The 121,896-nt window shown below is 38.8% G+C and overlaps 6 protein-coding genes and 3 non-coding genes across 11 annotated transcripts; 6 read left to right on the forward strand and 3 right to left on the reverse strand.

The window, feature by feature from the left end:
• The first annotated feature begins 3,365 nt into the window (after positions 1–3,365).
• On the forward strand, positions 3,366–8,178 carry gpr101 (G protein-coupled receptor 101). Its single transcript, XM_036567738.1, has 3 exons — positions 3,366–3,439; positions 4,258–5,038; positions 7,594–8,178. The coding sequence occupies exons 2-3, from the start codon at positions 4,349–4,351 to the stop codon at positions 8,176–8,178; spliced, it is 1,275 nt and encodes a 424-aa protein (XP_036423631.1). The 5' UTR covers positions 3,366–3,439; positions 4,258–4,348.
• A 6,395-nt stretch (positions 8,179–14,573) lies between these two features.
• LOC118807192 (transmembrane 9 superfamily member 2) lies at positions 14,574–35,271 on the reverse strand. 2 transcript variants are annotated; one of them, XM_036569105.1, is made up of 18 exons: positions 34,957–35,271; positions 34,421–34,488; positions 34,246–34,339; positions 33,248–33,375; positions 32,591–32,720; positions 32,254–32,381; positions 31,989–32,100; positions 31,809–31,888; positions 31,551–31,656; positions 30,543–30,584; positions 29,123–29,255; positions 28,883–29,002; positions 28,479–28,536; positions 28,226–28,385; positions 27,597–27,748; positions 26,395–26,506; positions 23,674–23,845; positions 14,574–15,898 (listed from the first exon to the last, which is right to left on the reverse strand). In XM_036569105.1, the coding sequence occupies exons 1-18, from the start codon at positions 35,089–35,091 to the stop codon at positions 15,831–15,833; spliced, it is 1,998 nt and encodes a 665-aa protein (XP_036424998.1). In that variant the 5' UTR covers positions 35,092–35,271; the 3' UTR covers positions 14,574–15,830. The 2 variants fall into 2 exon arrangements, with proteins under 2 accessions (XP_036424998.1, XP_036424999.1); XM_036569106.1 differs by lacking the exon at positions 30,543–30,584.
• Positions 35,272–38,682: 3,411 nt separating this feature from the next.
• rbmx (RNA binding motif protein X-linked) lies at positions 38,683–43,673 on the forward strand. The gene is made up of 9 exons (XM_036569107.1): positions 38,683–38,782; positions 40,101–40,224; positions 41,156–41,262; positions 41,449–41,614; positions 41,770–41,886; positions 41,978–42,095; positions 42,178–42,312; positions 42,414–42,505; positions 43,049–43,673. Exons 2-9 carry the CDS (start codon positions 40,116–40,118, stop codon positions 43,363–43,365), a joined length of 1,161 nt encoding a protein of 386 aa, XP_036425000.1. The 5' UTR covers positions 38,683–38,782; positions 40,101–40,115; the 3' UTR covers positions 43,366–43,673.
• On the forward strand, positions 41,004–41,079 carry LOC118807402. Its single transcript, XR_005007214.1, has one exon. It is a non-coding gene; the product is annotated as a small nucleolar RNA SNORD61 (small nucleolar RNA).
• On the forward strand, positions 41,293–41,367 carry LOC118807400. The gene has a single exon (XR_005007213.1). It is a non-coding gene; the product is annotated as a small nucleolar RNA SNORD61 (small nucleolar RNA).
• On the forward strand, positions 41,655–41,720 carry LOC118807404. The gene has a single exon (XR_005007216.1). It is a non-coding gene; the product is annotated as a small nucleolar RNA SNORD61 (small nucleolar RNA).
• Positions 43,674–44,295: 622 nt separating the features above from the next.
• Positions 44,296–92,187, forward strand: arhgef6 (Rac/Cdc42 guanine nucleotide exchange factor (GEF) 6). 2 transcript variants are annotated; one of them, XM_036569103.1, is made up of 23 exons: positions 44,296–44,768; positions 44,855–45,526; positions 46,688–46,771; positions 52,882–52,966; positions 66,536–66,651; positions 67,518–67,722; positions 68,836–68,906; positions 69,014–69,108; positions 69,218–69,313; positions 70,944–71,066; positions 76,054–76,192; positions 76,294–76,353; positions 79,643–79,789; positions 81,612–81,698; positions 82,479–82,560; positions 83,006–83,115; positions 84,724–84,909; positions 85,506–85,526; positions 88,102–88,195; positions 88,416–88,502; positions 88,627–88,726; positions 89,259–89,313; positions 89,400–92,187. In XM_036569103.1, exons 2-23 carry the CDS (start codon positions 45,362–45,364, stop codon positions 89,520–89,522), a joined length of 2,331 nt encoding a protein of 776 aa, XP_036424996.1. In that variant the 5' UTR covers positions 44,296–44,768; positions 44,855–45,361; the 3' UTR covers positions 89,523–92,187. The 2 variants fall into 2 exon arrangements, with proteins under 2 accessions (XP_036424996.1, XP_036424997.1); XM_036569104.1 differs by lacking the exon at positions 85,506–85,526.
• A 2,157-nt stretch (positions 92,188–94,344) lies between these two features.
• Positions 94,345–97,851, reverse strand: cd40lg (CD40 ligand). The gene is made up of 4 exons (XM_036567893.1): positions 97,615–97,851; positions 96,121–96,238; positions 95,948–96,028; positions 94,345–95,499 (listed from the first exon to the last, which is right to left on the reverse strand). Exons 1-4 carry the CDS (start codon positions 97,789–97,791, stop codon positions 95,102–95,104), a joined length of 774 nt encoding a protein of 257 aa, XP_036423786.1. The 5' UTR covers positions 97,792–97,851; the 3' UTR covers positions 94,345–95,101.
• A 9,468-nt stretch (positions 97,852–107,319) lies between these two features.
• On the reverse strand, positions 107,320–121,591 carry tmtops3a (teleost multiple tissue opsin 3a). The gene is made up of 4 exons (XM_036567894.1): positions 121,222–121,591; positions 114,610–114,938; positions 110,506–110,739; positions 107,320–108,087 (listed from the first exon to the last, which is right to left on the reverse strand). The coding sequence occupies exons 1-4, from the start codon at positions 121,589–121,591 to the stop codon at positions 107,881–107,883; spliced, it is 1,140 nt and encodes a 379-aa protein (XP_036423787.1). The 3' UTR covers positions 107,320–107,880.
• Positions 121,592–121,896: the final 305 nt, after the last annotated feature.

The raw sequence follows: 121,896 nt of genomic DNA on the forward strand, positions 1-121,896 counted from the left end.
GGTCTTTTCTGTGTGGAGTTTGCCTGTTCTCCCCATGTCTGCGTGGGTTTCCTCCGGGTACTCCGGTTTCCTCCCACAGTCCAAAAACATGCAGTCAGGCTGATTGGACATGCTGAATTGCCCCTAGGTGTGAGTGAGTGTGTGAAGGTGTATGTCTGTCTGTCTGCCCTGCGATGGACTGGCGACCTGTCCAGGGCATATCCTGCCTTCTGCCCAATGACAGCTGGGATAGGCTCCAGCACCCCACCGCGACCCAGAAGGATAGGCGGTTTAGATGATGTATGTATGTTCTGTGTTGTTACTGATTGGCAGGTTTCTTCATGTAATTCTTCTGTTAATATGTTTCATGAGAAATTCACTTATTCAAAAGAAGTTACAAAATTTTCAGCATTATTTTGGCTCTCATGGCCTGCTTCAGTCCACTGCTGCTCCCATAATCCCACTGCTATCATATGACCTAAGCAAACAATTTGCCATTTTCCAATAACAAAATCATGCAAATTTGTTCATAAAGTGGTAGAAGTTGTTATGTGATCGTCAGTTAATGACATGTATGTAACTGTCCACAAAACACTTGCACGAATCCAGTAATGCTAAGCTTGTGACTTGTGAACATGTCCACTACTGTTTAGTTCCATCTTCCCTCAAAAGAGTTTAGTAACACTGAGATTAATAACTGATTGTCACATTGATTTATCAGTCTATTCAGACTTTAGCAGAGGTCATAACACTGAGATTAATAACTGATCATCACATTGATTTATCAGTCTACTCAGGCTTTAGCAGAGCTCATAACACTGAGATTAATAACTTATCACATTCATGGCCGTAACTAGCAATGAGGACACCGAGGTCCGGACCTCGGTAGTTTCAGAAAGATTTTTTTTTTCACTTTTGTCCATTCATTCATTCATTGATTAAACGTAGAAACAGCGCCGTTATGATAATACAGTAGTCTATTCAGGGGCGTAACCAATGTCACAGGCCCACCCAAAAGGGGTGTTGACAGGTTCTCAGCTGACCTCAGAACAGCTGTGGCTCGGCCCTAAACTGAACTGCTCACTCTGTTTATCTCTGTATGCGACGCTACGCTGCCCAGAGTCCCAGAGTAACTTTAACTTCTTGAGATGTTCAGGTGTGCAGCACACAGACTATAGGCTAGCATATAACGTTGCTATGGTATGTGTATGTAGCTAGCTAAGGGTTTATGAGCGCAGTCAACACATTAAGACTGTAAATTGCAAACCTTGTATTTCATTTTTTGTTTGGACTGCTCGTAGTGTTGCTGGCTAAATCAGTATGCTTTAGATTAGCTCCAGTAGCTGCTCAGTTTAGGCTACAGGCTCCATAGTAGGCTATAGTAGTGATTAGATGAGAAATTAAAGTTGTATTTTGTTACCTACACATAACATACTGCAACCAACATGAGAAAGTTCACTGTAGCCAGCATATTGATGGTATAGTATCATGAAGCTAACATTATTAAGAAATCAGAAGGTACATTAGGCTGTATTTTGTCTCATTAACTGTATGAGTAGCTGCCTTTCCTGTTAGCTGGGGTTTGACACAGACAGCCTTTTATAACATGTTTAATGTGTGCTTTTCCAGTAATCAGTGAGAACAGAAATGCAAAAGAGAGAATCACTGATAGATAAAAAAAAACCCTAAAGGAGAAACTCACTGTTGGTGTAATACTCATATTTGGCAGTTAGTTTATTCACCATGATATATGTAGGTCACATTTCTGCAAAATGGACCTCACTAAAATTTTCATCCTAGTTACAGCCCTGATCCCAGTGATTCATCAGTCAGTAGTACAGATCAGTAACGCTGAGATTAATCCTCTCAGGTCGACAATGTCATTTATGACATCAAAGAACATTGTACATAAAAGAATATCTTTCAGAACGCTGCACACTAGAGACTTTTTTCCTATAAGGGTAGAGATGTACTGTTTAAATGAAGGCTCTGGTGCAAGTGTATCCCTTTCAGAAGCTTTGTAATCCAGCCTTTTTGGAGACTTTGTAAAATAAACCCATAATGCCAAATCCAACGCTGAATGTCTTCTGTGATTATTTCCAATTACTTGTGATGAAAACAGTTGTTGTTGGCATGGCTGTTAGCCATCTACTGATGCCCAGGGTTGAGTCTGTTGACCAATCAGTGGTTGGGTTCCTGACTTGTTGACCAGTCAAAGGCTGTGTTTCTGACTTCTTGTTGGAGCTATGCTACCCTTCCTAGCATGCAAGTCTCTAGCATGCAGCGTTTCCATGATATACTTTTCTGGACAACCTCTTTTGATGTTGTATACAACATCATTGACCTGACAGTGCATTGACAGCTCATCCAGGAGGTCACAAAGGAACCCAGACGAATATTTAAAAAACTGATGTTATTATTACATTTAAATGTGCAAAATGAGAAGAAATCAAGTGAGGGGCAAATACTATATATATGTATATATATGTGTGTGTGTGTGTGTGTGTGTATTTGCCCCTCACTTGATTTCTCCTCATTTTGCACATTTCACATGTTTAAATGTAATAATAACATTAAATAAACACGTATGAGTGTGTTTGTGTGAATACATACATATATGTATTCACACACACAAACACACTCATGGCCTTGACACACTCATGGGGTGCTTTGTGGCTTGGGGGCCCTAAGCAACTGCTTGTACCATTGACAGCAAAAACGGCCCTGGATGATATAGTTTGTAAATAAATACATGATTGTGACATCACAACCATGATAAACTTGAAATGGGCTGTTTTTGCGTCTTAGTTTTCATTTATGGATTGGGGGGTGTCTGGTAGGTTGTAACTGTTTACATGCTATGTGAAACTCTTATTTCAAAAACACAAGCACTGTTTTCTACGATACGATCCCTTTAAAAAAACTGACCCTGAAATGACGTTTATCTTTTTTTATAACCCTCTATTTTGGGTATATGGGCTTTTTTTTAAAAACCCCAATCTAAATTTAGAACGAGGCAAAAAACAGCCATACGTAACAGAGCATCACATTATCATGTCAGTGCCAACATGGGGTGAGGCTATTCACAGTGAGCAGCAGCACCGAGCCTGGAGATGAAGAGCAGACACACAGAGAGGCAGCGGCGCTGACAAACACCACTGTACGACCACCACATTGTTCACAGCCCTGTTTTTTTCCCCAGTGGATCTGTGTTGGCAGATGAGGAACGACCGTGGACCGAAGAGCGAGGAGCGCAAATAGCGGGTCTGGGAATGAACGGCGATGAGAGGCGAGCGCTGCCTGCCATTGATTAACGGCGCGGTGACTACAATGGGAGATCAGAGCAAAGCAGCGTCAGTGAGGATCAGCAGAGAGCTCACAGCACGGGGGACACGAGAGGAGACCCTCAGCCCTGCGACCACAGCGCGGACACGGCCTCGCCTCTGATGACCATCAAGAGGTAAAGCGTGTAGCGTTTGATTGGTTTGAATGACCAGCTTGGCAGAGAGCGACAGCTCGGCTGGGGCTCGTGTATCTGCGTTGGGGGAACAATGGAATGCTGACAGCTGTGCGTTCCAGCTGTTTGTGCAGAAGAAACAGGGCGGATAGACTGATCGGACACGGCTTTAGCTCGGGCAGTCGTGGGTGGCGGAGGATGCGATTATTGAATGTGAAGGGAAACATGGAACAGGTAGCTGAGGCGATGCTGGTTGGGATCTTAGGTTTTATAGCTGCTGTCTGCATCCATGACTCTGAGGCAGAGATGTAAGTCATGTTCCACAGCAGCGCTGAGGGAAAACAGGAGAGTGAATGGAGCTGAGGGGTGATATTAGAGACGAGGGCCCTGCGAGATGCTGAATGTTGAAAAGCATAATGATAATGATGATGCTTCAATTTAGCATCATCATTATCATCATCATCATCATCATCATCATCATCATCTTCTTGTTCTTGTTCTTGTTCTTCTTCTTCTTCTATTATTATGATGCTTATACTGGTTATTATTATTACTATTATTATTATTATTATTATTATTACTATTACTATTAAGCAGTAGAGGAGCAAAATGGCATTTTAAGTTAGTGTTGTACTAAGAGATGGTGGAAAAAATCAAACATTACAAATCAAATGCCCTCACAGGTCAACTTTGGAACATGGGCTGCACTTTGTGCAGGTTTGTTCTATAGCATTGCTTCAAAGAATTCTCTTTTGCCATGTTTTAAGAACACAGTTGGCTTATTTTGGATTTCCATTCATTGTCATCCCTTTTTTTTAAAGGTGAAAGCAGCATCAGAGGGAAGGTGTGGATAAACCTTGAGGTGCCGTTGTTGGAGTAGCTCCATGCGCTATCCCCCAGCTCATCAGAATCATGAACTATAACTCCAGCACGGTGCCCTGGGACCCTGGTGCTCTCCAGCAGCCCTCTCTGGTCAACAGCGCTGTAAAGATGGCCCTCATTTCGGCTATCGTGTGCACGTCTCTTTTCGGTAATGTGGTGGTGCTGCTGGTGTTCCAGCGCAAGCCACAGCTGCTGCATGTGGCCAATCGCTTTGTGCTCAACCTGCTGTTGGCTGACCTGCTGCAGACCGTGCTGGTCATGCCCTTCGTCATTGCCGCCGCCGCACCTGGTGTCTGGCCCCTGGACACTCGTCTGTGCCAAGCCCTGGTTGTCCTTATGCACCTTTTCGCATTTGCAGGGGTTAACACCATCATTGTGGTGTCGGTGGACCGATACCTGGCCATCATCCACCCACTGTCCTATCCCACGCGCATGACGCCCCACCTGGGCACAAACCTCATCGCCCTCACCTGGCTGCTGGGCCTGCTGCAGAGCACTCCGCCCCTCTATGGTTGGGGAACCATCGACTTCGACCGACAACACAATGCCTGCACGGTGGTGTGGTCCTCCAGCTACTCTTACTCAGCCCTGGTGGCCACACTCTCCTTCTGGCTGCCTGTGGCCATCATGCTGTGCTGCTACTGGATGGTGTTCAGAGCAGCCAGACGACAGAACGCTCTGGTGCATCCCATCCAGAGCAACCAGCCTCCAGACTCCCAAGTGGAGGTGAGTAGTAACTTGTTTCATTTACTTAGTTACAAATACTCAAGTAAAATTTTTAAATGTAATGCCTTCAATTCTCGGTTCTTTATTCATTCACTTTGAGACACTAATTGTCTTTTTGTGTTTAATTTCATTCTGTTCTGTTTTATGACAGCACTTGGACATTTTTACATATTAATTTTTTGAGCTTTAGCATTTTTTTAGACCAAAATGGTCCCAACAAGAACATCATATGCTGATGGTGGGTGTTCCACTGAAGTTCCACTGCAGCTCTAAAGAGCAATGTGTCCAAAACTTTGTCCTGCAGTAACCGTGCCCTGCATATTTTGATGTTTTCCCTGCTCTAATTTGGTGTTTTCACATCATCATTAACAAGCCCTTCCTGAGTTGAAGTGGATAAACTCTAAAATGTGCAGTGGCACTCCAGGACCAGAGGCCAGATTCACGAAAATGTCTCAAGAAAGAAAATCTTCTTAAATGTGTGTTTTTTCTTAATTCATTCTTAAGGAAAAAGTCATGAAAACATTTTATTCTTCATATAACTTCTTACGAATTATCTTATTTTCTTTTCTTATCTATTTTCTTAAGAATAATTCTAAGAACAAGTGGTATTCCGGAAAATAGTATGTTCTTAAATGTTTTCTTAACCTTACAATAGCCTCACACTTGTCTAAAGCTACAAGAGTTGAAAAGGTAAGCATCTAAATTTATCAATTTATCAATTTATTTAGCTCCTGTTTGCTAAAATTTTTTTTAAATACTTGGTTTGATATTTTTCCCTCATTTTGCTCCTCTGAGTGGATGAACCTAATAAAGAAAAAAACAGTTAATACAAATTCAAAATGTTTCTTCTGTTATTTATGGTATGTGATAAAATGCAACATAGCCTGCATAAGAAAACAATGAAGATTTTCCTAAAAAAAATCTTAAGGAAATAATTAAGATTATTTTAGGGGGAATATTTGAGAGGTGTTTTGAGAATTGCATTTAAGAACAATCTTATGAACTTCTCAGTGTTGTTATAAGTACCTTTGCAAGTGTTTTCTTAAGAAAGTTTTTATGAACCCAGGCCAAGCACAGTAACCACTACTACAAGGAATTCAGCTCTCTGGTAGTTTTTTGACCTTTGCACTCTTCCAAAATGGTTCTTATCTTGGATGTAGAGTTCTACAATTATTATTAATACACTATTCCATAACAACAAGGAAAACAGTGCAAACTGAGTTATTCTCAAGTTAAAGGAGTGAGGAATGAAGGCCTGGATCTGGTGGTTGGTCTTTTAGTTCCTGGAAAAACCTTTCAATGGATGTTTTTTTAGGAAACTATTTTTGTAAATGAGATATGATTCAAAGAACCTTATCAAAGTTTAAAGAACCTCTACAAAATGTAAAGGTTCTAGGAAGTTGTGTCATTGTGTGAAAGTTCTTTAACCCCTTAAAATCCCAGGCTACTAAGCCTTATTATTTAGTAACTACAAGGAAAAAAGTGCAAAGTGGTGGAGCTATTCTTAGGTTATAGAAGTGTGTAATAAAACGTTGGGCCCTGGCCGTTAAAGGGTTTAAACCTTTAAAAGGTTCTTTGCACTGGCAAATCCTTTTAAACATGGTTCTCTTGGTAAGAGGCAAAGAGTGTATTAAAGCTGTTGTTAGTTAGTCAGTTATTTAGTTAGTTAGTTTGTCTGTTTGTTTGTTTGTACGTTTTTGCAAGGCATACTTAATAATATAATTATAATTATAATAACATATAATATAATTATAATAACAGCACCAGGAAAAAAGCACATATGTTTTACAGAAAATGATACAGAAGGCTCAACAACTCAATGTAATATCAAATTCAAGTATTTGTCCTTTGCCTTTATTATAGCGTCTATTCTTTTCAGGACACTTGCTTTCATTCTTTTTCAAAGAAATCTGCAGGGATATTTTCTACACCTCCAGAGTTCTTAGATATTGGTTACATTTTCTGCTTTTCACAATCCACGTAATTCCAAACACATTCAGTGATGTTGCGGTCCTGGGGTGACCAGGCTGTTGTTCCAAGGGCACCAGCAGCTTCTTGAACTGATTTGCAGATGTTCTTCTTTTTGTCTATGTTCTTATCTCTCAGTAGCAGCTTCTTGACAGCTACATATTCTCTCAGACTCATAGCACTGAGTTGGCTTCTTACAGTGGAAGAATGGACACTAACGCCTGTGGATTCTTTAAATCTGAATGAAGAGTGGAGCTTGATTTTCTCTTGTCTCTCAAAGATGACAATGACAGTTTTGGTGGTCCATCAGGTCTTGCACTGTTGTTAGGAGTCCCATTTTTAATGTACCATGTACCTTTTAATCATTGTTTGAGCTCCTGTTTTTCCTCCTCATTGTACAAATGGATGACCTTATATCCAATCTCCACAAAAATCAGTAAATTATACTTAATGGTAATTTTGTCTGGAAAAAAACTAAATGAAAGGTGATCTCTGATTTCACACAGTACTGTAATTTCACTGATGTAACAGTATTTTTAGCATGTATATATATTTAAACTCTATCCACCGCTGCTCTTCAGGTGTCCTGTTCCAGTCCCCAAAGACAGCAGCAGCCCCAACCTGAAGGTCCTTTCTCAGCCACGTATCCCATCAAGAATCGGCACAGGCGCTTCCACTACCACTGCAAGGCGGCGCGGGTGGTGTTCGTGGTCATGGCATCCTACATTCTGGGCATGGGTCCCTACAGCATCCTGAGCACAGTGTCCATGCGCTCGGGGGTCTCTATACCACCCTGGCTGGCCTCGCTGTCACTCGTCCTCTTCTTCCTGCAGTGCTGCCTGCATCCGTACATCTACGGCTACATGCACCGCAGCGTCCGTAAGGAGTTCCTGGCATTGCTCTGCGGGCCACTGTGTGTCCAGAGGGGGCCAGGCCGAGGCTCAGCAGCCGAAAGCTGCTTCACAGTGACAGACGGGCGCTCAGCGCATGGCCCACACCTGCACCCATCTGGCCCTGGCCATTCGGCCCGAGTATGCCCCCTCCGCACCTGGGAGGAAGCCGCTTCGTCCTCGCCCACGGAAAGGAGGTCCAGGGAGAGCCACAAAGAGACCACCTCCATCAGCCTGAGCTCTGAGAGGGAGCTGACCGTTCACAGCAGCAAGTGAAGGGAGCATGTTGGGTGCCACACATTTGCATTTACAAGGCGAGTGGGTGCTTAGTGGCTGCCAAACCTTGAAAGAGGAATTCAACAGGACAAATATATAGAAACATCTTATCACTGCTGTCATAAAAAGAAAAAAAAAACAACTCGTCTATGAAACAGTAACCTTAGAAAAGAAGGAACAAAAAAATCTTAACTAAACATATGTGACAAAAAAAAGGTTTCAAAATTTGGACCATTTTTGTTGGTCCGTTCATAAGGTTCGCACAATGTAAAGGGCAGCTGGCAAACAAAAAAGAAAAAATGAACAGTGAGAAACATTTTCTGCTGCAGCAACGTTAAATCAGAAGTGTTAATATTGTCTTCTTCACAGATTCAGCCGATGAGCGCACATTGTACAGTGTGCCAAAGTGTACAGGACCAGTCAATATTACAGAACGACTTAGGTTACAAAACCTGTTGCTCTAATAAGTGCATTTGACATTCTGTGGAGGTGACTTTAATTATGAAGTGGTAGATTTATGGAATGTAGTATATTGTTTACTGTTTTCTATTATGTGAATAGTAGGGAATTACACATTGGTCATTTGGTGAAACTATGTAGAATATTTGTATACTCAACCAAAATGTATGTTAGTCATTGTAAAGACAGGAAGAAACCCTGAGTTCTTTTTTCAGTTCAATGATATACAGTCGTGTGCAAAAGTTTTGGCCCCTGTGGTTGAATTACATGTTTTTGTTGATTTGTTGAAGTGATAATAACGTAAACACGTCCTCTACAGAGAACACACTTCTGCACATTTTAATACACAATTACAATTGGAAGTTTCTTTGCTGACTTTACCATATTAGACAAAAAAACATTTAGTGTGGCCAAATTTTACACGGATCAGCCATAACATCAAATCTACCTCCTTGTTTGCTCCTCATTTGTCCTTTGCTGTATAGGTGCACTTTGTAGTTCTACAATTACAGACTGCAGTCCATCTGTTTCTCTGTGTACTTTGTTAGCCCCCTTTTACTTTTTTTATAAACTTCATTGAGTTTTCATCACAATATAAGAAGCAAAAAAGAACAGAATATAGAAAATCACAATATTACATTATCATTTTTCAATACATTCTATAAATGAACTTATCCCAAATAAATTATCCCGTAGTCCTTAAACAGAATGTTCATTATCTTCAGTCTTTTCTGTTCTGTTTTTATTTTTTAAAAACATTCTCGCATGAAACAAAAAGTTGATTGATAGTCATCCTGCATCTCAATTTCCAGAGTTTTGACTTCACTATACAGATTACTAACCAGAAGAAATCATGCTTGTCCTGATTTCATTAAAAATCCCATAAAATACAGATTTCCCTGTTCTTCAGTGGTCAGGACCACCACAGAGCAAGTAGTATCTGGGTGGAGGATCATTCTCAGCACTGCAGTGACACTGAATGTGGTGGTGCAGTGTTAGTGTGTTATGTGCTGGTACAAGCGGATTAGACACAGCAGTGCTGCTGGAGTATTTAAACAGCTCAGTGTCACTGCAAAAATATCTAGCCAACAGCGTCCTGTGGGCAGCATGATGTGGCAAATGATGAAGGACTAGAAGAGGACTAATACAAACTGCAGCAACAGATGAGCTATTGTCTCTGAATTTACATCTATATGTTCTTTAAGCACTGATTCTATCCACAATATGCTCAAACATACATAACAAACAAACATACTATTTATCGCAGTAATGAATATTATCACAGTAACAATAAAATACTGTCATTGCCCAGCCCTCCCAGCAAATGTATAGAAACTGTACACTAAAATTTCCACAAAAGGTTTGTCCCATATAGAGGATGTGTTAACTTATCTTCACTGCGCACTTTGGGGGTGTTCAAACTTTTTCATAGGACTGTAGCTTGTTTTTTTCTTTTTCTAAACATACATATCAGTATATTTTGTGCAGAAGGCAAACATATCCAGCACTGGTGTTCCCAAAGGCACTGGAGAATTAGGGTCAAAGTATTAAAGTAGTACTTGCTTTTACTGTCATGCAACAGGAAATTAGATCAAATCCCCTGCCAGTAATAAGCAGTATATTTAATTGGGAGAACAAACAAAGTTGTGCAAACATGCACAGACATAATAAAATGAGTAACAAGTTTTATAACAGTGGCAGAAGTGGCAGCTGTATTTCTCTGGCAGTGAAATTAGGTAGCCTCTATGCCAAGCCTTGTCATCTTTTCAAGATGCTCACAAATGTAAAACTACAATATGCTGTAAAATTGACCTACTAACCACCTGGTAAACCAACATCACTTTATGCAGGGGAGGCCAGTGTTCCAGTGTGCCAAGGATCTCAGGGTGCAGTACAGCATGTGTGTATTCTCTTACCTCTCATTCGCTGAGATACTTTACTGGTTCTAAAGCAGCCAGGCTCATTTTTATGAGTGCCTCCTTAAAATAGTTTTACAGTATCTTTCTGTAGTGATTATCTGTAGTCCCCCAGTACTGCCAGGCCATTTGAAAGGAGCATAATTAAATCAGTAGGCCCACTCATAGAACATTCAACAGGGTGAAGACCCCCTTGGCACTTTATTTGTTCTGGAGTGGACCGCAGCAGCAGGAGCAACCATCTTCTATGTTCAGTTATGCCCAACAATGTACTACTGGAGCCGCACGATGTGGAAAAAATATTGAATTCCGATTATATTGTTGCATATTGATATGCCTTGCGATAGACTAAAAGCATACTGGTGAAGACCAGCATACTGGTCTTTGTTGGTCAAGGTAGTTGACAAGCTGGACATCCAGCTGGACTAGACAAAAACACACCCTATGATGGGTATGCTGGTAGATCAACTTTAGCTAGTTGATCAGGGTAGGGTATGTTTTTGTTTGGGTTCAGCTGATCTGCTAGCTTGGTCATGCTGGTTGGCTAGCTTGGTCGTGCTGGTCATGCTGGTCGAACTGACTTGGTCATGTTGGTCATTCAGCTTCGTCATGCTGGTCACGCTGGTCAACCAGCTTGGTCCAGCTGGTCCTGTTGGTCAACCAACTTGGTGATGCTGGTCATTCTGGTTGACCAGCTAAACCATCAAACTCAGTCAAAAACTACCTATGCTGGTCAACAAGCTAAGTTGATCTATAATAAAATCATACCCTATGCTGGTCTTCCAGCTGACCAAGCTTAAGCTTGACCAAGCAGTTTTTTCGGCAGGGATGCCTGCGACCAAATCACAGCTGTGATGTTATTGACAATAACACAAAACCTCAATTGCTCTACTGCTTTTCTACAATAGTTTCACAAGTGTAAGAAAAGGTAGCAGACAGTAGGGAACAGAACGATAAAGGCTAGAATGCATATTAACCAATCAGATTGTGTGGTCAGACCTAACTAACTGATAACATTATGCTTTGATCGTTCTGCTCACCACTGGCTGCTAAATAACAATAATGGTAGCTTTACTCTAAGCTGAGAGGCTACTTGATTTTTTTGACAGAAGAAGCTGTCAATATTAAAAGCGTACTTCTGAAACAATGTGCAGAGCTTATTTCCTTTAATGTTCTCTTTAATTTGTAACAGTAGAATGCCTGAGGTTCTGTGTTATTGCGAATAACATCACAGCTGTGATTTGGTGGGGAGCATAATCCTATTTTATTAATAGACCTCTTGGTCATGTTTCATTTTGTAGTAGGCAGCATGGCCAAATAAGGCCCTTTTCTCTATTTTTCTCTATGGGAAAAATGACCTTTTATGAAAATTGCTGCTATCACATGCTATGTTAAACAAAAATGTTCCGAAGCTGACATGCTTTGTCCCAAATATCACTGGATCCTTTGAATGTCAAGGTTGCTAAGTTGTCAAAATATGAATATTGCTATATATGTGCTATAAGCAAACTAATCTTGCATGAAAGTACAACTATTTATTATTTAACACTATTAAATAAGAACTGCAACAGCTGCTCAAACTGTAGGCTACCACTTAAAGAGGACTTGGGCCAATGCCAAAATTACTGCATAATTAAATTGTTAAGATGTAAACACAGTCATTTAATGAAATGCTCCATTCTGAAGACTGGTGATAGGAAGTAGATGTCTGAAGAATTTATTGTCTCTAAAAGCTTACTCACAGAAAGTTATTACTATGAAATTGTTATAAATACGCTGCCTGATGAGACATTGTTTACGATAGTCTTTAAATATTTATCAACATTACGCATAAAAACTCAGATGACATGTTGATTCACCGGTTGTTTTGGACAGTAAATAAAATGGCAATATTTGCATTGCAGACATCTTGACTACTGGTTCCTATCACCCCCACTGTAATGAAATCTGAATTGGGAAGTTTCTCAACAGTGAAGCAAGACACATCAAACTGCTCGCAATGACTTTGTTTGCATCTCAGTAATTGAAATATACAGAAATTTTGGAAAATCAGTCAAATTCCTTTTTAACCATCACACCTGACAAAGTCTGTATATTTGATATGTTGGTGAGGTGTTGTGATGGCAATTCAGTGCAAGTAGCAAAATTTGTATTTCGAATCTTTAATGACCTTGTAATTCAGGGGACGTAATGTACAAAGGACAAAATGTACCGGCTTTGGAACAATTTAGTTTAACATAGGGTGCTATAGTGTCGAGTTTTTCCCATAGACAAAACCAGCTTTGGTCTGGAACTCATTATATGGGCATATTGGCCACTACAAACTGTCCTCAAATGCATGTTTGTATATTACAGAGGCCAGTATTGAGATAATGATTAACAAACAATGTGTCATGCGATCTTACTTGCTGGGTGACAAAAAGTCCAGAGCAATATTCATTGTGCTCAGCGATGAAGCCAGAAGAACACACTGAGTAATAACACTGCTAGCTAGTTAATGCAAACACTGGAGGAATGATATCTCACTTTCAAACAGTTTGTATGTATATTAGGTGTGTAAATGTCCAATGAGTGTCTGTCTGTATTTCAGAACAACTGTGTCACTTTAGGACAGGAAGCCTGTTCTTCACCATGCAGCATATAGTCATGAGTACGTCTGCTTTATCCTGCATGCTTTATTCACCAGACTGTTAAGCCTGCAGATTCTGAATGTGCTGTTTCCACCGCATAGTGGTAAAACATAGGGAGGTTGCCTTTTGGACCTGAATGCAGTTTATATCAGACTAAACAATGTAATGCAACAGTGAGTAGTTAATGAGAATTTTAATGGGATTTCATAGCTGCTTCAGGCTAATTCTGGAGATAACTTGCTCTTTGCATTTCAGCTAAAATATGCAGAGCATGGGGGTCGCCAGGACTGGGAATGGCAACCACTGATTCAGACCTTCTTAAAGGAATATTCTAGTGTTTTCCAAACTAACGTCTATCTGCCACATGTGTACCACATAGTTGATTACCATCCACAATTTCAACACGTTTTCGATTAGAGGAAAAGAAAACCTGCCAGCTCCAAACATACCTACAGTCATATGCAGAAGTTTTTGGGCACCCCTGATCAAATTACATTGAAAATAAGCCAATTCATTCTCTACAGAGAACACACTCCAGCATATTTTAATGCACAATTACTGTTTATTTACTGAATTTAACACCATAATAAATAAATAATAAAATCTTCCTTAATATGTTAAACTCTACAATAAATACAAAACACAAGAAAGAGTCAGGATGTTGCTGTGAATTGCCCTGTAAAGCCTGAAATAATAATTTAAAAGAGCTGATGCTTCGGATTTTCACAGTTCTTTTGGGACACATCAGATGTCTTTACGTATCAACGTTATCTCGAACTCCCCAAACTTACATAGTGTAGCTTTAATTTATTTTCACTTTATATAATAGAAGTGAATTGGCAGGTGCTTATGTCAATGCGCAAAGGCCTCTATTATTAGTATGTTTAGAGTCAACAGATTTTCTTTTCTTTTCTAAGTACTGGAGAATGTGTTGCAATTATTGTCCATGGTTATGGTCATAAAATGCAGATGTGGCAGGCAGTTTAGTTTGAAAAACACTGGAATATTGCTTTAAATGCCTTTGGAAGTCTAACAAACCTATATTTGGGATCTTTTGTTATTACTAATGTATGTTTTAGTGCAAAAACAAGATTACATGAATCATTTGTTGAGCTCCAAGTTACATTTTATGTAAACTTGGAAGTATTTTGAGTACTTAGTTTGAACTGTTTAACATTCAACAAAGTGTCCCACATCACAAGGTATAGCTGGTCATCTAGATGTGAATGGCAAAACAACAGACATCTGCTGTCCAGCATTCTGCAGTTCATCAACTGCAATTCTGTAGACAATCAGACATTCAACAAGTAAACAACAAAGACTCTTGTAAATTTGTAGTTGGACTTAGAACTATTAGACTGTTTTTTTAAACAATATTGAGAGGTAGATATTGTGATGATATGTACTGTGCTTTATTTTCATTTCATGGTACAAGGTTCTTTATGTACACTTCATATGGTTTGACGAAGAGCAAAATAAGCTGTGCCTGAATTTATGCATTAACCTTCTCAAAACTGGATGTTACTGGTTTAAATGATCAAGTTCATTTTGTGATTACCTAAAAAAAATAAAAATAATTCCATCAATCATCAAGTTATTACCAGCATAAAGCTCAGTGCCTCTTACCCCAATCATTTCACTGCTCCACATAAACTCAATGTGAGACATCCACAAAAATAAAACAGGCTTAGTGACCTGCTTTATTTTTGATGTCAATTCATCACTGATATCCACTTATCAGTGACATCATAGACAAACCCTTTGTACCTGTAGTGCTGAAACTATTGTAAAAAATTAAACAACTGGAAAATAAAACAGAGAAAAATCACATTTTCATTTAACTTAATGATAAGTAATGAATAGATAAACAAACGGTAGAACTTAAAAAAAAAAAAAGGAATGAACACATTTGGATCTCTATATAAAATCACACACACACACACACACACATATTGAGTGAAATTATAAAGACTTGCAGCCTTGTTACCTTCATGCATTTGGGCTTAAAGTGCAGGGGGCAGAACCCACCCCCTCAAAGACGTACAGATGTTCTTTTGATTTTGATCTGCTTATTTCCAATCTGTCTGCTCCTATTCTTCTGTCTCTTTTTCTGCTCATGGAGCCCATGTCTGTCGCTGGCAAGTTAACGTGCAAATGTTTGAGCATGCTCAGTCATCCCTTCTTGACTGGCCAGCATGCCAATTACACTCATGACGACTAAAACAGACATGTTCGCAAGAAGTAGTATCGCAGAAGTATTTACCAAGCCTGCAGCCGTATCAGGACCTTTGTAGTTTCAGGATCAGCACCACTGGCTCCACCAACTTTCACAACCACCAATTTATGATGATTCCTCAACACCAAAACACAGAAAAAACCCTACATCTTAACCCCAACCCCAGTCTTTGGAGGTCTGGACAAAGACCTAACTCATGTTATTGTGCAAACTAAACCAGCTTAAGTACAGACAGTAGAAGCATAGAATTATGACAGAAATACACCAGTTTCCAAGCAAAAGAAGGACGTTTTCATCCCGGAGGTGTCTCCCAAACACAGCTTGCCAAAGCATCTGTCCATCAAATGAATAACGAAGAGAACACAGTCTTTTTCTGCACTGCGGACAGATGGAACTGCCAAGCTTGCTGTCTTAGTCCACTTTCACCACACTGTAGATTTTATGTACAAACCAGAAACAAGCGAAGAAGCCAATGGTGCCTGTGAAGAGAGAAACAGATGCAGATGTGTGAGAATAAAACAAGCACTAGAACATTTATTCACAAGGATCATGTTTGTTTCATAGGATTAATTCCAAGTGCTCTTGTAAACACTCTAAGAAAGCGATGAGGAGCCCTGTGCATAAGAGGTCGAGAGAGCATCTCTCCAGAAACCGTACTTTAACATGGCAGGTGTGTTTCATCTTTCATTAAGCCTAAGCCTAAATTTTTGATGAGCCTGCACCTACAACTGGAGCATGGAGTAATCTTATAACTGCGGCAAGCCAACATGATTCCTTCTCTTCCCTTCCCATCTTTCCCATGAAAATAAAACGGAAAAAAAGTACTATACAACTATGGATATTACAACTAGAAGACCTTATCTGCATTTTCACAAATTTTGCAAATAAAACACAGATAATAAGCCACTTGTTTCATACTGCAATGAGCACACTGCTCTAATATGAGGTGAGGTGATCATCCATTTGTGCATATTTCAATGGTTTCAGGATTTTGAGTCAGTCTTTACAAAATCCTAAGCTGGCAGTGACTTATTCCTCACCTTCATTATAGCAATACACGCTCAACCGGTAAACCTAGACCACAGTCATGATTAAAATTACAAAAGCATATAAAAGGCATCCTTACATAACCTTTAGCAGGAGAACAGCACAAGACCAAAAGCCAGCATGTGAACAGAGCTGATGAAAAATAACGCTATGTTTGGGCGATCATTGGAAAGTTTTATACCAGATGGTTTAACAAGTAAATATAACTTACTTACACAGATATGCATTAGATATATATATTTTTCCACATTCAATGCTAGGGCTGTGTGATTTTGTAGAAAATATCTGATTGCAACTGTTTGTACCTTTGATTTAAACTGTGATTATTTTCTAGAAATTCTATTTAGCCACGAAGACCAGAATATCCTCTATTTTCTGTGGGTTTTTAGTTGCTTCTCATCTACAGGCGCCAACACACCTACAGGCAGCTCACAAGCTTTGTGTTATAACGTAAAAAATTCTCAAATTAAAATTGAACCTCTTGCAGTTTGAAAGCTCTTTCAGATTGCAATTCCAATAGAAAACGATTATTCTTTCAGCTCTATTCAGCACAAAGTTTACCATTTTTCATTGTTGGATAAGGAGAAAAGTCATGTTACACATCACATCTGGTAATCTCGTGTATTATCAAAACAGGGCTGCCCAAACTTGGCCCATTAGAGCGTTTTATTTAGCCTGCCAGTAATTTACTCTTCACCCCCTCCCCACATATATTTTTATTCTATACATAACTTATTAAATTCCTTTTTTTAATTCATTTGAACAAAATACAGTGTAATGTTATTAAGCACATTTTTTTTTACTAGCATGTTGTTCTGGTCCTTGGCCTACAACAAACATTGCAAACATAGTGTAATGTTATTAAGACAAAAGGATTGGGCACCCCTAATCAAGAATCCCAAATTACCCACTTGTTAATACAACTGAGTCGATACATTTATATTTCCCAGCTTCCAACATCTGAATGCTGCATAAAAAATAAGAATGATACTGGGAGCTCCACCATGGCACTTCAATATTTATATTATTTAAGACTTTGTGAGTTTCTACTCTGAGTTTTAACTTGAGTGACAACTGAGAACTGACATTCATAATCAGTAAAGCACTGTTTGACTACAAATACTGGACATTATGCTGAATATTATCGGTCAGTGTAATTTAAAGGTCTTTAAAATCAGTATCGGTGGTAAACTGTACATATGGGTTAGGCCCTAATTACAACAGCTAACCAATACAGTGGTGTTGAGGCTCTAACAAAATGGTACCACAAATAGTTCCTGGTGCATTTGAAATGCAAAAGTGGTGGAAATGCTTGTTTCTCACCAGGAAGCAGCATCTATGTTACATGTCGTATTTCTGGTCATTTCTTTGGCGGGGTACATAACTAGGCTCTTGAAACAGAGCAGTGTGTTGAATGAAGATGATCCAGCTGCGCGGACCTGAGCTCTACAATCCAGCATAGGATGAAAATGAGATCACAGCCAGGGGAAATGCACAGACAAGCTGCAAATAAATAGGCAATCCACAGCTCAATCTTCAGCCCCAGGTAATAATCTATTTTAAATTGTATGTCCATGCTGATGCCTTTTGGTCCCTTGGCAGTGGTGTCTTTACTGAAGGCATGCTTAGTGGATCCACACAGTGGTGTGCTACTTCATTAATCTGGCACAAATAAATATATAAATAAATAAGTAAACAAAAGATTGGCATGACGTTATTGTTATGGTACTATGGTCATTCTGCATTTCTACAGAAGCAACAGAAGGAGAAGAAAGATAAGGGAAGACAGGGCCACAGATGAAGGAGAAGAAAAAACGTGGAGGCCAGAGAAGAAGTCTGGTTAGGGTGAACTTTCTCCAGCATGTGTGAGTGTTTCCTACCAGGAAGAGCAAGAGTGTGCTGTTACCATGTGAACTTCCGACCACCACTACCTATAAAGCTATTAAGATATATATTTGTCACAGACGGTTCATAAACAAGCTCCCATCCCCTTCCTGTCTTTATATTTCAAGTACCGGCAGTGGAAGGAAGTTGCCATAACAGCCGTAGCCAGGGCTCCTGAAGCATCTATTAGAATCCATGGCAACAAATAATCGGGGAGACTGATATTCGTTGCGTACATGGCTGTGGCAAAACCTCGGCTGTACTAGCAAAAGCCATACGATGTGCAGCAATCATACGTGATTACAAGGAGTGCGCTGCAATAGGCAATTGAGTCGGTAATGATCTGGAATGCTCTATTACCTACCTAAACTATCGGCATTAGAAAAGACCATTACCATTTCAAGCTACAATCCAAGAAGCTGGGATTCTGCAACAAAGTAGCTTAAGTGGCTGAATGGCTTTCAATGGTAGCACAGCACAGAGGATGCCTGAAACTAGGGGCAGATTTGCAGTTCACTGCTAAAGAGAAGATTAGCATTTTGTTTTTGGGGAGATGGGGAGCAAATTAACATCTGCAGTAAGAGTATGTGTGCGTAAGAGAGAGTGTGTAGATGCTCTTTGCATGTCTTTTCAGCAGGACTCTGCGGGCGGGCAGCTGCTCGGCTCTAGTCATATCCAGCTCAGCAGATAAATCAGGCAAACTGGGGAAGATTTGATTTAGGTCAGCGTGTGGGGTGTGATCTCTCACAATAACATTCAAGGATGGGATATTTATAAGTATCCTCATTTACCCTTGACCTAAACAGTTCTGCGAAAGCATAACATGGCCAGCAGAGGCAAAAAATGAAAAAAGGAAAGAAAAAAAACTCTAACAACTAGGGCTCTCCTGCATAATTTCAATACTCAATTATTGTTTTGTTACATTGGTATTCATTTCTCTGTTTAATATCTGGAAGCCTTTTTAAGCCACAAAAAACTGCCTAAACTACAATCAATTCCTTCAGAAAAGATGGACAGAACTGTTATTGTTTAAATATGGAAAATGTTAATATGTGGAAATTAATTGATAAACTATAGTTGGTTCAGATGAATTTATGCCAGACATCCATGTCACCTCACCTTAGTACGGAACAACCTGCACATCTTTTCATCAAACGAGAATCCCATCCATCTTTCAAATATCTGCATTCTTCAATGGTAAAGATGTAAACAAAGCCATTCAGAGAGGTTTGATGTGAAATGGTGCATTTTAGAGAAACTCACAGAAACAGATTTCTACATAGTGGTGGTGATTTGAACCAGGGATCAGAATGTTTACAACACATTTAGGTCCATTTTGTTTACTATCCGAAGTCGAACTTTGAAGCAGTGGTTCAGGTCATTTTCATACAGAATTTTGTTGGAATCCTTTCAGTTTGGAAGTCAAAACCTGAGATGGTTCGGGTCATTTTCTGACAGAATTTTGTTGTAATCATGTCAGCTTCAAGCTCATAACTTGTCGCGGTGGTTCCCGGTCATATTAAGAGAATTTTGTTGTATTCAGGTAAGTGTCAGACTTGGAACTTGATGTGGTGGTTTGGGTCGGGTCAGTTTTGGACAGAATTTTGTTGTGACTGGGTCAGTGTCGGACTTGGACAAAAAGTTTTCAGGCTGTATTCGGGTTCAAAATTTCAGATTCTTGTTTTTAGTGGTGGATTTGAAAATGAGTATTTGGGTGCTTCTTCATTAATAAACAACAAGTATTAGACGCTTGTAAAATGCTGTTGAGGCCAGCCCTAAAAACTACAGCACCATTCAAACAATTACAGAATCAACAGTTTACTGTTTACTAGGGGTGCGGGAAAAACTCGATTCTTAGATGCATCGCGATGCGGACGTGAACGATTCTGAATCGATTCATTCAACGTCAAAAATCGATTTTCTAAATATTTAATTTATAACGTAATGTTGACAGAACGCAAAAGGCTGAACTGAAAGTGGGAAAGTGCAGCGCCCGCACAGTCTGTGGCGGCACATAACAAAAACACTACTGGAGGAGCGAGAAATCCGACCAGCTCCCTCTGCATTAAAAGCCAGGTTAGGTCAGGAGTCACAACACAAATGATAAGAAGAGCCATTTTGCCTTTCAACGAAGTCAAACCACCTTGGGAGCCACAACATTTAATGTCCAGTATGTGTCAGTATGTGATAATGTCCTAGTATGGGCTAAAAATATAAACGAGAGCGCAGATTTACTCCGCTCTGCTTTAAGCTTTAGCCGCTTTCCTCCCATCTCCGCCAGAAAACTTTTCTTCAAAACTAGAAGAGTTTCTTGTAAAATGTCTCAGCGTCCGGCTGTTTTACGAGGCTGAAGTCGCTTCTCATTCGCCAGTTTCTCGTTCTAATTGTCCCGTTCCACCTTAAATTCTGCCTTAGGCGCCGAATGTAACTGCTGCACCATTAAAGGTGGAACGGGAAAATACGAAAGAGAAGCGAGTTGATTTCCGCAACTTTTTAGAGAAAGAGTCTCTCAGCAGATTTAACCAACCGCGCTGCTTATAAATGCGAACAAGTCCTCCAAATGTTCGTCTTAATCTGTTTTTTCGTTCGCTGCTAGCGAGGCCAGACCTCGGGGCTATGTGACCTGCTGTCTGCTGTCTGTTCTCAGTCGTTGAGAACCAGGGCTTTCGCGCTATGCTGCACACTTGGGAACCGAGATTCAGCGTCCAGTCTCGAAAATACCCTCCCACTCTCTACAACGAGACCAAAAGGGTGTCTGTAACGTACTGCGTGGACACCCATTACCACTGGATCTTATTTCAGGGTAACAGCGCATTTGATCGCAGATGAGTGGCAGCAGCGTCTCTGAATGAGAGCCTTCTAGTTCACTTGCCACATCACTTCCATTTGATTTATTAATAAAAGATATTTTAGATAATTAAAGTATTTGTAATTTACAAATTACAAAGTATTTGTAATTTACATTATGGATCATTACAAATACTTTGCTTTAAAACTACCAAGTCCTCAGACAGTAGGAAGATAGAAATCCTGTATAGAGAAAAAAGATGCATCGAGATGTCATAAGACTTTACATATTAATGTCACTCACACAGGCTAAACAAGAAGGCCCGGCTTGATGTTTACAATGGCAGTAGTAGGTAATTCATTTACATCCTTGGAAGACACGTCCTTGACCAAGTTTTGACTAAGTTGTCTTTGAATAAACTTTCAACACGCTCACAATCATCAGATTCATTCACTCAGGGAAGGGGCCCGAAAGGGGCCACCAAAGAGGTCTCTGAATCCACAAAACGTACATTAGTTTTTTACTGAAAAACAATCATTCACATGACAAGTCATTCCAAACTTTTGAATGGTAGCGTAACCGAGATTCAGCGTCCAGTCTCGAAAATACCCTCCCACTCTCTACAACGAGACCAAAAGGGTGTCTGTAACGTACTGCGTGGACACCCATTGCCACTGGATCTTATTTCAGGGTAACAGCGCATTTGATCGCAGATGAGTGGCAGCAGCGTCTCTGAATGAGAGCCTTCTAGTTCACTTGCCACATCACTTCCATTTGATTTATTAATAAAAGATATTTTAGATAATTAAAGTATTTGTAATGATCCGTAATGCATTTACATTATGGATCATTACAAATACTTTGCTTTAAAACTACCAAGTCCTCAGACAGTAGGAAGATAGAAATCCTGTATAGAGAAAAAAGATGCATCGAGATGCATCGATAATCGTTTTATAATCGCATCACAGCCCTCTGAATCGTAATCGTAATCGAATCGTGAGGTGCCTTAAGATTCCCACCCCTACTGTTTACTCTTCTTCTCAACCACCCAATCATGACAGTCTGACAGAAAGTAAACAAAGAGTGTCTGAAGAGATTATTCAAAAGTTTGGTATCACTGTTTTCAATCATATAAAACCAATTTTGTTAAAGATACATGTATAAAATGACTAATGATTTTTTGATGCTAATACGCAATATATTGCAATATTGTAAGCAAGGCAATATACTGCAAATTTTTACATCTAATTTTAGGAAAACTGTCATAGTATAAAAACATACAACCACATGCATAAAATCGGAGCAAAAGAAAAAGTTTACTTTTCATGCAGTCAGAATATTTGCATTTATCACAGTCCCTGTACCAACCAATCATAACACTACTTCTTGTGCAATCTGAACGAAGGAATCAATATTTGCCTATATCAGTAAAAAAAAGGCAAAATAAAAGCTCGTTTTTTCCTTCCTTGTGCTACTTGAGCCCAACAATGTCAGTGATGTGTTGACAGGAGGGTATGGTGTAACGAGGCTTCATTGTATTCACCATATTACGTATGCCCTGATTTGACACATTGTGCTGCCTTGTTGAAATGTCCAACCATAGGGCATAAATATAGGTAATTCCCTACATAAAACCGTAGGTAGAACATTTTAATAGCCTAAATCACATGAAGCTGAAGTCAGCTTCCTATTCTACAGCTTCTTGTTCTAATTTTCCGTTCCACCTTAAATAGTGCCACAGTTATTATTACAGTGCCTAACCCTGCATTCACACTGGCAGTAACTTTTCGCCTGTTGTCGCCTAAACCGGTGATTGCTCATCACCTGTGGGCGTTTCCGAACTCAAACTGACACTGTTCGGCACGGTTTCACTGATGCCAAATACAAATTAGATGCATGTTTGTTACATTTCAATCTACACTGTTCAAAGTTGCAATATGTAAATTTTTGTTAAAACTTAAAAAAAAGTAACATTACTGAGTGAACATATGATAAAATATAGAGTCCATGTATTGCTACAAGTCACTCTGTAAAGCCTGAAATAATTACTTTAAAAAGAGTCAGAGTTTTCAGGTTGGAGATATTTAGACCATGTCATAAGACTTTACATATTAATGTCACTCACACAGGCTAAACAAGAAGGCCCGGCTTGATGTTTACAATGGCAGTAGTAGGTAATTCATTTACATCCTTGGAAGACACGTCCTTGACCAAGTTTTGACTAAGTTGTCTTTGAATAAACTTTCAACACGCTCACAATCATCAGATTCATTCACTCAGGGAAGGGGCCCGAAAGGGGCCACCAAAGAGGTCTCTGAATCCACAAAACGTACATTAGTTTTTTACTGAAAAACAATCATTCACATGACAAGTCATTCCAAACTTTTGAATGGTAGCGTATGATGTCAAATGTCAAAGAACATTTAACATTTAAGTCACAGTCTCATGGCACATTTACAAATGATTATTAACTCATGCTTTTTTGAGGAAGCTGTGGAAAAACCACAAACATGACCGAGTTAGGTTTCCACTCACCTGTGAAGAGGAAGAATATAAGTACCATAATCATGGTGTAGCCAAAGTAAAGGATGGTACTAGCTGCACCTTGGATTTGGAGTTTAGAGAAGAAATAGTGCATAGCGTAGACAAACAGGTAAACCGCGGTGAATCCACTGGTAAGGAACGATCGCCACCACCAGTGATAATCCTATAAAAAGGGAATCAGAAAACACTTGGTAAGACAATGCAAATACTGTAAGGCAAGGTTCTACAGGCTTAAGTGGTCTGTTCACAGTACATGCAACACTTCAGCCATGTGTGGTATGTTTTGATCTGCAGTACCACAAGTGCAATAAAGACAGCTGAGTACTGAAGAATTTACCCTAGCTTTTCCTTTGCAGGTCTCTCCATTTAGATAGGAGCTTTAGGCTATATATGTTTATATTTTGCCCTACAAAGTGCAATTCTACTTAAGCACTTACTTACTGAAGTACAACAAAACTTCAAAACCAGTAACACAAAAAGCCTTCTCTAATGTGACCTATGCTATCTATCAATATTTCAGAAAAGCATTCAGTAACTAGAAAAGTGCATTTCCTAAAGGAAACGCGGAATGGTTGAGCAGCGGTTACAATGGATGACATTAGGAGGAACGAGGGATGAAAAAACTACACATAGAGGAGTGTGGGTCAGTAAGGCGGTGGATTAGAGCTTGGAGACCTGATCTGAATGAGTACATGTACTTTGGTGGCTGTTGAGAAAAAGACAGATTAGGCCTTTGTTGCGAAAGAAAATGAATGGGACGTTATGGGAGGAATGAGGGATGAAAAAACGACATATAGAGGAGTTCGGGTCAGTGTGGATTAGAGCTTGGGAATGTGCCCATGCATTTCGGTGTCTGTTTCACGATGGAAAAACAAGGCTATGGTTTGGCTGAAAATAAATAGGACCTTAAGGGAGGAACGAGGGATGAAAAAAAACAGAAACAGAGGAGTGCGGGTCAGTGTGGCTATGGATTACAGCTTGGGGATGTGTCTTGAGTGAGTACATGCATTTCGGTGGCTGTCGGGCAAAGAAGTAATACAGTTTGAGTTGTGGCAAAAATGAATGAGGCTCTATGGGAGGAACGAGGGATGAAAAACAATAAATAGAGGAGTGCAGGTCAGAATGACTTTGGATTGGAGCTTGGGGACCTGCCCTGAGTGAGTACATGTAGTTTGTTTGCCGTTGGGTAAAAACGGTTGGGTCGCCGTGTCAGTAAAATATCTTCGAGACGGGGTGTGTGCAACATAGCGCAAAAGCCCTGTATCTCAACGACTGAGAATTGGCATGCAGACTGAAGGTCACCTAGCAACGAGGTTTCGCCTGGCTAGTAGCGAACAAAAAAGTAAAAGAGAAAGACAGACGAACATTTGGAGACGAATGGACTTCAGAGATGGGCAACGTAGTTGGTTTCCTGATAGGTTAAATCTGCAACGAGAGACTGTCAAACACTAAAACAGTTTGCGAAGATGAAGTCGCTTCTCTTTCTAATTTTCCCGTTCCACCTTAAATGGTGCCGCATTTACCTTCGGCGCCTCTGTCAGAATTTAAGGTGGAACGGGAAAGTTCAGCAAGAAGCTGGCGAATGAGAAGCGACTTCAGCCTCGTAAAACAGGCGAAAGCTGAAAGACATTTTACAAGAAACTATTCAACTTTTGAGGCAAGGTTTTCTGGCAGAGATGGAAGGAAAGCGGCTATAGCTAAAGCTTAAAGCAGAGCGAAGTAAATCTGCATTTCGTTTACATTTTTTAGCCTAAACTAGGACATTAACACATACTGAGACATACTGGACATTAAATGTTGTGGCTCCCAAGGTGGTTTGATTTTTATTGAAAGGACAAAATGGCTCTTCTTAACATTTGTGTTGTGACTCCTGATCTAACCTGGCTTTAATGCATAGGGTGCCGGGCGGATTTCGCGCTCATCCCATTGTGTTTTTGTTGTGTGCCGTCACAGACTGTCCGGGCGCTGCACTTCCAAGTTCCGCCTTTTGCGTTCCGTCAACATTACGCTATAAATTACATATTTAGAAAATCGATTTTTGACGTTGAATGAATCGATTCAGAATCGTGCACGTCCGCATCGCAATGCATCTAAGAATCGATTTTTTCCCCGCACCCCTACCTTAAAAGGAGTTCCACCTTAAAAAAAAATCATTATGTGTGCTGATACTGCTGAGCATTAGGCTGAGAGCATGTGAGGCATTGGGCTCTGTGCGTGAGTTTGGATGGGTGTAAGTTTGGATGGGTCTGCTCAATGTAAGTCTATGGGAGACATAAAGGAAGGAATAAAATGACAAACGTATAAGTGCGGGTCAGAAAAACAGTGAATTCATGCTTGGGGGCGTGCCCTGAGATAGTGTATGAAAAACGGTGTAGTTCGGGCAAGCAGAAGTACCTTAGATTGGCATGCAAATGTTCATCCCATTCATTCTCTATGGGAAAAAATTCTGCAAAATTTCCTTGGTACACGGAATCTGTGCATCCGATCAAAAAGCTGTATAAAGCACGCATCACACAATCATGCTGGACAATCTGGAGTTGGAACGGTGTTGATATCTCGAAAACTGCGGGACGAGTTACGCGGCAAAGAAACACGGCATAATAATAATAAAAGATGAGAATAATATAAATCGGATAACAATATAATAAATACTTTTACAAATGTGTTCTTAATAATATAATGACAGGTAATAGCCACAGTCAACATTCTTACCTCAGCACACAAATGGAAGTAGCACAGCAAGATCGTAGCCTCAGAACAGGTGATGACAAGAATTATGAACACCAAGAACAGGAAGCCAAACATATAATACATCTGATGAGACCTGCAGAAAGACAAGGAGACCCCAGAACTCCATCAAAGCTCCAACAGGCTCCCATCTCTTTTTGTAAACACACTATATGGCCAAAAGTATGTGGATACATGACCATCACATCTACAAGACCTTGTTGGACATCCCAAAACATTGGCACAGGCATTAATACGTAGTTAGCCCTCCTCTGCGGCTCTACTCTACTAGGAAGGATTTCTGCAAGAATTTGTGCCTATTCAGTCAAAACAGCATCTGTGAGATCAGGCACTGATGTCGGATGATAAAGCCTGGCTCATCAGAAGTTCCAGTTCATCAGAAACTTGTCTTTACGGATGTTACTTTGTGCACACGGACACAGTCATGCTGGAACAGGAAAGAGCCTTTCCCAATCTGTTGCCACAAAGTTGGAAGCATGTAATTGTCCAAAAAAGTCTTTGTATGCTCTAGCATTAACATTACCCTTCACTAGAGCCTAGACCAAACCAGAAAAACAGCCCCAGCTCATTATCCCTCCTCACCCAAACTTTACTGTTGACACCAGACTGCCAGATAGTGACGCGCGATTCATCTCTCCACATAACATGTTTTTGCTCCAGAATCAGTGGTGGCATTTACACCACTCCACACACAGCACTGTGCATAGAGATCATCGGCTTATGCAGTTAGTACACAGCACAGCTAGGAAGTATTGCAGAAAAGCACCAATGAAGGCTCAAGCTCATTCTCCTCGTATAAAATTAATGGAATAAAAAATTCAACATCATTCAATGAATTTATAACATTTGGTATCAACTAAAAGATAGAAGGTGAAGTAAGTAGCAATGTGATTAGGTTAGCTGATGTGAAAACTGAAGACTAGCCTTTTGTCTATTTATCTTAACCCTTTAAAATCCAAGGTTTATTACATACTAAGCCTTCTTATTCAGTAACTACAGCGTCTTCAATGCAAACTGATTGAGCTATTCGTAGGTTATAGAAGTGTGTAATAAAACTTTGGGCCCAACGGCAGGCCCTGGCCATGTAAGGAGTTAAAGACTTTAGACTGGTTGCCTTTGTGCCTTGTCACAGTATTAAAGCAATTGCTTGAGAGTGGAGAACCCACCAGATGCTGTTGAGGATGAAGAAGAGCTGGATGAAGATGCAGCCGAATGGCAGGATGCCGCCCATGATGATGCCTGGCACAGGTTTAGTGAAGAAGGACTGCTCAGGGATTTGCCGTGGGATCTGATTTGTTCGTACTGGGGCCTCAATCACCTGCAGAAACACCCACAATCAGGTTGTGTATTAGACTCGGCCAACAGCACAGACAAAACACACAAACAGATGGAAGAGCAGCTTACAGTTATTAAAGAGCGAAACTCACAAAACCTGAAAGATCTGGTCAGTAGGCTAATCTCAGAATCTATAACTGTCTAACATATTCACTCCATAAGATGTAGGGTAACTTTCCTTATTTTAATGTTTCTATTTAAATGTCAATTTGAAGAATGTTCAAGACCAAAATTGACTGAGACTTCAATTTCATAAAAAAAAACACAGATGGTGCTGTACTTTGATTAATAACTTATTTGAAACATACATTATATTCAAAACTTAAATGCCAAACTGATGCAAGATTCGACAGAGGGGCTTTGCTTGACAGGGAAGCATGGTGCGTTTGGCCTGATAGAGGAAATCGAAGCCCGGCCTGTTGAGCAGAGAACAGCTATTGAAGCCAGAGCATCAACTCACCGGCTTCTTGAAGCCAAAGTATGCGCCCACGAAGGTAAGTGGGACAGAGATGCCGAACCACAGGCCCAGAACGGCCACCAGCGTGCCAAACGGGATAGCAGCAGACGAGCCCTCCACCCAGAGGATCAGATTCATTAAGAAGAAATCCGCAAACACAATGCTGTCAACACAAGAACATGGTGTTATTATTGACGAAATGGAGCAATGCTTAAAGGACCTGATTGTTATTCATTGTACAAAACGGTTAACATACCCAGGACACAGAAGTGCAGTCAAAAAAACACTGGTTTTCCATTTTTCACCACCAAAACCTGTGGACATAGTAAAGAAATATAAAAAAACAAACAGTGTAGCATGGATTATTACTGAACTATTATTCCATTTATCTTTTACATAATCACTATTGCAAATCATGCTATTAGACAACACCTTCCTTATTGTTGCTTTCTTTAGTCTAAGACGAAGTGGAAAGTGCAAAGTTTTAAGGACCTCTTAAAGAAATACTTCACAGCAAAGGTTTAACAAAACAGTGAGTAAAAGCTAGTTAGAACCAAAGGGCTCCTTTATAAGAATGCTGAATTGCCTGTGATTTTATATTTCTTATTAGCAACATTAGCACTAGCATTTCTCATTCTTTTTAAAGTACAGTGTCCTTACTCTTATAAAGTCTGGCTGATACATAACCAGCAGGCGTGCCTAGCAAGACCCACAGCACCACTGCACAAGTCATAAGCGCCCCTCTGTTTGCTGGAGAGAGGAATCCCAGGCAAGCCAAGACTGGGGGAAAAAAAGAAACACCTTTTATAGCATTTACTGGAAGTGAACTAGAAGCATGAGTCCAGAAGGACTTTTCAATGATTATAGAAGCAAAGCATTCAATTTTGAAGTTCTTCTTACAGAGTGTGATGAAGGTCATGATTAAGATTTGTGTGCCCTGCCCAAGAAATACAGACAGCAGCATGCCATTCTGCGGTGGCCTGAACACATCCCCATGTACCTGCTTCCATCCAGACTCCTCCTGTGCATCCTCCTGCAGATGACAACACATAACCACCAGAACTCCTTTTAAATAACAATTCTACCAAGTCTGACCATTCTCTATTACCAAAGGTTGCATACAAGAAACATAGTTGTCACAAATTAGCGTTATGCATAACACTGATTCATGACCACTAGCTTTTATTCACTGTTAAAGGGGAACTTAAAATTTTTTGCACAATTAAATTGTTGAGAGCCACACTGGTTTGATGCAAAATACTCCTCCATTCCAGAGAAACTTACCAAGCAAGAATTGTACCCAGTGGTGGTGATAGGAACCAGACATCTGAAGTGCTTAATGCCTCTACAAGCTACCTCACAGAAAGTTATTACATGAAATGTTTATAAACACATTCTGGTACAGTTTTGGGATTTTGGCCTAACATATTTTTTCAAATGAATTCACGGTGGACATGTACATGCAGGGTGTTGTAAGGCAAAACAGTACCCAGGAAAAACTTTACACACTGTCGCTGTCCAAACAAAACATCTCCATTTGTTTTACTTTTCTATATCATTCGAACACAGTATCAGTCTTTTACATTCTCTGAAAACTTCATAATGAAAGGATAAATAGAAATGCTCCAAAATCACTTGGACTAAAATCTCTTTTCATTAACTTACATTTAAAGTTAAGAACATTTTGCCTTCTCCTTTAAAATTACTATGTTGGAGACACTTGTTTTTTTTTTTTTTGTAGGACAGCCATGATATGAAAACTTACGTGCAACATAAGTATAGGTTTCTCTGGTCATTTTGGACAATAAACAAATTGTCTATATTTGTGCTATAGACATTGCAACCCCCGGTTCCTATCACTACCGCTGTAAAGCAATCTACATCAATATGTTTCGACTCAATTAACCACTTCACATCAAACCACTCTAAGGGGCCGGAAATATCAACAATTCAACTGTGCTGAAATTTTGAAAAATTAGTGGAAGTTAAGTATCCTGAACTATTCCTTTAACTCCCCATTTATATAAAAAGTATTGTTCAGATATGTCAGGGACAGACAACTCTCATTAGGGTTCCCACTTGCCAAGCAAAAGCAAGGTGAAACATTTGAAAAAGGATAAAATATGGTGTAGAAAATCATCATGAACATTTGCTGCAGAAACTAGTGCTTTTCTTCCATTTTCACCATGATTATTGTGAGCTTGGCATGATCAATACACCATGTTTTATCACAAAGAAAACTCCCAGAAATGAGGTTTTTAACAATCACCAAAAATCACCCCTGAGAAGATCTGCAAACAGAGCCTGGCAGAAGGCTTACATAAGCAACACCTGTTTGTGGATGGATCTTAACCATGTTTGCCTGTGAACGGCACAAATGAGATTTTCATTCTAGCAGTTTAATACACAATGAGAATACTGACAAAGCAAAGAAAATGTTAAACTGCCTTTTTTTCAACTTTCAAAGTATTTTATTACACTTGCAAAGGATGTTAACTGTTTAGAGAAGGAGCAACCATGATTACTTATCATAAATGTAAAATTCTGTCTAAATAATTAAACAACTGAACTGCATTACACCAGATGTTTAGCTTGATCAGAAAAAGGTGTGTCAACTGCAAGCTCTTTTTTAACAGTTCTGGTGTCAGCGCTGTAGCCTTAATAGAAAGTTGCTACAACCTCTATAACTATATGAATGTCTGTTACATATTAGACAATGAACGTTAATGTTAAACGGTCTCAGACTTTCTCACGAGTGAACATTGCCCTGAAACAATTCCTCAGAACTGCACAGAGTTCATTAGGATGTTTTTAATAAACACAGCTTTCTCCTCAGTGTCCCACAGAGAAACTGTTTTACATTGTGGCATTCATGCAAAGCACCAGTCTTCCACAGTAGCCCAGGGACTTTTCTCCCTCTACACATCTACATAGCCTACTACCACAACCTGCACTAACATAAAGCATGGGGTGTTCCAAAATAGCTCATTTTGTATTCAGATTTTGTTATGTAATCACATTTCATTAATTAGTAGAATTTCATGTAGAAACATTCACTAACATTTAGAAACTTTATGCTCATTCATGCTAGTGCAATGAGGTTTTAGCACCAAGTTAACAGCGATGTAACTTCCTAATAAAAATGGGAATCTGTCATAAAAATTCAGTGTGTCGCTACCTTACTGTCGTCCTACAGCATGCGAACTGCTCATGCCTGAATCAAGTTACACAAGCTACATTAATGCCTTCATGTTGCTTGTAGTCAGAATACAACATTTCAGATGTAATTAAAAAAGTTAAGATGTTAACTTCATAAAGCAGATTGTACCTGATCCACTTGGTTGTATCTTGCGATATCCTTGTGTAGTGTTCTCAGCATGATCATGGCCACCATGCCAGAGAGGAAGAGCACGATGACCAAAGAGTTCATAATGCTTTATAGAACACAATGGACAAAGCAATTATTTCGCATGTGGAGAGAGATAGAAATAGAGATAGAGAGATAGAGATAGAGAGAGATGGAGAGAGAGATAGAGAGAGAGATAGAGATAGAGAAAGAGAGAACAAGGACAACAACTGTACTCACCTAAACCACTGGATATTTGTATGAGGCATGGACACCAAAATGTAATCCCATCTTGAAGCCCACTTGATCAAATCTGTGGACTAATAAAAAAAAAATAGTCTGTCAATTCACAAAGAGCAAGCTCAGATCAGTGAAATCTGTATATGCCAATGTTTCTAAATGTCATATCAGTAAACTTGCCTCAAACATGACTGAATAAGAGTAGGTCAGGTTCAGATTACTACTGAATTCCCCTGGAATCTCCATGGGTGGGCCTTGACATGTCAGGCTGTTTTCAGCACTGTGTTTAACACTAGAAAAATACAACACAACATAAATCTTTTACACCGTTGATCTGTAGTATAATATACTGTTGTTATCATGAATGAAGCACAACTTTATTCTTTTGTAAATGAACAGATATTCTTCCCAACAGGCTGACTGTAGGGAAAGGGACAGGGCTAACCTCTTGGGCTCCAGTCTAGCGCTGACCAGCCGAGCACCATTCCAATTTTCATGTTCCCCGCTGTGGTAGGTTATTATGATATCCACATGGTTGAAGAGGTAGAATGTGTTTTTCTTGTTGAATTCAGACTTAAAGCAAAACAGACAGCATCATGAAGAAGCAAATTCAGACAAGACCTTACATGACTAAGGCTGTCCTACACAAAGAGGCTCTCTCTGACAATACATCTTATGCCTTTGATTCCTTTTTACACTGATTACCACTACAAGACCTTTTCTTGCCAGTTAATTTTGGTACTGCAAGCTGCAGTTAAAGAGTAAAAGGAAAGCCTACTTACATTGATGACACAGGCATCTTTAGGCCGTCCCTCAGTGGTTACTAAGCAACCAATTGGAAAGCCAGGGTTGCAGTACTTCTGATTATCCTCCACATCATAGCACCATGTTACAGGCATGTTGTCAACAATCCTGCAAATAATAAGTAATCACATTGCATACTGCTCAGTAAACCTTGCTGTCTTACAAAAGACAGGTGCTGGCAATGTTACGAGGCTAAAGTGGCCAAGCTGCATGATAATCTTTCCTGCTGCCTGGCTGTCAATACCTTGTAGCTCTCAATTTACGACAAAACAGCTTGAGCTCAAATAAACAAAAATTATTCACTGCTGCCCACTAAAGGTGTTACAGCAACCAATCTCCCTGCTTTTTTTTTAAACCCATGATGTGCACCAATAAATGTGTCTCCTGCTTTCTTTTATTTACATGTATTTGCCTCAATTCAGTGGATCAAAACGTCGCCTTCTGTTTGTTGTGAAGTAAACATATGATAGTGAAAGTAAACTACTGCAGAAAATAACTGTGGTCAGCTTAAATAATTGTGATCACCGCAAATAGCTGCAAACAGGCAGACATGTAATAACTGTGACAGACCTATTTACGAAATCTTTTTTGTCAAACAAATGTCATTTTTATCAAACAAATTGAAATCCACTCACCAGTGATGCTGGTAATTCAGCTGCATGCCTCTCTTGAGAAAGTCCAAATTGGCTTTATCTTCCGGTTTTGTTGTGTCGTAAGATTTGGTGCACACTTTTTGGCAAGTTTCATCTTTCCTAAATGTGAACTGAAAGAGAGGCACCATTACATTATATTTCAAATGTTATAAATGCTACAAAATTGTTAATAAAACAAAATGCTACCTATTTTTGTGCACTGTATCATGTGATGCTGAAATGAATGTAAGCCATTGAATTGAACACAAAACAGAAACAAAAAAAAAGCTAAGGAGATGGGATTAAACAACTGCTGTTTCCCAAAGTCATGCAAGACTTTTCAAAGAATGGAAAGAGCTTAGCAAGGTCACTGGCAACTGCTACCATTATTATCACCACCGCAGCATAGTTGCTTTGTGTGCAGTTACAAGTAGGGCTGGATATTGTTGAGAATTTTTTTTTATGTTCACTCCAATACCAATAGATTGACTTTGATATTGATTGCTGAATGATACTTTTTCCAACACCTTCTTTTAACCTACAAACAGAAAATGGGTGTGGCTTAAACCAGACATGAGTGTGAGGAGTTAGAATGGGCGTATTTACCGACTTCAAGTGACTGCAAACAAAACATAATTTAGACAGCCAATCAGCAGTCTAGATTTTGTAACAATCATGTTTATTGGCTCATGAATGCCAATAAGACTGACTACTTCGATCCTTCAATTTGGTACCTAACGACATGGAATATTTCAACAGTCCGTAGTATTAAAGTAATTCGGTAGATCCCATTAAAGTGTGAAATCAATAACTAGCCCTGGTTATAAAAACCAATACAGTGGCTACCTGGTGTTGTACAGTGGTTGTGAAAGTCACAGATCAAATTATCTATGTACCACTTTAACTATATGGACTGACAGTGAAAAGACTGCCCACTGTCAGCCATTAGTGTACAGAGTTTTAACCTGAAACTGGCTTCTATTAGTGAAACATCATCCTACCTTGTAGGGCGAGGTCTCAATTCTCTCTCCGAACAACACCTGGCCAAGGTTTTCTGATGGCCTCTTCTCCTCTGCATCTTGGCAAAAATCAAACCTGAAGTAACACATTCAGCCATGATCATGAGCAGCACCAGTCAGGAAAGCTGCTGAATAGTAAAATGTCAGGCAGACTTACACGTCATATTCATAGGGCAGGACGGATTCCACAGAGTCCAGTCGATTTACAAACAGCTGAATCCCACTCTGCAGAAGAAACAGAAAATGCTCAGGTATGTCACTTCTAACTATATAGCTCTGAAATGGGGTGATTTGGTGATGAGGCTTTTCTCTTCGCTACAGCGTCAGTCTAGCTGGCTGCTCAAGTCGATGGCAACCAGCTAGCTCACTAGCTACCTAAAACATGCTGGGTTCGCTTTTGGTCGCTTTTCGTGCAAGTACATCAGCTGTGCACATACGCTGTAAGAAAACGGCCATTTCTTGATGTCCTGTAATTTCTTTGTGGCCTTAATGTTTGTTCGCTAATACACCAAAATACACCACAGCTGACCTAGCAAGCTAACTCAGCTAGCTATGTAGCTGGAAATATACACCAGGAGGTGGGAATGCTGCCTAACGACAGCCTCTGCTAAATGTGCGATGTTCACCCTTTCTTCATGCAAACTTGCCGTAAAACAAAAAATAAACGTAGTAAATACAAAATTAAGACTTTACCTGACAGTCACCGGTTTTCTTGTCCTCTTCACAAAAACTAACCGGAGCTAAACCCGGAAGATAGAATCCGGAAACTGGGAGACAAATAATAAATAAACTGCAAATAAATCTAAACCATAAATCCAGAGGCTTCATTGTACTGGCAGATTGTGGATTTATTCGGCTTTAGACAGCCGTTCTTCTGGAGGTAAAGAAACTATCTACTCTGTAATAACACTGCTGTTAGCCAGTGATTCATGGAGACGATTTTTCCAGCAGCAGATTTCTCAGGGAATGTCGCTCAGCCGCTTCTCCCGCTGTAACCCAGCCCTCTGACAAGCGCGCGGGCGACAACATCCAACCACAGAGCTGCGCGAGCGTAGACCAACGACATCCGGAAGCGTATTTTCAAAATAAAAGATTCTAGCGCTCAACGCTCCTTAGTTAATGTTAATAAATATGCAAATTAATATTTCACCTTTTAAAAATATACAGTTAATTATAGTTATAAAACACTTTATGGTTTTACATCAAACAAGCGTCACTGCACACGTAGGAATATATCATACTATAGGCGTGACATGCCTTATAGCCATTCACAGTAATAAAGGATGATACAGTTTTTACTGCCTAGTGCTTAATTGTTGACACTGGGCCTCATTCACCAATACCCTCCTAATTTGTTTCTTAAATATGTTCTTGAGAAAGGTCCTAAGGAAAAATATATGTCAGTTTCATGGCGTGTTCGTAAACCAGAAGAAGCAGAACCAGCAGAATTGTTTGCACCTTTGTGCTCTTCAGTGAGTGTAGATTTTGTGCTTACCTAGGAACAAATCTCAAATCAGAAAACAGTGGTGAATGTCAGAATCTTCATGAAAACTGCCTAAGTGGGTTTTAAGAAGAAATTTCGGCCTAAGAACGTTTGATTAATGAGGCCTGTTATGTCAACATAAACCCAGAGTCAAAAGAAATCACCAGACCCTCCTCTGTCTGAAAACATGAGGTGCATTCCAATCGCCCCCTTAGTTCCCTGCACAGGGTACTTAGATGTTTTAAGGGTGATTCCAAATCATAGCAAGTGAAAAAGTTGTGTTGGAAGGGAACTTTAAACTGCACAGGGAACAGTGATCATCGGTTTATCACTTTGCAGGAAGCTGAAGGAAACTTTACCCATCAGTCATTGCAGATCTATTGAAGATGAGTGTTCGATCATGACGCTGCAAGACGTTCCGAATGAAGGTATTTGTCAACTGTGGTTCCCTTAACCGAGATCCAGAGCTCAAGTTTGTAGGGAACATAACACAGTACTGCATAGGGACCGTGTGGAATGGGTACGGAGTTTTATACCAAACATCACCGAACGTGTAGGAGTCTCTCACACTATGAGCATGACATGCCTTATAACCTGTTGCATTCACATTAATAAAGGATGGACACAGTTTTAACTGCCTAGTGCCTAAACAATACATTGTGTCAACACAGAGCCCGTTTAGGGAATTTAACAGTTTCTCCCGATAAATCAAAAACATAACCGCAATACGCCAGAGGGCACCCGCGAGCGAGTCCTCAATGAACGGGAGGAATGGTATTAAATGGCTAAAAACGAAAAGTTAAAATAATTACTCACTATTTGTCCAGGACTTTCCTTTAGTTTTGAAAAGTAGGATGATGTATTTTACTAAAAAAGCAAAGAAAACTTACCTATAAATTGCCTTTTTCTTGGCTGTAGGGCGCTAGCATTACTTTTACTGAGTGCTGATTGGTTGGCGAACTGATGAGCTCATGTGAAGGTTCGCGCTTACTGACATCATGATTGCAGCTTCGTCTTCACTGGGCTGTACTGACAGCTGCAAACTACATGTTGTTCCTCAAAGACATTCAGAACAAAACACTAACTAAAATACGCACACGTTCTTTGACTTTGCTAAAGAATGGCAATGACTGACACTTCTATTCCATAACCAGAAATTTCAGTCATGATAATGAAACACATTGGTCACATGAAAAATGAGGTGGATAAAAATGTTTAAGCATTTATAAACTATTGTTTTCCTCAAATGCTCCATATTAACACATTCATTTTGGACTCCTTTGGGATCGCCCTCTAGTGTTTGACAAAACAAGAAGACGTTACTGAGTGGCAATTCTCCTGTCTACAAATTCTTCTCTCTTCAAGTTCTCTGATTTAACTTCTTACAGATACCAAGCACCACATACCAGTTCAGATTCTTGTTTTGCGTAATGTGAGTAAATAAGGCTATCAAAAACATACATTTGAAAGCCTTTACATTAGTACATTAGTGTCCAATTTATCCTTAAAGGGCCGGTGTGGCTGCAGGTTTTCATTTCGAACAAGGAGGAGCACATTACTTGTTTAATTCTCAGTTAAAAGACTTCAGACTTCAAATTGCACACGTGTGCTCCTGCTCTCTTGGAAGGAAAACCTGCAGCCACACCTACCCTTTGAGGATAAGACTGGACACCCCTGCACTGGCACAAAATAAACTACCACATTAAATGACTGTTAGGATCGCAGTGACATAAAAGTAGATCATATCCTACATTTTTAATTTGCTGAAATCATTTTTCCTCCAACGTTCTTCAGCATCAAAGACACATCTGGTTTGTAAAAAGATATTATATATAATATAATATATTCAGTGTACTGCCTTAAGAAAATCAATAGCATTGATATATTCATGTGAGGATTGATTCTCAAAGAGAAATGTCATTAGCAATATTCACTATCATTTTGCTCACACTTAGCTGGTGGTGGGTCTTTTCATCACTGTTATCATTGTTCCTTCACACTGCATTATAATCAGGAATCCAAAAACAGATGTTTATCTGAGGTATAGCACATAGCCATTGATTCCATTTTATGTGTGTTTAACTATTCACAAAAGTGATATATAATTACTTTACTTTAAATATTTCTGTTTCCTATGGCCAATTTTATCAGTTGAACTGAAATTCTGTGGCAGCTCACAGTTCAGAACTGTTTTGTTGGTTGTTTTATATATATATATATATATATATATATATATATATATATATATATATATATATATATATATATATATAGCTGCTGTTGGAACAAAACCTTCATTTTTGTTGTTTTAGATATAATTTGAAAATACCTGTTGCCCTTTACATTGTGCAGCCCAAAATAACTTGGAAAAAATTCTGGTTCCTTTGACTTACATTAAAAGTAGAGTATGTTTTTTTTCCCTTCTGTGAAGTAATAGTTCTCCATTGAACACTAATGTAATTGACCATCAAATGCAAATTATATTTTTACTACTAAATTTGAAAATACCATAACAGTAATACCGAAAATTAATTACTAATTGATTCCCATTTTAGTAAAAAAAAATATATATACTAATACTACTTTAAAAAACAACACCTAATACCTTCAATGAAAGATAAACTGGATATGCAACACTAGCTAATTCTGTCCGTTCTCACTTCTCCTGGGCACTTCCACTTGGGAAAGTCCATGTTGCAGGTAAGAAACTCTTTCGACGTGAGTTCAGTAATATTTAATGATCAAATCATGCTTTCTTTAAAGAGCGCATTCTAAATTTTAAAGAGCTAATTTGGAGATTTTGCCTTCATTGATTATTTACAAGCGTGAACTACAGCTATGGCAGTTATCGAAAGACTGGCAAAACTACAAGCTTTACCCCCTTGCAGCAGTGGTCTTTCTTGAGTGGAAGTGGCTACGAGAAGCGAGTAAGTGGTTCCTCCCCAACGTTACGACTTCCTGGGCGGACCAGCCGACTGATAAAAACGAGGGTGCGACTTTTTTTGGGTTATCTTGTTGCACGTCGGACATATTCAGGTGAGTGGGTAGCACGCTGGCCCGCATAAGCGCGGTTTGTTCACTTCTTTAGATTCAGTATTTTATCACAGCAAGACGTTCTGAAAATGTAATTTGACATTTAATCCGCCGGTTGTGTATCGGGGTGTAGATGTTTACTGCTGGTAGCTACTAGCAAAATGAGTGCTGTGCTAGCGCCGTTTGCAGGCATCGTGAGGAGCTAATTTAGCAACATATCCGAAAGAATAAAGAAGCAACTTATTAGTATGAGAATGAACCTATCGAAATAATGACTTTAGTTAAACGTTACTTCAGTTTTAGACCGTCTCTACATGTGATGAGGGTTATGTCGACGTGCTAGTTAGCTAACCTAGCTAGCTGGCTAGGTGAGGGGGTTGTGCACGGTGGAGGCCGTGGCCCCTAAAAAGACTCGCACTTGACAAGCTCTTGCCGCCATTTTGTGATTCACGTTAGCCAGGCAACCGACAGTAGCTGTGCTATTGATTTTCGGCGAAATAATTTCGTTCTAATTTAACGGTAGTGAACTGGCCAATCTAATGTCAGTTAGTTTATATGGGTGGAAGAGTCTAACGACGGTAGTTTGTGTAGTAAAATTATCTACTGTAAGAGAACTGACTCCAGCGCCGGCTAATTTCACTGACTAAGCAGATGTAGCTGTCGCGTCTGTAGCTTTCGCTTTATTTTTTTTTCTTGCTCTGTCAGTCAAACAAAAAAATGTTATTTGCAAAAATAAGTCGAACCGTTTTTCACCTGACCAGGGTTAGGATTACACGCTGTGTAAAGTGTCCAGACTTGTAAAATATGCATAGCTAAGCGCTAAAGTCTGATATGAAGGCATATTAGCATGTGCCTCATCCCGCTTAGCTTCACATGTTCAATCAGATTCTGCGTCAGTCAGGCTAATCAGAAAGCTCACTGTTAAGCTAGACTGTTGCAGTCCATATGAAAATGGATTATACTGCAAAACCGTAGTGTCGAGTAGTGGATTCACCAGCCACCTCCTTTATGTATGTCATTCAGTGATGGAGAGAAAGAGACATTAAACTGCAGTGCTGTTTCCAGACGATGAGCAAGGTGTTTGGTAATGGAGTAATCATAATTATTGTTGCAAATGCAGTACAGGTTTTGATGATGGCCATATGCAAGCCATGATTCTGTAGACTGAAGGCTAGAAGCCTTGCTGTATCTTGGAGAGCTGTGGTAGTCAGCATAGAAACAGATCATGATGCATGAACTGGACAAGCATTCTTTTAAACACAGCTACATGCACACATTATTGGGCTTGGAACCTAACAAAATGCTTGTTTCTCGATTGCAGTTATTAAAGACAAACATGGCAGAGGCAGACCGACCAGGGAAGCTGTTCATAGGTGGCCTGAACACTGAAACTACTGAAAAAGCTCTTGAAGGCTATTTCAGCAAGTTTGGCCGCATATCTGAAGGTGAAAACAAACAAACAAAGGTCTTCTAATAGGAACGGATTGGGGAAAAAACCTGTAAACATTCTGCTGAGACATTAAGTGATTAACTAGTAGTTAATAGTTTGTTATAGTTGCACAAATCAGAGGAAGTATCTTATTCCTAGGTAACACACAATTTAACCTCTAAACATGTTTGTGGTAGCCAACATTATTACCACACTTGCTGTACCTAGCAGTTTTTTTTCCGTTTTTCATTCAAAGTGTGGCATCATTTAAAACAATCACCTGAATGCCTTTGCCCAGCTTGCACATCTTTCTGCTCTAAACTGTGTTAACACGCTTTGCTAACCAAATATGCAAATTGTTACCAGCACAGGGTAAAATTAGTGACTGAGTTTCAATATGTGACACACAACTATGCAGAATTTAGTATATACAGGGACTGCTGTCGAAACCTGACTGTATAGCAAACAGTGAGAAAAGAGGAAGTAGTCACAAGCTTGACTGGGGGAAAGCACACAAAACTGCTTCAAACAATGGACATTAATGGAATTCTTCCTTTTAGTTGGTCCTGCATTTTAATTATGTGAGAAAACCGAAAACTCTTTAGCACAACACGTAAAGGTTGAGCATGCAACAGGTGATCTTGCTGATGAAGCATGTTGGCATGCAAGAATGAGGGAACAAAAAAGGAACCTGTAAATGAAATTCTTTAAAGTTGGTATTTTTTTTCTTCCTGTGAATATAGTCTTTAGTTTTTCATTTAATATTGAGCTTCTAGTCCAGTAGTTATCTTGCAAGCTATGAAGAAAATTTTGGACTTGATCAACACTAAAATGAAAAGTTCAATTAGTTCCTCTAAGAAGTTCTGAGCTTGCATATGTGCAGTTGATATCACTAGTGCTGGAATTGAAAGGATGTGTTCTAACACGTGCTTGCTTTCTTTATGTAGTTCTGTTGATGAAAGATCGTGAAACAAACAAATCCAGGGGCTTTGCTTTTGTCACTTATGAAAATCCTGGTGATGCGAAAGATGCTGCGAGGGAAATGAATGGAAAGGTAAGTAGGTAATTAAAACTGTGGTTGTAAGCTGTGATGACACTTTGTGGCATTGATCTGTTGGAAATGACTGTCCACAATCGTCCTCTAAGAAGTTCTGAGCTTACTTACGTTCACAGTCTACTTAGATTTTTACTTTTTGATTTGGAAAGGTTAAAGGTAACCTGTTTTTGTTGCTTTTCCAAGGCCCTGGATGGTAAACCCATCAAAGTAGAGCAGGCCACAAAGCCTCAGTTTGAATCATCAGGCCGCCGTGGCCCACCATCAATGCACCCACGCAGTCGTGGCCCTCCCCGAGGCCCACGAGGCTCCAGAGGTGCACCTAGTGGAATGCGGGGACCACCAAGCAGAGGTATGATTCCAGAGTCTTTTTTTTTTTCCTTAATTTGTGGGCTATGATGACATTCTTTCAACTGATCTCCAAGTTGATGTTCAGTTCTCTAAGAAGTTCTGAGCCTACATTTACGTCTCTGCCAAAAGACTACTGTGATAACGTAGATATTGTAGAACCTTTCTTTAAAGGGATGTCCTCCAGAGGCCCACCTCCTCTGAAAAGGGGACCGCCAGTGCGTAACGGAGGGCCGCCACCAAAAAGATCAGCACCCTCCGGGCCAATGGGCAGACGTAAGCAAGCTTTGATTTACACTGTTCGCTTATATTCAAAGCTCAATAAATAAAACTCATAACTTTATAACTTCTCACTGTTATTTTGCAGCCCCAATGTCAAGGGACCGGGATCCTTATGGTCCTCCTCCTCCCCGCAGAGAATCACTTATGTCAAGGAGGGATGACTATCCATCACCACGCGATGACCATTACAATACCAAAGACAGGTAAGTCATGTAGTGATGCGAAATGAGTTGCAGTTAAATGGTCTTCTGTTTTCTTGAGTGCCTGACTGTTTATGCTGTACAGCTATTCCAGCCGGGACTACATAAGCTCGAGAGACAGCAGGGACTATGCCCCTCCACCACGTGACTATTCCTACCGCGAGTATCCATCCCAGTCCAGTTCCAGAGATGATTATGGTTCAGCGTCTAGAGGCTACAGGTATGTTATAAATAAAGGACGCGCGCATGTGTAAAAATGTTATTTGTGTGATATGTTCTCACATTGTTATCCCACCTCCCTCCCCGTTTCTCTGTTCATAGTGATCGTGATGGTTATGGAGGAGGTCGAGAACCCAGGGGCTATATGGAGCGGCCAAGTGCAGGCTCCTATAGAGACCCCTATGACGGTTACGGTAAGAGTACTTCATTAGTTTTTAGAAAAGGGTTTAGGGTTTCTCCCACAATTGCGTTTTGTGCTCCTGGGACAAGGCCACCTCATGTCAATCCAAATAAATCAGTGGAAACTTCACAGCTTCCTTTCAACTCAAATGTTCCACAGTATCAAAATCGCACTCAACACGGACTCCCTGGCAAGCTTTTTCTCCCTCTTTGAGTCTTTCCGATAGTCCTGTTCAAATCAAACAAGAGAAACCAAGTGCCCAATCTACAATCTATCCTCTGGAACTCAAATCTTAAGGAAAAAAGTTGCTCTCGTTGCACCATTGTCATCATTATCAAGTAGTTATGTTTGAATAAAGCAGCACTTCGTACCCCAGAGATCCAAATTCAATCTTGACTGATACAATGCACATTTGGAACGTTAACAGCCCTGAAATGCAAACGTTTAAAACAGGAGTGAGGAATATATGTAGGAAAGTGGGCACTTGACAAACGCAGTGACTTGCACAAAATATGTCTGTGAATTTTGCCAATTACATGACCCATTGACCCTGCAGGTAATTCGCGCAGTGCCCCACCCTCAAGGGGTCCCCCTCCATCCTACAGTGGGAGTGGCGGAAGCAGTCGCTATGACGACTATGGCAGCAGTTCCCGGGATGGATATGGCAGTCGCGACAGTTATCCCAGCAGTCGGAGTGACCCATACTCCGCTAGCCGTGGTGAGCGACTGGGCAGGCAAGAGCGGGGCCCGGCCCCTCCACTAGAGAGAGGCTACCCTCCTCGTGAATACAGCAGCTCAAGTCGTGGCGCGCCTCGGGGTGGCGGCCGCGGAGGCAGTCGGGCAGATAGAGGAATGGCCCGCAGTCGATACTGAAATGGACTCAGTGTGACAAAAGGGTCAGCTTACATTGTGGGGCATTCTACATGTGCAGAGAAAATGGAGAGTCAATTTTTAACCTCTATATGGACTTCAAGCTTCAGTTTCAAGCTGTACCCAGACTTGTGAAGTTTTTTTCCTTTTTAAATGTAACAATTTCTTTCTTTTTTTTTTTCTGCCCGTCTCCCATTTAATGGTACTGTTGCCAATTTAAGTGATGAGTGTTAGTTTTTGTATCCTAGTGATGTTAAACCTGCAATGCCCAAAAGTATGGTTTTCATTTACCAATAAAATTTTTAATCCAAGAGCTTGCGCAACACTGCTGTTCAAAGAGGACCACGGAACCATTGAAACTTGTCAGCTCAGAGCCTCAGACCTTCATGGTGAGGGGAAACACAAAGTTTATCCAGTTTAGATTGTGGAAAATATTCTTGTTGACATTGTTCAGTCTGTTGAGAACAAGAGAAATGTCACTTTGCCAAACTCTTTATCAGTATAGTTTTTCTCAGTGCAAACGGATCCCTCATCGTAAAGTAAACTTTGACGGCTTGCAACGACCAATCCAAAGACAAGCAAAATGCAAGAAACAATTCAACACGAGATTAAACGTGTCAACAGCTGGTAAGCAAAGCAAACCCTTTTGTCTCTGGTCTAAGTGAAGTTAACTCGATGATATGAGTTTCAGTCTCAACTACAGGTTAAACATCATTCTTGCCTCTTCTGACCTTACAAATGCTATGCTGCAATCTAACACCGTACAGTTATATCATACTTGAACAACTTTAACACAAAAATCAACCCTGCAACCAAAGGAGTCTGTATAATCTTACAAACCCAGTGGAGTTCATTGAGTTAAAAGGCCCATAGTTTCAGGAACGAAACTAAAAATTGCACATTCTCAAGGAGAAAGATAAGTTGATGGATTTGCCACCTCTCCAACATCAAATCAAAAGACAAATGGCTCTTTGAGGATATTAAGATGAAACCTTCCACCAAAGGACTATTTCCTCAATGTAGTGTAAGTCCCCCTAATTACAAATCCAGACCATTATTTCAGTGGACCTATATTGAACATGTAGAAAGTTGCCTTAGGTTTTAACAAAAGCCAGAGCCACTCACAAGCATGCCCATCCTAACAAAGGAGACAACTTGGAAAGACCCAGTTCTATCATTCAGCCTGGAAAGTAACTGGAAGCTCAATAAAATTGGACCTTTGATTCTTTTGAGAAACTTGTTTATTCATAATTACCATTTCATTGCTATAGCAGGATATTAATTGGATTTTTTTCTTGTTGCAGGATGAACATGATGGGAATGTGAATGATGGGATCATAGCTGCTTTAAAGCTCATGGGCATTTGTTGTTTTTTGGCCATGTGCAGTGCATTCTGCTTCAAGAAGGTATGCCCAGCCCCACAGAAGTACACAGATGCTGCATAGAATTTGGGTGGTCTCTTATTTCTTTTTCCTTTTATCTTATTTCCTAGATTGAGCGCAAGGCTGACCAGGTTGGAGTCCTGTAGATGGAGCTGAACCCACATGTGGAGTGATGTTTGATGCATTGCATGTAAATAAATATTTAAAATGATCTGACCTCTTGTGCAGTTATTTGTCTCCCTCCACTGACTGAAAAGAATGAATGTTTAATGTGAAATCTGTTGCTCACTAGTAGTCTGTAACGTAAAGGAAGCTCTAGGCAACGTGCTGAAACCTACATGTTCTCATATTACACACATGGATCAGGTGTCTAGTGTGGAGCAGGCTTCACAAGAAAAATAACGCTTCATTAAGTGGAATCAATACATGAAAACCGTTAGATGGTACAACGTCCTCGTCCTGGAGGACTTCCCTGCAGCGTCGCGGAGTCGGCTCGCTACTGGTTTTAACGCTGTTCCGCAAAGCAGAAGTGCTACGGATGTGGGTAGCATCTGTCCCGTCCTACTCGCAGCACCAGCGGTGCTGCAGAACTCGGCGAGGCCCGGTGATCCCGAGCTATGAACCCAGAGGAGCAGACCGTAACGTGGCTCATATCCTTAGGAGTTCTTAATTCCCCGAAGAAGAACATCGCCGATCCGGAGGGCTTCCTGAAAGCCTCGCTGAGAGATGGGGTCGTTTTGTGTAAGCTTATGGAACGGCTGGTACCCGGATCCGTTCAGAAGGTAACGCAATATGCCAAAGAAACTTGATCTGGAAGGTAAAGGAGGGCAGATGGCTGCTTTTGATTGCAGACAGACACAATAAGGACTCGCAGCAAAGCGGGAGAGCGATGCTTTTGAAGTCGAGCAGAACGATTAGCTACATTCAGCCTCCAGTGTTTCACAAGAGCCAAATTAAAGATAGTTAACAGATTAAGTAAAATACGGGCTGCAGTTTGACTTCACTGATTAACACTTTATCTCTCCAAAACGCTCGGTTTAATCGCGATGTAAACTCGGACTTCCTGTCTCAGGAGGGAAAAGTGTTCCGCATTCTCTAACTGGCGTTTTTCGTGCCATGTTTTATCTACAATCACAATACAACAGCTAAAGCATGCTCTGCCTCACAGCGCGATTTAATCAATAATGTGCACTTAAAGGCCCGGTGTGAACTATTTTCAGTTGTAGACTCTGGTGCCTACTTCTTATCGAGTTTTGATACATCTGTTCAGCCTAATCCGGAGAACTTTATTTATCCCCCAAAGGGTTATTTGGTTTAACTAGGCCCATTTTTTTCGTGAGTTCTGTAGGTTTACCAGTCCCCCTCTACCCCTAAACTGCTGCTAAACCGTCCTGAAGGCAGCCCACAGGTCACAGAGTCAGGGCATACATACAAGCAGGTTTAACGTCCCACTGAAGTACATGCAGCACCTGAGATGAGCTGAACATTCACAGAGACTGTAGCTGTTTAGTGAGGACTAGTGAGGTCGCTTTCACACGTCCTAACAGGACATTTTCCAGCAGACACAGCCTGTTTTGTCCAGGTTTCATATGTCCATGCTTGTGAGGTCTAGACCGAGCCCGAGGACATCGTCACTTCCTCCACAAAGTCTCTTTTCCTGGTTCGACAGGGCAGCAAGAGATGTGCTGTTTGAGACGAGAAAGGAGAATCCTTAATTACTTCACCGACTGAGCTCGAAAGAAGCCCTTTTTCTGTACTAATGGATGCAGCAGTCCAACAGGGACAGCCCGTTTCAGCGATAAACACACAGTCCTTTCCCTGAGGGATCTCCGGCTATTCTGAGTGCTGAGTTGTAGTAGTAGCAGCAGCAGCAGCCTGAGCTTTTCAGCAACGTTATTTTGGGATATTTTTTATTTACCTTTTCCATCTCTGGCTGTTCACAGTATTGCCCGGAACCCAAATGCGAAGCGGACTGTATAGCCAACATTCGAGAGTTTCTGAAAGGATGTCTCTCCTTAAAGGTTGAGGTAAGTTGACATTACACCGTGTTAATGTTACGACCATGACACTTTGTCCATACCTTCTTCTTCTGCATGTTGCGCTATCCATAACGTTGCATTTCTTGGCTGAGGGAGACTCAGGGCTCTGTTCCTGGTATTCACATCAATAAACTACGCATATGCTAACATACACGATATTAATTCTGACATGAAGTGAAATGATTTAACTGCCTAAAATAAAACCTTATATATAAACTGCACCGCATGTGCCAATGGTTTACACTACTAGTGCTAAAGCTAGTAAAAGTTGCAGTGCTTCTCTGTTTAAAGTGGAACGCCACCGTTTTTTCCACGTTTCTGCATGATTAAATGCTGAGCATGTCAAAGTCATTCAGAGTGGTTTGGTGTGAAATGCTTCTTTCTAGAGAAACATACCGAGGCAGAATTGTTTACAGTGATGGTAATAGGAACCAGACGTCCACCTCTAAAAGCTCCCTCACAGAGTTATTATATGAAACGGATATAAGTACACTGCCTGATGTAGAAACATTGTTTTACAGTAGTTTTGTGATTAAAAAAAAAGTTGATCTGAAATGTATTTTCATCCATTTATTTTAATCCATTCATGGTGGAAGGATACAATAGTCCCCAAAGAAAACATATTGTTTCAGATTTCCCATTATTTTACCATCATCAACATTTCATCATCAGCAAAACTCAGAGGACACACGTGGATTCACTGGTGGTTGGATAGTAAATAAAATGGGTATGTTTGAATTATAGATATCTGGAACCCTGGTTCCTATCAGCACCACTGTAAAGAAATCTGAGACGGCAAATTTCTCTACAAATGAATCATTTCACGTCAAATCACTCTAAATGACTCTGTTTATATTTCAACCACTGAATTATGCAGAAATTTTGAGAAGTCTGTGAAATTTCCCTTTAAGCCAGTGTCACCAAGAACCAGACCTAGTGTCATAGTGTTTTCAGTTGCCATCTTAATCTGTTGCATTTATTTATCAAGATGGGTTATCAAAGTTACTCAGTATCTTGGATACAGTAAGGTTATGTGCTCCAGGAATCAGGGACTGTGATGTCTACAACACAAATATAGACATTTAATTCGCTATCTAAAATGACCAGTGAACCTACATAAGTTTTATATGTAATGCTGATCATTCTAAGACAGTGGTAAATCTGTAACAATCATCCCAGGCATCAGACAGTGTATTTGTAACTATTTCATCTAAAAACTTTCTGTGAGATAACATTTTTCGAGGCTTTAAAAGCTTTGGGCGCCTGGTTCCTATTACAACCGCTGTGAACCATTCTGACTGAGTATGTTTCTCTAGAATAAAGCATTTTATGTCACAATGCTCTGAATTACTTAGTTTACGTCTTAGTGATTGATGCAGAAATTTTGAAAAACTGGTTGAATTCCCCTTTATGTCTGTCTGTAGCCGTACATCTTATTCTATGTTAGCTTTCATGTTTGGAATTTGCTGCTCAAATCTTAAAAGAGACAGAATGGTATTGCCACTAAAATGAGTAGATTATGGAAACTGAATTTAGGCCAATAGCATTTACAGTAGAGTGAATCCATGGAATAAAAACAGGGAAGAAACATAACAGCACTAAATTCTGCTTGGCTACCTTTTTTGGTTGTTTAATTTGCTAGAAGAACATGGATCACTTGTGTTTGTGGCATGTTGTCCCCTCCCCAAAATGGGAGGACTGTTTCCAGTGTAATGGAGCAACATGTCCAGGCAACATTATCACCTGATAATCATGGCTGAGACTAGCAATGGCATGCTGCGTTTTCAAGAAAATGTGTTATAGCAGCATGTGCGCTATGACATTTGTAGCAATATATTCAACTTCTCTTTATGGGCATTTGCAATCTCTGTGAAGGGGAATTTCCCCTTCCTTGCAGTCTGTACTGTCAGCTGTGTTCTAGCAGACATCCAAAACACTGTACTCTTACAAAATAGATGTAGCAAAATTGTGTGGCAAGCTCTGTACTGGGCTTAACCCACCAGTTTTAGTTTGAAACAGCAAGAATCTAAACCTAATCTAACAGTAACATGTTTAGAACCATTATTGGAATAAACCTCACGAAGACTATGGGTAACAGTCAGTTGCCTGAAAAATGTATATATAGCATCTTTTTGTAAAGTGGGTCGTGAATCACCCAAGTTTAAGAGGCAATTGAATAAAGCCAGCATGCAGTAAAGTGGTCAAGATTAAATGTTTGCCTTTTCGGGGGATGTCCCTTTCCCTTTTTCAGTTGATTCCAATGCCTCCCCCATAATTAGTGGTGATGCTGTAATGCAGCTGTAAGGAGATGGGCCGTGTATTTTAATGTGGACCATATGATGGCCTGTGGACATCCGGGCCCTGCCCATGCTCTCTGGCGAAGAGGTCTGTCACCCTCCGCTCAGGCCTAGAAGTGTTCATGGATGTTGCAAATCATGTGACTGGACAGAGAGGCCACTCGCACAACTTTCACTTCTGCTTTTGGAGAAGTGCTCAAATGGGAAGCAAAATAGCTGCAAGCCCAAGTTATTCTTGCTTTGCATTAGGTGAAAAAGTTTTACATTTAATTAATTTATTACTTAATTGACGCAGTGAGAGGATCTGTATGCCTCTTTTTCATAGAAGACCCCACTGAATAGGCAACTATTTAAAGATAACCCAATATTCAACCACAGCAGTAAAACAATGAAACAACAAGCATCACATAAATTAATAAACATAAATTTATATGTTTTATTTGATAGATCAGGACTACAGCATTCGGAAATGCAAGTCTTCACTCAACATGTACATCTGTAAAAACAATTAACGACCATCTGTGACCACTTTAAATCTTCTAAGGGCACAAAATGACCCATTTTTACAGGCCCCTGAAAGTCGTTCTGTGACTTTTGCAGCCAAATGATTAAAGCCCATCCTCCTAAATCCAGCCCTGACCCTAGACACTTGGTAAATAATCATAGACTGTAACCTGAGGTTATATCAGCAGCAGCTTACTGGAGACAGGGTAGAGAAATAAAGAGGGCATTTACTGCCTTTTAGTTTAAAGTATAGTTTAAAATATACCATATTTAGTATAGATTTTGACAGGGAGGGCTGACAAAGCAAGCAGTGATGAATAAAAGGTTTTCAACCAGTCAGAAACCTCAAAACCCCAATTTTATTACAGATCTAAAAACTATAAACACAAGTGTTTATGTAGATAACGTCTGCGAAATCCAGGAAAGGGAGGAAAGTCATTTTTCTAGCAGGAGAAACATTCATGGAAGATTAACGGGAGAAAGATAAACATAATCTCTGCATGTAGAAGATCACATCTTTGTTTTCGTTTATTTTCCCCAAGCTTAATATGGATTTGGAAGCTTAGATAAGGCTGTGGTGGTTATAACGCCAAACATGTTGTAACACAAGTTCGTTAGGGAGATTACAGGTTTAAATCTAACAGATTGCGCGGGATCGATTGGATCTATAAAGTTATACGAAGGGACAGATGCAGAGATGCACAGATAAAGAATGAGTGTGAAATATATTGCACGCTGTAAATCAACTCAGCCTGTGTTACGCACATGCATTGGTTTTTAAAACAACTTGCATTATGAAGGAAATGCAAATACATGACAGTTTGAATAGCAATAGAAACACAAAAATGTTGCTTAATTCTTCAACTTGTCTGGTCCACAGCTGTTAGACAGAGGCTTCTTGCTTTGCAAACTCTATATTTAAGATGTTTTATTTAAATGTGAAACCTTACTCTTTGGAGGAAAGAAGATAGCAGTCTGTGCACTGTGGGGGAGTGAATGACTAACATGAAGAGAACAATCATTACAGTCTCTCTCTTACCTATCTGCTCTTTGAAGCTCTTCTTGATTACACAGAGTCACCAGATTATTGCCAGGCAATAATATATCGATATATTATATATCATATATAGACATTAACAAACCATCATATTGCTTTTTTTGTGTTAGCACAGTTTTTAGCCAATAGATAATGAGCATTATATGCATGATGTCCATTAAACAGCAGTGTCCCTGTGGTCTGTTTTTAGCTTTTTAATTTGTTTTTGTGTGCTTTTGTCATGGTGTCCATGAACTGACAGTACACCGTATGTTATTTACTACTTGCTTCAGATAGTTTTAAATGAATCTTAAAATCCTTAAAAAACAGTAGGTTTACTTTATGCAAATGTAATTCACAGTACTATGTAAGGCCTGTTTCACACATCTTGCCTTTGCACACTTTCACACATGCTGCACAAACAGCATGCTGCAACTAGAGGACAGACGCTGAGCCTATTTTTACACATGTAAAATACAGTGAAATAGACAGTGAAAATCAATGAATACAGAACAGAAACTTTAAAAAACAGGAATTCTATATCAGTTATCAAACGAAATACTAGGTAAATATTTAGTGGTGAGTATAGTCATATGCGAAAGTTTAAACAAACCTTGATTTTCTAAGTGGACGTAAGTTAACCTGTCTTCTACTTAGACATGCTTAAATAAGGTATACTGGAAAAAAGTGAAATATGAAATGTGCCATAACTTTTGTAGAGGCCATATTTAACAGGGTTGTTTTGTGTGTGCTGAATTCAGCAAATAAATAGTAATTGTGCAGTAATATGCAGCAGTGTGTTCTCCGTACTTTATTTTAAATTAGAAAAATCAACAAAGACTTGTAATTTTTTTTTTCACCCAAACTTTTACATATGACTGTATATGTTTATATGTGTACTAAGCTTGATATGATTGTTCAGTCACATGTCAGAAAGCTTCAGATGAAAAACAAATATATCGCACTCTTTTCCATTTTATATATTTAGCAAGCAAATGTGTTGATGTTGTTAGAAGCTTGCTGTACCATTCCACAGCATAAGCACTATGTCTTTGAATAGCGAATGACCAAAGCATGCAAGCTATAGCAATCATGCTGCAACATTGCTCATGTCATTCAGAGGTAGTTTGTAGGAAACAGGCCCAAGACATTCTAGAGTAGCAGCACAAAGGGAGCATTAACTTTATTAACAAAATAAATCCGAGACCACCTGATACTCTGTTGTATTACAAAAAATGATACTGAATTTTGAATATTGTCCAGCACTGAGCACATGCACCTGTACTCATTGGCTATTTTATGAGGTACGACTACCGTGGATGCACTTTTGTAGGTTTGCAGTTGCTGACTGAAGCCTAAGGATTCTGTGCGCAGTTATTGTGGTCCTGTTCCAGTAGGAAAGCACATGGGTACTCGAGTATTCAGTTAACTGTTGAAAGTACCAGTATTCAAATACCAGCCTCTGTTACTCACCCGACACCTCAGCTGTTTATGATTAATAAAACGTTACGCTGCATGCTGCTGTCTTTTTGTGCAACACCAGTGCTGTCAACCTAAAAAGGTAAGCCTGCAGCCCTATGTTATTTTTGGCCAATGTCGGCTTTTTATTCGTGTTTTTGTTTTCCTTTTTTTGCCGTTGTTTTTCCTTCTGTGTGGTTAACTGGATATCCTTTCATTAATTCTTATGGATATTCTAATTTCAAAATTAGTCAGAATGTCAGAACATCTCTACTTTCAGGTCATGGCCAAGGTAGACCGCACAACAACAGATGGGCTACAGTTAATGTGTTCTTTTATTGCATCTATTGCAAGGTTTGACAAGCTTTTCAGACCATCATCATTTCAAATCTTTCTAGTTTCAGTTAGTTACAACAAGTCTAGCAGGAATAGTGTTGTAAACTAGTAAAGCTGTATTTTGTTAAATGTTAAATTTTCTGATATTTCCCATTATGCTCAACAGGATTTTTGCTTGTATTTGCAAAGCTTGTCCAACCTCACAAAAAATCACAGTGAAAATGCTTTTATGAACAAGGCTTGGATAGGTCAGTTGCATAATAAAGTAGCAAATCGGTGTGTATTTACTTGCATATTTATGCTTGACTGACAGTGCAGACTGTCTGCCTTCCAGTGCAGTTCTCTTTATTCTGTTCATCAGCATAAACATACAGTGTATGTCTCCTCTGATTTCACATCTGTTTCTCTTGTCATATTGTGCGTTTCTCCTGCCTGAATTGGTTTTCTGTCTCATTGTTTTATTGCAGTGTTTTGAACCGGAGAGCTTATACTCGGGGGAGAATTTTGGCAAGGTTCTGTCTACGCTGTTGGCGATAAACATCGTCACTCAAGGTAATTCTCTCACCAGTCCTTATGAACTGGTTGCATGAGCTTGTCTGTTTGTGTCTGTCTGCATTAGCCTCATCTGCGACCTCCCCTGCACTCAGGTTGTGCTGCTAGTCTGCTTTCAGTCCCCTCGGCTGCTCTGTAATGCAATTTTGTACAGTTGATGATTTTGCAGCTAGTTGCGAGCATGCAGGGTGACGAAGCCCCGCGGACAGTTTTGGCATTGTGGCTCTGATGGCTCGGCTGTGTGTGAGAGCCTCGTGTTCAGGATCATTTTTAGAAAATTGAATGCCAGTGGTCTCTCATGAACTACAAAGAGTGCCACTGTTCGCTGGCGGTTGGCAACATCTGCAAACAGATTTAGCTTTCAGTTAGTCAGGACAATGAGCCACATCTTTTCAAACTGAATGGGCCTCATTCCCAAACCGTTCTTAAGAAGAAATTTCTTCTTAAATTCCACTTAAGCAGTTTTCACGAAGAATGGCATTCACCAATGTTTTCTTATTTGGGATTTGTTCTTAGGTAGAAACAAAATCTGTACACACTCAAGAGCACAAAGATGCGAAAATTCTGTGGTTTAAGAACACGTCATGAATCTGACATAGACTTTTTCTTAGGACCTTTTTCAAGAGCAGATTTAGGAAAGATATTGTTATTGACCCATTGTTCTCAAATGGTCTGTTTCACATGGAGACATATGTTGGCAAGAGTGCCACTAATGTCAAGTGCATTGCCCATCCAAACTCAAAATTCAATTCTTGAGGTGTAAACAAAGTCATTCAGAGTGGTTTGATGTGAAATGGTGCTTGTATAGGAGCTTACCAGCTCATATTTTCTTTAGAGTGGAACCAGTGCACATAATGTCTACAATGTAACTTTGCTATTTTATTTACTATCCAATACAACCTGTGAACCTATATGTGTCTTCTGAGTTGTTATATAATGTTGATATTTGTGAAATAGTGGTGAATCTGAAAGAAGTTCTGCATGTACCTCTCCACTATGAGTGGAATTAAAAAATATACATTTTAGCCCAAAAGCTTATTCCAAAACTATCGTTAAATAATGTCTCCGGTATCGCACAGCGTATTTGTTCACTCTCCACAGTTGTGAACAATTCTGACTCTATAAGCTTCTCTGCAATGGAGCATTTCACATCAAACTACTGTAAATAACTTCTTTACATCTTAAAAACAATTGCATTATGCAGAAATCTTGAAAAATGGGTGGAATTCCCCTTTAATGTTTTGGTGGACAAGCATGCAGTGCTATGTTCTCTCACTAGAACTGTGTTTATGCATTTGTCATTGTCAAGTAAACAATAGATTTCCTACAGGCCACATTCAGTGCTTAGAACAATGTGTTGGCACACTGGAAATGTGTTTTGTTGTATTAAATGAAGTGAATTCTAACACAAATGTTCACCTCTCTGTTTACATCTGAAGTGAATTATGTCAGGCTTTTAGGCAGGTTTGGTATATTTGAATCACCTCTATGTGGTAGGTTGTTCAGTGGTTAGGGTGCGACCAGCTACCGCAGGGTGTGTGCCGTGAGAAACAGTGAATAGTGCAATACTGGCCAAAGCCCACTGACCAAGCCCCACAGCCCTACATTGTCAAGGATTTTTCCCTGTTACAATCCAAAAGGCATGATCACTTCCCTTTTCTTAAATCATATTATTGTGTCTGTGAATCTCTTATGTAAGATTTCTGAAGTCTATAGTATTCTTTATTTTAGATTGTCCCAGTGGTCAGTTTGGTCTTTGTTCTACAGTCCTGTATTTTCTTTGTGTGTTGTGGGAGAAAAACAGAAGTATAGACCCAGACATCCATCAAACAGTTGGTTTAAATTCCTGATCCTTATTTTAGTGCTTTTAGCGCACTACGGTGATCTTTTGTCTAAACTAGCAGTTTGACTTGAATTCCGTTTCCTAGGGATGGAAAAAAAGCGCTGGCTCTAATAGCGTTTTCCAGAAATAACTACATGTAAGTGTTTCTTGTAACTGTCTATCAGTGTCTTACAATGACAGGGTGGAATTTTGGCCCTGTCCCACTTCAGCAGTTTGACGTTTGAGGCCTTTCTTACATGTACAGCCTTCATGAAGTCCCCCCTCAGCATTCCAACTGGATTTAGACTCGGCCTTTGACTCAGCTATTCCCAAACTCTCCATTCTTTCTGTTTTTGAGCTGCGCTGTCATGGATTTGCTCAAGTGTTTTGTCTTGTTGAAAGATTCATTCTTGGTTCTGCTTCAGCTTTTTGACAGACGGCTTCACATTCTGCTGTTTTCTGGCAGATTGTGGAATTCATGGTTGATTCAGTGGACCCTTTGTCCTGGCCCTGAAGGAGCAAACTAGCTCTAAGCTATAATTCTTCAAACTCTGTGTTTAACAGTTCAAATGTGGTTCCTCTGGTAGAAGCATTTTTTATTATTGTTGTTTCTTGGATTTGAGATAAATAGCACTGGCAATTTGGCTAAATGACTGAATCTTTGATGCTCCTGTCCCAAGGAAAGTCTCAAATTTCCCAATTGGAAAAGAAGTACAGGGCTCTCAGTTGCTGAAATGGTGTAAGCGTTGATCCTATCATCGAGAGATTGTCCCAGGTGATGCCACAGCAATCCGTGGCCAGGCGTCCAAGAGAGCATAATTGACCTCATGCTCTGTGGCTCTCGCCCCATCCCCCAATGCAGTGCTAGCAATTGGGGGTGGCAGTTAGTTGATGTGACAGAATTGGGAGTTATTGTGCTCCTTCAAGCATGTTGCACTGTCCAATGATGTTGGGTTAGCGACAATTCAAAAAAGATGCTCTGTTTCATGGAACCACGTACTAGCCTAAATTATTATGTTGTCTATATTAATTGTCAAAATTATTGCATCACACTTACTTGTGTTCCCTGTGTTAACAAGTGTCATATTATTTTCTGATTTAACACATTCTGTGTTAAAAGTAACACAAAATGTGTTGTCTCCAACTGCACACCAGTGATCACCTTAGATTGTGAGCAAACAAGTTTAAAAAATTAATTTCTTATATGTCGCTAATCACTCTCCAGCTTTTGTGAATTTAGCCCCACATTCTCTAGTGCTCCTGAGTATTGTGAAATGAGTATTTCTGTGTTACAGTGCAGCTGTGAGAGAGTGTGTATGAGTGTGCATGCGTACTTGTTTTTGTTCATTTTCAGCACAAAATGTCCTGATTTTTGGGGCAATCAGACAGAAAACCACTAGGGCTGCAAAAAATGAATATTTTAATATTTGGCTATTTATGTGATTTAATCGACTACTGATAAACAATCAGTTGGCTTAGTTGTTTGACACTGAGATGCTGTTTACCAACAGCTAAATTACCACCAGTACCATGTGGTGTTTTGTTGAAACCTGCCTATAATTTTAACAGTAAATAATACTGATGAGTGGATGACTTTTTTTTTTCCAATAAAAACAATGTTTACAAAATGTGTAATATTGTAAGCTAATTAACACTTTGATAGGACAAGCTGCCAAATGTTTAACTTTTTTTCAGGTAGCCTGCTAAATACTGCAAGGGAACTATTTGTCAATAATATTTGATAGTCAACATTATCAGTAATGTTGAATTGTTGTTTCAGGCTTAAACTCAACTTACCTGCTGTGTCAGAAACAACAAAACTGTTTTCTCTTTGTAAAGAGCTTTTTACACTGGTATGATTTTTTTATTATTTTTTTTAACTGAAAGGGAAAAACTTCTTTTTTTTAACAAAAGTTCAGGCCTAACATTGTATAAAACCAAACCTGTGTGTCTATGTGTGTGTCTGTGTGTCTGTGTGACTGTCTGTGTGTGTGCGAGAGACACAGCTGCTCTTTTCTGCTGCGGCCAACAGATAGTTGTTTATTGAAGAGCATGTGGATTCCATGAGGGACGGCTCTTCCCCCACAACTTGTTGTGCTGTGACAGGCAGGGAAACACTCTGCTGTGGCCTTTCCCTCCACACTGTCTGCTGAGCTGGACAGTGTGTGTCCTTCTCTGCATGTTAAACGAATCTCCCCCTGGGCCCAGGCCTTCAGCTCTTTACATATAAAATCACTTACTGGGCACTTCTGGATTTGCCTCTTTGTGTCAGGAGATTGTGCTGACCATCAAAATTCCTCTGGCCTCATGTTATTGTATTAACTATTATTAAGCTTTAACAGTATAATGAAGCTGTAATTCTGTTAACAGCCTATGTTCAACCTGAACACATGTGATACAGCTGTCTGCATGCTGCCGCTGGCTATGATTAATAGAAGCAGCCTTCCTGAGACATTTCTTGCAGCAGTGAAAATCTGATGTGCGGAGAGGACAGATTAATGGACAGATTAATCTGAAAAAAATAAATTTGTGCCAGACATGATCGATCAGTTCTGTGGTGACTCAGCACATAGTTATCTCGCTCCATTCCGTACACTAAGGGCCTGATTCCTAGTCCAAATAGGACACATTGTACCCGAGAAAGCATGTTGTGTATGAAGCTTGAGTACAAGCCTAAACGTGCAATTTATGCAGTTTATGTGCAGGGGAACATAAAAAGTGCTTCTGTCCTTCATACTTGCGTTTAAGCCCAAATCGCACAAAATGTAGGTGGGTGATTCTCAAGAAACTGCCTCAGAACATGTCCATAACATTATCATCACGAAGATTATAAATATTCATATATTCATATATAATAGTTATGTAAATATTCCTAAAATGTTTGTGGAATTCTGTTTGATAAGTTTTGAGGCATATATTGTAATAATTACCTGTAAGATACTTAGTACAACAACAGTATATGAATTGTGAAAAGTGGTGCGGGCGGAAAAAAAACAATATTTACAGATTTATCTTTAAACCTTACAATCAGAATTTCTCTTGCCTACTGTGATTGTATAAACTGTTGTGCTGTGTGGCAGTCTGGTTTATCATAGTTTTAAAATTTTCATTAGGTTTTTTTTTTATTCTTTTTTTCCGTTAGTCTTAGTCTTTCATTTAGTCATTTCAGTTTTATATTGAATGCTGTGATGCCTTTGATGAGGGCAAAATTAAATTAGCACAACAGTACACTGAGCTCAGCCTAATTCCAGCTTTCCTTAAAGACTTTTTCTCAGTTATTTTGATTTGTTTTGGTTAGTTTTGTAATGGACATTAAAGTTTTTGTTTAATTTTCAAGTTTTTTGGAAATCCATTTTTATTTTTGTTACTGTTAAGAAGCTTTTTTTTATGGCTAGTTATAATTTTACAACCCCATTTCCAAAAAAGTTGGGACGCTTTGCAGAATGTAAATAGAAATAGAATGCAATGATATGCAAATCATGTAAACCATATTTTTAAAGGAAAATGCTACAAAGACAACATATCAAATGTTGAAATTGAGAAATTTTGTTGTTTTTTGAAAAATATATGCCCTTTTTGAATTTGATGCCAACAACACATTCCAAAAAAGTTGGGACGGGGGCATTTTTACCACTGTGTTTCATCACCTCTTCTTTTAACAAAACAAGTGTTTGGGAACTCAGGAGACCAATTGCTGTAGTTTTGGAAGTGAAGTGTTTTCTCGTTCTTGTTTGATGTAGGATTTTAGCTGCTCATCAGTTTGGGGTGTCCTTTGTCGTATTTTTCCTTTCATAACGCACCAAATATTTTCAGGGAGTGACTGGTCTGGACTGCAGGCAGGCCAGTTTAGCACCCAAACTTTTTTAATAAAGAGAAATGCTGTTGTAATACATGCAGAATGTGGTCTGGCATTATCTTGCTGAAATAAGCAAGGCCTTCCCTGAAAAAGACATCACCTGGATGGCAGCATATGTTGCCAAAACATGTATATATCGTTCAGCATTAATGGCGCCTTCACAGATGTGCACGTCACCCATGCCATGTGTACTATTGCACCCCTATACCTTTATAAATACTGGCTTTTAAACTGTGCACTGATAACAAACTGAGTGGTCCTAAGCCTGGAGGACACAGCGTCCATGATTTCCAAAAAGATTTTCAATTGTTGATTTGTTGGACCACAGGACACTTTTCCACTTCCCCTCAGTCCATTTTAAATGAGCTTGGGCCCAGAGAAGGCAGCCGCATTACTGGAACCTGTTTATGTAGAGTTTCTTCTTTGCATTTTAGAGTTTTAACTTGCATTTACGGGTGCAGTGATAAACTGTGTTCACAGACAGTGGTTTTTGAAAGTGTTCCTGAGCCCATGCAGTGATTTCCACTACAGAATCATGTCTGTTTTTAATGTAATGCCACCTGAGGGCCCAAAGATCATGGTCAGCAAATACTGGTTTTTGGCCATGTCCCTTGCATACAGAGATTTCTCCAGATTCTCTGAATCTTTTAATGTTATTATGTACCGTAGATGATGAAAAACAATTATGTTATTTTTATGCTATTTTATGTTACGAAACGTTATCAACCACCAGGTGTTTTTTTCAGCATGACACAACTTAACCAGCGTTTTGTTGCCCCCGTCCCAACTTTTTTGGAACGTGTTGTAGGCATCAAATTCAAAGTGGGCAAATATTTTTCAGAAAACAATAAAAATTTCTCAGTTTCAACATTTGATATGTTGTCTTTGTACTATTTTCAATGAAATATAGAGGTTAAATGATTTGCACATAATCGCATTTTGTTTTTATTTACATTTTTCACAGTGTCCCAACTTTTTTGGAAATGGGGTTGTATTAGTAGTTAACATAATCAACCTGGTTGCTGTATAAGATGATAATTGGTGACTTAAATTAGAAAATGTTACCATTGTTTGGATATCAAAAAAAAAACCAATCCATTAAGTTTTAGACTTTTCTACATTTTTGAAGTATTGGAGATATTGGAAGCGTGTCTGATTACATATTCCATTTGAATGAATAAAATATCAGTGGGCAGTTTTGAGTAGGGATCCTATTTCATCGACTTTCCTGTTATTGTTTCCCATATTCTATTTTTTGCTTCAGAGGTGAATTAAAAGGGGTATTCCACTGATATTTTAAAATTTCTACATAATTGAGTGGTTGAGATGTAAACAATGTTGATGATGGTAAAAAGGTAGTAAATCTGAAAGAATGTTTTCTTCCAGGACTATTTTGACTCCCGACACTCTCCACCACAAATTGATGGGTTTTAAAAAATACATTTTAGGCCAGACACTTATATAACTCTCATATAACAATGTCTCTGACATCATGTAGTGTATTTGTAACCATTTCATGTAATAACTGTGTGTGAGATATTTTTACATCACACTGCTCTGAATGGCTTGTGTTACATCTTAACTATTTAATTATGCAGAAATTTGGAAAAATTCGTGGAATTCCCCTTCAGACTCGTATGTCATGTTTTGCAGGGAAATAATATAACTCATTGACATTGCTGACTCTTCAGCGATGATCTTGCAGTATCTCTTTTGTGCTTACTTTGCTGCCCTCACAAGCATAGCATGGTTAGTGGGTGGTAGTTGGTGGGATTAGCTCCAGCAGGTGTTCTGTGCATTCTCACATGTGTGCATCTGACCCTGTGAGAAGAGACAGATGCAGGACACAATACACTCTCACTTGTCTTAACAAGAAGGATTTATGGCTTTCCCAGCTAACTTTAACCAGGCATGTCACAATTATTACATAATCGCCTGATCGTAGTTATTTGAGATGATTGCAATTATTCAGTCTGACCTAGGGGTGGGCAATATGACGATATTTTATTGTTATTGTGATAAATTGTGCCCCAATACTCTTTTCTGGGCATATCATGGTATTGCGTGGTATTGTATTGCAGCAGGCTTATTGTGAGCCAAATGCATTTTGATTAGTTATGCATTAGAATGCATGTCAGTAAAAGAAGTCATTCCTTTCTTCTGACTTTTCTAGTTCTAGTTGTTGTTGGCTCCATTACTTTACTGCTGTTATAACTGTGTGCAATAACATGTTTAACATTTGTTCACACAGCACTTGTGCCTGCAAAACAAGTGTTTTACATTCACATTTTCACAGTCTTTGGTACCAATGTAAGCTTCTGTTGGCTGTATAATTGTACACACGTGTTACACACGGTACAGTGCAGTGAATAATCTCTGCAAAGTAAATGGCTGGCTAAGCAATATAGCTGATAACCCAATATAACTGCTTTAGACTTGTACTTTATTAGTTGCATACAATGAAGAAAACAGACAATGAAATTGTTGATGGCAATTATTTATATAACAGTTAATTGTTAGCTAAAATTTCATGATCAAGACAGGTCCAGCTTTAAGCTTATATTGTTCTAACCCTGGATTTTCTCTCTCACGACGGTGGATCACTTTTTACCGGGATGCATTGCCATGCCTGACCTGCTTCAGGGCAAGTTAAGTTTGGGATTTTCAGTCAGGGCCAAGCTTCTGACCCGGCAGGGACTGGCAAAGGTGGAGCCTCCAGTCACTTTTTTTATTTGTGACATTTGTGGCATCATTCACATTTCACATTTTTAGCAGAGGAAGCCAATTAGACAACATAGATATTAAGGATATAAAGCAGTTATTACTCCAATAAGCACTAACACTCATGCTGCTTTTTACTGTTATGTTTTATTTTCTACATATTTACATAGATTTGAAAAAAAGAGACACTCTGATCCTCCTTATGTTTCACATCATTGGCTGTTCGTCATAAACGTCACGCTTTTATGTGCACGCACTAGGATTAATCTTAGCTTGAGTATCTAAACAGAGAATGTTGTAACCCATCTTCCTGAAACACGTTAACTGCCATTCCGTTTGTTAGGCTTTGTGAAGCTGAAACCTAGTCATGAACTCTGTCTGTGTTGAACTTGCTTAATGTGAAAGGCCCCTGATCTCAGTTCACTGGTGTGTTGACTGAGGAGGTGTCTTCAGACACGCACACGATTCTATTGTTAATAGATTTTTACACTGATGTTGAAAAGTTTGAGGAAATGATTGGGTTACTCTTTGGGAATATGAAGTCTAATGTTTGATTTTCATTGTCACTTTAGGTTAACAAAAGCTACTATTATGAAATAGACAGTTCCATTGGCTCAGTCTGATTTGTTGGCCACTGATATCAATCACTTTTCAAACAGGTAAGAAAAGCTACTGTTATAAAACAAATAGTTCCGATAGCTCGATCAGATTGGCTGGCCCCTGTTTTCAGTCACTTTTCAATCAATTAGGAAAAGCTGCTATGATGAAACAGATTTAAAATCTAAAATCTTATTGGCTAAGCCACCTTTGGTGCTGTAGCAAAATACTCTTTATACAAATTGTTCCGATAGCCCAGTCTGATTTTTTTTAGAAGCGTTCCTCCCAGGCTGTTATTTGTGCTAACAGTTTTTTCACAATACCTGTTTCATTCTGCATAGCACTGACTAAGTTGCTGCTCACTTTACACTGCAGCTAACCGTTACTATGTTTCTATTTAAGCACATACAAAGTTAGGAAATGACTGTTATGAGGTAATATTTGACCTATAGCCCATTTGGTCTGATTCTGAAGACTGTGACAGCAGGCCTACATCAAATTCCGAATGCTGTCATTGCCCTAAGCAAGCTTTTCTGTCGGCAACTGCAGAACAACAAAACAAGCTGAAGTTAGCCAGAAACAAACGGTTTAATCTGTCAAGCAAGATGGGTTGTCAAAAGCTTTGCAGACTGGTTGAAATGAAGTGACATTCAGGTTAATCTGGTAAAAACTGCTAAAGCTGAACCTGATATTGCAACAGTTTTAGTGCTCTGTCAAATACGTTTTGGCTGGAATTGCCCATGTTAAAGCACGTGATGCTATCTTAAGGGCTTCTTTGCATTAGAACGTGTGAGGTTATTTGTGAGAACACACTCCCTCTCTTGCTTACTGCTTAGATATACACACCAAACACATCAATTGGATTAAATTGATTAAAAAGAATGATTATGTAGTTACATCATGAATCAGTATATTGCTAGCCAACTATAGCCTACTGTTAAAAAGGTACATTGCTTAAAAGAAGAGTTTATTGCTGTAGTATTAATAATAATAGCGGCAACTATCTTTTTAATTGGATCTGGGTCATTGTTTTATATGTTTGTAAAATGAATACTCATAGTTTATTCTGTTACGAGTTATCATCTGTAGAGTTGCCAAAATGAACATTTGTGTCTTTTATTGTATTATATTTTATCTGTTTAATAATAGCAGTAACTATGCACGTGCGTTGTAACGATGCACATTTTTTAGGTTCAGTACAATTGTCAAATCTTAGTTCAAGATGTTGATTTGATTTTTAATATTTTCTGTATTAAAAGTGTCTTGACTCTGCTTGAGATGTTTTATAAACTACTACACAGATTTGTTAAGCTTGGATAAACAAAGCTCTCCAAATAGAACATTTTTCACAAAAATCACAAAGCCTAAAATTTATAACACCTTAAAAAAAAAAAGGCCAGTCTTTTTTAGCATAGCTGTGTGTATAAGCTCTGCTCCTTCCCACTTCCTTTACTCTGCTAGAATGCACTTGGATGCATAAGGTTGATCATTGACAGTGGTTTCCATGAATGAAGGTAAATGAGAGATGCTCAGAAGAGACAGAGGCATATTGGCAATACATCAATTCTTTTTTTCCAGAAAGCAGAGATCCATGACATTGGCTCTTTAAATTTCAGTATACTTTTCCAGTATATGCTTAGAAATAAGCCACTGGATGGTGTGCATTACAGTGATTTTACCACAACCTCATGGCTTATTTCTTTTTTTTCCTTGCTTGGGGTTAGTTATTTTGCCTCAGCTTCATGTTGCAGAATACACTCCCTCTTACCAGTCTCAGTTCTTTACTGTCTTGGCTGTGGAGTGGTTGGACCACCTTCACACACAGATTTGGAGGTGTGGGTGCTGGGAAAGGGCCCGGTGTGAAGCCTATGGGGCGATCGTGTTGCTGGAGTAGGCTGAGAGCAGCGCTGTGTGAAGTGGAGAAACGGTCTGGAGCCTCAGTGGCCCCTGCAGAGCTGAGTTCTGTTCAGGACGCAGGGCAGCTAACCTGCTACTGCACCAGGACACACAGAAAGGAGAACAGACAGTGAGAGAGAACACGTCTTCATGATTACTCTGTGACTGTGCGGAGCCAGTAATCATTGTACAGTCCACACTGTGGCTTTCAGGACTGTGGGAATGAGAGGGGAACTGTGACTTCTGCTATGCAGGGTGTTTTTGGAAGCGCCTGTGAGTAAATGTTTGTTGTGGTCACTGAATTTGTAATCTGGCAGTTAAGGTCAGATTGCATAAATCAGCCTGTGTTATTTGGTGGCTTTTTTTTTTGGTTGTACATAGATGTGCAATGCCTGTTAACCTTGCCTGATTTTACCTGCAAATGTTTTGTTAACAAAACATTTTCTGTATATTTTGCATCACTCAGGGTTATGTTCACTGAAGCGTCTTGTGTAGTATGAGGAGCTGTTTTTGGCTAAATAATGATTTGATAATTTTCTTTCCCAAGCTGTTGTTCAAGCATATTTTGAAAGTCTTTTGTCCAAAAGGGCTGAAAGGTCTGGTCATAAGTGCTGACATCACAGCTAGGATATAGTGTGTGGGCTATATGAATCTCATGATGGTACTTTTGTCAGTTGCTCCTTCATTTATGCATTTTTTGCACAGGACATAGTTTAGATCTGAACAACTTTGTATTAAAAAACATTTTGAAAAGCTAGGTGTACTTAAGCTGCTGACAGGCAGCAGTGTTGTACATGGCAAACAAAATGCTTGCATTTGCTTATTCCTTTTTTTGAAAATGTGACCAGAATTTTAATTTAGGAGCACCTGTGCGAGAACAGATTTTGACCAGAGCAGCCTACCACTTCATTAAGCCTGTTCATTATGCGTGAGTACATGCATGTGGATTTTTTCAATTATGCGTGCCACTGACCTTGAATGCTAGGATATTTAGAGGGCATGCTGAGAAAATTGGCCTATTGGCTCATTGCTCTTGTCACAAGAAGCCTAATTAACTTGCTAAAAAACTAGTCCGAGCTTAGTTACAAACTGCTGGTTTACCGTAAGACTGTCATCTTTTGCTTTCTCTGTGGTCTCACGGCAGTGAATGTAGATCAGTTGAGTTAAAAAGTTTGTTTTGCTGTGTGCTGCACAGTGGCTTCACAGAAACAGCCAATACTGGCCTCAGCTAGGCTATTTACAGTGAGCTGCCCAATGTTAGTTGGTAATACAACACCAGCAAACACCAGATTAAAGCCAAGTGCAATTTTGTGCACTGGCATTTAAACAGGATGCTAAACAAAACAACCAGTTGCCTTCTTATGCAACAGAAAAAATCTCCTGAATGCAGCGTTTAATTTGTTTAAAATGAGAGCAAAGTGCTTTTTGTAGAGTTTGTAGTTGTGCTGTAAAGATCACAGCATCGGACTTGTTTGAAATTAAAAAGCAGTGGAAAGCAGCCTGCACGCTTGCCCGGCTAGTGATGGGCATCCTAGCTTTTTTCAGTGAACTAGCTCACCAATAAGAACTGACTCTTTTGGCTTTATGAATGCTCTTAACTTTTATAGATTTGGCAGTGTAAACATGGTACATTTCTTGTCACCGGAGTGATTTTTACCATACCTTTGGAGTTTTAGTCCTCATGTTTTTATTGGTTTTAGTAATATGCTTAGCCTGGACACAGATTTTGTTATGTACTATTGTTCAAAGGTCTTTTATTGTTGTTGTTGTTGTTGTTGTTGTTGTTGTTGTTGTTGTTGTTGTTGTTGTTGTTCTTCTTCTTCTTCTTCTTCTTCTTCTTCTTCTTCTTCTTCTTCTTCTTCTTCTTCTTCTTCTTCTTCTTCTTCTTATTATTATTATTATTATTATTATTATTATTATTATTATTATTATAAATGTTCTGTTGTCTGTAACAGTGAACTGTTGGTGCAAGGCAATGAGTTCCATTATTTTTTAGTTATATTGACACTTTTGCACTGTTGTTATTGTGAGTTTTATCTTCATTTCAAAAACTAAGACTACGGATGGGACATTTCCTTCCTGCTTCTGTTTTGCTGTACTCTGTGTATCGAGTGCAATTTCACGTTTTCAAATGCCATCAATACTGTAGCAAAGAAGTTCTTGAGTGTTATTCACTCTCCTTATATTCAGCATAAACAGATTATAAATCTTTTGTCTCCATTCCCTTCAGAAAGCGTGAAATAGTTCCACATGGTCAGCATTTACTATTTATCTGATGCTGCTCAAACTGTTTGAATGCATCTTAGCTGACCGGTGCAGGAGAGTGAAGGAGAACAGCAATATTTTAAATAACTGGTTCTCTAATAACCATTCAAAATGTAAAGTATTATGTTATTTCGGTGCCTGCTAAATGTTAGACAGTTAGTTACAAGCCAGGTCCATGAGATGCTTCGCAACTTAAAATGCTAAACTCTGTTTACCTCCTTGCTTAACAACAAATAAAATGTAACAACTAAATTTTTTTTCCAGTTTCTGAAATTACATCACTGGAAATCAAGCAAAGCAATAAACTTCTGCATTGGCAGAAATGGGGCATATGCTTGAGAATAAATGTGTTTAAACTTTAAAAAGTGGTATTAAAAGACTGGTCTCTCTCATTTTCTCCCATTTCCACTAGATCGTGGTACTGAGAGGTCATGTCCACCACCCAGTTCTCCTGCTCCTAACCTATCGACCCCCTCGTCATCCAACTTGAAGTCTAACAAGTCCTTGCGGCGACAATCAAAAGCAGTGGTAAGTATTTGCCCGTCTCACATTTGCTAAAAACATCTACAAGATTCCCAAGACTTTTGGGATAATATTCTGTGGACTGATGAGTCAAAGGTTGACCTTTTTGGAAGACATGGGTTCTGTAAAGCAAACACCGCATTCCACCATAAAAACATCATACCAACAGTCAAACATGGTGGTGGCAGTGTGATGGTCTGGGGCTGCTTTGCTGCTGCAGGATCTGGACATCTTGTCATAACTGGTGGAACCATGAATTCTGTTCTCTGTCAGAAAATCCTGCAGGAGAATGTCCGCTCATCAGTTTGTGACCTAAAGCTCAAGCGCAGTGGGGTTACGCAGCAGGACAATGATCCAAAGCACACAAGCAAGTCCACCTCTGAATGGCTCCAAAGAAACAAAATTAAGGTTTTGGAATGACTGAGCCAAGTTGCTTAAATACCATTGAGATGCTGTGGCAAGACCTAAAATGGGAAGTTAATACTCAAAAACCCTCCAATGTAGCTGAATTAAATTCTGCAAAGGAGAGTGGGCCAAAATTCCTCTACAGTGATGTAAAAGTTATCGCAAACTGATTGCAGTTGTTATTGTCAAAAATGGCACAAGAGGTTATTAGGTTTAGCGGGCCATTAGTTTCTCACATGGGTGATATAGGTTTTTAATAGATCTTTATCTTCAGTAAATGGAATGATCATTTAAATGCTGTGTTTTGTGTTTACTCGTGTTGTCTTTATCTTACATTAAAATTAATTGGATGATCTGAAACTTTTAGATGTAACATTAACAAAAATATAAGAAATCAGTTAAGGGGCAAGTACTTTTTCACAGCACTGTAACTGCATCGATCTTCATCTGTGTGTTTTTGGGTGCAGGAGATGTCGGAGAATGGAGGGGGAACCCAGCTGGTAGTGAAGGCGCGCTTCAACTTCAAGCAGAACAACGAGGACGAGCTGTCCTTCAAAAAGGGCGAGCTAATCCACGTCACACGCCAGGAGGAGGGTGGCTGGTGGGAGGGCAACCTCAATGGCAAGACCGGCTGGTTCCCCAGCAACTATGTCAGAGAGGTCAAGCCATGTGGTGAGTGGGCAGTCCAGCACAATCTCCAACAGCGTGTCCATTAATATATTGTCGCTGTGCTAAGAAAAACGTCTATGTTAAAAATAGTAACTTTACACGAGAAGGCAGAAATGTTTTCAACATTTAATGGAAATTAATGTTTTATCCAAGTGATTTTGGAGCTCTTCCATCGGTCCATACATCATGAAATTTTCACACAATATAAAGGACAGCTGCCAGGTTTAAATGATGGAGAAAAATAAAATTCAACAAAAATGGAGATTTTTTTTTTGACAACAATGATATATTTCATTATAATAATAATTAGTTACATTTTATATGGCGCCTTTCACAAACCCACATAGCATAAGGGGGGGGCAAAAAAAACAACTTATTATATTGTTGAAAATTTACATTTACGTTACATTTACAGCATTTAGCAGACGCTCTTATCCAGAGCGACTTACAAAAAGTGCTTTGTCTATCTAGAGAAAGTATCTTTGCTAGTTACCAATAGATTAGAGAGAAAGCCAGTCCTGAGCTCAGATACTGCTAGAAACAAAAAGTCACTGTTGATACCCAGAGAAAAAGGAACAGAGTTAAACACAGCACAGTGCAATACAATACAATTGAATAAGTGCAGTACAACACATTACAATGAATACTTAACTCAGTACTCATTTAAGTGCTGTATAAAGAGAAGTCTTCAGTCTTGAAGGATGGCGGGTCAAGCCGAGCTGTACTCGAAGCTCGAAGGGCTCGTGGTACAGTTCGAGTTTTGACCATTCCATCAAGTAGGGAGGGGCTGGTCCGTTTTTGGCTTTGTAGGTAAGCATCAGGGTTTTAGATCTGATGCGTGCCACTACAGGAAGCCAGTGAAGGGAGTGCAGCAGTGGGGTGACTGCCTGTTTGAAAATAAGTGAATGTGTCTTAGTTGTGGATAATAATTCTTTTGCTTTGAGATTAGTCTGAAAAGACTGTTTGTTTTTGCTCACCCCCTTTATCTTCCATGTGATTATTCAGCCATTTACTTATTTCAGGTAATCTGTAAACAGTGACATTGCTGTTTGTAATAGTATTTCCTCTTTATATCTAAAATGCAGTGTTCTCGTTTGTATCATTTCTGCTTTGCAGAAAAACCAATCTCGCCTAAAGCTGTGAAAGGGTTCGACGTTCCTCAGCTGACCAAAAACTACTACAATGTGGTGAGTTCCCCTAGCTCAACAAAGAACGTCGGTTCATGTGCAGGGGGTTTTGCGGGATGGTAGGGGTAGACCCTGTGCTTGTGACAGTGGTTATGGTTTTGTCTCAGGTGGTGCAGGACATCCTGGAGCACGAGCGTGAGTTTGTAAAGGAGCTGCAGAGTGTGCTCACCTGCTACTTACGCCCTCTACAAGCCAGTGACAAGTAAGCAAGAGCTCCATTAATCAGGGCATCACAAACCCTTTGATATGTAAGCTTTTGGCCATTTGACGATTTTTAGTTGATAAAAACCCTGAATTCTTTCACTGTGCAGGCTCTCCAGTGCAGACAGCAGCAGCCTGTGTGGGAACTTGGAGGAAATACTCACTTTCCAACAAGGACTCTGCGTGGCTTTGGAGGAATGCGCAAAGTAAGTGCATAATACTTCTGCATAATAAGGGATGCACAATAAAAATGTACCTACAGATACAATTAATTAAAAAAAGATTGAAGAAGGCTTAAGCTGGCACGTCTGTTAAGAGAAGTTTGTTTATTTTGCATTGTGAAGACTTTGTTATATTGCATTTTAGTACCTTATACCTATGATTAGATTATGAAAGTCAACCAGAAATTGAAGTGGACCTTTTTTTTTTACTTTGTTAGTTCATTGTCTTCATCATTTTAAGTAGAATTAATCATAGCATACCATTTCAAAGACAAAATTATTGCTTACCTGTAATTTTTGACTGAAGTGTGGAGACTTTTCCCTGCCTTGAAACTGTCTTCTGAGTTTTGATTGTCATTGTGCACCAAAAATAATATTAAACAATAACATTGTGTCCCCACCTTCAGCTAGCTCTGAGACCCTCTCTCGTACTATGTTTCACTCTGAGATTTGTCACAATACAGAACTAAAATAATTTCTGATTTCTGATTCACATTGACTTTGTTACAGAGTAGAGCTTGTTTTGTTTTGTTTTTTTTAGATGCTGTATAAATACCTCATACTAGTATGACATCAGCAGCTGTTTTCAGAAAATAACTATCTATATTGGTTTGGTGTTATGTTTAAAAGTATATTTAATGCCTATATAGTGATGCATTAATGTTCCAACTAACATGTTCGTGTTTATGCTAGAGCTATGAAACAATTAAAATAATTACATAACAACACATTGGCTCAAACAGTGCTAATGTTACTGATATTACTGACGTTGCCGGCACCAGGGGTGTCTTTTGCTTGTAAATGGTACTTCAGACTGGATGTACTTCAGTGATAAACAAATTCACCTTTGCAGTAGTTGGAAAGAACTTTTTTTATCATTAGACCCAAATTGTAGCTGGAACTACAGATGGTTTGAAGGGTCAAACTAGGAAAATGAGCTAATGGCATTAAAAGAAACAAGTGGCATTAATAATTTATCATGTTAACACATTAACAAGTTAACTTTGACATCACTATAAAGAACGTTTATAAAGAAGGCCACTTCATCACTAGCTAAATGTAGAGCAACTTGCAGAGCTGCAACAGAAGGCCAATCTTTGGTTTATATTTTGCAATAAAAGGACAGAAAAAGGATTTTTGAAGCAATTTGCTAAACATTTGTTATTTCATATACCTAACAGGTTCACTTTTAAATTAGAATGACATATGTTCAACTCAAAACATACAAGAGCCGCTTTTCCCAGATATTGTCCTGGAACACTTCTGCATTACTCAGATCAGTGTGCAAAAGTCTTTGGCACATAAGCACATTATTTAAAACTATTTATCTTTGCAATAAGTGTGTTTGTGCTTGTAAAAACACCACATATTCATCACATGGATTTGTTAAATTCCATCTTCAGCACACTTGATTTAACCAGGCGTTGGATGATAACTATAAACAATATTGAGCTACTTTGAGGAGAGGTTTGGAAATGGTTAACAAACACCTGAACATGCGTAAAATCATTACTTATTGTATTAATATTACTTGTTGTAAGATTAGTGTATTATAGTCTGTTCAGGATCACTAATATCTTCCTCTCTCATCTGTATCTGTTTGTTTGTCTCTCAGGATGCCGGAGTGTCAGCAGCGTCTGGGCGGCTGTTACTTGAACCTGATGTGCCAGATCAGAATCCTCTACCTGTCTTACTGCTCCAGCCACCCCTCTGCAGTCTGTGTGCTCACTGATCACAGGTTGGTGCCTTCATACTAAACTGATGCTGGAACAGTAAGCAAAGAAAATGAGAACAGCCATGTTATCATGGTCAGGTTTGTTTTTAAAGTAATTGTGAAGTGAAATTTAAATTTATACAGATTCCCTCTTACACTAAACATAATCAGTGAACCAAAAAGCGTGCCTCTTTAGTGTGGCATTAGAGCTAACAAGTACTGGAAGCTTATAGTCAAATGGCATCATGGAAACTGCTTGCATAAGTCACACATTTGCCTCAAACCACATCGCACTGTTGAATGGGAATGCCACCGATTTTTCAAAATTGCAGTGTAAGTCGATCGTTGAGATATAAACAAAGTTAGTGAGGGTGGTTTGACGTGAAAAGTACCATTCTGGTAAAATCTACCAATGCACTATTGTTGTGAGTTGTGGTGTTAGGAACCAGCTGTCTGAAGCATTTGATGCTTTTAAAAGCTACATTACAGAACGTTATTATGCAAAACAGTTATCAGTAGGCTGCCTGATGCCTGAGGCATTGTTATTGCATAAAAAGGCAAAGTACTACTCAAAGGAAATTTATTTCAGCTTTACCACTGCATTACCATCATCACTTAATGTATTAAACTAGCGTAGGATTACTGGTCATTTTGGATAGTAAGTGCTTATACTTGCCATGTAGACGTTTGGCTCCTATCTCCACCACTGTTCAGAAATCTGCGTCAGTAAGGGTGCTTTCACACCTACCTTGTTTGGTATATCAATCATTTGGTTTGAACACTCCACTCTTGCTTGGGTGTGGACTAAACACATGAACCGTGGCCTGGCAAAAATCACAAGTCTCATTTAGCTTCCAAATGAACCCTGGTTCAGTTCACTTCCGCTAGAAACACATTTTTGTGATGGTCCACATCAAACGAGAGAATTCAACATCAGAGCATGTTTTGTACTTTGTCTAGCGTCTGGTCTGTCCACATAATCTGCCTGTGTTAACGTCTCACTCAGGAAAAACGCTCATATCGTTCTAACAGCACGTCAGCAACAAACTAATAGTGTGGCAATGGCTTTAATTTTGCTGCATGGAACGCGGATCATGTAGCGTCAGCAACCTTATTAGTTACAGTCAGTTTGATAAATCAGTCATAAAGAAGCAGATTTTAAGTAAGGTTTATTATTATTGCTTTGAATGTGATGCACATAGATGTTAAGTGTCTCTTTTTTCATGCAAAGTGGGAGTTTTTTTGGGTCAAATTGGGGAGTATTTGAGAATAGCAGAGCACTTGTATCCCTGCAAAATTTCTGACCTGTAAACAAGCACTAAAAAGTATAATATGGTGCACTTTAGCCATCACAGCCAAACAACCGGGCTAAATGAAAAAGATGCAATGTCACAAAAAACCCAAACTCTGCTTCGGAAGAGTGAATCAGCCTGAATTTCTCTACAGTGCACCGTTCCACATCAACCCACTCAAAATGACTTTGTTTATATCTTAGTAATCGAATTAGAATGAAATTTTGAAAGATGAGTGAAATTTCCTGTTAAGTAATCCTGCTTATCTGCTTATTGACACTGTGTCATTCTAAGATAACTGTTAATAGTGTCTTTAACAACGTGACACACGTTTGTTTTTATAGATAACAGTAAGTCACACAGTGAAACAGAAAACACACAGTCTATTTGAGTTTACTTAACACGGTAACACAAGACAAGTGTGCAGATTAGACATGCAGGTTTTGCTGTGGTATCTGGTAGCTATAACCCTCCTTTACTTAGCTACATTAGCCTGCTAGCTCCAGTGCTAAATGAGGTTTAGACACTAAACATGTCTTAGATGATCAGCTGCATAGGATGTAAAGGAAATTGATTTTGTTTATTAGAAAAATCAGACAACGCAGACAATTGTAAAAATAAAAAAATCACAGATGCTCCAAATCAACTCTAATCTGAGTGTGCACCGAAGCTCCCCTTTGAGTGTAATGGCAAGAATCCACCACCAGGTGGTACCACCGTGCTTTCACTATCTTGCAGCTGCTACACTAGAACTGAATGGTGAAATTGAGCGCTCCAAGCACCTGCTAAAATGCTCTTTTTATTCAAAGCCAGCAGATTTGACTTTGATGGCACTCCTTGTCATACATGACCGAAATTAACCGGTATACTTTGTGCAGCATGGTGACTGTGACACACTTCCTGCATGCGTTTGCACATCGATCTAAAAGCCAAGTTCCTTTGACTTTTCCCTTCCACTTAAAATGAGTAACTCTCCGCAGCAAGTTGTCAAAGCAAGCTTCATACACACAGGAAGCCAGCATTAACCCAACAGGATATCTATAGATGCGGTTCTGCTGATGGAGGCTCTTTTTTACATTTCAGTGTGTGTTCAAATTGCACCTCACCCTGCAACCTTTTGCAGCGTTTTCCACAGCATGTAGTGAAAGCATGTGTTGAAATGAATCATCGTACTTTTGACTTTATCTATAAGCAGCGTCTTTCACCTTAACCATAACAATTGCTATGGTTCAGCTCTGCCGATTTAGTTAGCTATTTTTAAAGGTCAGGTAAACACGGCGTGCGTTTGTCAGAAATCTCTGCTAGAAATAGATGTTTTCAGGAACTCTCACCAAACTGGAGCTCTTCAGCTTTGTACTAGAAATTCAGCTTTTTTATTTCACGGATTCTCAGAAGAAACAATAAGGTCCAGTAGAATGTAGGAGATGATGTACGTTGCGCAGTTCAGATTAACTCAGATTAAGATCAGTTTCAGTGACTTTTATTCTGCAAAGAACTATACTTTCGGCAATTTGTGTTATAGGAATGAATATAGGTGATGTCAGCACACTGGAAGTGAAATCATCTTAAATCTAGTCAATATATCTCATTTCTCATTGTGCGATTCTTTTAAATAATATTAATAAGGTCATTCAACTTATTTGTAGATGTTTTGTTTGTGTTTTTTTATTTATGTATTAATTAAATTAAAATAATTTCACTAAATAATAAGTAAATAAATGAATAACAGTAATAATTATATCTTTATTTATAGAGCACTTTTCATACTGTTGGTAACTTAAAGTGCTTTAAAAATATGTGCTAAAGTTTAACAGTAATAGAAGAAGTTAATCTCAAAATGAGATGCATTAGATATTTTGACTGTGTTTAAGATGATTTCATTTCAACATATCTTTGTAGCGCACTCTGTCTGCACTCTGCAATACAGTGACATCTCAGTTCAATACATTTTTCAATACAGCAAAAAATAAGGACTGGTTGAAAATGTGCCTCATGTTGATATGTTAATGTTTCAGTTTTTAGTTTATAGTAGCATTTAACATTTATAAAAGTAAGATATTTGAAACTAAAGTTATGCTTTATAGTTTCTCAATCTAATGCTGTAGCCATTAGCTATCACAGGGTTAATGCATATCTTTGAAAAGTATTATAAAGTTTTAAAATAGATATTGAAAATTTCAGGTCATAAAATGTCTGAAAATGTGTTATTTTTTACTATTAGAGGTATAAGATTTTGGGATATCCAGTCATGTTTGAGTGCGTCAGCTATCAGCTAAAATAAGCCTGATCAAGTTCTGATCCTTAAACACCATCATTCCACAGTCTGCAGCAGTCAGGAGCGTTTTCAGAGGGTAACCAAAAGCTTTAAATGTCTGCAGTGTTAAACTTTTTTAAAGCAGAAGCTTAAAGCATGTAATATCTGCAGGTCCAGTGTTTTCTCTGTGTTTAACTGTGCTGTCTTTAATGTAAATATAGCCGTGTAAAAAGTGAGCACATGGCTAGCGTCTGTTTTCTGCCATTTGCCACGAGCGCCATGCCACCAAAACCTAAATACCAAATGCACTACCACAGCGTTTCCACCCTCAAGTCACGACTGGTTAAAGACTGTCATTGAAATGTTGTGATTTACCATCAGTTATTTGTTTAAAAATGAACTTAGCTTCAAAAGTGAGAGAAGAGACGAGCTACTTCATGTGCATTAGAGCAGTATGTAATCGAAGCATATTCACCAGCCTATAAAAAGATTGTTTTACATAAGAAGTCCAATGAAACTAGAGCTGTTCAGAGTGTGCAATACTTTGCTTATAATACAAAAATGTGATTTAACTGTATATTAAAATAACTTACTAAAATCATAAAATCAGTCAGTCAAATGGTCATTTTGAAATGGTCATGGCTAAAAAAAACCCCAAAAAATATCAGTTCAGAATGCCACGTCATGCACACACTGAAATGAACAGATTTTGCGGTATTGTATTTGGCAAGGTGCTATAATCTTACCCAAATTGTGCAGCTGTGTTGTCTGTGAGAACACAAATAGTTTTTCGGACTTAATACCAGCTGATACTCAGTATTAAAGGACTCTGATCAAGTCCAGGAGTAAAAATACACGGGCATCCCTAATTAGACTGCAGGACAATACCTTTAGACAGTGTCAAAAATGCTTGAAGTGTTAAAAGCTGAATCATCTTGTATATTAAACTAATCCAGAATAGTCCAGCAACCATATTATCCAGCTGACAGCGGTCCTGTGGTTTAAACCGATGGTTAATGTAGGACAAGAGGACAGCAGAACTGATAAAGTCAAACACTGTGAAAGACCATGTAAGGGTCATGCCAAATGGTTTGAAACCAATAGATATTTAAGACGTCATATTTGAGAGTCTGTGTTATGTGGTGGAAAAAGTATTATTTTTGTTATGTTGAGGACATGAAAAGGTATCATAAAGCACTGAATTTTTAAAATTGTGGAGCAACCCTGTAACGTTAGCCCCAAGTTAACACACTAGCCACAAGCTAACATGCTAGTCATGGTACAGCAATATAGTATGGTACATGTTATTGTTACTTCCTTATTTCTTGGTTTTATATGTCAATTTATTATAATATCCATATCCATAGTATCTATTCTTGAAGCTTGTGAACATACAAGACAGTGTTGTTCAGGGCAGGAAGGCGTTTAAAAAGCATCTGAATATTTCTGTGTGTTTGTTGAACAGTGAGGAGTTGGATAAGTTCATGGAGAGCCAGGGAGCCAGTGCTCCAGGCATTCTGACTCTGACCACCAACCTGAGCAAGCCCTTCATGAGGCTGGAGAAGTATCCCACCCTACTACAGGAACTGGAGAGACACATGGAGGTAAAAGCAGACCTTAAGCCCTTTACTGGGCTCCCTTTCAGTCACTGTTAAAATGATTTACAGGTGCGGATCTACTAAACAACTCTGTTTCTCTCCTGCAGGAAGGCCATCCAGATTACAGTGACATTCTAAAGGCAACTGTTGCTTTTAAAAGCCTTGTGGTATGTAACTGTTCATTTATTGAGTCTTCCTAAGGGCAGTTAATCACAGTGCTCGTAAATTAGTTTAACACGAAACAGAGTATACTTTCTTCGGGTTTTTTGTCTGTGTTACTTTCAGTTGCGAGACCAGCTGCAGTGTTCTCACAACATTCAGTTTCATGTTCAGTGGTTTTTCACTTTTGTCTTTTTTTTACCTCCTAGTATACAGTTTTGTGCAAACGTTGGAGCACCCCAGACCAAATCACATTTTTTTGAAGTGAAAATGAATTAACACATTCTCTACAGGGAATACACTTAAATGTGGCATTTTTCTGCAAATTATAGCGCATGATTTCTATTTATTTGCTAAGTTTAACAGAGAAAAAAAGTTTGGATGTTTGGAGAAAGAAAGAGAACATATAAAATGTGCCACAACATTTGCACAGGCCTTGTTTTATGTTTTCCAGTAAGTGAAATTCATTTTTACTTAGAAAATCAACAGAATGTGTTATTTGACCAGAGGCACCCAGACTCTTGCAAAAGACTGTATAAATGGCCATGTTTAGATTTTGATGGCAAACCTTTATGTCGACTGTGAATAAGAGACACTAAGAGAGAGCATGTTAGTTAGCACGCTGTGCATGGATGCTATGCATTATGCTAATGTAAATGGTAATTCTGAGATGTGGTAATCATTTATAGATGATTACCACATCTTCAGTAGGTGCATGTGTTCCAGAAGTGGGTGTTCACTAACTGGGTCTTTGCAGTTTTGGACGTTTCCTATAAGATTTAAAGCATCTCACAAAGGAAAGAGGGCTCAGTGAGTCATTCCTACTGCTGCTCAGAGAATCCTCGCTGGGGCATAGCTAGTGTCAGCACTTTGTTCTTCCCAGGTATTGTCATAAGAATCTTGACTTTGAGTTTTCTGTGGAACACCTTGGTTTTAGTGTTACATTTTTTTGCCTGTTCAGGGAATTTCCCTTCTATTCTCAGTAGTCTGTGTCTGTAGGTGCTGTCTTTAGACCTGGTCTACCCCCATAGTAGAAAAACTGCATGCGAAAGCTACATCTCATATGTAAAAGAGCCATGCCTGTTTTACACCTAGTATCATAAACCGCAAGCAGACTATAGAGTGACATTTCAGCTTATTCCACACTGCTGCCAGCTAAGAGGATTTCTTCAACAAATGTTACGAGTGTTACGTCATGGTTGGTGATATAATAATAATTCCTACCTTTCGGCATCCCTTGTACTTCTGTTTCTGACGGTTATGGGTTTTTGTTACTTATCGTCACCTCTGACTTGTCTTACACGTGCAAACCTTTGAATTTCAATTGGTAGTTTAACACTATTCAGCATAGTCCAAACCTTGTATCTCCAAAAAGGTTTACAGGAACGGGAGAAATGTTCTTAATTTTAATGAAACCAAATTGAACAAGATCATATCCTAAGTCATTTCGGATCGTTTTGTATTAGTCTATTTGTCATAAAATTTTGACACAGTTTAAAGGCCAATTGTTTTCAAATCCTGTCAAAAAATGAAAACATCAAGTTTTGTTCTGACAGCGATATTATATATCAGCCAGTTTTCACAACCAACAGTTTTATTGATATCACGGAAAGTATTCAAGATAATGTGCCAATAATTACTGGTATTTTCTTTGGTCATGGCATCAAACACTCTCGGCTGAGCCACTCTGAGCTGTAACTAGGATCAAAAATTTTATGAGATTGATTTTATAGAAAAGTAACCTACTTCGCAGTTATAAGTAACTTCACTGCCGAATATGTATAGTACACAATTTACACAATTTTATTTAGTAAATTTTTTCAGTATTTATTGACATAGTTATTTTCAGTTTAAAATACATATTGAAAGCTTTATATACAAAATCAGTTAATAATTTTACATTTATTACATTTAATTTACCTTTCTCATGCTCTTTACTGTATATTTGAGGTAGGTAATAACTTTTAACTGAGAACTGGCTGATTTGGCTAGCAACGTAAAAAAAAATGAACACGTTTACATTTTACAGACAGAATGTGTAAATTACGCTCAAACTCACGTTTATAGTAGTTATGTTGTATGTTAGCCTATATTATGTGTGTTGCATTCATGTGTCAAGGTTACTGTTTGTAGTGTAGCATCTCATTCAAGCTAAGCATGGTGGGATAGTCAAGTGTATTTGCTAACTACAGCTGTGGGGACCAGTCATTGCTGTTTGGGTAATCTTGGAATAAAAGCTTTTCTGTGTAGTAGGCTACCATTTTACCAGGACATCACTGTTTCCACGTTGAAACTCATGATTAGGTGAAATAAAACCTTTGGAAACTAACCTCTTGATGTCCTCGTGGAAGTTACATCAATAGTACCACTTGTTAGGTCATTGTGAGTCACAAGTACTTTTTAAACGTATGCACACCTAACTTTTACATAAGAATTACATGTTAACACACAAAAACTTTTTTATGAACCTAAAACCCCAAGGGCTGTAATGTTTAAATGGTTTAACAGAGTGAGTTTTTGTTTATTTGAGTTTAATAAGTATGACAAATGAGAACTGACATATGGATATAATTCATATGACATATAGTCATATGCATTATATCCAAATTGGTTATAAGAATAAACTATAAAATATAAATGTAATACATTGGCTGATGTAAATGATTATCAGAATTTTAGCCCCTTTAAAATCTGTATCCATACCAGCCACACATATGAGTGGGTCTTAGTTCAAACTACTTTCTTCACTCTTGATCCTTTATCAAGATCATATTCTCCCTGCTTGTACAGTTTTGTAACACTTCCCTTGTTCATAAATTCACAGCTCACTTTCTGGTAGGGTGTAAATACCACAGTGATCAATTCAATTTCATTATGATTTTTTTACAAAATGAGTCAACGCATCATGAAATCTCAAATTTCTCCATGAAATCGTAGAATTCTCCATAACCCAGTTTGATTAATTTGGTGTGATTCAGTATAATTAAAACATTGCACAAAATACACAAATGTGACTGAAGGTATTGTTTATACTGTAGTGAAATATAGACAGTAAAATCAGTACAACAGTTTTTGGTTGGTGTCTTCAGTTTCTACGTTTGGGAATTGGACCTTTTTGTTGACTCCTTTTGACCAAAAAAATAGCACATACTTTATTAAATTATTATTGTATGTGATTCTAACAATTCAAAATCCATGCATTTGATTCAGCACCTTCAGATGAACGCATTTACATCCCTGCCTCCCTATAAGTGCTAACAGATTGTATTTTTGTCTGCCTCTTTCTGCCTCATTCAGACACAATGCCAGGAGCTGCGTAAACGAAAGGACCTAGAGCTGCAGATCTTGTCTGAGCCAGTGCGGGGCTGGGAGGGAGACAACATCAAATCTCTGGGCCAGGTGCTCTACATGTCACAGGTCCACGTGCAGAGCAATTCAAGTGAGGTGAGGAAAAGGAAGGGTGAGGGGGTGGATCAGGACACGTGGAGATGGTGTCAGCATAGACCCAAACCCACACTCTTTTCTCAGCTGTGTGGTTGCACTATTGCTCTGCTCCTGTCAAAGTTTGCATATTTAAGCACTGTGGTTATGCTGGCATAGTCAAATGTCGAGCCACCTGTACCCTCCAAAGATTATTTATTATTAGTAAAATATTAAGATAGTCAAGACAATTTTTCATCTTTTATCTTTACCTTAGTAGCCAGTTTCATCAAATATAAGGGTGGAAAAGTGCAAACTCTCACCTTCTAACGTATGTGTTTTATTGTTTATTTTGGACATATGTGTTTTATTGTTTTGCATAGCCCCTATGGAGACAAGCATAAGCTTCATTGAAATTATGTAACGTTGTTAAACCTAAAAAAAAAAAACACAGTTAAATCTGCGATGACTATGTTTGGTAAAGTGAGACATCTGCAGTTCAGAATTGCAGAGCTGTGGGAGGGGGCTTTAAATAGTTATTACATTCAAATTGTATTGCTTATAAAAGAAACAGCAGAATTATAACCTAAAACAAAACTTTGGGAGTTTTTTTTTGACAGTGATGAAACAGTAAACCTTATATTAATATAATATGAGAAAAGAAAAGAAACCTTCAGGTGGCCCAGAGTATACATACACTGCCACATCTGTGACACATGATGGAGGTAGTATCATGGCACATTCTAGCCTGTGGAACTTTTTATTGGTGATGTAACTAAATATGGAAATAGAACTGTACAGAAACGCATTGTTCCCTTATTTTCTACAGAGCGCCTCCAGACTTACTCTTGGAAGCCTGTACCTCTGACCCAAAATGCATCACTCCAGTGCACCAGGGCACAGGAGACTTTTAATGTTAATTTATGCAAGAAAAATTCCAACTCTAAAAATTAATATGACAGAATGTGAATATGAAAAGTAATGTTGTGTCTAACTATAAAAATCAAATATGCAAAGAAATATTTAAGAAATAAAATTATTTTCTATATTTTTCCTGGCTCATAACTGCTTAAGTATACAGGGTGACAATGTAGATGCATGCTGAACAACCTGAAAATGCATCAGTGATGATGAAATATAAAATAATATTAAAAATAATTATAATGATGATGAAGAGGTTTGTTTAGCATTCATGAGAATGCCACATCATTTGTCGGTGGCAAAAGAGCACTAGAGGCTCATGTCTTTGGTATGCATGAGGTACACCACTCATCTGTTATTTTCATCCTACGGATAGTGGAAAAGCTTTGAGTGCAAACGGCTGCTATTCAAGCCCCTGCATTATTTTGCTACTGTGGTCACTGAATAAGTTATTAGCATAAAACCCAACATCATGTAAACAACGAACAGAAACTCAGAGAGTCCTGTGCTCTCGACCATGATAGGGGCCACTATTGCATCAAGCAAAGGCTAGCCATAATGAGGGTAAAAATGCACTTTTTTGCTTTAAGTCGCCTATCAACATATTCAAATGTATTCCCTCTCTCTTTTTCTCTTTGCTTAGCTGAAATATGTCTTGGTTTACTAAACATCAGGTATGATGTTTGTTGATCACTAGCAACTGATGGCAGTTGCTCCAGTTAACATTTTACAACCATGTATAAATGCAAGAACCTGTGTTTGGGCATCTTTGTGTTTGCCTGTGTTTGATGTAAGCGTGTGTGTGTCTGCATCTGTGTTCTAAAGAGGAATGTGTTTGCTTCCCTGTATTATTCTTCATGCACATCACATGAATGTGTTTGAACTTTGAATGTCTCACTTATGTGTGTGTGTCAATGTGTTATAGGACAAGGAGGAGCGGTACTTCATGCTGTTTCCCAATGTGCTGATTATGTTATCTGCCAGCCCACGAATGAGTGGCTTTATCTACCAGGTAATTCCACTGAAGTGCAACCAACCAATTAAGCAACAGAACACTTGTGTTAGGGGTGAGCAATATAGCAAAATTTAATCTTTACGGTGATCATTTTCTTATCGTCATGCACAGTATGCATTCCAAGCATATCATGGATATCATCAGTACTGGCCAAATGCCAACACTAAACAACTGCATGTGTCATTACAAAGAGAGCCTAATTAGTGCTGTTTTATTGGATTTACTGCAGCACAGTATGTGAAATGTTGAATAATAATTTTTGTAGTTCTAGTTTTTGATAGCAGTTTTTAAAAGGTGATGCTACCAGCACATGTTGTCTGTGTGTCAAAATACTGTGATATGTATCCTTTATTGTGATAATTTCTTTCAGTATGGTAATATAGTGTTTTTTTCCATATTACCCACCCCAAACTCAAGGTTGTGTGTTATTGTAACATCACGACTATAATTTGGACATAGACACATGATGTTGTCTGTGAAAATACACAACCTCAAGTGTTCTGCTGCTTGTGTGCAACATTTCTGAAATAAAAGAGAAAAAAATTAAAGGCCATTGTTGTGATTGTTATTGGATGAACAGTAGAACAGGGTTTTTCCTGGATGAGGAATCAAGACTTTGACCCATATGCAGGGCACTGGTGTTATCCACTGTGCTGACCAACCTGTACTGAATGATTACATTGTTAATGAAGATATACAAATACTAGAATTAGCTTCTGTTCTTCGTTTAATATTCCAACTATTTTATTTCTTCACGCATCCGCATTCTTTTTTCAGGGACGTCTCCCACTCTCAGGGACTACAGTGACCAAGCAGTTGGAAGATGCAGAGTTGGGTCATTATGTCTTTGAGATCACAGGTTTGTTCCAGTCCATTTAAATGTGATTTGTGCCTTTGTGTATGTTGGAAGAGAAAAGGCATTCTTTAAAAGAAGATGGGTTCAGAAATGATTTTTTTTTTTTCCTTTTTTCTCTACAGTATCTGAGAAATACTTTTGTTTTGACAATGAAAGTTCAGCCACTGTTTATTCAGTGTAATGCCAGGTATTTGAGGTTTGATGCCTGGAGTTACTTTGCTTACCACTGTTATTAGTGCACAAAACGTCTATGGGAGCTTCACAAAATCCATTGTTCATTTGGTCAGAATACATTTTAGAGGCAAACTAATGCAATAACATACATTATATACAGAATCTCCATTTGGGGTGTTAGATTTTTTAGCTGGTCTGAATACCTTTTATACATTTTTATATGAATATAAGCATTGAATTTCAATTCATTTTGGAAAATGCTGTGATTTTGTAGGGGGGATGATTGACCGCATCACGGTCTTCTGCAGTAGTTCCCAGGACCTGCAGGAATGGCTGGAACATCTGCATGCCAAAGGTGGAAGCCCAGTTGGAACCAACATTAAGGTAACTGTTGATTACCTTAGATAAGATATAATCATAACTATTATGTTAGACCAGTGGGTAATATACATCATAGCTACACCCACTGGTCTAATACATGATTGTAATGATGAGATTAAATCAACATTAAACCAACATAACTTACAGATATTTGGGTGGTGCCTGATTTTTACTCTGTATATGTATGCACCAGTGACAAACTATACCAGTCCAAACCAGTGGTTTCCGGTCCTGTTACTGTCCTGCACATTATGGTGTTTGTCCTGCTATAACAGATCCACTTCAACTCAAGGAAGGCTTATTAATTAGCTGTGTGTAGTTTTTATGTGAAATGCCATTTTGTGTGAAATGCTGTTTAAAGCAGTGAGCAGTGATTAGTGAATTCTATTAATGACCTGCATGAAATGGAAAGCAGTACAAAAACATGATATCTGATATTTTACCTTTTTAAATTTATTGTTTTGTTTTTGGGTTTTTTTCTGTCTCTATATATGTTCATTCTAAAAAGGTTGGGACAGGAGCAGGTTTACCACTGTGTTACACCAAATTTACAACTTAATAATCGTTCAAGAACTGAAGTCACCAGTTGATCCAGTTTAGAATGCGAATTTTTTGTTTTTCTTCCATTATACAAGTCTTGAGCTGTGCAACCATATGAGGCCTTTTGGGGCCTCATAATACATCACAAGTTTTTAATGGGAGGCAGGTCTGGACTGCAGGCAGGCAAGTTTAGCCCCCACACATGCGGAATGTAACTTGATGTTGTCATGTAGAAAAAAAAAATGAACATTCTTGAAAAAGACGTCACCTAAAAGGCAGCATATTTTGTTCCAAAATGTGTATGTATCTTTTAGCGTTAATGCTGCCTGCACAGATGTGTGTTACCCATGCCATGGGTACTAATACACCCCATACCGTCATGACAGACCCTGGCATGTGAACTTTATACTGGTAACAGTCTGGATGCTCCTTTTCTTCTTTGGCCCAGAGAATACAACATCCTGTTTCCATAAACAGTCTGAAAGTTGACTTGTCAGACCATAATACATGTTTCCACTGTACAGCAGCCCATTTCATGCATAGACTTCATTTGTGCATAATGCAATCTTAACTTGCATTTGTCAATGCAGCGATGAATGATGTTTATTGACAACAGTTTATACAAGAGTATTCTCCAGCCCATGTGGTGATGTCCATCACAAAAGATTGCCCATTTCTAATACAGTGCCATCTGAAGGATCGAAGGCCACATACCTAATATCCTTGCAATCACTCATTAAGGATCATTGTTTCTGAACTGTTGAAGTATTCACTAATGCATTTTTGGCTATTTTTTTGGGGCATTTTTTGGGCTTGACCTGTCCTTGCTTATAAACGACTAAGCATTTCCTGGATGCTTCTTTTATATCTATGCAAGTTTTCTGTTTTTATTTGCATTATAGTCCCAATTTTGTTAAAATGAAAGTTTAAAATATGCAAGTGTTTGTGAATCACTGTGAGCCATTGGTGTGGACTTACCAGAGATCTAAAGTGAAGCGGATAAAAAGTGAATTGTAACAAACTGTTTGGCATTTCTAACAATGATTGTCCTATTTACATCTTGTTTGTTAGAATGTTGAAAGCAAGCCTATGAGCGTCACCGGCGCCCAGTCCCACCAGAGCCATTTGCAGGGGTTCAGCACGGCCATGGGCAACCGAGGCCCACTGGAGCCCCCCAAGATCACCAAGCCATGGTCCCTGAGCTGCCTGAGACCAGCTCCTCCTCTGAAACCTTCTGCTGCATTAGGCTACAAAGAGGTAAGAGCCCATCTTTATAAGATGCTCTCCAATGGCGCCTGGAAAACAGTGAGTCAGAAACATAGCGGTTGAGTGGGAGCGTAATTTACCTTTGTGAGTAAGCTTGGTGGTCCTAAGAGGAAGCGTCTAAAACCCACCACCCAGACAGTTACTGATTTGAGTGTCAAGAACACTTTTACTGTAATATCTGTCCTTCTATCTCTTACCGATGAACCACTACCATAGCCTTCACCGCAAGTTTCAATAGTGGTCTGCTGCACAAAAAAAAAAAAAGCTGAGGGGGCTGTATTTTAGCGAGCTCTGTAAGCTGACATTTATTGTCAGAAGTGAAGACTGTTCTAGCGAATAGCACGTCACAAGTTAGACCATGCGGTTTTGCAGGGCCTTCTGCAGTACTTGACCAGTTCTGGAGATTAGCCTTGTTTTTCTCTCTCTGACTTTGAGAAATGCATGCGTATACTTCTGTATGTCTGACAGGACAAGGGCACACTGAAATGTTCACCTCTCACTGTTCTCTCCATCATGTTCCTGTCAGACTCCTCCATTTTTCTCATGCATTTTCTCATCCCCTTTCTCTCTCCATTCTGCTTCTTTAGAGGATGTCTTATATCATGAAGGTAAGAGTAGCCCAGCCAGTCTGTGTGTGACTGTGTCTTGTGTGCCTGGCTAGCTCTGCTGTTGCAGCAATATCTCTCTCTATCTCTATCTCTATCTCTATCTCTAGCTATCTCTCTCTCTCTCTCTCTCTCTCTCTCTCTCTCTCTCTCTCTCTCTCTCTCTCTCTCTCTGTCCTCCTTCTCCATCTCATATCTACCTCTGCCCCCTCCCCCCCAATTGTTTGGTCTGTTCTCTTTTTTTCTTCCCCTTCTCTCTCTGTCTTGCTTTCTCTCTGACCCCTCTTCCTCTTTCGCCTTCCCTCACTCCATCTCCATTTCCATCTTCAATCTACCTCTGTCTCCTCCGTTCTCTCGTTTTCTCTATATTTCTTTCTTTCTGTTCTCTTCTCTCTCCTTCTCTATCTCCTATCCCCTCACTTTCTCGTGTTTTCCCTGTATTGCCCTTTCTTTCTCTCTCTTCTTTCTCCCTCCATCTGTTTTTTTTCTTTCTCTTCTCTCTCCTGCTTTTTCTTTTTTCTCACCTCTCTCTCTCCCTCCCCTATCTACCTCTATCCTCCTATTACTCTCACCACTCTGACTCTCTCTCCCTTTTTCTTTCCTTCCTTCTCTCGTTTTCTTTCTTTCTTTCTTTCTTTCTTTCTCTTCTCTGTATCTCACTCTTTTTCTCTTTCTTTTTTCTCTCCCCTCTTTCTTTTTCTTCCTTTCTTTCTTTCTTTCTTTCTTTCTTTCTCTTCCTCTCTGTTTCTCTCTTTCTCTATTACTCATTCTCTGTCTCTTTATCACTCTCTCTGTCTATTACACTCTCTCCCTTCTGTTAGCCACCCATTTCCTGTTTATTCGTTTGTCTCATGTCCTCCTTCATTCTTTCACTGTTCGGTGTCCTGCACAGTGTACCTCAGACTGCTGTCTCTTTAACCACTCTCTATGGTGGAATGTGTTCTGCTTCTTACCCAACGTTTGCCTTGAAGGACCAGTAATGAAAGGCTTGTTTTGCTGCTGGGAGGACCTTCCTCTCTCCGGGGATAGTTCTCATATCAAACATATTAATAAAAGGGGCGAGATATGATGTTCAGTCAGACGGGTCTCCTTGGTGATATGTGTTCCTCAGAAAAAAGTTCGTGCAGAATTCCACTGATATTCTTAGCTTTTGTGCTAAGCGTGTGGTGTATTTCCTACAGTATATCTGTGCTGTTTAATGCAACTCTTACTGTATGCTTGCTTTAGCTGCAGTTACATTCTCAGGGATTTTGATTGTAATGAAGCAATATGGAAAATTCTTCCCAGTCAGGGCTGGGTATCATTTATATCGTTTGCTATACCAGTACTGATACATTGACTTCCTTACTGATTCCTGAACAATATTTTTTTGATACTTTCTTACAAATTACAAACCAAATATGGGTGTGGTTTAAACCAGAAATGAGTGTAGTGCTGGGTTGTGGGTATCTTTTCTGATGGCAGGCTAATCAAGAATCTCTGACATTTATAACATAACAGAAAGTAATTTAGACGGCCAGTCAGCAGTCTAGAAACATTTTAGGAATAAGTGTGCTTAGACGACAAGAAGACTGATTACTTATGTAGTGCAGTTTGGTATTTAATTATATGAATTGCATCAATACTCAGTAGTATTGAAATAATTTGATTTACCATGAAAGTATTGAATTTTGATACCCAGCCCTATTCACAAAGGGAAAAACAAACTAAAGACTGCAGATACAGTTTTTTTTCCTGTAACATTTGTTTGTTTAAAGAAAAACACTAACTGTCCCTGCTTGTAGTGTGACTTGCATAATCAGCATTGCTTGTCTGTGATGTTTGTGTCTGACCTTTATGTCCTTCACCCCAAGTTATGTCCATTTTGACCACCTTTAATAAAGGGGGCTGCCCTGTAAACACTGAAAATTCAGTTTGTTTGATTACACTTTAGACCTATGATAGTTATGATAATGATTTTTTTTTTAAAAATCCATGTCAACAAATACATTTTAAAACTGTTTATCTTGGCAGTTAATGCGTAAAAACACTATATATCTCTAGAATAAATAATAGATAATAATTTCTTGGTGAAAAAAATTCTGTTAGAAGAACACAAGTTTGGTGCCTGACAGTTTGGTGAACTCCAGCAATTAAGAGGATTTGTTTAATTCCATCACCAGTACACTTGATTTAATTTAATGAAGGCTTAATTAGCTGGAGCAGTTATTGGATGGTAACTGTAAATACTCGACTTCCTTAAGGAAAGCTTTCGAAGTTTTAAAGCTAAGAGACTCACTCACATCTCATCACAATGTATTGTTCATTTGTTTATTTCTGTTTATTATGCTGTTGATGTTTTTTTTTTTTTGTTTACAAGTAAACATTTACTGCCCAGATAAATTGTTTCACCTGTCATTTCCTCACATACCTTAGACTTTTGCACACTACTATTTGAGTTTTTAAGCTACTCATTAAAAGTATAGGATGTAGGTGGGAGATTTCAGGGTACAGTTTCAGTGCATTGTGTGATTGTGTGTTCTCTTGTTTGGGGTTCACTGAACTCTTGCACGTCTTCATCATCGCCTTGTCTCTCTAGGACACCAGCAAGAGCCCTAAACCCATCAAGAAATTCCTTCCGAAGAGAAAGACTGAGAGAAAACCATCAGATGATGAATTTTTGCTGAGAAAAAGTAGGTTAAGTGGGACGCTTAATGAATGAATAATGTTTTTGTTTTTGAGAATCGAAACAAATGGTGGAAGCAAAGCCTCCTGTTTTGTGGTGTTGGTGAGGTTGGAAAAATTAGCGCACGCTTGTAGCACGCACTGAAGTGTCTTTATTAGGCCATCAGTTTCCACTGCAGCTTAGGAGTTTTGGGTCTCAGATGTCTGTTGTGGTTTCGTAATTAATAGGTACTGTAGCACTGGAAGAAGACGCCCAGATTCTGAAGGTGATCGAGGCCTACTGCACTGGAGCCAGCCTGCACCAGACCACAACAGGTATGTTATTGCTCATCTAGCAAAGGCATCAGTTAAGACGTCAAAAGAACTATTGGCATTAGCAGAGGGGTGGGAAATGGGGCGCGTTACACCGCTGTGATGAAGTGTGTCTGCGCCCACGCAGCTGTCCGGAAGGAGGGTGTCCCCCAGGTCCTGTTACCAGAAGAGGAAAAGATTATTGTAGAAGAGATGAAGAGCAACGGTCAGACCATCATTGAGGAGAAGTAGGTTCAGCTGCCGACTTACACGCGGCTGCATTCTTTCCCTTATTCTGTGAAACGCCCTGTTAACCCTTAGAAGCCACTGTTGCTCATTATTCACTAAGAGCCCTTTCTGTCATAGGTGCTGATTTTAATCAGTACCGCATTTGTGTTTGTAAGCGGAGGAGGAAATGGCATAATTTGAATTGGATGAAAGGTTATTGTTGTGTATAGAGTGTTGTTTCACGGAAAGAAAATCATCCTTCACGTTTCTTAATATTAAAACAAACAGGACACAAGTGAAGACTCAAACCTGTTGATGCTAAATGTGAAAACAAGTAAATATAATTAATCTTAAATCTTATAACACAACAAAATTGATAACTCTTCATTTCAAGGGTTAATAGTCATACTTTAGTTCCATTGTCATCACTGAGTTGTTTTATTATTGCTACTACTATTATTTAGATGTAATTAACTCTTTAATTGTTTTTCTGCTTGATCATTTCATACTACATAAGGTTAAAGTCATTTTTATGGTACCTCTCTCTTACAGAAGCCTTGTTGATGCTGTTTATGCGTTAAAAGATGAGGTCCATGAGTTAAAGAAGGTAAAATCGTAGGCTGCTCTTACATCTTATGTATTGACCATAAAAAAGTGAAATGACTGCTGAGGATGTGCGATTTTTGGCCGCAGGAGAACAAGTGGATGAAGCAGTGTCTGGAGGAGGAGCAGAAATCCCGCAAAGAGCTTGAGCGTGTGGTGAGGAAGCTGGCTAAACAGAAGAATGACTGCGCGTGGGAAGACGGAGGCCACTAAGTAACATTTCTGAGCGTTCTCCCCTTTCGCGAGCGTGTGTGTATGTGTGAGTGAGTGTGTTAGTGTGGGTGGGTTGCTAGATTTGCGTGTATCTCAGCTGTGTCTGCTCTGCGCGTCGCGTTGAGAAAGTCATCCTGTCTTGGGTAAAGCGTTTCTTTTTTTGTTTGTTTTTTTAAGAAAAATGTTTCTTTGATTGCTGTCACTGGCTCAGTTCAGTGCTAGCTCTATGCTGAAGAGGGTCATGCAGTGTGTGTTTAGTTCCTGTGATGTGTGCAGTGATGCAAGTCTGCAAGAAAGTGGCTCAAACATGTTTGCAGTAGATCGGCATCTCCTACATAAAGTGAGGAGTTTGTTGAAGTTGTGAAGGTTCATTGCTATGGTTCGGAGCACGACATGTGACTCCAAAAGCACTGTACTGGACTGTTCACTCTGTTTCTTGGATTTTCTACACACCGACAATCCAATATGCAGTATAACTCGGACAGATGAAAAATTTACTTTTAAGTGGAGATGTTTTCCTGCTTTTTTCTTTCACCCTCAGAGACTGAATTTTCACCACACTTGAGGGAGGAGAAAGTGCGACAGAGGACTTTCATTGAACCAGAGAAAACTAAACAACATTACAACTGGAGCCGTTTCTCCGTAAGACAGATAACAAAGTGCGCATGCTCAGTTGGTGACGGAAGCATCATTCAACAAGTGTGCAACAAGCTCTAAGTGTGGCCATATATCTTTATACATGAAAGTACCTTAAATGGGACACTGGCAGACACTTTCAATCAAACTTTTTCATATTTCTTTTATTTCTGTTACTGTATGTTCAAAACGCAAAGGAGAGAAACCCATTTGATTAAGGGAGCATTTATGCTCTATTTGAGGAATATGGGCGCTATAGGATGTTTTCTGTTGCACATTAAAGACATGAGATGCCCTGGTTGCCATCTTGAAATTATATACTTATTACTTCTTCTTAGCTCCAAGCTGTACTATGAAAGATATGTCAGCATAGCTTATGTATTGTGTAGGCCATCTAAAATATTCCCTTAAACTGTATCTGTTACAATCTACTGTACAGTATTTCTATACCATTCTTCTTATTAGATAATCTTGTCATCGTCAGGCTAGTGCAAAGCTGTCAGGGATGCAGTAGTCATAGAAATATCATAGCAAGATTGAAATCCTATTAATATACAACATATAATGTACGTATATCATATATACTTACATACGGTATATTATAGCTAATATGTCCAAAAGGTAACCATATAAGCTTTCATATTGAGAAAATATACAGCAATTGATTCATTGCCTCCTTATTCTGAGGTTTAAAAATGTATTTATTTTTCATCCAAATAGTTCTGTGTTGACAACATGTATATCTGGTACCTGAGTCCTTCCGAGGAGGTCTCTTACTGTGCGCTTCGGCCTTGCACCTGGTGGTTGTGGTGGCTGATTTTCACCATAATGTTGAGCAAGTCTCCTTCCTTAAGGGAATACGCCAGCGTTTTTAAACCTGACCCATATCTGCCTCATCTGCAGCATACGGTCGATAACCACGGACAGTAATTTTACAGGAATGGTTCAATAAGAAATCACATTTACACAATTTTCCACTTACCTTATTACTACTTAGTTGGTCAGCCAAGGTGTCCAGATTGTGCTTCTTTAGTTTATGAGGCTAGCATTGCTTACAAACACTAGAAGTCAATAGTCACCCAAATATTTTCTGTGAACACATCTGGAAAAACTTCAACGTGGTTTAGCACTCAGTATGATTTACTGTGAACTGTAAAAATGATGTAAAAATTCACTAGCTGAACGCAGCTGCTGCTGCACGTCACATGCACGCTAGTCATGCAGGCAGATGGACGCTACAGATTACGATCATATAACTACAACATATAACTTTCATTTTCTATTTGAGGACATATCATTGCTGTCAAAACAAAACCTTGTATCTCCATTTTTTTGTTTTTGTTACAGATTTAGAAAATGCCAGCTGCCCTTTACATTGTATGAAATTTTCAATACAAGTGATCCAAACTTAGAATAATATCTTGTTACATTAACTTGCATTGGAAGTTAAAAATGTTCCAATAAGTTTAAAACTAGAAACGACATAAATCACAAATCTAGCATGACAAAGGGGAGCCACATTCTGTGGAGGAGGTGGAGTAACACCGACAAGTCTTCACACCCTTGATGAAGACGAGGTAGCGGTTTTGGTGCAGTTTTAGGTGTATTTTAATTGGAAAAATGTTGGTCTGTCCGCGATGACAGCCAAACATTACCAAGCACATCTTGACAGATATATGTGGGGTAAGTGTGAAATTAAATGTAAAAGTGTGACATTTTTTGCTGAACCGTTTCTTTAATGCATTTCACTGTACGTAGTAAAGAAACTGAAAAATCGTTCTCTCTGAATACACTTTTAATGGCAGTCTGTGGGAGGGTGCTGAAACACCTGTTCCTTCGCTTCTATTATAAGTACTTCTTTTTTAAGTACAAAGTTAATAGGTTACAAAATGACAACAGAAATCAACAGCAAAAGCTAATTAAAAGCTATACCTAAATGAGGGGAAAAACGTTGGACTATTCCTTTAAAACCTGTGGGGCAAACTGCAACCGATTATATGAGAAAGAGTTTGTCTCTGTGTCACCAGTGCGATTTAAAAAGAGTACGCTCCCTACTAGTAATTTGTGTGATATATGTTGTACTCTTCAATGGTACACCATCACACACATGCATGATGTGCATGTATTCTTTTAACTATTGCCTGATCTTATAACCTGTTCAGGCTTGAAAATGAATAATGTACAATGCGTGTTACACTCATATTTATATCTAAATGGAGTTTGATGCAAAAACTAGAATGGGCTGTATTCAATATGTATGTGGCTGATGCTGTTTAAGCATAAGGAGGAGGTAATGGGGGATTTGCTTCACACTTAGGTCTTATGCCTGAACACCATTATACAGCACAGTGGGAAAGTGTATACCTTTGAAATCAAGGCGACTATAGCTAAAGCCTAATGACAAAAAGGGAAGAGATACTTCAGTTGAACTTCTAAATTTGAGCCCTGTGAAAACCAACTAGTATTCAATGCAATAGAAGACTGGTTTACTGTTAACATTGCTGTGCATTGAGGAGCCATTGCTACCTTGTTAGATGGTGTCTTCCATGACATGGAAGCTACTGTATATGTAAATTCCGCTAGTCGGGCAATAAGAAGAGCTCCAAGGTGTACAACAACCTATGCTGTAACTGCAGTGCTGTGATCTGCTATTATTATTAATATTATTATTATTATTATTATTATTATTTTCAAATGTTTTTCAGTTATTAACTTAAACTCTGCTTGTGTGTTTTTTGGATAGCCTTAACTATTATTTAAAATTTCCATCGCTGTCACGGTTATTCATATTGATACACATTGTGGTTAGTTCCACCCCGGGCTGCTTTTTGACATCCCGTGTAAAATCCAATTTAACAACATGGCTGTTGTAATTATGTTCCATCTGATATCTCGGTACACTTGCACATGACGGATTATTACTTCACAATTTGAAGGACTGATTGGTGTTTTGTTTTTGTGGCACCATATAATAACACAGCGTTTGTTAAACCTGGAGGATCACACATTGTCAGTGGTGTCATGAAAGTGGCTGGGATTGATACTGCCTAATATTTGTAGCACTTGCAGGAGATTTTGCTTAGGCGAGATGAATGTTCATCTAGTATGTTTTGTTTCTTTACATGCCCATGTCTGCAGACCACGTTTATTATGTGTTTTCTTTGGCAAAGATGTTCTATGCAATTATAATTGTCACATTATGTATTTTTTGATCTTTTTTTAGCTTGTGCTTCTGTTCTTTTTGTTGTTTTCTTTTTCCTTCATTACAAAAAGGAACTGTTTTAATAAATACCTAAATAGAATCTCTGCCTTTTTCTTTTTTTTATGGGTTGTAAAATGTTTAGAAATTCTCCTACTGTGAGCTCCAAAAAGAGCTCCCACTCAATTACACATTATTTCAGATAACATAAACGGAGTCAAATGGAAGTTTCTAAGTGGGAACACACAAAACCCATTGTGCTATTCATACAGATTTTTTTTTTGGCATAGGAGGGAAAAGCTAAGGCGAAACTGACAGTCAACGTGTGACAGAACGGAATGAGCGTGACTGCTTGAAAGCTTCCTGTATGTACGTCCCTGAACGAGCATGCTCTCGCTCACTCTTTCCATGGTGGTGGAGGATAGAGCATAGTAAAACACACAGTAGTAGTGGGTTCTCTGTGCTAATTGGAAAATTCTATGAATAAAATATGTGGTGGGTGTTCAATATTTTTGTCCAGCCTAATAGATGTAGGGGTTTTTGGCAGTTAGTAGTATTCAGGCCCTCACAGTATTCTTACTGGGTCAACTTTAAATAAACAAGTTTCAGTTTGCCATATATACAAACACCTTTTTTTTTAAATCTTGAGGTGGAACAGACTACAGAAAGTTCTAAAAGGATAAGGTCAGATCATGACTTTTCTCACCCACTAGAAGTCTTGGTTTAGTTCTAGAGCAACTGCGACCTGCATCTCGCTGGAAACTATGGGGGGAGGAGGAGGAGCATAACATTTCTGTGGTTTCACAGATATGTGAAAAAAAAAGTGTTTGTCATAACTAACAGTTTGAGGTTCTGCTTCATATGTGCACTGAGTTATGATTTGTTGAGCCAGGACAGGAAACTGTTTAGATCGTAGGCTAATGAAACATGCTTTCTCAGATTTCCCACGAATTGCTAATAATAGAAAGCCCGAAAATACATACAGAATGATTTTGGCATAGTTTTTTAATACAAATAACATAAATACAGATTTTCAAAAGAAGGAAATTCCAAAAGAAAGATCTTTTATTAGATTACTGATTTGCCACCTGTGGTATTTTTCTCATGAAGGTTTACTGTGACACAACCTGATTTCAGCAATCGGCTTTGTCTGTTGTTTGACAAGTGTTAACATAGTCTTTTTTTAAGTTTAGCCTTTTTCAGTGGAAATCAGGCCTCCATCAAATGTAGTGTCACTTCCTTTGGCAAGGACAGCTTAATCTTCATGATTTGAAATAACACAGGACTTCTGAGACTAGACTAGCCTACATCACTCTGGCTGGAGTTTCCCTTAATAAATATAGGCACAGTTGTATTACAATATGTAACATTAATAAGTTATTTAGGAACATAATATACATGGAGAACCTCTAAGCGTGGATACATTTATGCTAAGTCTCATGTTTAGAATTGTTTTTTTTTCACATGGAAAAAATTACTGCCATTATTTCTCCATTTTCCCTGCAAGATCCAACAATTAAGGATGTCTCAGATCTTCCTTGGAGCTTGCACTAGGGAGTGATGTCAGACGAAGACTTATTTTTTTTGTGCTGGGGAAATTTCAGCCTCCTTCACAAAGATTTAGATTACAGCATCAGAGCGTAATTATCCATGTATACTCTGTAAAACCAATCCATTTATGGATAGTATCCAGTTTCTTTCCTGTTAGTATCTCTTCGTCCTAGTTCAGTCTCCTCAAGAGTGCTTAGTCCTGTAGTTTGAACAATCCAAAAGTGCTGGATTCTGCGTTCACCAAGTCCCTACCAGTTACATTAAGAAAGAGCTGCTGATTCTTCTCAAGTTCGAACACACCAGTGTGTGAGGCAGTGCATAAATCAGGTACTGAACTGCTCTGGGGCAAACTGCAGTAGGACACAAGAAGTTTTTCCCAATCCTCTTTGTCCTTCCCGTCGTTTTTTGATTTCCGGGTCCATATGACTTGCCTCAGGGGGACCTTCATGTGTCCTTTGGAAAAAGTGACTTGAGAATAGACAAAATAGTATCCAGGGTAATCGATGGTTACGATCCCTTTGCTGTTAAGACGTATCTCCTTCACCAGAGAGTGTTCTTCGTCCCAGATCAGGGTATCCCGCTGGTCTGCCGCTGAAGAGAAATGACAGCAGAGTTAAATGATTTTATGTTGCCAGCTTTTTAGCGCACACTCTTAAAAACTAGGGTTCTCAGGTGGTTTGTATAGCTCTAGAACAGGATTTTTGTGGTGGGTTTAGAGCCAAAAAGGCTTGACAACTTTGTGGCAGGCCAAATCAAACAACCTCGTGGGCCAGCTTTGGGCCGCAGACTCCACTTTGGGCAGAAACTTGTATTTGGAGTAGAACTTTTAGGTGATGTGCAGGCTATTTAAAAAGTTTCATACATGCACATTCTCAATAAGATTAAAAAAAAAAACACAACCATTACATGGTTCTTTAGAGACCCAAAGGTGATTCTTCTAGCGTATTTCTTCAAAACCCACTTTTTTGTCAACTACATTTTTAAAATTGTGTTAGCTTAAATTGGGATAGATTAGAAATGAGCAAGACTTTGGCCTTACTTGTGGTAACTGGAGTATTCCATGGAAGAACCAGCCGTGCTAGTGATGTGGTGGAGAATCCTCTTCCAGTTAAGGCAGCCACTGTAGGAAAGGAATAAGGTAATGGTAAGTTCAGACTCATCATGGTGATTTTAGTCTTTGTCGAACCAAATTGTCCTGTGAAAAACACTTACCTCTTCCTCCTTTGAAAGCATTTTCTACCACTTTCTTGCAGTAATCCATATCCTCAGGTCTTAGGCTGCTTTCCTCACACTGTTTTGCGAAGTATAGGTCACTGTATCCGTACGGCATCTGCAGTTAACACAGGAAAATGCTTTTGTGAACAAGGTGTTGATTTAGTTTACTGCTTTCAGAAAAACAGTGCTCATGCTACAAACCTTTCATACATATACTTTATGTACTTTATTAAAAGTCCTAATTGAAAGTCTTCAACTCAGTTTTCACTTGACTTTCTGTTTGGTACGGAGAGGAAAACGTGAATGAACTGCTCCTTTTTTGTTCTTGCTACGAACTCTTCCTCTTTTCTTCTATATGGAGGATTAGTTGCGGTCAAATTATTGATGCTGGTGAGCTTAGAAATGGCTGAGCAGAAGGCAACTGTACATTACAATACATTATAGAAAGTATGGGGATTATTTTCAATCACATTCTCAGTTAGAACTCAGTTGATAGTAAATGGTTTGAAAAAAAAGCGTTTAAAAACTTTCTAATTTCTAAGGCACTGGCAGTGGTTTAGTCTTGGAAATGCTTTGAGACATTGCATAACTCGCAAGCAGCGAGTTTCTCCATTTCTGCTGCCTTGTTAGGGGTTTTATTTCTTTGATGTCAAGCATGCTTACTTGCTCATGAAACCACACAAGCCAAGGAGCACCTCAGAAAGAATCATTCATATACATGTATAAAACTGGTTTTCACGCAACACACTAATATATCGTGTAAATGTAAATTACATAATTGTGGCCACATTTCCTTTTGTTTGCTACAATGGTAAAGATACTTTATTGTGCTTGATGTAAATAAGCTAAGATGCCTTTAAGAAATAGTCCTAGTATTCTCATCCTTAAAAAATGGTTCTTCAAGGGTTTAAGGGCTCAAATAAAGACCACCAAAACTCAAAAAAGCATTTGAGTGCATAAATGGTCCTGCACGGTTAAATAGCTCTTCTCTATGATAAAAAACCTGTTGTATATTTTAAAAAGTAGTTCCATATAGCAGGTTCTGCTATTGTTTCATAAAAAGCATTTCTTTTGGTAATATATAGCAGTGGTTCTCAAACCACTGTTATATATTGGACCATATATACGCAATATGGTCCGTATTTTTGGTTTATCTCTATGTGTTGAGAGTTGGGTCGGTCAACTGTCTGGGGACCATTTGAGAAGGGCCAAGAGTGTAGGTCTAGTGGATGGTATATTCTAGACCATTTAGCTTCAATTAATGAAGACACAGATTTTTAACCTGTCAATAAATTGCCCCCTTTCCATTTGTTAATCTTCAAGGATGAATCAAAAATAGAATGAAGAAATACGGTTTACTTCTTCGAGTATATATACACACTATAGATGTTTCCTTTTAAAAACTCATTATATCCAACCAATGTAAAGATTATGTTATGATTTTTTTTGTTCTCAAGCACAATGTAACCATGAATTAAAAAGAGTTCTTACCACGCTGAGTCTGTGGAACAGGTAGAGGAACCCTCCGAAGGTCAGTATCATTAGCAGAAGCAGCATCACAGACAAGAACTTCACTAATGGGGTGTTTGTTGGTGGCATGGCTCCTCTGTGCCCCTGCCGTGGGGGCACCGGCGGAGGAGTGAAGCTGGTGTGAAAGGTGTTTATCATGGTGGACAGAGTTAAAGTTAGAAAGAGCAGAGATGTGAACGCCACCTCCACCCATACAGGTCTGAACACTTGCCTCCAGCGGCAAGAGACTTCATTTGAAAGCAACTTCCTGGAAGCTCTGAACTTCTCAGATGGGCCAGGACTTATTCTGCGTGAGCGTGTACATGGTTCATGAATTTCTCCGCTTATGTCATATCTCATGTCTTACTGTGTGGAAGTTTGTTTTTTTTTTTAAAATAAACTTTGTCAGTTGCTTAAAAATTATATGTGTTTTAGAACTAACAGTACAGACTGAACTGAAACATCATTTTTACTAAACATGCTTCTGTGTTGCTTGGGGAAAACCATGCTGTATGTATCATGATTTTTATGATCATCTGCGCTGGACAGACAGCTACAGGAAACCAGGCCACACACACAAATGACTCTTTAAGGTCTTGCTCTAGTTGTGCTGCGGATGTGGACCTTAAAGTGTGATTTAAAAAAAGGCCTGTGGTCAAGCATGGTTGATTCTGAGCTTCATTAAAAATAAAAACACCTTTGCTATAGAAACAACACTGCTGTCATCACTGGTTCAGTTTATCTGCATTTTTTAATCTCTCAGAGAGTAACAAACCACATGGATGACAAAGCAACCAAAGGACTGCAGATTTCTTTAAAAAACTGAAAGCAATTCTCCCAGAAGAATGGAAGCTGTAATAAAGGCAAAGATGGGCCCACTAAATGTTTACATTTTGGTAATATGTTTAATGGTCAAGGCTAATTTCCTGTTAAATACATGTTTTCTACTTTTATTTCCTGATAAGTGAGTGACCTGTACTTGAAGGGGAATTCCATCGATTTGTCATAAGTTATACATAATCCAGTGATTGAGATGCATTTCAATGTAAAATTTTGCCTTATTGAGAAAGTTCCACAATGAGATTTCTTTACAGTGATGGTGATAGGAACCAGGGGTCACTATGTCTACAGTGCAAATATAACCATTTTATTTACTATCCAAAATGATCAGTAAACCTACATGTGCCTTATGATGTTTCATGTATCATTGCCTTCCAAAAAAACAAAAACATGTATCTCTATTTCCTTTGATTTCCATTTTTTCTTCATTATTTCAACATAGTTTCTGTCCTTTAAAACTTTCATGAAGAATAGACCAACAAAAATGCTTTAAAAATAATAAAGAATTTTTTTTTTACGTTAACTTGCATTAAAATGCATTTTTGCGTTCTCCTATAAAGTTACTGTTTTGGAGATACATTGGACAGTAACGATGTTGATAATGGTAGATTAATGGTAAATCCGGGGGAAAAAAACTCTTCCAGCCTTACTATGTTTAAAAATATATGTGCTTCAGGCAAAAACTTTATCTCATAACTACTACGAAACTACTGTGGACCATGTTTGTAACCATTTTGTGTAATAACTGTGATTTAGCTGTTAGAGACATCAAACTCTTCGGACGTCTGGTTCCTTTCGCCATCACTCTGAACAAGTCTTACTCTCTAAAGAGCATATCACACCAAACCACTCTGAATGACTTTGTTCATGTTTTAAGGATTTAATTGTGCAGGAATTTTAAAAAAATGGTGTAACTCTGCTTAAATGGCTGTTTTGACTGGAAATTTAATGAATGAAAGGGTGGGCTTTGACTTGCACAGTACTGTCGGTCATTTATGTGGCAAAAAAAAATACACAGGAAATCCTGTATCATTATTGTCTGATTAGTCTCTTTAAAGGCTACATTCATTCAGTTTATTACACTGATGTCAGTAAATGTCTATAGCATGTTGTTAAATGTATCTGTAATTTTATTGGTGTATACATCAATATCACTGCCATCCCAGTATGATGATCAAAGATGTTCCTTAAAAAAACACATGAAAGAAATACATGAAAGACTGCCCTTCCTTGTTGACTGGCCTAGTTACAAAGACTCCGAGACCGTACAAAGAGATGAGAGATGGTGGAGGAGTGCCAATATGTAACCTCATTTTAACCACTATGTGGTGGTCTTGGGTCTTACTCATAATTGTTTTGAGTCCCTTGTTGAAACAACAACGTATCAGATAGGCACAGGGCTATGGTACTATCTAAAGATACGGATTATGTACAAGGAAACTCAGGAAGGAGCTACATTGTTTTGTTTTTTCCTCTTTGAGGACCCTTTATAACATAATATTGTCTGGTTTTATTTACTAACAATGGTCACAAATTATTTTTACATAACAATTTTATAACCTCACTTTATCCCTTAGAATTAAACTGGCCATTTTTGTTACTGTGCCTTTAAGACTGATATAAGATAAACAAGCTCTGTTCTGATTGGCTGTCCTATATTGTGGCTCTTTCAAAAAGCACTCAGAGCTGAAACTAAAACTTCCACATGAATGGGTGGAGCTAAACTGCTGTCGGCTGAATAGATGGATATATGTAAATAAGTTGGGTCTTGTGACATCACAAAAACAATGAATTAAAAACAGGTTGTTTTTTGCAGTCGTATGCAAATGTTTGGGCACCCCTGGTCAAATTACATGTTTTGTTGATTTTCTAAGTGAAAATAAGTTAACACATCTTCCACAGGGAGCACAATTCTGCACATTTTAATTTGTAAATTACTGTTTATTTGCTGAATTTCACTTATTGGGAAACAGAGTAGAACATTATATGTGTCCATATTTAATGTGTTAAACTGATCAGAGGTAGTTAAACTTTCACATACAGCTGTATGGACTGTACGGGCCTTATGGACGGGGCACTGAATGATATGTTTTGAAATTGACATATTTAAGGGACTCAAGGGAAATTTTTATTATTTGGTATGTTTAAATGAAACTCACACAACCCATACAAGCTGCAACGCTTTCCAATTACAAACTTAAAATATAGGTCATAGAAAATAGGTCAAAGGGAAAGTGTTCAAAATACCAGAAACACCACATGAAACAGTCACCCTCATCCGCCATTTTATCAGGCATATTTGTCATATAGGTGCCCTGGTACGAGTGTTATCAGGTACTGCAGCATTTACATGACCACTTACATGACCTCCTTTCTAGCTCATCTTTTTTTTATGCACAATCTCAAGCACAATTTTAGTAAACCTCAAGCCCTGAGGGCCAAGGCTGTCTGGATACACTGTAAAAAAATGGCTCGTCAGTTCAACCTAAAAAAATTACTTCATGTGGTAACAAGTAAATTAACTAGTTTTAACAATAATAATAAGTTCAATTTATATAGCATCTTTCTCAAACCCAAGGACGCTTTACAAGATCAGAAAATAACAAAATACATAACTAACAATAAATAAAACAACACAGAATGCACACACACACAACTCTACTTTTCCAACAGCTAGCAAGGGGGGGATTACAATGACCACAGTATAGAGTCACTTAGCTAGCCTGAAAAGAGTTAGCCACGGGGAAAAGTTTTATTCAACCTATAAATACTTTGAATGAATGATTCTGCAAATCACAGTCATTGTTTGAGTTGAACAAAACTAGTACAATTGCTTGTTAAGTATTTACAGGCTGAATAAAACTAGTTAATTTACTTGTTACCACATGAAGTCATTTTTTTAGGTAGATCTGACAAGCCATTTTCCATTTTACGGTGCATTTTTGGGTGGCGGACTGCTCTCAACCCAGCACTGACATGTAAAAACCTCAAAAGCTGTGCCTGATACACTCATACCAGCACCACACATGCTACAATACCACTGCCATGTCAGTGTCACTCCTGTGCTGCACTGTAAAAAAAGGCTCGTGAGTTCAACCTAAAAACTTACGTCATGTAGAAACAAGCAATTGAAATCATTTTATTCAACTCAAAAATTACCTTGATTGAAAGAATCCTCCAATTTAAGTATTTACAGGCTGAATAAAACTAGTTAATTTACTTGTTACCACATGAAGTAGTTTTTTAGGTTGAACTGACAAGCCGTTTTTACAGTGTGAGAATGATCCACCACCCAAAGGATGTCTGGTCAGTGGTGGTGCTATGGTGGTCCTTTTCCACTGATGGATGAGGTAGAGCTGATAAATTGCACAACCAGATGCAGTCTGTAGTTTTAAACCTAAAAGTTGCACTTGTATGGTAAGTGTATCTGATAAAATGGCAAATCGGTATAAATATTTAATGTGACATTGCATTATTGGTACATTCCAAGTACAGATGTATGCCAAAGTTTGGGCACCCCTGTTCAAATAGCATGTTTTGATGATTTTCTAAGTGCTCCATTTTAATACATAATTTGCTGAGTTTACCCTCTTGGATTTTTTTCTCCTGTATGTTAAATTTAGTAAATAAGCAGTGATTTCCAAAGTAAAACATTCAGAAACATCTTCTCTGTAGAGGATGTGTAACTTATTTTCATTTAAAAACTGAACAAAACTTGAAATTTGACTGGGTTGCCCAAACTTTTGCATAAGACCACATGTCCAAAAAGTTTGCAGACACGTGCTCATCCAAAATGTCCTTGTCCATCCAGCACCACTTTACAATAAGGTTACTCATATAAAGGGTTTATAAGTGGTTTAAAATTAGTTTATTCATGTTGTACTGTTAAACCTCAGATCCTGCTTGTTACTTACCTTACTTTGTAATCTCCATCAGCCTAGATTAAACCTGTCAGCTTCATTTGATATTCATATTCATCAGATATAACAGCTCAGTCTTGCCCTTTTAATTTATGTGATATAACTGCTTATTAGTGATTTTTAACTTGATAAATAACCATTAATAAACTTGTTTTAAACCACTCATAAACGCTTTATAACTATAGTCTTACTGAAAAGTGGTACCTTCCCCTCTTAACTGCAGTAACAGCCTCTACTCTTCTGCGAAGGTTTTACACTAGATGTTGGAACATTTTGATTTGATTGCAGCCACAGCCATGAGTGAGGTCAGGTACCGATGTTGGATGATCATCAGGGGATCAGGAGTTTGATTGCTGGTGATGCTATAGCCATCCAAGACCAGGAGTCCAAGAGAGCTAAATTTGTTTCACTTTCTCAAGGTGGGTATGATGGCCCTTCGTCTCCCCCCATCACTCATCACAGGCATCTGTCAGCTGACTTAACAGAACTGGCGGTTAGCATTCTCTTCCATTTAGGTTGTATTGGCAGCCGTTCGAAAAAATGCAGTGGCTGGCTATACGTGACTCGGAGGAAGCTTGTGTTTGCCCCCACCTTCCTAGTGCTGGTGATATTGTGTGACTGGGGAGAGTGGGTGGAATTGGATATGACTACATTGTGGAGAAAATTAGAAAAATTCCCCCCCCAAATAACAACACTCCAACTCATCTCAAATGTGTTCAATGCAGCCCCATCACTCCAGACAATGCAGTTCCACTGCTTCACAGCCCAGTACTGAAGAGGTTTATACCTGTCTAGCCAACAAGGTAATTGTAGACAGTGGCTGCACCAGAGCATCTCAATCTATTAGTCAGTACTTTTCTAAAGTGATTATACCAGCTTTGTGTTATACAAGCTTTTGTGTGTCAGCAATGGGGGCACCTTAAAGTAGTTGAATTCAGTAATTAGAATTAATGTCTGGACACTTTTAGGCATGTCGTGCTTGTGGAGGATGGTGACATGTTATGGCTTGTTGTCACTCACGAGTTTCTGAATGACTTTTTGACCCTGCTTTCTGTAAATGACACCTTGCACTACCTCATTGCCAATTCAGCAGGGTCAGTGAGGCCAGAAAGTGCACATTAGTCAGTGCCAGCTTCATTCTGCTACTGTAAACAGCACGCCTGCTTTTGCGAGAATTACGAATGCTAACCTCACTTCCACCCCCGCCGACAAGTCTTTCTCAAAGACTCACCCGTCTGTGAGGGCTGAAGTACGAATATGAGAAAGACACCTTGTGGCTCTGAATGGGAGAAGAAACTTCAAAGCAATAGTTTCCAAACCGATCGGATTGATTGGAAAGCGTATTCCACAGTCAAGGGACACTGACTTTATGTAAGGTAACCAGTGACCTGCAAATACGCAATTGGGAGAATGAGTCAATTAATCTGTTTCTGACCTTTAATTACAGAAAAGTCTTAACAAATCTGGGTAGTGCACCTCAGCATATAGTCTACGTAAGTAGAAGTGCTCTAAATATAGAGCTTTGGTGATTTCAGTCACCAGTGAAAGTCGCTCAGGCAATAATGAAATGAAATCGCTCTGCTGGTGGTTTAAATCTTTTAGTCTTCTCTTGTTGGTATTAACAAATGCATGTAAGTCAGTGAAGTTGAGTTAGTTGTGTTGTTTCAGTAAAGTTAAGAGAGTTGTCAGATTTACTTCATAAGTGTTTAATCTAATTCTCAACTCAGCATCTTTCCCATTGGCTCCTGGCAACATTTATTTGCATACTGTTTTACTTGTTTTACTCACCCGCTTCTTGTTGTCTGTCCCCCCGGCCTACCTTCAATTATGTGTGCGACTTTGTTATCCTCCACGGTTAACCGCCTAGCCACATTGTTGTTGGCTGTAAGTGGAAGTTATTACGCTGAGCGTAATTCTATATAATTTTATATGTATATAACTTATAGACAGCTTAGTAGGACAAAAAAAAAACTTGATGTAGATCTAACTTAAACCTATTAATTTTATGTTCTTTATCTACTTTGATTGGTAGAACATTACCATATGAAGATGAATGTTGGAGTAATATGTAGAAATGATCAGTCCAGTTAATTAGAACTCACGTGTGATTTACTTGAATACATTGAGCATGTATTTCTCAATTAAGAGAAAAAAAAGCTTAACACGTATGGAATCACTTGACGTATTTTTAAGTAAATCCAACATTCCATTTTTGGATAATACAAAAAATAATCAGTCCAGTTTAATAGAATTTACTCAAATCACTTTAGTGTGATTTACTTCGTTAAGTACTTTGATTTACTTCGTTAGGTATATATTACTCAATCAGGTATCTTAGAAGCTACTTAACACAGTTGCATGGAACCACTTCACATAACATTTTTAAGAAAATGCGACCTTCAATTTTCTTGGATGTAGATGCAAATTGGTGTGCAACAACGCTGAATGTGTTTTCACTGAATATTTGTGCACTGCAATAAATATACCAGTAGTATACCAGTATCTCCAGGCTATTGTTAATAGAAGTGTAAGAAACAACTCTTTGACACTCGGAACTTAATGTAGACTTCATGAGGAGTTTTCTCATTTTGGGGACAAGATTTGTAAAATAAGCACATCTACTTCCTCTTTAAAATCCTGTAAGTGGAAAATATGATAATGTAATGTGATAAACTAGCATATCAATGTATATTGCTGACTTAACAAAACCCTGTAATATCCAAAATGGCAACTTTATACAAGAATGAAAAGTACACATTACTTTAATGGAAAATCAACTTTGTTCTAATTGAGAGTTTTATGTAGTATGTAGACAGTGTTAAAATCTCTAATGCACCGTTCACTCGCTGGTCCTTTCAGTAAGTATACCAAAACTAAGCAGCAAAAAACTGACCTTTTTAAAATCACTGGTTTTGTGATGTTACGAAAAACTGACACGTTTACTTATATTGGTCTGTTCAGCCTATAACAGTATAGCCCCGCCAATTTATGCTGAAGTTATAAGGGGTGTTTTAGTCCAGGGTGCTTTTTAGAATGAGCTATAATACAGCACAGCCAATCAGAACAGAGGTCATTATCATATCGTCAGTGTCCAAAAAAAAACAAGGATCTCCAAATGGTAACTTTACAGGAGAGGGCAAAAATGTTCTTTACTTTTTATTTGAGTTAATGTGAAAATATTTTATTTCTATTAGTCTATTCATCATGAAACTTCCACAAAATGTAAAGGGTGGCTGCTGCGTTTAAATAATGTATTATATATATACATATAATGGAGATTATATCTATTTGTGTTTGTGTTTTTTTGTCCAGCAACAATATGCAAAGAAAATATATTTCCATGTATTTTTAAATTATGTGTCAAGTTTGTAATATATTTCCATGTATTTTTGAAATATATGAAAATATTAAAAAATGACACAGTTGCATATATTTATTCTACATATGTGCATGTATTTCAATATATCGACATATGGGCATATATCAGCATTTATTTAAATACCAATAAAAAATGGCACATTTTATTATAGCACAAATATTTCAAAACATCACATATATTGCACCTTTTTATATGAGCAACTATATGTAAATATATTTTTAATTCATATGGGTTTGTTTTCATATATATATATATATCATCATATCATACATCATATCAGCTTTAAAAAATACAGTAACAAAAACAGTCTGTTAAATCATAAGAAGCTGGAAAATAGTCTTGTAAAAATGCATCATGACTGTTTTTGGTACATAAAACCACACACGTCAAAACTGGACTTGTAAAAATAAATAAATAAAAACCCAAAAAGGTTTTGATATGACAGTAGTGATTTCAGCACTGTCAGAACAAAACCTCATTTCTCCAGAAAAGGAATTTTACAACGAAAGGAAAAAACATTCTTAGTTTTCAATGTAAATGTAACAAGATTTTATTCTGAATAATTTCATGCCATTTCTGATGATCCATTCATTATGCAATTTGGGCACAATGTAAAGCACAGCCGGCATTTTCAAATTGTTTGAAAGAAAACCTGACAAAATTGGAGATACAAGGTTCTGTTCCGACAGTGACGATATACAACCTGGCTAATTGTCAGTATTGAACAAAACATCAACATTCAGTGATGGCTTATAATGATACTCTGTAATGTGCAGTCACAAATCATGAGGCAGGAAAAGACAATCATCAATGAAGAAGAACATCCATTACAATCTACTTGGTCTTCTGACTAGAAAAAGGTCATATTTGCACATATTACTAAATAAGAAGCAATGGGTATATGCTACACATTTTGGAGTTACTCTTGAGTTACTGAAATAGATTTCATTTTTTTTTTCCAAAATACATCACAAGCACATTCTGTACATTCCTGCATGAGTAGAAAACCAAATATCTTTACAAAAAAATCTTGTTACCTCTGCACTTTTGCTGACTTTGTTACAGTACCATCAAAAGAAAACGAATGGCTGAGTACACAAACAGTTCTCTCTGATGTACGCAGTAGCTCCTACTATTGGTGGAAGGAATCACTGCATTCTGCTTCTGGTTTGTCATGCACTTTCAGTAATGGCTTATTCACACCCTATAACAGCATAGTATTTATATATACTAGAGGTCAACTGTGTCTCTAACCAAAAGCAGCATAATGCATGATGCCATTATGTATGTTTCAATTAACAGCAGTATTATGCATGTCATTATTGTATACTCATAGTCAAAGCAAAGGAGCAGCAGTTCCAGTCAGATATGAAAATAAAGTCTAGACAGCTTGACTAAGTCTTTTTTGTCTTGTGCTGATCTTGTATTTGTGGTCAGTGCTCTGTAATATAGCCTTCTAAAAAAAGACATTTCCACCATAATGTGTTCCAGTTTGTGTGCTGCGTTCAGTATGTGTACTCAATTCTCGCTTCATAGTATATTGCACCCATTAATAGTGAAGACCATAGAGAAAAGACACATAAAGGCAATACATTTTAGTGAGAAACTAGCAGAGTTATCTCCGCTAATAAGCCATTAAGTTTTGCTACTGGGGTCAAGCTTCATCGACCCATCCAACTGTCTGGAAGCTTGTTAAGAGGTTTTAGATAATGATGTTGCTGCATTTTGCACTGTTTTGCGTGGGTGGATGCCATTTTTAACCTAACCTTTGTGACTCATCTTTAAGCACACCATGCTACTACTAGCATGGCTAATGCTCTCCATCAATCACAGCACTGCATTTGTTTTTGAACTGCAAAACAGAGACCACCACAGGGATAAGGTTTAAGAGGTAATGTGCTTCATCCGTTATCCTACAAGTTCAGCTTGCAACACAAGCACGAAACCCAACATACCTCATTCCAATTACACCTTTCTGCCTCTGGTTTGCGAGAGATTCTCCTCTTCAATGTTTTCACTGTGAAAATCAGTGTCCCACTGTTTGGCTACAGAGGTAGCAGGGTATATAAAGAATACCAAACTACGTCACATACAATGTCATTATGTTCGTCAGGGTGTGTAATGAACCACAAGGGACAGAGTGCGCTGCTCTCTCTCTGAAGACTGCTTACTGTGGCTCCTGAGGCTGAGGGGCCATGGAGACCCTGTGCAGGGCCTACACAGGCTGGATGCTGGTGCTTCCTCCCTGCTGTTGTGCTGGGTGTGGATCGATGGCTCTACTCCAAATTTTACAAAAGCTATAAAGCACCTGTAGAACTGGCACACATAAAAAATGTTAAAAATAGTAAAAAATTGAAATGGAATGGTTGAATAAAGTTCTCTCTGTGGTTCCGCAGTACAGAAAGCTTTATAGCTTAACCCTTAAAGGAGGACTGTTTGGGAAGGCATACATTATGTAATTGGAGTGCGTGGTATAAATCAGACTGACCAGTGTTTCTAGCAAGCCAATCCACCCTTGTCCTTCAAATGGAGATAGACTGAGATAGATAGTTAGCTCTCTGTGTTTTTGGAATTGTTGTTGGGTCTCCCTGACATACAAGTGTGTACATTCATGTACATTGCAAAAAATGGTATCTTGGCAAGTAAAATCATCAAAAGTCTAATTGATATGTCTAATATTTCTCATTTTGTAATTGTTGTAGGTATGTTAAAGGCATCCGTTTGCCCTCCACAGTTTTTTGCCCTCCACAGAGTTTTTATTAAGGCCTGGTAATTTTGCTGGTCAGTCAAACCTTTGACCCAGTCACATACAAACACTCAACAGTCATCCTGAAATGTGGGAATATCAATGTTATGTTCTTCTCAGACCTGAGGCGCAAGGGCATTTTCCCACTAGAGTTTTTCTGGACTCAGGACCGCTTGCTCTGCTAGTTTGGTACGTTTGTTCTAGTGTGAAAGCTGTTTTCGAGCCCAGAAGCTGTCCAGATAACCGATCTCTGGTCGTCCTGAAATCGGTGCTTCCAGGAAAATAATAAAAAGTAGCAAACAGATGAAGCTAATGACTACCATTTTGCTAACTGTATGCAGACAATTGACATATGGAATTGCATTATTGATCAACAGTTCGGATGGAATTCTTGTGTGTGAAAGCAAACCAGCGATAATCAGCCCCTCTTCCAAACAACCCTAGAATTGGTCCAGGGCCCCTGCTAGAAAACCAGCATTGCTGGTCACCAGCAAAACCAGCATATGTTGTGTTTTGGATCCTGGTATGCTGGACAACAGCATGACCATGCTGGGGTGATCGGTTAAACCAGCAATGGACCAGCTTAGACCAGCATGAAATGCCGTTTTTTTCAGCAGGGTACGGACCTAAGTATTCGGGACAGGTGTGAAAACACCCTAAAGGAAGAGTGGGGACAGGAAATACAGCTGTATGCAAAAGTTTGAAATTACATACTTTGTTGTTTTTGAAGAGCAAATTAAGACAATTTCACATAATAAAATGACTTAAAACAACATTTTTAAGAGTGAAAGAGATAGCAATGCTCTGTCTGCTCTGCCTCTGTTGTCCTGCGAAACCTTTTTGTGACTTTGAAAAAGGCTTAGTCTGGATGGCCATAAAGCCACTCTGAGATGAATGTACTATCTTTGGACTGAGCGCTGACTGGCACATTCTCAGTTCAGTGGTGTTCATGCAGAAGGTGGGAATCAAATAGAAAGCACTGATCTGTGTAAGTGGGTATCCTGTAGATTTCAATGCTGATCCTTTCAATACTCGTCTGATTTACCTACAATTTGGGCATCCACTATTTTACCTCTGTCTATCTGTTATTTGCCTCATTTTGCTTTGTGAACTCGCATATCAAAGTGCTAATTGTCCACCCTCTTTCACAGCTGTTAATGCTACTAATGGTGGACAGTAACAAAGTATATGTACTTCATTATTGTACTTAAGAACTTTTTTCAAACATCTGTACTTTTATAAAGTACTGTACTTTTATAAAGTATTTGTTTTCAGACTTTCACTTTGACTCCACTACATTTTAGAATATCCTACTTTTGACTACTCTTTCTGAAAGATAAACTGAAGTAAAACCTGAATTTTCCAAAATATACAGAAGAATATGATGCACTTTTACAAATAAATCAAGCCATTCATAGCACACCCATAAATACTGTATACCCATCGTGGCTTAGCAACTGTAGCTTCTACAACTCTGATAAGCTTTCAGAATTAAAGAAAATGCCGTAATGTTGCATGGGGTATTTTTAAATCAGATATCAGACACAAGGTGAGAAAAGTTGTGTTGTTACTTTTGATATTGAAGTGCATTTAAAAACAGGACGTTTTGTAGTTTAGCTCAAGTAAAAATATAAACAGAGCACTTATAATTTTACTGGAGTAATATTTTACCAAGGGTATCTCTACTTTCACTGAAGTACTGGATTTGTGTACTTTGTCCACCACTGCATGTTATTGTAATTGACATTCAACTTAATACTTCTTTCCCAGGTAGCTGCTTTTAGTTACATCAAAGTTGAAGTCATTTGCAGTGTTTCTGTCATTTTGTCCCTTCCTGCACATTTGAGAACAGTGTACTTGTACTGAAATCAAATGCATAATTCAGGTTCTAACTTAACACCAAGGAAACTTCCAAAACAAAACTTGACAGCTGGGTTCAAGCTTTTGTGCATAATTATGGCTGTATCACAGTAGAATTTACCACTTGCCTGGTTGTTGAAGAGCACGTATATGACAGGGTTGATCACAGTGCTGCTCTTGGCCAGCACCGAGGGCACCACACTGGCTACAGGTGTGATCAGTCCCTGCCTGCCAAAGGTGGCCATCAGCGACACCACCCCATAGGGCATCCAGCACAGCAGGTAGCAGGACACCATAGTGAGTACCATCAGTAGAATGTGGTTTTCCCGTCTTTGTGCGGACAACAGATTGATCTTAGTCATCTGTGCAGAAACAGGGATATATGAAAAGGTGTTATGAGTGGTGTAAATTTTCTGATCTTTTAACAATTTGATTATGCTCAATATTTATTGCAGTTAACCTGTGCAGTGCTGAGGAAGGCTGAATATCTCTTACAGCATGTGTCGAAGATCTAGTGTGATGAGATATAGTACTGTGCAAAAGTCAGAGACCACCTTTCATTCATTTAATTTCCAGTCAAAACAGCCAGCAAATGCAAAATCAGTATAATATAATATCAAACATAAAAATGCAATATAACATCACATTTTTCAGTATTAGAGTGTTTGTGTCCACTCTTTGGGCAGCTTACATTCTTTTCAGGAGACTTGCTTTCAGTTTTTCAAAGATATCCGTAGGGATATTCTTCCACACCTATAAAGTTCAGTCTTAGAAGTTGGTTGCATTTTGTGCCATGTAATCCCACATTTAATAACATTGAGGTCTGGACTCTGGAGTAGCTGGTCCATTGTTTTGAGAACACCAGCAGCCTTTATGTTTGATTTGCACATTTTCTATTTGCTTGATTTTCTCCTCTCTCTCAAAGATGAAAACTTGAAAGTAAAAATGAAAGTGCTGTTTATCTAAAGGTGGCAGTTTTGGTGGTCTAACATGGTCTTGCATAGTTGTTTGGGCTCGCATGCTTTCTATACACTCTCAGAAAAAAAGGTATGAAACTACCACTGGGGCAGTACCTCTCGTGTCACTGGGGTGGTACCCTCAAGGGTACATCTCAGTACCTTTAGTCAGGGAACATAATTGTACTATAATCCACGGAAATAATATTTTCTAAGTATCAACTCCACACACCCCGTCTCGTCTCCAGGCTTTTTGTTTCGAAACATACAGTTACAAATATGTACTTTTCACTTCAGAAAAACTTATTTAAGGTGTACAATTAGACCTTAAAACCACTGTTATAACTTTGAGGGTACATTTACATTGTTTAAACCTTGAAGAATGAAAAATGTACCTGCACAGTACCTTTATTTCTAACAGTGTATGTTCTCTATATCTTTTCAATTTTGGAAATTCGTTTTTTTCACTTACTTTCCTTTGAGTTTCCGCTTTCTTTGTGCATGTAGATTATCCCATCAGAAACATCTCCTGAAAAATGAATAACTTGTACTTAATGGTCATTTGGAAATTAAACAAATCAAAGGAAACGGGTGGTCTCTGACTTTTGCCTAGTGCTGATTTAGTTTGAAACTAGAGTCGCTGACAATACCTTCATCTTTTCTTTCTATATATTTGACATCACACTGAATCTGCCATCTGCCTCTGGAGAAGATGGATTATGCCTTGACAGGTCAGCAGGTGTAAAGACTAAATTAGAAAGCCATGTCTGTGAGTTGTGCTGGGATCAGAGTGGGTTCGATAGAGGTTTTGCGTCATGTGTGAGTGTTGTGACTTCTCTCCCCCTGAGTTTACTGCCCAATGTCAAGCCTTTCTTGCCCCCGCCATTATATAACACAGAGATTTCTATCTTAGGGTGCCCTCCCAGTGTGCCATAGACTGTAAGCTTCCAATCAACAGTAATGACAGCTGGTCCAATTCTGTCCTTGCTGTCGTCACTCTCACCTTTTTACATGCTCCATTAGCACCTGTCTTGAAGACACTGAATGAGGGTTCTCTCATCCATGTAATGAACGTGCCTCTGCAGAGAAACCTTCAGTTAAAAGGATTCCCATGAGATTTGGACACCTTGCCATATGATCGTAGTGTGCAAGGAGCAAAGCTCTTTCAGTGGAACATCAGATATTTCACAGGAATGCTTGCAGACTGTTTCATTACCTGCATGATCTCCTTGTCTTTTCTTGTGACTTTTTCTTCAGCCGAAATGTCACATCGGCCTCTAAAATTCCATACACCCCTTTAAGCATGCCTCCATTGCTTCTAAAGACATCTTTATGAGACAGGCTATAAGGAGAATTGTGAGAATCAATTTCGTGTGCCGTGTCTTGAGAGTCTTGACTATTTTTATGAGTGTAATTACTTTCTCAGACATGTCACCCACTGACTGGCACAGATCTATTTGCCTGTAATTCACCTTGCAGTTGGTGTCGTGTATCTGTTTCTGTGCTTCTAAGAAAAGTGCTGTGGCTCTGGTCAGCGGCCTAATCTTACTGGTAATGGATGTGGCTCTCTCCATTAACTGGGTATGCAGCACAGCTCCAGCGGCCACACGCCACAAATCCAGAAGGAAATAAGCGTGTTACATAATGGCTCATCACCAGTAGTAACAGGTCAGTTCTACCTTTCTAATAATACCTCCTTTGGGTGATTCATTCATGGAATAACACCAGAGCCGCGAGCCTCACCGGCTTGCCATCGATCGGGGAGCCTAATTACATATTCCTTCAGTAAGCCTTTTGTTTATGTAAGGCCCCTAAGGCAGGGATGAGTCACTGAACTCCGAAGGCTGGAACACCGGCTAACCTCTTCCTAGTCTTTTATGTGGAGAATCAGCAGCAAATGAGTCCATATAGTCCAAACAGGGGGCGCAGTGGTCTTTTTATAGCTGTGAAAACACACACATAGAATACTAATTGTAGCTGTGCTGTGACACCTGGGTGCAGGTTATCTGGGTAAGTACCTCTTACTGGCACACAGAAGAAAGTCAAAATGAAAAGAGAGTAGAAAGAACTGTAGGGAAAAGGGGCATGTATGCAGGAAAGGCAAGAATATCATACAGTCCTGATGATCTTGTGTGAGCTCCCAGCTGAGTCTCACTAGTGATAAGTTGCTTCTCTGAATGTTTTTGGCGTGGTGGGATCTCTGATCACTGTTCACTTTTTCATTCTGAGGCGCAAACCCATCACATACATACGAGGAGTTTAATTCCAAAACACTGTAAATTTGTCAATTTTGGATATAAACATTGTTGAAAAGAAAAATAGCAGACATATAATGGAAACACATTTTTTCTCTAATAAAATAATGCTACATTATTTCTCATAATGTAGCTTTGATATTTCTTATATGTGTAAAGCTCAACTTATGTAATGAAAAAAATCTTGAAAGTGGTCTATAATGCGAAACCTTTCATATGCAGATGTGCTCTGTAAAGAGAGCACTGACACTTTTGAAAATACGTTATCCTGATCATCTGATTATTGAATCTTCCAAGTTGGAGACTGGACATTTAGATAGAGGCTACTGCATGAAGTAGAGGTTATTGCTGTCTTTCTTCTTTTCATACATTACATCCACATGACATTGACTGCACATCTTTAAGCAATGATCAATAAAAGTCTTTGATGATGTATTCATGTCCGAATGATGTACTTGATGTGGCATTTCTTTGAGGACTGCCAGTTGCCTTAGGGCACAGACATACCATGCTGAGGAGGAAGAACTAGTGCCGCCTAAAGGGAACTGATTGTCACCATCCATCAGCTCACTGTCACCTGTGAAAATTTGCACTTAAATACACCACAAAGACTACAGCTGCATCGAAGGGAACAACTCTAGCATGAGCTGGCAGTCATCTGTAAAACTGCAACATAGACAGTAAAGTATATATTAATTAAAGCTACACCGTGTAAGATTTGGAGATTTGGAGACCTCTCTGGTGGAAATGTGTAATTGCTGGCAATATGTGGAAGAACATTATGTAAAGTCAGTTGCGACCCCGAGAAGATGAATCAGACATGTTTAAGGCATGGTTTCATTAATGGTATGTAGCAGGGTTCAAGTATACTGTATTATTACATTACTCCTGCTTTTTTACATTTTTTTACAAGCCTAACAACATTGTTGCTTTTATCTTTTTACTGGTTGTAAAAAGGCACCACAATTAAGGTCACCTTCTATCAAAACTGACATATAGAGCCTGCCACCCTTTCACTCACCCCCTTGATGATGAGCAGGATCTTGCCATAGCAGTAGACCATGAGCAACAGTGGCAGGACGAGGCAGAAGATGAACAAGCACACCACGTAAGAGATGCTGCTGGTGGAGCGCTGGTGCCACTGCACGGAGCAGGTGGTCCCTGGACCTTCAGGCCCATAGCTGCTCCAGCCCAGGAACGGAGGCAATGTCCATGCCAGCGAGTAGAGCCAGGTACCTGCCACACAGCGCCAGGCTTTGCGGAAATCCGACGTGTCTGGCTTGGTGGCCCGCAGCACGGCCACATAGCGTTCATATGACAGGACAGACAGCGAGACTAGAGATACAATCCCTGAGGAGCAGAGGAAAAGCAGCTGTGGTGAAGATGGCAGAAGGTGGCAGTCACATTTGAGCTAAAGCTGAATGAAACTCTAGTGGGTGGGATGTAACAATAGAGGTGGGCAATATGACAAAAATATTACATCATGATACGTGAAAACATTTTCACGATACACAATATGTATCATATTCTACTCTTTTGCTGCACTAATAATAAACCAGCAAACTTGATATGTCATACACCAGGGGCGTCCAGTGTGCTCTTCTTGTTTGGAGTGAAAACCTGCACCCACACCAGCCCTTTGCAGATAAGATTGGACACCCCTGTCATACACTGATCTTTAGCAACTGTCTGTGACATGCTTGAAGGAGTTCTATGTTTACTTAGATATCCCAATAAGAAATGCAAGATGCTGTACTACAAGTCAAGCGAGGGAGTGTTTTGATGAGGAGGACATTAAGATGTAAATGTGATTGAGAAATATTATCTAAAACTATATTAAGACATATGTGGAGAACTATATTAAGACATATTGGGTTCTGGCACCAGTATGTCAAAATATTCACTTATTATCTCAAACTAATTACTTATTTTGTCAAAACTTATTTTGTCACTAAATATCTTGAATTAATGACTAATTTTCTCAAAATATTGCCTTAATAACTCAAATAGTGACTCATTTTCTCGAAATATTAGTACAGTGAAAAAATGGCATTTTGAATGATTTACATGTTATATAAACACAATTCTTGCCAAAGCAAACAAATTTAAATAAAGTAATTGTGTTGATGTAGTGTTTTATTTTAGATTTTATTTGAGAAACCAATTTCCACATTTAAATTATGAACCATTTTGTATCAGTGTATCAGTGTATGTGTTAAAAGAATTAAATGAAATTTCACGAAAGTAATTATTTATTTTGGGATCATAAGATGTGATTTTGAGGTAGAAAGTCAGCATTTTGACATGGTAAGTCATTATTACAAGATGCTAAGTCAATATTTCAACACTGTAAGTCAATATATTGAGAAAATAAGTTAATATTTTCACATCCTGCTGCCGGAAACAGAGAAGGAGGAGAAAAATATCTTAGGGAATTTTTTCTCCTCTACCTGGTGGGAATGGGCTTTCACAGTGAATGCTAAAGAATACATGGGAAGCAGTTCCATTAGATATTTTACTCTCTATTCTATACAGAACAAGAAAGTCAGTCATCAAGGCCAGAGAATGACCTACAAACTCCTAATAAACACTTTTGGTGTATTGTTTGCATTCTTTACTCTGACATAATGTACATTTCTGATAACAACATGCCTCTCTAATATATTATGGTTAAGTGGAAATGTCTCTGATGACCACACAGCACTGTAAAGTGCTTAGATATTCTTCAAGTCTAAAATCACTAAAAGTCATCCATGAAAACCACAGCCAGGGCTGTGCATCACCAACTACCCGACCTTATTGTGTGATAAAGTATGTGAACTTAACAACTTTAACAATACTCAAACCATAAGATCACATTTGTGCTTCACATGCAGTCAACTCCAGAGTTATTGATGACTTTCATAAAACCACATGCAATGACAAAGGTTTTTTTGTTTAGTAATGCTTAGGTATTAAAAATATTAGTTTTCTTTAGGAACAACTGGCACCCCATTATTAATATTTGGTAAAGCCTCCCTTGGTGAGAATAACAGCACAGAGCCACTTTCTGTAATGCTTAACAAGTCTGGACAATGTTCGTTAAGGGATCTTGGCCCACTCCTACAGAACATTTCATGTTCCTTCATATGCTTGGGTCTTTGCTTGTGGACTGCTCTCTTCAATACACACCACATTTGGGTTCAAATCTGGAGACTGAGAGACGTTCTAAAACTTTCCAAAAAGTTTCTAGACCTGGAGGTGGCATCTGACAGTGGATTTAGACATTTGAAAACACCAAACTATGCAGTTCTGAAATGGTGGTCTTTGAGTTCCTCTTTGCCTCTCTTACTATCTTTCTTACTGTACCCTGGTGCAGTATGCTCAATACCTCGTTCTGGCAAATGTTTAGCTCTTCCATGCTTTTCAAACGTTTTTATTATCACTTGTTTGTCCTGAATGGTAATTTCAACTGACTACTAATTTCTTATAACCGTCTCCTAATCTGTGCAGGTTTTCAACCTGCTGTCTCATTTGAGCTGTCTCATTTGTTGATGGGTGACAAAAGGGTTTTACATATTTATACCCCAGTGAAACAGGAAATGGTCATAGACAACAATGAAGTTACTAGTAGCAATATAAAGAAGTTTTTTTTGTTGTTGTTGTTTTTTTTAACCCAGAAGGTGCATATTTCTTTGGTTTTATTTTAAATATTATTTCAGGGTGCCAACAGTTTTGCCCCATATATTTGTGAAAGAATACACTATTTTTAAAATAAAACAACACTCTTGTAGGAACGATTTCTGTTAGATAAATGGTAAGTAATTTCTCTAAACATTTTGAGGAACGTTTGAATCCCTACATGCACTGTTTGTTTGTTTGATATGATTGTTTTTGCCAAGTTTCTTGAAGGGTGACAATCACTGACTGTATGGTTATAGTTATCCAGATACATTTTGACTTTCTGTGTCCTTCACGAGCGTTATCTTTTCCACAAAGAAAAGCAAAAAACCTTTACGTTTTAATGGCACTGTATACTGTGCAGAAAAATATTTAATAAAACATTGCATTATTTTGCCCCTGATGGTTGGCAAGACCTCCTTTGAGACATTTATCAGTCTGGGTTTGGATGAAAGAGACTGCAGTATGGGTTTAATTCCTGCTATTCCTAAAAAAAATCAATCATGGGGGAGAAATTAGTAGGAGAGTGGGATCCCACTAGAGCAATTATGGAGCCTTAAATTAGCTCTATAATCAAATGTCAGAACATGGGGGGGAGGACATTTTTAAATGTGGCCTAATAACAGCTTGGGGTTAATTTAGATAATTTAGGTAAACAGTTTGCAGAGTGAATACATTACATTAGAAGATACAGAGAAAATTCGACTCTTAACAACCATGCAAGCTGTTCTCAGAACAGTGGACTGGCCGCCCCAGAGTCCAGACCTCAACATCACTGAATGTGTGTGGGATTACTTGGATCGTGAGAAGCATAAAGTGAAACCAACTGAACTTTAGAGGTGTGGAAAAATATCCCTGCAGATCCCTTAAAAAACTAAAAGCAAGACTCCAGGAAAGAATGGAAGCTGGAATAAAGGCAAAGATTGGACAGATGCTGAAAAATGCCAGTTAATAAAGGTGTTGTTTGATATATTGAAGTATTGATGCTGAGTGCTCCTCTGTAACAGCACTTTATTATACTTTATTATCCTCATTTAATTTTTCATTTTAATTAGATTTTTAATAATCCTAATTTAATTTCTAATTTGATCTTTAATTTAATGATTTTTTCTTTTAAACCTATTGTTTTAATCATGTTTTTAATTTCTATTCTCCATCACTTGCTTTTTAAATGACTCTGCATTTGCTCATTTGGAAAGCACTGTCAATGACAGCAGTGTACAAAAGGCGCTATATAAATAAATGTGACTTGCCTTGGGAGCACAAGCCATGCGGAGATGGTTACTGTGAAGTTATTTCACTGAAGGACAAAAACACCACGTTGATGCACTGTAGTGCCTATAGTAGTACACCATTCCTAAATAACAGTTCAGCAAAGTGTATCTCCAACACTGTAATCCAACACACTTGATCCAGGCAGTCAAGACATTCAAGCCTGGGCATTTCAACATTGGCGCCAGTTGTGGTGGTTCAGAATTCAGAGCTAAACTCCACAAGGCTGTGGATCTCTGACATTAAATGATTTTCAAATATCTTCCATATTTGCAACTTAAGCTTTGTATTCTGAAATTAACTCTATACCCACCGTTTATAAAGATATGTTCAGGGTTATAATCAGATCTAGTTTTTAGAGCTAAATGCTCTTCATGCAAATATCTGAAGAGCCTCAAATTACTCAAAAAGCAGTAGCACATATGCGAAGTCTAATTCATTCCCCCTCTATGTGGTCAGTAGAGGCTGAAAGAGGAACTATCCAAGGTGCTACCATATGGAACACTGACTACAGAACAGGCAAGTCATAATATAATCAATGACTTCTAGCCTAATAAGCAACCATCGCTAATGATATGTAAACCCAATGCAAAAGTACAGAAAGTGAGTGCATGTTCTAAACCTTTTCTGTAACAATCATTAAACGTCTTGTTGCTTAGTTGAGTTGTTCTGCTATTGGAGAACAAATTGGGAGTGAGCTTGACTGTAATCATAGGTAAGCATAAGTGTTAAAGAATGTGTGGTGAGAACATGTGGTGCTTTAGTTTTAAACCCACTGACCACTGAATTTCCTCTATTTTATAAAAATGCAGTCATATACAGCATTTATAGAGGAGGATTCCAATGATTTTGCAACATTTCTGCATAATTCAATAGTTGAGTAGTGTTTCAATGTGAAATTTTTAATTGTAGAAAAACTTACTGGCTGGGATTTGTTTACAGTGGTGGTGATAGGAACCAGAGGTCACAATGTCTACAACACAAACATAGACATTTTATTTACTATCCAAAACCACTAGTGAACCTACACGTGTCTTCAGAGTTTTATGTGCAATGCTGATGATGGTAAAATAAAGGGTAAATATTTAAAAAAAGTTTTTCTTTGGGGACTGTTTTGCCATAGAAAGCCCTGCATGCACCTCCCTGCCATAAATGGACTTAAAAATATTTTTGTCTTGAAACTGTCACAAAACAATGTCTCAGGCATCAGGAAACATGTATTTGTAACTATTCCATGTAATAATTTAGAGTGAGGGAGCTTTTAAGAGGCACTAAACACTACAGACATGTTGTTCCTATCACCACCACTGTGAACAATTCTGACTCTGTAAGTTTCTTTAGAACAGAGCATTTCACATCAAACCACGCTGAATGACTTTGTTAACGTCTTTATGATTTAATTATGCAGAAATTATGTAGGTTTAACAGTGTAGTTTCAAGAAAAGCAAGTTCAGCACTATAAAAAGGTGTTTGGTGCTTTAATTTAGAAAATGAATTAACTGGTTGCCTTAAATTATTGATTGTATTAAACTTCAAATAATAAAGTTAACATAACGTATATTATTGTTCTGTAAACTTACTATTAGAAGTTTAACATACTCAAATTTTTAAGGCAGTTGTCTTGCTTACTTTTCAGAGTTAAAGCACAAAATATTTTTTATGGAAGTCTGGTCCAGCCAGGTTAGGGAGAACATTCATTTTTCTCCTTCTCTGTTTCAGGCAATATGTTACACTGACTTAGAATCTTGAAATAAAGACTTATTTTCTCAAAATATTGACTTACTGTCTGTGTTAAAAAATCACTTGAATGAACTTTTAACAAAGTAAGTAGCTATTTGGGGATAATAAGAAAGTCAATATTTCAAAACAAAAGTCAGATTTACTTAAAAAAGTTCATAGATTAAGATACTGAGTCTTTATTTTTGACATACTAAGTCATTTCGAGAAAGTAAACCATCTGACATTTACTCCAGGGTTCTTTAGTAAGGAAAAAGGTTCTATATAGAACAATGAACAATTAAAGAACAATCTGCATGATTAATGGGTTCTTTTCATCGTGAAAGGGTTCTTAAGATTGATGGAGAATGAGCTGAAAAAGGGTTCTAGATAGCCCCAAAAAGGGTTCTGCTATTGCGACAAAGTCAAGCTTGTAACAATAGAAGAACCCTTTTTGGGGCTATATAGAATGTAGAACCATCTTCAGCACGTTCTCCATCAATCTGAAGAATGCTTTCACGATGCAAAGAACCCTTTAATCATACAAAAGGTTCTTTGAGTGTTCATGGTTCTGTACAGACCCATTTTCTTTACTAAAGAACCACTAAAGAAACAACCTTTTAAAGAGTGTGGTAAATCCATTTTTAGAAAATGTCATTATTTTGACATATCAATATTTTGATAAAATAATTCATTATTTTGAAACACGTTTTTAAGAGAATGAGTCATTATTTCAAGATACTCCGGCATACAGAGAGAAGGAGGAGTGAAATGGTGATGGATACGTTGTTTTCCTCCTGCGCCTGGCAGGAATGGGCTTCCAAAACGTTCCCACTGAGGCACGTAGAGAAACTTTTTCGGAGAAGTTTTTCAGGGGCAGTTCGGTTCCGGCTGAGCCCATTCAACTGAACGAAACGTGCAAACTAGCAATCTCTCTGTGCGCTCGTGCTCGTTTGGAGCTACGGGCTGATTTAGGCTCACTTACCGAACAGGGAGTTGGCGAAGCCGTACCACTCGCAGCCGTGCTGTCCCAGAAGCCACCTCCCGTACAGGCTGGAGGCGAAGCTGAAGGGTGTCCCGAACACACAAACCAGCATGTCGCTGGCGCTGATGTTCAGCAGGACCACGTTAATTGGCGTCCACAGCGAGCGGAACCGGGCGAACACGAGGAGAACCAGCAGGTTATTGAAGCATCCGAAGAAGAGGATGAAGCCGAGGCAGACGGCCACCACCGTGTGACCCGTCCTGCTCAGGCCGGAGGAGCCGGGGGGCGCCAGGGGGTCTCCAACACTGCCGTTAGCGCCGGGAGGGAACGCCGAGTTGCTGCTGTTCACGCTCCAAGTGTGGGCGACCATAGCCACAGCAGCGCAGTGTGTGAGTATGAGTGTGGGACACACACGGACTTTCCCTGCTGGGGGGCTCACATGCTGCTCTCCCCTCTGACACACACACACACACACACACACACACATACACACACACACACACACACACACACTACATGTTGCGTAGGGGGGCTGGTCCAACAAGCACAGCCAGGTTAATTTGAATCAACCTCCCGGAAAGCAGGGCTTTATTAGTGGAGTTAGTGAGCCTTCACAGAAGAGACACGTACACGCCCCCCACACACACACTTAAGTCGTGGCCACGCATTATTTTT

The sequence above is a fragment of the Colossoma macropomum genome, unplaced genomic scaffold, assembly GCF_904425465.1.
Source record: "Colossoma macropomum unplaced genomic scaffold, Colossoma_macropomum, whole genome shotgun sequence".
Lineage (NCBI taxonomy): Eukaryota > Metazoa > Chordata > Actinopteri > Characiformes > Serrasalmidae > Colossoma > Colossoma macropomum.

What these genes read in the sequence shown, in the direction of transcription:
- arhgef6 (XM_036569103.1), top strand. Translation starts at nt 45,362, where the DNA reads ATGAACCCAGAGGAGCAGACCGTAACGTGGCTCATATCCTTAGGAGTT. An exon ending in TACCCGGATCCGTTCAGAAG is followed by an intron (nt 45,527 to 46,687) that starts GTAACGCAATAT and finishes GGCTGTTCACAG; the next exon opens with TATTGCCCGGAACCCAAATG. An exon ending in GTCTCTCCTTAAAGGTTGAG is followed by an intron (nt 46,772 to 52,881) that starts GTAAGTTGACAT and finishes GTTTTATTGCAG; the next exon opens with TGTTTTGAACCGGAGAGCTT.
- tmtops3a (XM_036567894.1), bottom strand. Translation starts at nt 121,591, where the DNA reads ATGGTCGCCCACACTTGGAGCGTGAACAGCAGCAACTCGGCGTTCCCT. An exon ending in CTTCGCCAACTCCCTGTTCG is followed by an intron (nt 114,939 to 121,221) that starts GTAAGTGAGCCT and finishes TCTGCTCCTCAG; the next exon opens with GGATTGTATCTCTAGTCTCG. An exon ending in TCCTGCTCATCATCAAGGGG is followed by an intron (nt 110,740 to 114,609) that starts GTGAGTGAAAGG and finishes GTTTCTGCACAG; the next exon opens with ATGACTAAGATCAATCTGTT.
- gpr101 (XM_036567738.1), top strand. Translation starts at nt 4,349, where the DNA reads ATGAACTATAACTCCAGCACGGTGCCCTGGGACCCTGGTGCTCTCCAG. An exon ending in ACCAGCCTCCAGACTCCCAA is followed by an intron (nt 5,039 to 7,593) that starts GTGGAGGTGAGT and finishes GCTGCTCTTCAG; the next exon opens with GTGTCCTGTTCCAGTCCCCA.
- rbmx (XM_036569107.1), top strand. Translation starts at nt 40,116, where the DNA reads ATGGCAGAGGCAGACCGACCAGGGAAGCTGTTCATAGGTGGCCTGAAC. An exon ending in GTTTGGCCGCATATCTGAAG is followed by an intron (nt 40,225 to 41,155) that starts GTGAAAACAAAC and finishes TTCTTTATGTAG; the next exon opens with TTCTGTTGATGAAAGATCGT. An exon ending in TCAGCGTCTAGAGGCTACAG is followed by an intron (nt 42,313 to 42,413) that starts GTATGTTATAAA and finishes CTCTGTTCATAG; the next exon opens with TGATCGTGATGGTTATGGAG.
- cd40lg (XM_036567893.1), bottom strand. Translation starts at nt 97,791, where the DNA reads ATGATAAACACCTTTCACACCAGCTTCACTCCTCCGCCGGTGCCCCCA. An exon ending in TGCTTTCAAAGGAGGAAGAG is followed by an intron (nt 96,029 to 96,120) that starts GTAAGTGTTTTT and finishes CCTTTCCTACAG; the next exon opens with TGGCTGCCTTAACTGGAAGA. An exon ending in GAATACTCCAGTTACCACAA is followed by an intron (nt 95,500 to 95,947) that starts GTAAGGCCAAAG and finishes ATTTCTCTTCAG; the next exon opens with CGGCAGACCAGCGGGATACC.
- LOC118807192 (XM_036569105.1), bottom strand. Translation starts at nt 35,091, where the DNA reads ATGAAGCCTCTGGATTTATGGTTTAGATTTATTTGCAGTTTATTTATT. An exon ending in ATCAGCCAGACTTTATAAGA is followed by an intron (nt 28,537 to 28,882) that starts GTAAGGACACTG and finishes CTATGTCCACAG; the next exon opens with GTTTTGGTGGTGAAAAATGG. An exon ending in ACTTTGGCTTCAAGAAGCCG is followed by an intron (nt 27,749 to 28,225) that starts GTGAGTTGATGC and finishes GTGTTTCTGCAG; the next exon opens with GTGATTGAGGCCCCAGTACG.